Consider the following 144,179-nt stretch of genomic DNA (forward strand, 5'->3'; position numbering starts at 1 on the left):
TTTCTAATTTGCATAGAACTACGCATAGTAAATGGTAAGCAAGTGATTGAATTAGATAGGCTTGACACGAGATCCATGCCTTGTATTTAATCGGGACATTATAGGGTAGAAGGAGTTTATTGTATGGTAACTATTCACTGACAGGTTCTTGGTATTCTAAGCAGTGAATTCATATTATCCGGATAGTCGCGATATGTTGAGAAGCATCACTCACGATGTAGAATAAATATGATTAATTAATTAATCATATTTAATAAATTAGAGAATTTATATAAATAATGATAAAATAGTTTTATTATTATTTATTTCTACTACCGGCTTAATATTGAACCTACAGGGTCACACCATTAAAAGAGAATGATTTATTGGTGGAGGAATTAATTAATAATGACTAATAATTATTTATTTGTGAAATAAATAATTAATTGGCAAATTTAATAATTGATTAAATGAGATTTAATTGATTATAAATTAATTAAGAAAAGTTCTTAATATTATTAATTAAGGATTTAATTTTTGGAAATTAAATCAAGAGAGAGAATTATTTCTAAAGTGTTTAGAAAAAGGATTAATAATTAAAAGGTGTTTTAAGTATTAATGAGAATAATAAATGGGATAATAATAATAATATTTATGGGAAAATTTCAGCTGAAAATTTTGCCTATAAATACACTATTATAGACCCTATTTTATTCTAACCCACATCAAACCCGAAAACCCAAAAAGTTTGGAAAACCCAATTCTCTCCACCTCCTTCCTCCTCCTTAACATCGTTTTCTTGGTGGATACCGGTGGAGTGCTTCATACTTGAGGAGCAACTGCTAAGGATCTCTGATCGTTGTCTCCGAATTATTTTAAAAGGTTAGATTCGATCCCTCGAATTTTTATTCACGATTTATATGCTTTTATTTGGATTTTGTATGTGTAAAAGTGTTTTGCCATGCCCCCGCTGCGTTTAAAATCCAACAATTATTAGGTTGGCAACGAATTTTAAATCTAATTTAAAATCGTAAACAATGAGCGGCATCTAGTAATACATCATTGCTACCCAAGTAATAATAATTGAATCGGTGATCGATTAAACCTTTCGTGAATAATGTACAATGTAATATAATCCCTTTAACCAAATATTATAGATTAAACTAGAGGCATGTAATGTGTCATCCTCATCATAGTTTAATCCAAGTTTCCTTGATCAATGAGTAGGCTATCATATCAAATCAACATTTGAGCGTGGCCACACATTTCATAGTCTAGCTCACATAAGAGGCCAATAATATCACTCCTAAAATAGGAGGGTTAAATCCCATCTAGATCATTCATATTTCTCATACGATTCATAATATACCCAATGTCCACTTTTATCATTACCCGGTCAAGGATAACTTTTAATGGAATCAATGTATATTAATTCTCGTATAGAAATATAATGACTTCAGGTCTAAGGACCATTACATCATTATCACTATGAGAATTACTTATGACACAACAGACATGTAAACTCTCACATTGGGTCTGTCCAGCACCATGTACATATACATCTGCCTGTGTTTTTGACTTTAGTATCACTATACCTATGATCAATGAGATGTGATCATCAGTCAACAAACACACCAGTCTTAATGCATTATTATTGTCCCTTAATAATAATACTCGACTAAGGACCTTTAGGAATATTGATACTATTCTCATAATCTCATTTCTAAGTCATGTACTTAGAGATATAGAATTGCATATCATATTCCAAGGACATTTATTAATCTAACAGTTATATCGCAGTAAATTAAGAATTAATAAATTATAAAGAGAATAATCGATAGAATGTTAGGTCACACTTTCACTGTAGAGGGGGTGAATACAGTGTTTATTACAATCAAATCAAACTTCAAGAACTTATGTAACAGAAAACAAACTTTATTTAAACAATAAACTCTGTTACAATCTGGAACTGTTATCTCTCAGTGATGAACAAAATATCACGAGAGCTGCTAGGGTTACAGTAAATAATATTCTCGATAATGATAACACTTATAGTGTAAACCCTATGTCTGTGTTTATATACTACACAGTTACAAGATAATCGCTAATTGATATGGAATATAATTCTGCTTCCTAATATATATCAATCAGATATCTTCTATTCCAAGTATTCCATTCTTCACGGAATTCCTTCTTCATGCATATCTCTTCTTATGTTTATCTTGATCTTCTTAACTTCAATCAGCTACTGTCCTTATCTGATCGTCCTTCAGCACTTAAGTTCTGATATCTATCTCCTGATAACATAAGTACTGATATCCCTTAAGTTCTGACGTCCAGTATAAGTACTGATCAGTTAAGTACTGATTTATTCTGTTCAAATAAGATCTGAAATCTAAACATAAAACATATTAGCCATGACATTATCAAATATATCTAACAATCTCCCCCAACTTGTAAATTAGCAAAATATACAAGTTTAACAGATATTTGATGATGTCAAAAACATTAAGTACAAATGCATGAGAAATAGACAAGATAACTACAACTTACAGTCCTTAAAGCTTTTACCAATTCAACTTCTGATAACAACTTTGGTCTGTATACACATCAGAATTTAAGTAGTTGTAGATCTTTGACTTGGCTTCATCATTTTCTGATCTCTCTGATGTCAGGAGTTGTTCTGAGATAATTCTTCAACAAACATTTCTCAGCATATCTGAGTTCATCAACCATTCTCCGTTTGACATCTTTAAGTTCTGCAGTATCTTCACCAGTTTGAAATATTGCAGCTCTGAGATCATTAATCTTTGCTTTTCTCAACTCCCGATCTAGTCTTATAACATAAGCTTTGTTAGACTCTAGATTGAATTCAAGCCCCTTAATACCAAGATATGTTCTGATCTGTGCAGTATTAGGCTTCATATCAACAATATCACCATTGTGATTTCTGTACTTTGGAACATATTTGCTGTCAGACTTAACAGAATAAAGCCTTTTCTGTCTCTGAATCTGTTCTTTTAAGTAGTTTGCAGCAGTCTCTGTTATTCTGTCATCCACTTGAAGTAAGAAAAGTACATGCTCCAATTCTTCAAAATACTTTAAAGGAATGGCATTTTGTCTTATATGATAAACCCTACCATCTGTCATGAAATACAACATGATGTATTCTTTCAAGTAGGTATGGTAAACCATCTGTACAGATTCTAGTTGATTCAATCTCTCAGGAGTTGCTCCAATACCTGGTTCACTCAAGGAAGTTGGATCATCGGTAGTGTTGTGTACTCTTCTTTCATCAGCACTTCCCAATCCAGTTTTATCTCTAGCTTCCTTTCCAGTAACTACTCTTGCTTCAAAACCACTTGGAGTAGTCTTCAAAGATTGAGTCTGTTTTGCTTTAGTGAATCCTGGTAGGAGTGTTTTAGATTTATTTTCTGATATCAAGTTAACTTGAGCACTGTCAGAGGTTACTTGCTTCTTCTGAATATCAGAACTTACAATTTCTTGACTCTGAACAACTTGAGCCATGTCAGAGGTTGTTTTAAGAACTTTTCTTGAAGTCAGAGCAAGATCATCTTTTCCATCAGTAATTTCTTCTTCCTCAGGAGGTACATAAGGCTTGATAGGTTCACCAACCTTTTCTTTACCCTTGGATCTTGGATCTATCTGTGGTTGTGATCTAGCCAAAGTTTCTTCAGTATGTATCCTTTCTTTGATCACAATGCCTTTAGGTTTTGGAAGTAACTTTTTACCAGAAGCTTCAGATTTAGATGTGACTTTCTCTGATTTAAGTCTGGCTTCTTCTTCCTTTAAACTTTCCAAGTCCATCCCTGGATTTTCTTGAAGAAATAACTGTCTTGACATTTCCTCATCAAGATCTAGAAGTTCATCAGAACTTATCCTTTTACCAGCAGCAGAACTTATTCTTTTCCCAGTATCAGAACTTGTTCTGTGACTAGCTTGTCTTGATGTAAACCTTCTACCTTGACTATGACCACTACCCATTCCAGAGTTTCCTTGGTCATCTTTTCCATCATCCTTTCCTTGCAGTGTCTTGTTGGTTTTGCATTTAGACTTAATTACCTTCTCCCCCTTTTTGGCATCAGCAGGTAATAAAAGAGAGATAAGTAGTTCCACTGAGGTCTGGATTTCAGTAAGTTGCGATTGCTGAGAAGCTTGATTTATCAGAATTTGATCAATCTGAGCTTGTTGCTTCTCTTGAGTTTTCTCAATATAAGCAACCCTGTCAATGGTAGGTTGGAAGAACTTTTTCTTATCAATTTTCCAAACTTGTTCCTGTTTGATAAAGTTCTCCTGAATCTTGTGTAGCTCTGCATGAGTGTTGGAATGAAGACCTTGTAGATGTTTAGTACTCAATGCAGTGACTCTAAGCTGGGTTTTAAAATCATCAGAATGTAACATTTCATCAGCTTTAGTCAAGTGCTCAGCAAGATGTAAAGCATTTGGAACACATGAAACTGAGTTCCATTCCTTAGTCCACTCCTGACCTGCAGGAGTTTCACTCCAAGGTACTGGTTCATCCCTGATAACAAACTCCTTTACCAGTTCAGACTTAGGAAGAGTCAGTGGAGGAGTATGTCCTGAAGGACCTGCTTCATCAGCATCTACAGTAGTAGTAGCCTCACCAGTATCTCCAACATTTGCAGCATCAGAACTTAGAGAATCAGTATCTTCTGATAAGACAACTGTGTGAGTAGCAATGGAGGCTTCAACATCCTCTAATTGCTGATCTGATACTAAGTTCTGATCAACAGCCATATCCTGATGCTCACCTAAAATCTGATCATCAGCATCTTGATGCAGAGAAGGTGTTAGTGATAACTCAGGAGTTTGAACAGCATCAGTAACAGGTGTTGTGGAAGGATTATTTGCTGTTGGAGCTTCTAAGAAAAGTATTTCAGGCACAACCAGGTTCTGAATATCAATTTCAGCACTTGTGCCTGGATCAACAAGAGACATAGAAGGTGAATTAGCCTTGTCAGATACAGGTTCCTGAGATGGAGTTGATGGAGAAGAAGTGACTGGAGCAAATTCCTTGTCTTGTGAGATCAGAGATTCCTGATCCCCTTCCTTAGCTGCTTCCTCCTCATCATCTGAAACTGGCCTTTGTGCCCTCTATTTCTTGTACTTCCTTGTTGATTTGGATTCCTTGGGAGTTTCAGGAACCGTCATACGTCTAAGCCTCTTGAGAAGCCTAGAACCCCCAATTGCAGAATCCTTCGGAGAAGTTGCCTTCTCAGCTTCATATACCACAGGTTCTGAAGATGGAATCGGTTCCTCAGAATCCGAGTCATCTCTCAAGGTGATCCTCCTCTTCTTCTGAGATGTTTGAGGAACAGTCTTTGTTCTCTTTGGTTTAGAGGATGTAGGCTTCACAGTAGGTGCTGAAGAAGAAGGTTGAGCAGTCTGTGAAGTGGAAAGATAGGATTTGAGATAAGTTCTGAGGGTAGGTTGAGTAGAATGAGAGGTAGGTACTGAAGTTGATGGATTTTGGTTATGGTGAGTTGGTTGAACATTTGAGTAAACAGATTTGTAAGTAGCAGGATCAGCATTTACCAGAATCTGTTTCACAGACTGAGGAATCTGTAATTGTCTCACCATTGATTTCTTTGTGTCAGCATTTATCAGGTCGTTAAAGTACCTTTTTGCAACCTTAAAAGGTGGGGTTTGAGTGCTGACTAACTGGGGTTCAGCAGTACAATACGTATAAATAAGTTGACAGAATCTAGCAAAATAAACAACATCTCGATCCTCTGTCATCCTATCCCCAATAAAACCAATTATTCCAGTTGCAAAATCAAAATGAGTTTGATGGATAATAGCATACCCGATGTGCTGACTCAGAATTGGGATGGCATCAAAATTTGAACACTTGTTGCCAAAAGCCTTGGTGATGCAATCGAAGAAGAAACTCCATTCTCTTCTGATATTAGCCCGTTTCAACTGTCCAAGTTTCGTCAGACTCTTTTCATATCCCAAATCAGTCATTAACCCCCGAAGTTCTGATTCCTCTGGTATAGAGAAGGTACAATCTTCTGGAAGATGTAATGCTCTTCGTACTGTACCAGGAGTGACTACATAGGATGAATCACCCACTTGGAAGATAATACTGGGAGTTCCTCGTTTACCACCATCATCAAAAACTCCAGTCCTCCAGAACCGCAGAACTTGTTGACTTGAAAATAATTCAGGCTGAGTTAAGGCGTACCCAACCTCACTATGTGCAAGAAGATCTTGCACAAAATGCAATTCAGATGGAGCTTCAGCATGATCAAGAATTGCAGCATAGTTGTTTGGAACAAACTTTGCTCCATCAATGATTAAATCCTTTGGTGCCATGTGAAAAAAAAATATTGAAATTCAAGTATGCCTGTTAGGTGTTTGAGATAATGTCTGTATGAAAAACCAACGTGAGAAAGAATGAGAAAGAGAGTAAAAGTAAGAAGAGAGATAAAGTATAAAGAAAATAAAAGATTAAAGAAATCTTCTCTCTGTTGTTCTTATACTCTGAAAAAAAATGTTACCGTTGGACACCTGTCAGACATGCAGTAATAACGGATAGTTACTGGGCTCGAGAAAACAGGAATGATTACTTACCCAGTTGCCTTGTTTCAAGGAAAAACCATTAGCACTGATTGAATTATTTTTCACTGCAACATTAATATTCTGAAAATGAATCATGTTAAAAATGACCGAGATAATTTCGATGAATAAGTGCTGACAGAGAATCAGAACTTAAATAAAAACAAAATTTAAATGGTCATCAGAATATCAATCAGGATTTATCAACAGAAGATAAAATAACTCAGAGACAAAATCTTGAAGTAAAAACAATTTTCATTAATATATCAAGTCAATACATTTATGAAATGGAAATTACATCAATACAAGATTTTCCCTAAGCTTGTAATCCTAACGTCAACAGCTTTAGTCCTAGCTAAGAAGCCTGACAAAGCTGAGGATGAAGAAGAACAGGAAGAAGACGAGATTAAGTCATCTTCCTCTTCCTATCTTCGACAAACAAGATAGCGAGTCAAATGATTCGCTCTTGCTGACGGATAGCTTCCCGCCGTTCCGCCTCCAATCGATCAAGATGAAGCTGGTAGTCCATCTCGAAGAACAGAAGTTGGTTCAGCACCGCCTGTGGGACAGAGCCCCATATCTCTTCAGGAATGGCAGTTACATGCCACTCCTGTTGCCAGTCGGCGCAGCTAAGCTCCATATGAAAAGTTTGGTAATTCAAAAACATGTTGTATCGAACCATGATGCTTTTGAAAAAGAATATGAAGTTATGATTGTGAGAAAAATTGATGAAAGGGCTAAAGTGAAGTGGCTGATTATATAGGCAAGAGAATGCCAGGAGACGCGAAGATATTTAATGCGGACATGTAGAATTAATTATACCTCGTCTCCCTAGACTTTGAAAAAGAATAACAGTCATTGGAAAGAGGAATCATGGTCTAGACCGCACAAGACACAAGAAACAGTGGACTGTTCAAGTACAAAACCATTAATCCTAATCATAGTGACTATTAATCTTCCACTTCAACATATGCGAGTACAAACTGAGACTGTTATTAAATTTCATTCAAAGATAAGCCAAGTAAAGGATTAGACTGAGAAATCAGAACTTAGACCTATACCAGAACTTAACAGTCATCAGAACATAATTTCTTAACTCGAAAAAGGAATGCTCATCTTAGTAAATACTCATACAAGTTCTTAGTTATGAACGTCAGAACTTAATCATCAGAACGTGTAACTAGAACTTGTCCTCAGAATTTGTGCAAAAATGACACAATGACTGTTTATCTAAAATAACATAGACCACCACAGAAATTTTCATCATTCAGATGGAGTGATTAGTGTGTGCATTAAGCTAAATAACAGACAAAGAGTAAAGTCTGATCTACTTCAGTACATCTTAGAAATAAGTCATAATTAAAATTTTGCTAAAGAGCTGTCATTATCCTGAAACCTACTGATAAATGAGTTCATGCATGAGTCCACCTCAACTGTTTTTGTGCTAATTTTATGCATCTTTAAAATTCTCTTTTACAGTGGCTTCTCAGTGTAAGTGAGTCACGACTGCTTATCAGAATTTATGCTATTATCAGAGTATTTCTCCAGTAATCATAGAGTGTGAAAAGTCACCAAGAAAATATTTTGCTTTTCTAATGCATATTTACTTAATACCAGCAATGCACTTGGGTCGTCCCTTTCACATTTTTACTCTAGATCTCAAAGGAGTACCTGATATTATTCTTTGATTCTTGTTCTTCTTCTTTTGATAAGTGAGGTTTATCAGCACTTAGTACATTCAGCAGTTTTACTAGAATCAGAACTTAAACAGATGAGTAGCATTATTCTAATTTGTGACTTAGTAGTAAGATGAATAAAGTAAACTAAACTAAGCTCAAGTATCAGAATTTGCTTGTGTCATAAGATTTCCACAGAAATAATTACTTCTTTCATGGGATCATTTGTTTATTGAAGACTAGTAAGTCAGTATCTAGCACAATTATCCTCATAGGATTGAATAGTTACTGAAACAGACATATCACTTATCAGAGTTTAGAAACATATATCAGACAACAGTCAGTACTTAAAGACATTTACCAATTAATGCACAGAATATACAAAGAGAGTAATTCTGTAAATACTGATCATAAAGTCTGATAACATAGAACAAGTTTAAGCAGATTTAGAGAAAGAACCTGAAATCATTCCAAGTTCATTTACCAATTTTGTAAAGGTAGCTTCACACAGTGGTTTTGTGAAGATATCTGCTACTTGTTGATCTGTGGGAACAAAATGCAATTCCACTGTACCTTCATCCACATGTTCCCTGATGAAATGGTACCTGATGCTGATGTGCTTTGTCATAGAGTGTTGAACTGGATTACCTGTCATAGCAATAGCACTTTGATTATCACAGTAAATAGGGATTTTGAAATATGTTAACCCATAATCCAGTAACTGATTCTTCATCCAGAGAATCTGTGCACAGCAGCTTCCTGCAGCAATATACTCTGCTTCTGCAGTTGATGTGGAAATTGACTTTTGTTTCTTGCTATACCAAGAAACCAACCTGCCTCCAAGAAATTGGCAGCTACCACTTGTGCTTTTCCTGTCAATTTTGCAACCTGCAAAATCTGCATCTGAGTAACCTATTAATTTAAAATCTGATTCTCTAGGATACCATAATCCTAGATCAGCTGTTCTTTTAAGATACTTAAAGATTCTTTTTACAGCTGTTAAGTGAGGTTCTCTTGGATCTGCTTGAAATCTTGCACAAAGACAGGTAGCAAACATGATATCTGGTCTACTAGCAGTTAGATAGAGAAGTGAGCCAATCATACCTCTGTAATCAGTAATATCTACTGAATTACCAGTATCCTTATCCAGTTTTGTTGCAGTGGCCATGGGAGTGGATGCACTTGAACAGTCTTGCATTCCAAGTTTCTTCAACAAGTTTCTGGTGTACTTAGATTGACAAATAAAAGTTCCTTCTTCACTCTGCTTGACTTGAAGGCCCAGAAAATAACTAAGTTCTCCCATCATACTCATCTGATATCTTGACTGCATTAGGTTGGCAAACTTTTTGCAAAGTTTGTCATTTGGAGACCCAAAAATAATATCATCAACATAAATCTGAATCAAAAGTAATTCCTTGCCATGGTTGAGATAGAACAGTGTTTTGTCAATAGTTCCTTTGTTGAATCCACTTTCCAGAAGAAACTGAGCTAAAGTCTCATACCATGCTCTAGGAGCTTGCTTAAGTCCATAAAGTGCTTTATCAAGCCTGTAGACATAATCTGGATGTTTGAAATCTACAAAGCCTGGAGGTTGTTCAACATATACTTCCTCTTCCAATTCTCCATTGAGAAAAGCACTTTTCACATCCATTTGAAAGACAGTAAACTTTTTGTGAGCAGCATAAGCCATGAATATCCTTATGGCTTCTAACCTAGCAACTGGAGCAAATGTTTCATCATAGTCAATTCCCTCCTGTTGAGAATATCCTTTTGCAACCAGCCTTGCCTTGTTCCTTACAATTATGCCATCACTGTCAGTTTTGTTTCTGAATACCCACTTTGTACCAACAACCGATCTATTCTTAGGTCTTGGCACTAAGGTCCAGACTTTGTTTCTTTCAAATTCATTCAACTCTTCCTGCATTGCTTGCACCCAATCAGCATCTTGAAGAGCTTCTTCCACTTTCTTTGGCTCAGACTGAGAGAGAAAAGAATTGTAAAGACATTCATTCGAAGTACCTGTTCTAGTTCTGACACCTGCCTCAGGATTTCCAATTATCAAATCAGGTGTATGTGATTTTGTCCACTTCCTTGCAGATGGAAGATTTTCTCTAGAACTGGATGCTCCCCCATGATTCATGCTGTCTTCGGTTTCATTTTCTGATGCTCCCCCTGAAACTATGCTCTCTGAGTTGGATCCTTCAGTATTTAGATTTTGAGTACTGTCAGTACTTGGCTTATCAGAACTTGACGAATCAGAATTTGAAGAGCCAGATGTATGTTCTGATGCTTCTTGAGATGTGATAATATCTTGAGTATGCTCCCCCTGCATTGGTGCATCTTCCTTTGACGTAGTCACCACAGTTTCAATAACATCAGAGTTTAATCCATCAGAATTTACAGTATCAGGACTTAGACTGTCAGGACTTGAGGTATCAGAATATGAATCTTCATTTTCAAATCTCAGCTGATCATGATCAATGCAATCTTCATGTCCAGTGATCTTTTTGTCATCAAAAGAGACATTGATAGATTCCATGACCACTTTTGTTCTCAAATTATAGACTCTGAAGGCTTTTGTAGAAAGTGGATATCCAACAAAGATTCCCTCATCAGCTTTTAGATCAAACTTGGATAGCTGTTCAGGATGAGTCTTGAGAACAAAACACTTACATCCAAATACATGAAAGTATTTGAGATTTGGCTTCTTGTTCTTCACCATCTCATATGGTGTTTTTCCATGCTTGTTAATGAGTGTTGCATTTTGAGTAAAACAAGCAGTCTGCACAGCTTCAGCCCAGAAATAGGTTGGAAGCTTTGCTTCTTCAAGCATTGTTCGTGCAGCTTCAATGAGAGTTCTATTCTTCCTTTCAACAACTCCATTTTGCTGTGGAGTTCCAGGAGCAGAAAATTCCTGCTTTATTCCATGATTTTTGCAGAACTCTTCCATTATCAGATTCTTGAATTCAGTGCCATTATCACTCCTCAAAATTTTCACAGAATCTTTGATCAATTTATCCAGATGTTTAACATGATCAATCAGGATAGATGCAGTTTCACTTTTTGTGTGCAAGAAATACACCCATGTGTATCTGGTGAACTCATCTACTATGACCAACACATATTTCTTCTTTGCAATAGACATGACATTCACTGGACCAAATAGATCAACATGAAGCAGATAATAAGGCTCAAGAATTGATGATTCAGTCTTGCTCTTGAACGAAGATTTTCTTTGTTTAGCCTTCTGACATGAGTCACAAAGACCATCAGGAACAAACACTGATTTTGGCAGTCCTCTCACAAGATCTTTCTTGATCAGTTCATTTATCTTGTTGAAGTTTAAATGAGAGAGTTTCTTGTGCCAATTCCAGCTTTCTTCAGTTGAGGCTCTACTTACTAAACAGATTGCAGAACCATCAGAACTTGTTGAAAGCTTAGCTTCATAAATGTTACCACGCCTGAATCCCTTCAGAACAATTTTTTCTTTAGATTTACTAACTATTTCACAATGTTCTGCAAAGAAATCAACATGATAACCTCTGTCACAGATTTGACTTATACTCAGTAAGTTATGTTTAAGTCCTGAGACCAGAGCTACATCTTTAATGATGACATTCCCAAGATTGATATTGCCATATCCCAAAGTTTTTCCAATGTTGCCATCTCCATAAGAAACACTTGGGCCAGCTTTCTCCACAAAGTCTGATAGCAGGGCCTTATTTCCAGTCATATGTCCTGAACATCCACTGTCCAGAACTAAAATATTTTTCCTGTTGCCCTGCAATCAAAAAGACCACTAATTATTAGTTTTAAGGACCCAGACTTGCTTGGATCCTTTGGCCTTTTTAGGTTTGTTAACATTTGCAGCGGATTTAGCATCAGATTTTATGTTAACAGTTTTCTTATCAGAACTTATACTACCAGACTTTGAATCAGAACTTACACTAGAAGGAACAACAGAAACTTTCTTTAAAGAAGGTTTTATTTGATAATAATCATAGTACAAACTATGATATTCCTTACAAGTATAAATGGAATGCCATAAACTACCACAATGAAAACAAGGATCTTGTGGTTTGTATCTAACAGACTGACTCTTAACTCCTGATCTTGTAGATAAGGAGTTAATATTCTTATTCTTCCTGCAAAAAGAAGCCAGATGGTTAGAACTTCCACAGTTATGACACGCTTTCCTAGGAGCATCAGGAACAGATTTATAGTTATTGCTTTTATTCACACCTTCCTTTCCATTCCTGTTTTTCCTAGGTGATTTTACCTTGTTTGCATTCTTAACATCTTTCAGCTTATGCTTAAGCTGCTTCTTTGTCATTAAGCCTATGTTAACTTCAGCTGTCTTTTCCTGTTTTAGTTTGTCAGAAGCTAATTCCTTTTTAACTTCTGATTTCTCATTTTCAGATTTTTCAGTTACAAACTTAACAGGTTTTAACTTCAGCTTTTACTTATCAACAGGCTTAATTTCTACAGTTCCTTTTTCATTTTTATTTTCTCCATAACCTAAGCCCTCTTTCCAGTTTCCACTGCTTAGCAAATTTTGAGTTGTTTTGCCAGAGTTAGTCCAAGTTCTTATAATCTCTCTCTCCTTTTCTAACTCAGTTTTTAGAGATTCATTCATTTTTAGCACTTCATCCCTAACATAAAAAGCATCATCTCTATCCTTCTGAGTTTGATGGAACATGACTAACTCTTTTTCTAAGAAATCATTTCTTTTCCTAAAAGCAAGATTTTCAGAAGTTAATCTTTCACATGTTAAAGTTTGATCTCTATAACTAACAAACATGGTTTTAAGATATCTTCTCAACTCATTAATATCATCAGTATGAAAAGCATAAGTAGTCTGAGGTACCTTTGTTTCAGCAGCTTCAGAACTGCTCTCAGAACTTGATTTATCAGCATTTGCCATCAATGCATAGTTCTCCTCACTTTCAGAGTCTGAGGTGTCTGTCCAGCTTTTCTGCTTTGTGACAAGAGCTTTGCCTTTGTCACTCTTGGTCTTCTTGCAATCAGGAGATATGTGGCCTTTCTCACCACAATTATAACATTTAACATTAGCGTAATCTCCTCTGTCAGACTTTCCTCCTCTTCCTTCAGATCTTCTGAAATTCTTCTTATCAGAACTTATGCCTTTCCTGGAAAACTTCTTTCCCTTCCTGAACTTCCTGTATGCAATCTTTGTGATTCCTTTCACCATAAGAGCACACAGCTTCATCATCTCCTCATCAGCATCAGTTTCAGGCAAGCTTTCAGAATCTGAGTCATCATCACTCTCAGAACTTGATGACTCAGTATCAGACTTTATGATAAGAGCTTTACCCTTGTCTTTCTTTGAGGAAGGTGGTTTGGGGGATTCCTCTTCAGCCTTGAGAGCAACTGTCCTTGACTTTCCTCCTTTCCTCTTGCTTCTTTGTTCCATCTCAAGTTCATGAGTCTTGAGCATTCCATAGATTTCATCAAGAGTTGTTTCATCAAGATTGTAGTTGTCTCTTATTGTTGTTGCCTTCAAATCCCAACATTCAGGAAGAGCTAACAGGAATTTAAGGTTTGTATCTTCAAGATCATACTCCTTATTTACTAATGACAAGTCATTCAAGAGTTTGACAAATCTATCATATACATCAGTCAATGACTCATTAGTCCTAGAGTCAAAGTGTTCATACTCTTGAGTGAGTATTGTCTTCCTGTTCTTCTTAACTGTTTCAGTTCCTTGACACCTTATCTCCAGTGCATCCCATATCTCCTTAGCAGTCTTGCAGTTGATTACCCTGTTTGACATTACATTATCAATGGCACTATGCAATAAGTGTCGTACCTTGGCATCCTTAGCAATAGATGCTATATCTTCAGCAGTGTAATCACTCTTTTCCTTTGGTACGGTCTTTGCTGCTTCACCTGCAACTACAACAGCGAGCTTGGTAGGTTTGTGAGGCCCTTCCTTGATTCTATCAAGGTATTCTGGATCTGTTGCTTCCAGAAACATGGTCATCCTTACCTTCCATATGGGATATTCAGATGGTCTCAATATGGGAACTCTGATAGTCTCATATCGACTCTGAGTTGATGTCTTTGATGATTCCTCAGTTTTGGTAGGCTTAGTTGGAGTTTCTGTGTCAGACATGATTGTGTTTGGATCTTTAACTGTATGTGTGTTAACAGAAGGCTCTGATACCACTTGTTAGGTCACACTTTCACTGTAGAGGGGGTGAATACAGTGTTTATTACAATCAAATCAAACTTCAAGAACTTATGTAACAGAAAACAAACTTTATTTAAACAATAAACTCTGTTACAATCTGGAACTGTTATCTCTCAGTGATGAACAAAATATCACGAGAGCTGCTAGGGTTACAGTAAATAATATTCTCGATAATGATAACACTTATAGTGTAAACCCTATATCTGTGTTTATATACTACACAGTTATAAGATAATCGCTAATTGATATGGAATATAATTCTGCTTCCTAATATATATCAATCAGATATCTTCTATTCCAAGTATTCCATTCTTCACGGAATTCCTTCTTCATGCATATCTCTTCTTATATTTATCTTGATCTTCTTAACTTCAATCAGCTACTGTCCTTATCTGATCGTCCTTCAGTACTTAAGTTCTGATATCTATCTCCTGATAACATAAGTACTGATATCCCTTAAGTTCTGACGTCCAGTATAAGTACTGATCAGTTAAGTACTGATTTATTCTGTTCAAATAAGATCTGAAATCTAAACATAAAACATATTAGCCATGACATTATCAAATATATCTAACATAGAACATAAACATTAATAATCCTAATGTCTTAAACTAAAACATCATAGTGTTATCTCTAGGGCACAAACACTAACAATCTCCCACTTGCACTAGAGCCAATCACCCATGTATCTAATACTCATGGAACTAGTATGACCACCGTGCTTCTGCTGTGACAAAGCCTTAGTCAGTGGGTATGCAACACTATCATTATTATGCACTTTACATTTATATCTCCTTGATCATTAATCTCATTAATAAGGTGATATCGCCTAAGGACATGCCTAAACAGTCTCCTTGGCTGTTTCAAAAAATATCAATATATTCGGCATCCTTTATGGAATCATCAATGTTCTTGCTGTGAACTATTCCAGCTAACATCACTTATATTTAGACAAAACATAAAACAACCATAAACTCGTAATCATCCTTGTCTGTCCAAAAATTACGTTCAGAAACTAGTATCAGTGTAACCCTTTACAACCAGTTCCCTATCTTCTCTATACACCAAAAATAAATCTTTAGTCCTCTTTAAGTATTTAAGAATATTCTTGAAAACTATCAAGTGACCCTCACCTGGATTAGACTGGTATCTGATCGTCATGCTCAAAGCATACAAAATATCAGGACAAGTACATATCATTGCATACATTATAGATCCAATTGATGATGCATATGGAACTTTCTCAAACGGCCCTTATCATCTAATGATTTATGGGGCAATTATCTGTTGAGATCACTATCCCATGAGACATCGAAACATATCCTTTCTTTGTCTCTTGCATCATAAAATGATGTAATACTTTATCAATGTATGTACTTCGACTAGGTCGATTAATATTTTCAATCTATCTCTATAGATATTGATCCCTTATATATAGGTAGCATCGCCTAAGTCTTTCACCGAGAAACTATTTCTCAACCAAGTCTTAACAGCCTGTAGAGAAGGTATGACATTCCTTATTTGTTATATGTCATTTTTATATAATACTAGGAATGTCACATGGCTCCCACTAACCTTCTTGCAAACACATGGTTCATCTTTATTTTAAATAAAGCCAAATTTTGTGACCATTTCATCAAAATGAATATTCATTCTCCTTGAGGCTTGCTTCAATCTATAAATAGATAGAAGCAACTTACAAACTATCTTAGCAAACTTTGGATCGACAAAATCCTCAGGTTGTATCATATATACATCCTCTTCAAGGCTCCCATATAAGAAAGCAGTTTTGACATCCATTTGCCAAATCTCATAGTCAAAGTAAGCAACTATTGCTAACAAAATCCTGATAGACTTGACCATAGTAACCAGTGAAAAAGTCTCATCATAGTCTATACTATGAATTAGTCTGAAACTTTTTCCACTAGTCGCGTCTTATAGGTCTGTACTTTACCATCCATGTCAGTTTTCTTCTTGAAAACCCACTTGCACCCTATAGGTTTTACCCCTTCGAGTGGATTAACTAAAGTCAATACTTTATTTTGATACATGGATTCCATCTCGGATTTCATGGCCTCAAGCCATCTCTCAGAGTCTGAACTGTTCATAGCATCTTGGTAGGTGAGAGGCTTATCATTATCCGTAAGCATCACATCACCATCTTGAGTCAAAAGAAATTCATAATTTCTCCCGGGCTCATGGTGAATCCTACTAGATTTAAGAATAACATGTGTTTCTTGGACATGATTACTTTTAACATTTTGATGTACATCCTGATCTTATTCCAACTCTGGTTCAATGTTATCATGTGGTTCTCGATCTTCATCGAGATGTATTATCATCCCACTGATTTTCTTAGAAAGTAGTTCTCCCCTAAAAAATACAGCGGCCCGAGCAACAAACACTTTGTTCCCAGAAGGATTATAAAAACTATACCCTAGTCTCACTTGGGTATCCCACAAAATAGCATCTATCTAATTTTGGTCCAAGCTTGTCAGAGGCTAAACATTTTACAAACACTTCACGTCCCCAAATTTTCATAAATGACATGCTATGACGTTTATCAGTCCATATCTCATACGGAGTATTTTGAACCGCTTTGGTCGGGACTTGGTTAAGTGTATATGCAGCCGTTTCTAGAGCATAACCCTAGAAACTGATTGGAAGATCCGCTTGACTCATCATCGATCGCACCATGTCCAACAAGGTACGATTTCTCCTCTCAGAATCTCTATTCCATTGAGGTATTTCATAAGGAGTAAGTTGTGATACAATATCACACTCCTTCAAAAAACTCTTGAATTTGAGGTCTAAGTATTTTCCTCCACGATCTGATCGTAAAACTTTTATACTTTTCCCTTGTTTGCTTTTCTACTTCGGCCTTATATTCTTTGAACATTTCAAAAGAAACGGATTTGTTCTTCATAAGAACCACATATCCATATCTACTGAAATCATCAGTAAATGTTATAAAGTAGTATAAGCCACCCCTTGCCATCATACACATTCAACCATATACATCATTATGTATAAGTCCTAGTCGTTTGGTGGACCTGATCAGGTAAAAGAAGCTTTAGTCATTTTTCCAATGAAACAAAGTTCGAATCTTCCGCATGATTCAAAATCAAATTTATCCAAGTATCCATCTATATGTAACTCGGAAATGCGTTTCTCATTAATATGGCTTTACGACAATGGTAGAGGTAATGTTTGATTTCAGTCATCTTAGAACATATAAATTGTTAACTAATTGTGCAACATTATAGGCCTTATCATTAAAATAGAATAGACAACTATTGTTTATTTAATTAAAATAAAAACCTTTCTTGTCCTTACAAGAAATTGATTTAATGTATCCCCTAAAGGCAGGCACGTAATAACAATTTATCAAGTTCTCAATCTCGCCTATATGGGCAAAATTAGGTATCGACTTCCTTCAACTAGAGCAACAACTTTTGCTCCAATTCTAACCCGATACCTGAAGCTTGACCATTGCTAGTCTTCTTCTTTAGATCTTCCAAACAAGATCGATAATTTAACTTACAATCATCCGGTTATTTCCACAAGAATGACAATCATCTCCTTTAGCAACACCACTATCAGGCTTCAAAAGCCCTTTTGGATTGGACTTTGGTTTGGCACTGAATGAGATCAAATCTTCACCTTGCCTGTCCACTTTCCTTTCCCATTTGAATTCCATATATACATCATATATGGACGTAATTCATGCATTTACCGTGTTATTTTCAGCAGTTCTAAACATGTTTAACAACTCAGTGAGTGTCTGTCTATCTCATTCCTTTTTGTTCTTAACAAACTAAGAATAGAAGTTGTTCAAAGATTGTTTGATCAAATCAAGCTGAGTCTCTAGACTATTCTTGAAACCCAAAATATCAAGGTACATACACCTATCATCTTTAGAACATGTGGTCCAACCGGATATCATTCTCCCATTAATGCAAAGTATGGTGCCTTATTATTATCAAATCTTTCTGATGAGCCTATCCTTCAAACATCCTTTGAAGGTGCTCAATCATATCATAAGCATCATTATGCTCTTGTTGCTTCTAAAGCTCAGCACTCATAATTACAAGCATGAGACATGAAACATCAGTTGCATAATCAATTTGCTTCTGGTAAGCATTTTGTTCAGCACATGTTTCATTCTCAGCTAGAAGAAATAAGGGAGGGGTTTGAGTGACATCCTTGAACTTGAGGACAATCCTCAAGTTCCCATGTCAATTGAGGAAATCATTTCATGTCAGCTTGTCCTTCTCAAGGACCATTACATAGAGAAGTTATTTGTGTTATTTGTCATTTGATATCTACAATATTAAAGTGCATAAAATGACTTAGTCTACAGATGATCATTAAATTATGTTCAAGTGATTATTCATTATATATTCACAATATATATCTCCCACTATTTTTATCAAATCAATAGCCCTAACTATTAATTCGGAAAGAATATCTTCTATATCCTTTCTAGTGAGCCAAGATCCGTATTTCACCATGCGTTAGGTCAGCTTTGGCTTTTCTCCTAAAACATGATTATTTAGGTAGACAACATTTGTCAATTATATCAACAATATAACTCTTGGATAACTTGGTGGAACAACATTTGTTCATATTTATCTAATAAATCTCGCCAAACTCTATGCCTCTAAGTTCACAATCCTATTATGGTAACTTAGTTAAGTCAAACCCAATAGTCAAAAGAATCAATATACTTCAACACATCTCCCACGATAGATGGGAGTACTTCGCTTTGGCGAACCCACTCCTTATCGATCTAGGGTTTAACGCATTAGACTTATTGGAAGACATCCGATCAACTTAATATTAACTTTAGGGTTTTGTTAATTTTAAAACGATCATGATCCCATCATAAAGAGATTCCCAATTTTTCCTTGAATAAAATACTTCAAATCAATATTCGTCAATGGTTTGATTTCTAGGTAGTGAGGGAGTCACAACGGTCTCGCTTAAAACCCACAACCTTACAAGTTCAAAGAACTCGCTTTTGACAAAATCACCCCATGTCAGAAATAATTTTTTTTTTATTTTATTCCGTGTTTCATAAACACGAGAATCTCATAATCGTTTGTTCATTTTAAAATCTTGAGTCGTTACAAATTTTATCTTGTTTAGAAAGCATGGCATGGGTGTCGTATCTAATACATACATCCTCAATCTAATTAAGCATGCATCTTTATAAACTACTCTACACATACATTTATCATATGCTCATATATATGTAAAGTACAATAAATAAATGTGGTTGGTTATGGCTTTATCCTATATGATCTTCATCAAGCTAATGACAAAGATCTAGGTCAATCTAAGGTGAAAAATAAATACAGGCTAACTATTACATGTCTTCTTTCTTATATTGCTTCCTGGGATGGCCTCCATTTGAGATTACCCTTCCTTGATCTTCAAATCTTCATATATTCATGTACATTACACGAATGAAAAATAAAAACTAATCTAATGTACTTACAATAAGAACTCGAGTTACATTCGAAATTTAATAATTACAAGATCAAACGACATGCAAGCTGTATTAAAAAAAACAAAACCATTAACCTAAGGTCATAAGCCATAACCATCCAATATGCTCAATTAACACATAAGAACATGTTAAAACACATAATATGATCTTAACATATCATACCCATTATGATATAATCATAAAAACCAAATATAACAAAAATCAGAAAATTCGAAATTAAATCTAATAACATTAAATCACAGATTACAAGGTCTAAATGACGTCAAATGTCTTACATATCAGTCGCTGATACCTTTAGCTATCAGTTTTGTTCAGATGCTCGATTCCATATGAAATAGCATATTCGTTCGCCAAAATCAGACACCAGACCCAGATTTCAGCAAATCCGCTGCATCCGATTCAAAATCGTATCAAATATGATTCTTATAATAAGAACAAACACAAAACATGTATATGTCAGTATATATACAGATTATATAATCATCATATGATTATACAACTCTCATGAATATCATATATTCAAAACATATATATATATACATACGCATATAAAACATAACAACATGTAAAACATACAAAATCGCATACATAACAGTCATGGAATATTGTATACATGTTATCATCATAAAACCGGTAAACACATAAACGAATTAAACACTTTTCGCAAGTAGCTCTGATGCCATTGAAGGGTTTCGAGCACATAAACGCAACGGAAATAGTAATTAAAAACGTAAAAAAAATAGAATTTTTGAAACCCACCGCAGGATCCATGCGAAAAACATATATTTAATTCGTAGATCAGATTGTTTACCTTAAGAAGCTTAACCCATTGGATGACTAATGGAGATCCAAAGCTTGTTCAATCACCACGCATCCCGCTCTCGTGATCTACACTCTATCGGTATCCACACAAATGTTTGAACTCAAGGATTAGATGTGTACTAGCACAAACTCATTTCTTCTCGCTCTCTCCATCTCCCGGGCTTATCCTTAAGAAGCTTTACCAATTGGTTGACTAATGGAGATCCAAAGCTTGTTCAATCACCACGCATCCCGCTCTCACGATCTACGCTCTATCGGTATCCACACGAATGCTTGAACTCAAGGAGTGGATGTGTACTACCATAAACTCATTTCTTCTCGCTCTCTCCATATTCTCTCTTGGTGGCTAGGGTTTTATTAAAAGTCTTTTTCATACAAAAATCAGCCACACAAGAGATATTATATAGAGAGTAGAAAAAAAATCCTATTTGTCAAGTTGTAGAGAATCTCAATAGCTTCGCGTGGGCAGTTGAATCACCTAATTCTGACGAGTAAAACTCAAGTTATGGCCAAAACAAGATTTATCAGAAATTTTTCCAGACAGGAGCTGAGCGCCCGCCCAGGAGAGCTGAGCGGCCGCCCAGGAGCTGAGCGCCCGCTCAGGAGAGCTGAGCGGCCGCCCAAGGCGTGGCTCGTCGCTGATTTCGCTGAAAAAGCCTTGTTTGAGTGGAATTTGACGATTTTAAGGGTCCAGGTCCACTAGGGGCGTATATATACTTAAAAAAAAGGGTTTTCATCATCCGGGAAGATTGGGATACCAAGGAGAAGACCTAGAAGCACAGAACAACTCTAAAAAAGAAGATCTTGTTTTCAACTTGTGATTCTTTGAATTAGTTGTAACTTTGAATGCTCGTTTTCGTTCTTGTTGAACCTAGATCTCGTTGATTCATACTTTAATCATTATTCAATTTATTAAGACCTTGTTATTATCATGTTTTCATATGAACCCATGGTGATGATGAGTTCAATCATGGGCTAATCGTAATCATGGGGTCGTAACGGATTTACTATGGAATTCTTTAGTTAGTTGTTTAATACCTTAGTGTGTGATGATTGTATGATATCTAGTATTGGTTGTGCTTATTCGTCTTATGTGCGTAGCTAACATATAAGATAGCGTGTTAATCTCTATTGAAGCGATAGTGAATATAGAGGTTTAGAACTTGCCATGCTAGCATAGGTTCATGTATTGTATGCATGATTAGTGGGTGACTCTAACCGTTTAACTTGCCCTATGTAATCATTATGGATAACTTGTGCTTAAACTGTTATGTTGTCAAATTCTATAGACATATAGGGTCTCAATATAATTGGTGCCTATTCAGCTTCTATCTCTTTTGTGGATGTCTGGTAGAATGGTATTCGTGCAACGAAAGTTGGCGTTTATCAGTTTCGTGTTATCTGATTAGTGTCATCACCATCACATGCTAAGGTTAAGAACGAAAAGGCTATTAAATGAAGTAGTAATGAAGTTAGAATCCCATGTTTGTCATATATAGTAATTCAACCTCAATTCTCTTAGTTAATGTTATTTAGTATAATCTCTTAGTTTAATAAAAACCCAATTTGTTATTTGTCTTAGCATTGAGCGATAACCATACATTGTTGCATAGGTGCATAAATTGAACTTAACCTAAACCAGTCTCTGTGGAAACAAATCTGATTTATATCTTATACTATTTGCGAACGCGTATACTTGCGTGAATATTGGCGCGTGTTTTCGCCCTAACAAGTTTTTGGCGCCGCTGTCGGGGACTCGGTGTTAATTTTTAGTTTATGTGCTTGTCATCAGTGGTCGTTAAAGTTCACTAACTCAGATTCTTTTACTTTCACGGTTTATTTGAATGTGTTTCAGGTACTCATTACAATGGGAGATCCAGCAGCATGAACGAAAGCCTTGATGGATTTTTCTCAACCCAAGATCAATGACATTCAATCTAGCATTATCCGGCCAGCTATCACAGCTAATACCTTTGAGATCAAGCCTGACATAATTCAATGGGTACAGACTTCAGTCCAGTTTAGGGGTTCTCCAACGGAAGATCCCAATACACACATTAGGGATTTTATAGAGATCTGCGATACCTTCAGGTTCAATGGTGTTTCTGAAGATGCTGTGAAGCTAAGACTGTTCCCATTCTCTCTGAGGGGCAAGGCTAAGAGCTGGTTACACTCTCTACTAGCTGGTTCGATTACTACTTGGGAAGATCTTGCTCAGAAGTTTCTTACTAAATTCTTCCCTATGGCGAAGACAGCTGCAATCAAGAATGCTCTTACTCAATTTGCGAAGCAATCAGGAGAATCTTTATATGAAGCTTGGGAGCGCTACAAAGAGATGCTTAGGAAGTGTCCTCATCATGGAATGCCCGATTGGATGATCATCAATTATTTTTACAATGGGTTGGGAGCACAGTCCAGACCCATGCTCGATGCAGCAGCAGGTGGAGCATTATGGGCAAAGAGTTATGAGGAAGCTTATGATCTAATTGAACTGATGGCTGCTAATGAATATCAGTATCCAACCCGGAGATTTCCACAGGGCAAGGTAGCAGGAGTTCTTGAAGTGGATACAGCTACGGCTATCACTGCTCAACTAAAGGTGTTGTATATGAAGATCGATTCTCTGGCTAATTATGGTGTTAAGCAAATAATTAGTGTTTGTGAGCTGTGTGCAGGTCCGCATGTGACAGAGCAATGCGCTATATCTAGTGAATCAGCTCAGTTTGTGAGCAACTTTCAGAGATCGCGGCAACCAGTTCCAGACACTTATCATCCTGACAACTGGAATCATCCTAACTTCAGTTGGAGCAACAATCAGAATGCGATGCAACAGCCGTTCCAGCAGTTTGGAAATAAGCTATTCAACCCTCCTGGTTTTGAGCAACAAATTGCACCAAAACAATAACTCCAAATTTAACTACAAAATCATGATGCAGGTCTATCTTCAAATGAAAAATCTGAATTGGAGGAGTTGCGACTTATGTGCAAAAACCAGGCTCTTATATGCCAAAGCCATGCTATTTCTATCAAGACTCTGGAGAACCAAATAGGGCAAATTACTAATGCCTTATTGAATCGACCACCAAGAACGCTTCCTAGTGATACGGAAACAAATTCAGGCAAGAGGGAAGTTGAAGAACAGGTGAATGCCATCACCTTGAGGTCTGGAAAGGTCGCAAGCCCCAACATTCAGCAAGACGAAGAGCCTGAAAAATCTCAAGTTTCAGAAAATACAGTTGTGGCTGAAGAAGATGTGCAGAAGGAAGTAGAGGTGGAACCAAGGAAGACTACTGTGGAATACACTCCTCCTGAGAGTAATACAGGGGAGAAATAGATCTATCCTCCACCTCCTTTTCCTAAGAGGCTGCAGAAGAAAAAGCCGGATAAGCAGTTTGAGAAGTTTTTGGAGGTGTTCAAGAAACTTCATATCAACATACCTTTCGCTGAAGCTCTTGAACAGATGCCTAGCTATGTGAGGTTTATGAAAGGTATTCTCGGTCGAAAGTGAAGCTCGATGACTTAGAGACTGTTGCTCTAACGGAGGAATGCAGTGCTGTGCTACAACAGAAGTTACCTCCGAAGCTTAAAGATCCTGGAAGCTTCACTATTCCTTGCTCCATCGGAAACTTTTCGTTTGACAAGTGTTTATGTGATTTAGGAGCTAGCATCAATCTGATGCCCTTATCTATCTTCAAGAAGCTTGGTCTGCCTGATCCGAAACCAACATACATGTCATTGCAACTAGCTGACCGTTCCATCGCTTATTCACGAGGTATAGTGGAGGATGTCTTGGTCAAGGTGGATAAACTCTTCTTCCCTGCTGACTTTGTAATTCTTGATTTCGAGGAAGATAAGAAGATTCACATCATCTTGGGAAGACCATTCTTGGCTACAGGCCGAACTATGATCGATGTGCAAAAAGGAGAGCTTTCGATGAAGGTTTACAATCAAAAGGTCACTTTTAATGTGTTCAAGGATATAAAGTTACCCACAGCTAAAGAGGAGTGCTTTAAAGTAGAGCAAATGCAGGTTTTGAATGCACCTCGGTGGAAGAGGAAGTTGGATATGCCATTCGATTCTCTTGGATTAGCAGAGCTGAAAATTTCTCAAGAGCGTTTTGAACCATTTACTCAAGAAGCTCCCATACTTGAGCTCAACCGAAAGCCAGATCACTTGAGTTATTCATTCTTAGGTGCACCCCCGACAAGGGGTTTGGATATACTTTTGACGATGTAGAGGGTGACCGGCTGATTTCTGTCGTGCCTACATAGGGTTCTTCTCATGTGCGACAGGTAGTTAATAGGACTGGTATTGGTGATGCACATTATAGAAGATTGACTAGGCGTATGGAGGCCATGCATGTCATCCACTGATATTTTGCTGAAGATTTGACACACGCTTTCGGTACTATTTTCCGAAACACTGGTGGCGAGGTTAATTGGCCACCTAATCCTCCACCCGACGAGGGTGACTCTCCCGCTGACTAGGTATGCCTGAAATCCTTATTATTACCTTCAATGAGGACATTGAAAATTTTAAGTTTGGGGGTGATAATGTAAGGATTAGTAGTGTGTGTGTCGGAGCCGGCTCATATTTTTATGAGTAGTCTAGGGTTGAATGAGATGGAGCGAAACGCACTCATTCAGAAATTGTTGAAAAGAAAAAAAAAGAAAAAAAAGAAAGAAAAAAAGTATGTGTTTATGCATAATTGATCAAGAGTGAGCTCTTTAATACTCGAGTTATTAAGTTCTAGGGGACTTTGTGCCTAGTGACCTAAGGCTTTTATAGTTTGGGATCCGCTAACCTAACGCTCGCTACATGGGTATTATTGTATAGGTCTTTTGGGACCTCATTCATTGCACGGTCAAATAAGCATCTTTGTTATGTGTTCAATAATAGTGTGAATCCTTGTATAACTCTAGTAGAAAGGAGGTGTTGTGAGTCATAATGCGTTTATTGTCTATTCTATTTAAAAACTTTTGATTGTTTTGATGATAGATAAGTTATGGTTATTGATCTAGTATCGAGAGATATCTGTTATGCATTCCACACACGCATATTTCTGGTTTATGAGTTGGTTTGTGGGATTTATTCAAACTCTGTTTAAAGTCATTGCATTCTTAGAGGCACTGGCTTATTCATTTGGTTATGGTTATTATGAGGGGATCGATTGCATTATCATTTAGTTGCATTCACGTAGTTGCATTCATGCATTAGGTTTGTTTTGTAGTTCTGAGTCTGTTTATACTTGAGGACAAGCATCGATTCAAGTTTGGGGGTGTGATAAGTGGATTTTATATCCACTTGGAACGCTTTATTACAAGCTTAAATTGGTGTTTTGGACTCAAGTTGTTGGTATTTTGATGTGTTTTTGTATTATTGCATTTCAGGTATCAGTTATATGAAGAAAAGAGCTTTTAAAGGAAATATGATAAAAAGTGATCAGAATTGGAAGCCAAGGCCATTTCAAGTTGTATAGAATCTCAATAGCTTCGCGTGGGCAGTTGAATCGCCTAATTCTGACGAGTAGAACTCAAGTTATGGCCAAAACAAGATTCATCAGAAATTTTTCCAGACAGGAGCTGAGCGCCCGCCCAGGAGAGCTGAGCGCCCGCTCAGGAGAGCTGAGCGCCCGCTCAGGAGAGCTGAGCGGCCGCCCAGGAGCTGAGCGCCCGCTCAGGAGAGCTGAACGGCTGCCCAAGGCGCGGCTGGTCACTGATTTCGCTGAAAAAGCCTTTTTTCAGTGGAATTTGACAATTTTAAGGGTCCAGGTCCACTAGGGGCGTATATATAATTAAAAAAAGGGTTTTCATCATCCAGGAAGATTGGGATACGAAGGAGAAGAACTAGAAGCACAAAACAACTCCAAAAAAGAAGATCTTGTTTTCAACTTGTGATTCTTTGAATTAGTTGTAACTTTGAATGCTCATTTTCGTTCTTGTTGAACCTAGATCTCGTTGATTCATACTTTAATCATTATTCAATTTATTAAGACCTTGTTATTATCATGTTTTCATATGAACCCATGGTGACGATGAGTTCAATCATGGGCTAATCGTGATCATGGGGTTGTAACAGATTTACTATGGAATTCTTTAGTTAGTTGTTTAATACCTTAGTGTGTGATGATTGTATGATATCTAGTATTGGTTGTGCTTATTCGTCTTATGTGCGTAGCTAACATATAAGATAGCGTGTTAATCTCTATTGAAGCGACAGTGAATATAGAGGACTAGAACTTGCCATGCTAGCATAGGTTCATGTATTGTATGCATGATTAGTGGGTGACTCTAACCGTTTTACTTGCCCTATGTAATCATTATGGATAATTTGTGCTTAAACCGTTTTGTTGTCAAATTCTATAGACATATAGGGTCTCAATATAATTGGTGCCTATTCAGCTTCTATCTCTTTTGTGGATGTCTGGTAGAATGGTATTCGTGCAACGAAAGTTGGCGTTTATCAGTTTCGTATTATCTGATTAGTGTCATCACCATCAAATGCTAAGGTTAAGAATGAAAAGGCTATTGAATGAAGTAGTAATGAAGTTAGAATCCCATGTTTGTCATATATAGTAATTCAACCTCAATTCTCTTAGTAAATGTTATTTAGTATAATCTCTTAGTTTAATAAAAACCCAATTTTTTATTTGTCTTAGCATTGAGCGATAACCATACATTGTTGCATAGGTGCATAAATTGAACTTAACCTAAACCAGTCTCTGTGGGAACGAATCTGATTTATATCTTATACAACTTAGGAATGCGTATACTTGTGTGAATATTAGCGCATGTTTTCACCCTAACAATAACTTTTAATGGAATCAATGTATATTAATTCTCGTATAGAAATATAATGACTTCAGGTCTAAGAACCATTACATCATTATCACTGTGAGAATTACTTATGACACAACAGACATGTAGACTCTCACATTGGGTCTGTCCAGCACCATGTACATATACATCTGTCTGTGTTTTTTACTTTAGTATCACTATACCTATGATCAATGAGATGTGATCATCAGTCAACAAACACACCAGTCTTAATACATTATTATTGTCCCTTAATAATAATACTCGACTAGGGACCTTTAGAAATATTGATATTATTCTCATAATCTCATTTCTAAGTCACGTACTTAGAGATATAGAATTGCATATCATATTCCAAGGATATTTATTAATCTAACATTTATATCGCAGTAAATTAAGAATTAATAATTTATAAAGAGAATAATCGATAGAACATAAACATTAATAATCCTAATGTCTTAAACTAAAACATCATAGTGTTGTCTCTAGGGCACAAACACTAACATCATCCTCCCAAAAGGATGCTACTATTGAAACAAGCTCCCAACCAGGAGCACAGGCCAAGAGGGGTAGGGACACTAGCTCACCAAAAACTTATGCTAGGAAGAAAAGATAAAAAAACCCTTGGGGATGCACAGGGCATACACATAGTGCAAACTGGTGCTAAAGACCCAGTCACTACACTATATCAAAGTCAGATTGATGTGGCTCCAATAAAAGTGGAGTTACAGCCAAAATCTCTCATAATTGAAGCACCTGATACACCAAATTCTCCCACACACTCACTGGATGTTGACATGATAAATACATCACTTCCAAATTCTCCATCTTTAACTCTTTTGGAGAAGCCAAAAATCCAAGCAAGTGAGCATCATCTTTTAGATGATTTGTTAGCTCACTTGCCATTTCTTTCTGAGTCTGTTGAGACATCTGTACCAAACTTTTCATCAATCTGCACAGAGTCTACTATAGTCTCTACTCCAAACTCATTCATTTCTTCTATCCCGATGGATATTCATCATCCGTCGAGTAGTGATTGTATCCCGACTGATAAGCCTAACAGCAGTATTCCGTCGGATAGCCAAACTACTATCACGATGGATATTCCTCATTCGTCGGGTATCTCTGCACAACTTAAAATTTCTTCAATTCTCACAAGTGCAGAAGACTTAGTAGTAATATAATCACTCTTAGGACTGAGGGAAGAGAGTGAATTAAGTGAGAGTCTGGGTTGCTCCCAGGAAAAAGGAGAGAAAAAGAGTGAACAAATGCAGTCCATTTCTTCAGGACTGGCAAAAGTGAGTAAGAGGAGTCCCACCTTAGATGGTAAAGGTGAGGGTGTGAGTAGGGCTGTAACTTGGGTCGAGCTGCTCGCGAGCAGCTCGAGCTCGAACTCGTTTATGACGACCCGGCTCGGCTCGATAATGTATACGAGGCGAGCTCGAACTACTTTTTCTGCCCATTTATTTAATCGAGTCGAGCCGAGTATACTCGAGACTCGATTACAACTCGACTCGAACTCGATAGTTCGGCTCAACTCGATTCGAACCCGAACTCGTTTAAAAAACATAATAATTTTATCAAATATTACATTCTACAAGAATAAATATTACATTCATGTCTTCATTGTCGTACTTGTCTTCATTACAATTCTGCTAGTACTACTACCTGCTACTTTTCTACTAGATTAGTACAATCCCAGGGCAGACCAAATTGGCAAAATACATTACAAGTTTTAAATATGATTATAAATTCAAATTAAAAGACCGAACTAGTAGTAGCAACAAGTCACCAGGCTAATGTGCTAATATCAAAACAAAATAAAGTCATCCAGCCCTCTGCATTCAATATCCAGCATGTGTACTCTTACTCCATAAGATTATCAAAATGAATGGAGGAAGCAAGTAGCAATCTGCAGAAAATAAAAAATCAATATCTTATTACTTCCGTCTTAGCTTCTCATGAATGAAAACAAAATCAATATCTTACATTAAATAAGAAAATAAAAACAGGAAAATTAATGGACCAAATCCCGGACCAGCATGAATTTCTTAAATTCTATCACATATATCCAGTCATTTTTTATGACAACACCGACATCTAGTATAACCTGGATATGTTGTATACTTGTATTCTATTGGTAGAGAAGCACCAGTTACAAGAAAATATTCCCAAGTATTCGTGAGCAGGTGCAGGAAACAATCTTACTTTTTTTTCGCCTCCAATATACAACAATCTTTCTAACAAGATAACATTAACAAATGGAAAATACACAACTCCAACCGGACCCATGTTGCAAACTCATACAGGAAACTTGGTTTGAGAAACTTATAATAAAGAAATGCAGCAGTTTCTGGTACACCATCTAGCCAGAGAAGTTGTATATATAATCTTCAGAATCTATTGGTCCATGATAAAAGTAATATAACAAGACTTCAAAAAGTTATTATATACCTACCTTGTAGCTGGAATAAAACTTAAACTGGTAAAATAATCTCCACTGGTTTCAAATCTTTTTTCTAAGAAAAACAATTAAAAAATGAATTAGTCATATAACAAGACTTTTATGTCTCAAGTGACAGGTCGAAATTATGTAAAAGTTTAGTATCGAATTCATAGAGATTGAGCTAGTTATGTACCTGACATGATTTCTTTAATCCATAAATTTCACGTGCCCAATCGGCTCCGCAAAGCAACATCTCTACAGTTTCAGTTTTTAAACATGATCGATGTGGTTCAATTACTCGACTTCCAGCACTCAAAGTAGCCTCTGATGCAACTGTACTAAGAGGAACAGCTAGTATATCACGATCCATTCATGATAATAAAGGATACTTACCACTATTTCCTTTCCACCAGGACAAAACATCAAAATTTTTTGATGAAGACTCATTAAGAATAAAAATTCCCTCTAATAAGTACTCATCTAGTTCAGATTTCACCGGTTCAAGAGCAGCCCCACTTTCATGAATAAAAGCCTCGTACTCACTCATACCAACTGGAATTTCTTTATTATCAGAATAATGATATTTATCAGAGGAGGAAATCTGACTTGAATCTTGTGCCATCCCTTTCATTTTAGAATCTTCAGCAACATACTCTTGGTACAGATCATGTAAGACAACATTCAAGTGAGCTAATTTTTTTCACTTTGGCCTTCCAACGGATAAATAACAGGGAAACAATAATTTAGAAGCTTTAATTTAAATCTCGGATCCATCACAGCTCCTATAGACATCATCAAGTTACTCTCTCCCCAATATTTATCAATTTTTTCTTTCATTGCATTAGCCATATCCCTCATGTACAAATTTGAGTCACCCACCTTTTTATCTATCAATTCTTTCACCCTTTTAAGTTCCGAAAGAAATAAGTTAGACGTTGGGTACTGACTACCTGATACTATTTTAGTGGCACCTTCAAATATATGTAACAATGAGCAAACGTCTTTAACTTTCTCCCAATCTTCGTCACTTGGAACATACTCACTAAATGCTCTATACCAAAGTGCAAACCTAAGAAACACATCTCTAAACTGAAGGGCAGCATGCAACATATAGTAAGTGTAATTCCATCTGGTGGAAACATCCAAAATCAACTTTTTTGATTTCAGTTGCAATAGGTTTACTATTTCAGCAAATTTAATAAGACGGCCTTCTGAAGCACTAACATACTTTACCCCATCCCTGATTCTACCAACAATCGGATTAATAGGCTTTAGTCCATCTTGAACACAAAGATTTAAAATGTGTGCGCAACATCACACATGAAATAACTTCCCGTCAACAGGTAATGGTCTTAAATTTCTAAGGCTACAGGAATCTTTCAGGTTCCTAATAGCTACATCATTGGCCTTAGCATTATCAACTGTTACTGTACCAATTTTATCTTCAATTCCCCATTCAAGTAGAGATTTATACAACAAATCAGCAATGATATATCCAGAATGGGGAGGGGGTACATTACAAAAGTTAAGAACCCTTGAATTTAATTTCCAATCTATGTTTATCCAGTGGGCAGTGATTACCATATAACCGAGCTTTTGATGGGAAGAAGTCCACATGTCAGTAGTTATATTAATCTTCTGGGCAGATTTAAACTTCTCCTTCAATTTCTTTTTTTCAATTTCGTATGTAGTGTTACAATCACCTTTTAGTGTTCCCCTAGTTATTTTTTGGAATAAAGGTGTTGCTGTCCTCATAATTTCATTAAACATGTAACTTTTGACATGCATAAAAGGTAACTCATTAATCATAATATAATGAGATATCTTTTCTCTCATTAGCGCATGGTCGTATTTAAAAGATGCAAGCTTTACCTCATCATTAGAACCTCGTTGAAACTGAAGTTGTGTTTGTAGAGTGCCACCATATTCCTTTACACATCTTTCCAAATGTCTCTTCATCGCAGAAGTCGAAGAGATGTCACTTTTTATAAAATCTTTACCACATAACTTGCATCTGTATACTACTTTATCACCATCCTTAAACTCGGCCATATAGTCCCAAACTTTGGAAGTTTTTTTTCTTGGTTTTTTCTGGTAAGGCTGATCACTCCTGGCCTGCTCAGACTTTTCCTTTTCAAATTCTTTGTCGGTTCCTTGCAAAGTTGTAATTGTGTCTTTATCAGTAGTAGGAAGCTTTTTAGACAATAAGGACAGTTCTTCTTGTTCACAATCATCCTCAGATAGAGATTCGTCCGCACAACTTCGAATCGTTATATGACTTTCATCAATGTAAGGTACAGTGGGTGGAAAAATCTCATCATTCTGATTTTTTCTCTTCTTGGTGTTTCTTAATTCAGCCATGAAACCCCTGTATCAATTAAACATACATAACTAACACATTTAGAAGTGGAGCAGTGAGCCGGTATTTTTAAAATTTGAACATAACAATCCACACACTAATCGCAAAAAAACAAAGTACATTAACCACATCAATCATAAACAACCCAAATAACTCTATGATCATCACTGCTTCTACTAAAACCCAACCCGAAAAAATGACAACTTCTAGACAGGTTATCAACAAGCTTCTTAAAACAACTCGAAACAAGGTTTATGTGTGATTTAATACAAGGATTCCAGAGATACAAGTGTCGAGAATTATAAAAAAAAATGTGAATTGGTTAATAACATAAGCCCATCTATATGTATATGTGTATATATATATACACTGATACACTGGTAAACCAACAAAGGGCATGGATTAATTATATAACTTGTATCCATAACGACACAATCCAATCAATTGAAATATTGAATAAACCCTAGAAATTATAATCTAGTCTGGTAAAAGAATAAACTAATAGAGGAAATAATTTATTACCTATTTTATATTGTCTTGTGATTGATTATAGATTGGCTCGATCTTCACTCGTTAGTCATTATTCGTAAAGAACTCCGGTAGAAACCCTAGAATAGTAGAATGATTGTTGAACTAATTTGAGGCTAAGTTGTTGACTTGATTTTGATTGTATTCATTTTTTCACTTTTTAGTTTTTAATCATTGAATTATTTGAGTAGATTGGACTGGGCTTTGGTTTACAATATAGTGGGTTTAGCTTATAAAATAGTGGGTTGGGCTTGAAATGTTGAATTTAGGCTAAATTTAAATATTACTTAAACGAGTAATCCGACTCGGCTCGTTAAAGTCCGGCTCAAATTAACTCGCGAGCCGACTCGACCCGGCTCGTCAAATAACCGAGTCGAGTACGGTCAAGGATGTTGGCTCGATTAACTTAAACAAGCCGGCTAGCCCGACTCGTTTAACTTCAGCTCGAATTATGTCCGGCTCGAAACTCGACTCGCTCGGCCCGAATTACAACCCTAGGTGTGAGGGTGGGAAGCCAAGGGGAGCCCTTGATCCAAAAAGAGAGAGATCATGAGAGAAAAGCAGGTACAGGAGTGATAAGGATGGAATCCATTGCAAGTGAGTCAATGAGTGTCAATGATGCAGAAAGGAAAAGGCTATTTCAACAAGAATATCAAGTTGTTATAGATTCTATTTCCCTGGATGCTGAGACATTTACTCACCCTGTTGTAGCTTACCAAACTTTAGCTGTGCAGGGCAATGAGGAAGCTGAAAGGATGCTACATTTGGTACACACTACACAATCTCTTCAAAGAGCAAATGATGCAATCACTGCTATGTCTTCCAACACTGGCAGTGATTTTGAACTGGCTGAAGATTCATTTGGGGATGCTGGTAGGGATGATGAGGAAGGCATCATGAGCATAGGGGGAGATGCAGATGTTCCTGCCTGGATGCTAACAAAAGAATGTTCCTACTCACATCTCCAATCAACATTATTCAAGCTGATCCATGACACCCAAACAGCCATTCAAGCATCTACTAATGTCAGCACAAAGAAGCTACTCACAGCTCACCTTGAAGCACTCCAACTGCACAAAATTCCAGCCCTCCAACAAAGTCAGAGTGTGGATGAAATTAAGCAAGAAATTTCTGAAGTAAAACAGGATTTCATAGCAAGGTTGGATGCTAGAATTCCTAGAACCGCCATGACTGAAATAACTCACAAGCTAAGGAAGGAGGCCGATCTCAATAGAAAAGTTGAGGCCATGGACTCAAGATTATCTGATGTAGAGAAGTCAATGGCCAAGATGCTCACTAATCAAGAAACTCAGACTGCTCTACTCCAACAATTGGTGGTTGCTCAACTCCCTCCCACTCAATAACTTGATGCTAACAAAAAGGGGGAGAAAGGCTCAAGTGAGGGGGGGAAACTGCTTAACATACAAGTCAGCAAAGTGATTGTGCCAGCAATTGCTTTCACAAAGCCACCAGTCATGGATAATATTGACATCATAAATCTGACAGCAGCAAAACTAAACACATATGACAAACTGCTAAAGATTGATGTCGCAGCAGCTGAGAAGGTGTTGAAAGAAAAATGGAGAAAGATAGATGCAGAAATTCAACAAAAGTTTAGGCAAATTCAGAAGCCAGACAAAACATTCATTCATCACTCTCAAGTCAAGAACTTTTCTAGTGAATGAAATGAGTATGAATTATCTGGAAAAGGCCAAACATCTTGCATCAACTCTCCAAAAGCAGATTTCATCATGAAGCCTAAAAGAAACTACTCAAAGTTTTTAGACAAGAATCCTATGGATACCGTGTATGAGATACCTAGGCCAGATGAGAAGAAGCTGTTGGCTAGGTCAATTGCCTTCTACAAAGATCCAGCTGATTCCGCACTCAAAAGAAGATTAGCCAAGATTTACAGAAATGGTAAGGAAATTTGTGTGGTGGCTGGACACCCCATGTTTGTGGAAGCTAAGAAGGAATAGAAAGAAAGAATCAGGAAAGAAAAGAAGCAAGCTGCTCTGGATGCTAAAAAGCTTAAATAAAAGAAGAAGCAAGCTGCTATCTTGGTGAAGCTTCAAGCTGTAAAAACCACAACAGAAATTCCTGCACAACCAACTGTAATTACTGAACCTAAGGATCAGAAAGTGCAAGAAGAACCACAGTAGAAAAGAAGATTCAGATACAAGCTCCATTCCAAGAGAAAATTGGACTTTAATGATGAAGAATTGGAAGACAATATTCCTAAAAAGCCCACAACTACAACTCAAACATTAAAACCCTCAGTGGTATTTGAAGCAATCAAGGTGGTGGATCCAACTAGGAATATTCATGGTGAGCCCATAATTCCAAAGGATGGGCCAGTGGACTGGGATAGTTTTCCTATTCCTGAGCTAAACTTTCCTATCTTCAAGCCAAAAAAGACAAAGACAAGAGCTAGCAAGAAAGTGAAACCAGTGACTCTCAAATTTAAGACCCTAGTCAAATCTCAATCCACAGTCAACAAAGGAGATATGTTGTACATCTGTGACATCAAAGAGTTTTCTAACATTAACCTCTACTTAGATGAATTGGAAGAAGTTAGAGGAATTGATGCTCACAGACATCTTCTAGAAAGACCGGTATTCAAATATAAGGGTGGAAAAGAGATCATATGGCCACTTCACAGGATTCTTCTAGAAAGCCAATATGTGCTAATAAAGATCTACTCATCTTTTAAAAAGAACTTTGAATACCATGTGACTGCTAGAAGATTAGTTCTAAAGAAGATTGAGGAGCTGAGGGGTAATAGAGCCAAAGATGCACTTCCAAAAACTCTGTCAATTCCCTTCACAGGAAAGATAGTGAATTTGAGGCCTTATTGGTTAATGGAATTTAGGGATGAAAAGGGAGTTAGAAGATTTTTTAGATTGTAGGACCAGTTGAGTATCTCTAGCAATGAGACTCTATTGGAAATGCAAGGAATGTTAGATCTCTCAGAAGCTGATGAACTTGAATTCCATAGACAACTCCAAAACCAGATAGAAGAGAACAACAGGAGGCTTGGGAAGAAACCCAGACAATCAAGGAAATAGACTTATTTGCTCATACTAGAGGAGCACCTTGATAATGATTGTGAGGTATTCTTTGTATACTTTGCATTGTTCAATTTTCAGTAAATTTTGCAGCACTTATCAGTTTTATCTACTAATTTCAATTTGTATTCTTAGAGTGTTTTGTTATCATCAAGTTTCTCTTAATTTATGGCTACAATTCCAGTAGACATAAATTGGGGGAGATTGTTAGGAATATGTTGTGAACTTGATAATAAATTATACAAAACACCTTAATAGATTTAAATTAGTGAATATTGTAGCACTCGACGGATGATCAAATATAGTCCCGACGGATGATTTAATATAGTCCCGATGGATGATGATTTGACATTCATCGAGTGAGTAGCTTATGTGATAATAAGTATTGTAGCACATTTATGCAAATAACTTTGTATAGATTATGTAGTAGCATATGAGTCATATTGACTACTAAGAGATATGCAGAATAGGTTGATTAATTGTAAATATAAAATGTCTTGTAATTCTGTATAAGTGAAATGGAGTCAAGTGTCAAATAGCTACCCGATGGATGATCAACAAAGCTACCCGACGGATGATCAACAAGCTACCCGACGGATAACAAGCATGTACCCGACAAATGATCAATTCAAATATCTGTTGACAGTGACAACACAGTCACATGCGTTGAGTGTTTGCAAAAGGAATGTGGCAGCCTGTTTAACAGGAAATTGAAAACAAAAAAGCATTACCATTTCTATGCAAGTTATGAAGATTTTCAAAGATGCTGGAATAGAGTAATGAAGCAGCATGGAGTTAGACTTGATAGGTTTTGTTTTATTATCCTGTCTTATTACCATGTAAACTTGGTGATATACAAATCAAGTGTAGCTAGTAGAACAAACAATAAGCAAACACATTTAGAAGAGAAATAGAAAAAGTTATACTTCTCAAGAATTTCTTTGTAGTTTGTTTGTTCAACTTGTAAAGCAGCTGTGAATCAATTTGAGCTTCACAAAGTTCTCAAATCGATATATATATATCTGATTCATACATTCAAATCCACCAGAAAGTTTTAAAGACTTGTGTTTTTATTACTTTGTGTTTGATTTACTTAATTTTTTCATTCCTCACTTTGCAAATCAAAACACTTATATATATATATTGAGTTAGAACATTTTTATAAATCTCAAAAAGAAGCCAGGATTACATTCAACCCCCCTTCTGTAATTCTTGTTGTATTGTTAGGGAATAACAACTCTATGAGAAGATAATGTAATAATTTAATCAAAATATCCCGTCTCGAGAATACGGGGTTTTATTATCTATCGAAATGACTATCATATCGAAAATTTTGCGCCGGAACTCGTACGGGTCAAACCGTACTCCGGATCGAAAAAGTCAAAACACGGAAAATGTTCAGACTAATGAGATTAGGTTAGGAAGGAGTTTCTCGAAGAGTTTCGAGTTGTAAAAACGCAAAAACGGTTAAAGTTGGACGATTCCCGATTTTTATAAAATAATTTATAATTACTCAGAAAGTAATTTATTAAATCTATAAATCCTTTATAAAATCATCTAACAACCTATAAATTACCAGAAAAATACCAAAATTATATATACTTTATTTTGGACATAAAAATTAAAATACTCAAATTTTATTACATATAAACATCCAAACATCAATTCTCATTACCAGATAATTCACCAAAATTCAAATACTAATCACATAATAATTATTTATAGATAAAATAATTACACGATATAACCCAGATATTACAAAACAAATTCAATCTACCGATATCAATAAGATTGGTTTTCAAATAACTTTTGAAAATAATACAATTCAAGTAAATATTTTCAAAAATTAACAAGAATCGATACAACACTTAACAATTATCACATTACCATTTAATAACACAGACTCGTCAAACATGAATTAAATATCCACCATTTTACTCGTCAAATAACACATATATTTATATTCAAATAATAATTATAATAATTCTAAAAATACGGGATGTTACAATCTACCCCCCTTATAAGGATTTTGTCCTCAGAATTAGTAGAAGAAAGCACTAAGGGTCTTCTTACCAACTTTCCAATCTTGTATATGTAGCTTTTCTCAAAATTTCCAATAACACTGCAATTTCTTATACCACACATTTATCACGGGAACTTCACTCCGCACCATTGTTCCTTCCACATATCATTTGACCAATTTCTCAATATAATCACTTTAACTGATTGCGAGAAAAAAAAATAGAGAGAAAGATAAAGAGACAGAAAAAGAAAGAAAGAGATATAGAGATAAATAAAGAGATATATAAGACTGACTTCGTTATACACCATTGATATTCTAATCACATCGTAGTCACTGTCGCTCGTGGTAATTTCATCCAAAAGTCTTACTTTCCATTGACCAGGATAACTCATCTCAACTTGATTGGCATACCTTCGAATATTTTAGATAATAAAATCATGAAATTTCAAAGAGAAAAGAATTTCATATCATAATGGGTATCCCACCATTGTGGTTACCAAAATATGAATTGTTGAGAAAGTATTGTTGAAATGAAAGAAGAACTGAGAGATCAATATGATCAATATGATCAAATGAACTTGGTATTGCGTGCCCAAATTAAGACACTACTAAAGGTTGTTAACCTTCTTGTAGTCACAACACACACAAGTGATGGCGTCCCATCCAACTCCTTTCACACAGACATGTATACCTTGTGTCCCCTATAGTTAGGGTTGTTCATCTCAGTCATAATAAAAGAATATGAAATGAATTCAAAATTATATGAATAATCAAGGGTTTCTAATAAATGACTTTTTAAGGCAAACCTTGGATCAAAACTGAAAAGATTTCAAAATGATATTTCTAGAGGAATTGGAATCCAGAAAACAAGATTCTGGCATAAAATGGCCATATGGTGTCACATCACCAATAAACTATCCACCATATAAGAAAAATGGAAGTTAAATTATCATAAACTGGCAGAGCTATCAAAACCTAAAAATAGGTTTCGTGACAGCCTCTGGAATAGTACGTGATTGAAAACGGGTGTTAGGGAATATATCCTCTAACAGATACCTCTTTTTGAGACATATCAAAAGAAGTCATAGAAAGAGAAGGTATTGCCAAGATCTTAGTACTTATCTTCTATTTGAACTCTTCCGTTGACTCGTCATCCGTTTCTAGATAAATCTTCATGTTCTGAGGATATCAAAAAAATTCATCGTCATTGAATCGTAGTAGCCTCGGAAGATTCCACAAAAGACGTTCGCAACTGCCACGAGCTTTACCCAGCTCAACACAACCATCTCAAACGAATGCGCCTATCTTAGCTTACTCGTCGGTACTATATCCAATAGTCCAACAGGAACTCGATATGAGATCAAATGTCCTCACATAGCTATGTTATTCCCTAACAATACAACATGAATTAATATATATAACAGTGTTTGATTTGCAATAGTGCGGAATGAAGAGTAATAGAAATCAAAACACTAGGTAATAAAACACAAGCTTTAAAACTTTCTGGTGGATTTAAAAGTATCCACTATATATATATATATATATATATATATATCAGATTGAGAACTCTGTGAAGCTTTGAATAACCCACAGCTGCTTTACAAGTAGAACAAACAAAACTACAGAGAAATTCTTAGAGAATACAGCTTGATATGTTTCTCTGAAAAATAAGCTTGCTTAGTTGATTGTTCTACTGGCTACTCTCGGTTTATATATCACCAAGTTATATGATAGTAAGACAAGATAATAAAACAAAATGTACCTAGTCTAACTTCATGTTGCTTCACTACTCTATTCCAGCATCTTTGAAAATCTTCACATTTGCATGAAAATGGTAATGCTTCTTTGTTCTCAAAATCCTGCTTAACAGGCTACCACATTCCTTTTGCAAATATCTGACGCATGTGATTGTGTTGTCACTATCAACAACTATTTGGAATATGATCATCTGTCGGGATTATGTTGAACATTTGTCGGGAATATGTTGATCATCCGTCGGGAGCCTTGTAGATCATCCGCCGGGAGTCTATCTGTCACTTGACTCTATTTCACTTATACAGAATTACAAGACATCTCATATTTACAATTAGCCAACCTATTCTGCATATCAATCTAGTAGTCAACATGACTTAGAGAACCCTACACAATATACTAGATTAAGACATGTTGTTTGCAAAAATGTGCTACATTACTTATTTGTTACATAGGCTACACTCTCGATAAATGTCAAATTGTCATCCATCGTGACTATATTAGATCATCCGTCGAGAGCTACAAATTTCATTAAGTCGAATCTACTAAGGTGTTTTGTTTAACTTATCATCAAGTTCACAACATATTCCTAACAATCTCCCCCAATTTATGTCTACTGGAATTGTAATCATAAATTAAGAGAAACTTGATGATAACAAAACACCCTAAATATACAGATTAAAATATAGTAGTTAAAATTGACAAGTGCTATAATATTTATTGAAAATTGAACAAAGTAAGAGTGTACAAAGAGTTCTCACAATCATTATCAAGGTGCTCATCTAGACTGAGCACATAATTCTATTTCCTTGATTGTGTGGATTTCTTCCCAAGCTTCCTGTTATTCTCTTCTATTTGATTATGGAGTTGTCTGTGAAATTCAAGTTCGTCAGCTTCAGATAGATCTAGCTTTTCTTGCATTTCCTATAGAGTCTCATTGCTAGAGATACTCAATTGGTCATCCAGTCTGAAGAATCTTCTTACACCCTTGTTGTCCATGAATTCCATCAGCCAATAAGGTTTCAAATGCACTCTTCTTCCTGTGAAGGGAATTGTTAGAGTTCTTGGAAGTGCATTCTTGGATTTATCACTCCTTAGATTTTCTATCTTCTTTAGGACCAATTTCCTTGCAGTTACATTGAAACTAAAGTTTTTCTTGAAGGATGAGAAGATCTTTATCAATACTGAATAGCTTTCCTGAAGAATCCTGTGAAGTGGCAATGTGATTTCTCTCCCTCCCTTGTACTTAAACACCAGTCTTTCAGGAAGATGTTTGTGAGCATCAATCCCTCTTACTTCTTCCAATCCATCCAAGTAGAGATTAATATTTGAAAACTCCTTGATGTCACAGATATATAAAAGATCTCCCTTGTTGACTGTGGGTTGAGATTTGGATAGGTTCTTGGTTCTGAGAGTCACAGGATTGACTTTCTTGATTGCTCTAGTCTTGATTTTCTTTGGCTTGTTGAAGATAGGTAAACTGAGTTCAGGAATTGGCAAACTTTCCCAGTCTATTGGCTCATCCTTGGGAATTATAGGCTCACCATGAAAATTCTTTGTTAGATCTACCTTGAATTCCTCATGTACCACTGAGGGCTTGGATGTTTGAGTTGAAGTTGTAGACTGTTTGGGAATGTAGTCTTCCATTTCTTCATCACTGAAGTCCAATTTTCTCTTGATTATTTTTTTGAATCTTGGTTTCTTTGTCTGTTGAGGTTCATTCTGCACTTTTTGATCCTGAGTTTCAGATTCTACATTTGATTGTTCAGAAATCACAGTTATAGATTTGACAGCTTGAAGTTTGGCCAAGATAGCAGCTTGCTTCTTCTTTTGTTTGAGCTTCTTAGCATCTAAAGCAGCTTGCTTCTTTTCTTTCTTGATCCTTTCTTTTTCTTCCTTCTTAGCTTCTACAAACTGAGGGTGTCCAACCACCACAAAGATTTCCTTACCATTCCTGTAGATCTTGGCAATTCTCTTCTTTTGTACTGAATCAGATGGATCTTTGTAAAATGCTATGGACCTTGCTAACAGCTTCTTTTCATCTGGTTTTGGAGTTTCAAACATGAGATTCAAGGGATTCTTGTCTGATGACTTTGGATAGTTCCTTTTAGGTTTCAAAATCAGATTGGCCTTTCGATATTTGATGCATGAAGTTTGGCCTTTTTCCAAGCTACCTAGACTCATTTCATTCACTGAGATTTGCTTAACTTGAGAATGGTGATGAAAGTCTTGTCTAGTTTCTGTAGCTGACCAAATTTCTTCTGAATATCTGCATCAATCTTCTTCCATTTTTCATCTAGTTCCTTCTCAACTGCTGCAACATCAAGCATCTTGGGATTTGTCTTTGAATCAAGTTTTGCAGCAGCTATTTGGATAAGATCAATGTTATCCAATACTTGTGGCTTTGGCAAAGTAATTTCTGGAACTATTACTTGACTGATTTGAATATTTATCACATGCTCCCCCTCACTGGTTGGCTCTCCTTGATTAACTGGGATGTTTGGATCTTTATCCCCCTTTTGTTATCATCAAGTAGAGTGGAGGTGGAAGTTTGTGCAGCCACAAGCTTTTGGAGCAATTGAGTTTGCTATGCTTGATGAAGATGAATATTTGTTAGAGAGGCTTCTACAGCTTTCAGTCTAGTGTCCAAAGAGTCCACTTTGGTTGCAAGATTAATATTCTTCCTCAACTGTCTGTTGATGTCAAGCACTGTTGTATCTGGAAATTTAGCATCCAATCTTTCAGATACATCCTTCTTGATTTGGTCAATCTCAGTTTTGATTGAAGTGACATCTTGATTGTGTTGAAGAGCTTGTATTTGATGTAGTTGTAGAGAATTGAGGTGTGCCTGTAGAAGCTTCTTGGTGCTAGCATCGGTAGTGGCTTGATGAGCATTGTGTGTCTGTTGAATGATATGAAAAAGAGTTATCTTAAAATGCTGCTCATCACACTCTTTAGAAAATGGACATATTTTTTTGTCAATTTATGGAACACCCAAGGTGGAATGTTTGATCTAAAGCTAGGGCCTGCTTCTCCCCCTATGTCCATGAACTCTTCTTCATCACAATCTTCATCTCCAAAGAAGTCTTCAGACTCACCAGTTCCATAGTCAACATCATCACCAGCCTTAGGTGGCATGGCTGTGATGGCATCATTTGCTCTTTGCATTGATCCAGTTGTATGCACCAAGTTAAGCATCTTTTCTGCATTCTCATTGCCCTGTCCAGCCAAAAGTTGGTATGCTGGAACATGATGAGTAAATATCTCAGCATCCAAAGAGATAGAATCAATTACAGCTTGATAATCTTGCTTAAATGGTTTCTCTTTTTCTACATCACTGACATTCATTGACTCACTAGCAATGGATTCCATCCTTATTTCTCCTGTACCTGCATTTCTCTCGATTTCTCTCTTTTATTGCATCAAGGGCTCCCCTTGGATCACCACCCTCACACTCTCACCTTCACCTTGTAAGGTGGAACTCCTCTCACTCTCTTTTTCCAGGCTGGAAGAAATAGCCTGCATGAGTTCACTCTTTTCCTCTCCTTTTGCCTGGGAGCAACCCAGCCTCTCACTCATTTCACTCCTTTCCCTCAGTCCTAAGAGTGATTGTACAACTACTAACTCATCTACACTTGTAGCAATTGTTGAAATTTCAGTGTGTGTAGAGAATACCGACGGATGAGGAATATCCATCGGGATAGTAGTTAGGCTAGCCGACGGATGACTGCTGTTAGGCACATCCATCGTGATACAATCACTAACCGACGGATGAATAATATCCATTGGAATAGAAGAAATGAATGAGTTTGGAGTGGTACTACTGTAAACTCTATGCAGATTGATAAAAATTCGGGCACAGATGTCTCAATAGTTCCTGAAAGAATTGGCAACCGAGCCAACAAATCATCCAAAAGATGATGCTCACTTGCACTAAATTTTGGCTTCCCCAACGGAGTTAAAGAAGGGGAATCAAAAATTGATGTGTTGATCATATCCACATCCAGAGAATTTGTGGGAGAGTTTGCTGTTTGTGGTGCTTCTATTACTAAAGATTTTGGCTGTGACTCCACATTTATTGGAGCCACATCAAATTGACTTTGAGATGGTGCAGTGACTGAGTCTTTATCTTCAGTTTGCACTGTGTGTGTTCCCTGTGCATCCCCAATGGTTTTAGATCTCTTCTTTCTGGAATAAGTTTGGGGTGAGCTTGTGTCCCTTCCCCTCTTGGCATGTGCTCCTGGTTGGGAGCGTGTTTCAATAGTGACATCCTTTTGGGAGGATGAAACTAGAAGTGAGGTAATTTCCTTATTAATCACCACAGTTTGTTGAGAAACTGTGGTGTGGCTAGGTTTAGGTACACCTGCCTCTCTATCCTTATCCTTGGGATTTCTTTGATGTTCACCCCATCCCTCACCTATCTCACTACCTTTCACACTCCCCTATTTAGTTTTGGTAGATTTTGCAACTGGTTTCTTTTGAGAGAAACCAGAGGGGGTTTTCTTTGTTTTGGACTTTGAAGTTTTTGTTTTGGTAGCTTGGGTAGGCATCTGTTGGGTCATTGACACATATGCCATAGCCACACTCAAAGGCAAATAAATTTGTGAGGTTGTAATTGTAGAGACAGTGGTGCTTACCTCACTTACCTGAGGGCCCTCCAAGATTGGAAAATAAACCAAGGGCACCTCCTTGTGGTGATCAGCTCTATTCAAGTCTGTAATTACCCTTCTTTCTTGAAACCAAAAATCTAATTTGTTGGTTGAGTTCTCAGTTACAAGATCTTCACAGATATGGTTAGCAATAATCATAAGATATATATATATATATATTATAATAGATATGTTTAGATCTCTTATTAACCTCTCCTAACTTATATCCTAACTCAAACATAATAGCATCACTGAAATTGAATTACTTATCAGTAAGAAGCATGTAAAGCATGTTAAGCATAGTAGTATTGACAGAATCAAAGTTACTTATCTTACCAGAAAACACTTTGGTAACTACATCACACAAGAAACTCCACTCTATTCTAAGACCTAGCCTTATAATCTCACTTAATTTAGTAGTAGGAAGTGCATAGCCCATGGAGTTAAGCAAATTAACTATATCAGTATCTGTGTGTAGATTAGTAGTGATGTTATCTGAAATTTTAAAGCATGCTTTAATAATGTCACAGTTAATGCAGTGTTCCTTACCTTTGATGGAGAGAGTGATATTTTGTCATTGGCCTGATAGACAGCAGTTGTCCACATCTCCTCCACAACTTCGCAGTAGATTGTGGGTAATTCCAGCATAGCATTATTAAGCTTGCATCCCTTCACAAAATCCATCATTTTGTGATAATCTTCAGATGCTGGAATCCCTTTGTTCACAAGTGCCACAAAATTGTTCTTCTCATAGATAAATCCTGACTGAGACATGATTTTGACTACTGGTGCCATTGTTAGAGTAAGATAGCTTGCAGAAAGAGAGAGGGTTTCGCTTTGAAGAAGAAGAGAGTAGTTTAATTGCAGTAGAGAAAGATAAAAGAAAAGAATGAAAGTGAATTTAGCTTTTATACTATCTCAGAAATAAACTATCAAAAGTAATAAAGTAAAATAAAGTAACCAATCAAAATTACCTAAAATAGCCATTTAAAATAAAATAAATTGTCAAAATTCTGTCAATTATCCGTTGTGATATACTTACAGACTATAAGTATATCCGATGGATAATGTTCAGTACTTTTAACGGCTAAGATGTAGACAATTCGACGGATGAGGATAAAATAATTATCCGTCGGGTATAAAATAATCCAGAAAAGTAATTAATTTTTATTAAGAAATTCTATTCCGACGGATGATCAAACTCGATGGATAATGAGCATCCGTCGAGATGTAAATTTTGACTTAGCCAAAATTTCATCTAAAACAGAAAATCAATTAAGTTTCTCGCTGCATCATAGCTTGCAAAATTATCAGAAAGGATTCAAGAATAATTAAGCATATCTAACTCACTTACCAACCTAGAAAAGGTGGATTCATCAAGTGGCTTGGTAAATATATCTACAAGTTGCTTTTCACTTGGAACAAAATGAAGTTCCACAGTACCATTCATCACATGTTCCCTAATGAAGTAGTATTTGATGTCTATGTGCTTTGTTTTTGAATGCTCTTCTGTATTTTCGGTGATGGTAATTGCACTTGTGTTATCACAGAAAATTGGAACTTTGTCCACTTGTAGACCATAGTCCAATAGTTGGTTTTTCATCCACAAAATTTGTGCACAGCAACTACCAGTAGCAATATATTCAGCTTCAGCTGTAGAAGTAGAAACTGAATGTTGCATTTTACTGAACCAGGATACAAGCTTGTTTTCTAGAAATTGACAGGTTCATGTTGTACTTTTTCTATCTATTTTACAACCTGCATAATCTGCATCTGAATAACCAGTTAGATCAAAACCAGAATCTCTAGGGTACCAAATGCCAAGTTTTGGTGTTCCCTTGAGATATGTGAAAATTCTCTTAATAGCTACTAAATGAGATTCTCTAGGATCAGCCTAAAATCTAGCACAAAGACAAGTAGTAAACATTATATCTGGCCTACTAGATGTTAAGTACAAAAGTGAGCCAACCATGCCTCTGTAGCTTGAAATATCCACAGACTTTTCAGTAGTGTTTAATTCAAGCTTAGTTGCAGTGGCCATGGGAGTTTTTGCAGATGTGCAATCCATTAGATCAAACTTCTTTAAAAGATCAAAAATATATTTGGTTTGACTAATGAATATTCCATCACTAACTTGCTTAACTTGTAAACCAAGAAAGTAAGTTAGTTCTCCCATCATGTTCATTTCATACTTACTCCGCATCAGTTTGGCAAACTTTTCGCAAAGTTTCTCATCTGTAGAGCCAAATATAATATCATCTACATAAATTTGAACAAGTATACTAGAGCCATTAACATTTCTAAAGAATAAAGTTTTGTCAACAGTACCTCTTGTGAAGTGATTTTCCAAGAGAAACTTAGACAAAGTATCATACCAGACTCTACGAGCTTGCTTCAATCCATAAAGTGCTTTCAAAAGATAGTAGACATATTCTGGAAAATTTGGATCTTCAAAACCAGGAGGCTGACTAACATAGACTTCCTCCTCCAAATCTCCATTCAGAAAGGCACTTTTGACATCCATTTGATAGACTTTGAAATTGGCATGGGCTGCATAGGCTAAGAAAATTCTGATGGCTTCAAGTCTTGCAATAGGAGCAAAAGTTTCATCAAAATCTATTCCTTCTTGTTGACAGTAGCCCTTAGCAACCAATCTCGCTTTTTTCCTGACAATTATGCCATTTTCATCTATCTTGTTTCTGAATACCCACTTGGTGTCAATTGGATTCTTTTCCTTAGGCTTGGGTACCAGGTTCCATACCTTGTTCCTTTCAAATTGGTTTAGCTCTTCCTGCATAGCTAAAACCCAATCAGGATCCAATATAGCTTCTTCTACCTTTTTTGGTTCTTCCTTAGAAAGAAAGCTGTTATACAGACATTTTTCTCGAGTTATTTTCCTTGTTTGAACTCTAGAAGATGCATCACCAATAATGAATTCAAATGGGTGATCTCTAGTCCATTTTCTTTGTTATGGTGGATTAGCTCTTGATGAAGAGACCTCATTGTTGTCTTGATGTGTGACTGAGTTTTGATTAAAAGAAACTCCCCCTGAGTTTGTGGATCTTTGACTTAAAGATGGAGTTCTTTCTGTAAGTGATCTGTTTTGACTCTCAGCTTCTCTTATCTTTCCGACGGATGATGCACTTTGTATCTCGGCGGATGAAGCTGATTGTCTATCGACGGATGAAGTATTATGTAACTCGACGGATGTTGAGTTATGTGCTTCATTAGTTGTAGATTTTTCCTTATTGTCCTTAGCCACTATTTCTTAATCACTTTCATCATCACTGTCATCACTAACCATCTCAACATTGTCGAATTTGAGGCTCTCATGGAAATCTCCATCTTGCAGTCCTTCAATTTTTTTTATCATCAAACACAACATGTACTAATTCCATAACAATGTTGGTTCTTAGATTGTAGACTTTATATGCTTTTCCAACAGCATATCCAACAAAGATTTCTTCATCTGCTTTGGCATCAAACTTTCCATGTTGATCAGTTTGATTTCTTAGAATGTAGCATTTATAGCCAAAGACATGTAAGAAATTTAGAGTTGGATTCCTATTCTTGAACAATTGGTAGGGTGTCATGCATTTTTCTTGATTAACCAAAGAGATATTCTGAGTGTAGCAAGCAGTATTCACAGCTTCAGCCCAAAAATATATTGGTAATTTTGATTCTTCTAGCATTGTTCTTGCAGCTTTAATAAGAGATATGTTTTTCCTTTCCACTACTCCATTTTATTGAGGAGTTCTAGCTGCAGAAAACTCATGCATAATCCCATTCTCTTCACAAAATGATCTCATCACAGAATTCTTGAACTCAGTTCCATTGTCACTCCTGATTCTTCTTACTTTGAAGTCGGGATGATTTTTGACTTGCCTTATGTGATTGATGATGATTTCATTAGCTTCATCTTTGTACTTTAGAAAATATGTCCAAGAGAACTTTGAGAAATCATCTACAATTACTAGGCAATATCTTTTCCTTGAGATGGACAACACATTGGCTGGTCCAAACAAATCCATGTGCAACAGTTGTAAGGGTTCTTCAATCGTTGAATCAATCTTCTTTCTGAATGATGCTTTAATCTACTTTCCTTTCTGGCAGGCATCACACAATCCATCCTTAGTAAACTCCACTTGAGGGATACCTCTGACCAACTCTTTCTTGACTAGCTCATTCATGGTCTTGAAGTTTAGATGGGACGGCTTCTTGTGCCATAGCCAACTTTCATCTTGACTTGCTTTACTGAGAAGACAAGTGACTGATTCTGCATTTAATGAGTTGAAGTCAGCTAGGTACACATTCCCTTTTCTCACTCCAGTGAGAACCACTTTGTTGCTCTTTTTGTTTGTCACAACACAGGTTTCAGTATTGAAAGTAACTAAATTGCCCTTATCACAAAGTTGGCTGATACTCAATAAATTGTGCTTGAGTCCGTCCACTAAGGCAACCTCTTCAATGATGACATTATCCTTTGAAATCAAGCCATATCCCACAGTATAACCCTTGATGTCATCTCCAAAAGTAATACTTGGGCCATCTCTTTCTTTGAACTCAGTGAGCAGGGTAAAATCTCCAGTCATATGCCTTGAGCAACCACTGTCTAGGTATCAAAGATTCTTTCTGTTTTCCTGCACACATCAAAACCAAATCAGATTTTGGTACCCAAGTTTCCTTGGGTCCTGCCTTGTTAGCCTTTTTCTTTGGTTTCTTAGGTTTGACCTCATTTGACTTGGGAATCTCAGATTCATCCTTAGTCATTTGAGTTGGACCTTTGAAACCAGTCATTGAAACAGAATTATCATGCACATTTTGGTTTACATGAAAAGGCATGCTATTTGCAAACATGTTATTCTAGTAAGACATGCTAAATGACATTTGTGGCATACTAAATGTATCATAATAATGATTAGGTACAAATGGCATATTAGCAAATTGTGCATTCATATTCTGAGCAGACATAGCATTCATAGGCATTACAGACATGGCAGTCATGTTGGAAAAAGAAGAAGGTGCAGTCATGGGAATAGGCATAGCAATCTTGCAATTAACAGACAAGTGATTAACACTACCACACTTAACACAGATTTTTCTTGGTGCATATTTATCAGGTGTGTAGTTGTTGTGTTTGTTAATCCCTACCTTCCATTTCTATTGTTTTTCTTTTAACTTATGTTTTAACCTCAATCTTTTCCAGCCTGTCATTCAATTGCTTGATAGACATATGACCAACATCAAATTTCTTTTCTTTTCTAACTTGACTTGATTCTCCTGGAACAAAGTTTTTAGAGACTGATCCATATTTCTCATTCAATTTAACTAACTTAGCGTTGCTAACTGGTTTACTCACAGCCGATAGATGTGGCTCCTTTTTTCATCATCCGTCGAGTCCACGTCTGTAAAGAGTCCTTCAACCAGATTGTAGTCAAGCTTCTCTTTGCTCTTTTTCCAGGCTGCATCACAAAAGGATTCTATACCTTGAACTTTAGTAATTTGAGCATGAACATCTCTGATGATTTCCATGCTTTAATTACTTCATGTTCTCTCTCAAGCTGTTTCCTTAAAATCTCTTCTTTCTTCAAGGACTCAGTTAATTCATCCTTAGCAATTTTACACTCAATTCTCAATTTTTCAAATTCAATAAATTGAGACTGTAGCACATTATTTCTCTCACTTAAAAACAAATTGGTTTCTTTAATTTTAGCATTTTCCTTAGTGAGAGACTTAAGTGTAATGCGCAAGTGATATAATTCTATAGACATGTCATTTATTGCATCATTATACTAAGCTTTAGATAAATATGCTAAGTTAGTGGTGATTACCTGATTGCTTGAAGAACTGGTCTCTGTTTCATCTGATTTGGCCATTAGGGCTAGATTGACATAGCTTGTTTCTTCATCTTCATCCAATCCATCTGCATCCCAGTCATTCTCCTGTATGATGAAAGCCATTTCCTTTTGTTTGAGCAACTCAAAGTATTTTTGTTTATAATCAAAAGGATCAAACTTCTTTTTGCTGGAATCAGACTTTCTATACTCACTAGCAAAATGACCTGCCAAGCCATATTTGAAACACTTGAATTTTGACTTATCAACCATATTTCTATTTGGCTTGGCTGCTCCAAAATTCTTCTTGAATTTGAGCTTGGAAAATCTCCTGGATAAAAATGCTAGATGCTCATCAATATCATCCATGTCATCTTGGCTCAACTGATCTTCATTCTCAGCTACCAGCCTTTTGCCCTTGCTTTCACAGACCTTTGAAGTAGATTTAACAGCTTCTACCTTCACCTCGTTCTCCTTCTCTAACTCACCAACAAGTGTTATGGATCCTCCTTTCTTCCTTCCTTTCTCCATCCATTCATCTTGCTCTATTTCAATCCCATAGGTTTTTAGAATGCCATATAGTCTCTCCAAGGTGAACTACTTGTAATCTTGTGAGTTTCTCAATGAGACTGTCATTAGCTTCCATTCCTTTGGGAGAGATCTAAGGAACTTGATGTTAGAGTCTTTTGTTTGATAGACTCTTCCATGCAACTTCAGAGCATTTAGTAGCTTTTGAAATCTACTAAATATATCATTGAGTGACTCACTTTCTTCACAGTGAAAATGCTCATATTGCTGAATCAGGAGCTGCATCTTGTTTTCCCTCATTTGTTTAGTACCATCACAAATAATCTGTATTGTGTCCCAAAACTCTTTGGTTGTTTTACATTTAATGATGTTATTAAACATATCACCATCAACACCATTGAATAATATGTTCATGGCCTTCTTATCCTTCCTGACTTGCTCAATATCAGGATCTGACCATTCATGCCTAGGTTTTGGAACAGATGGTTCATTGCCAGTTGCAGCTCTCATAGGTACATGAGGACCTCTCTCTATGCAGTCCACATAGGCCTCATCTTGGGAAATAAGATGTAGGTGCATCTTCACCTTCCAGTGGTGATAGTTGTCTTTGTCCAGATGTGGAATTTTAACTCAAACATCCTTCTTGTTCATCTTGTTGTATAAAGATGTTTCAGTGGTGATAGTTGTTTGTTGTCACTATCAATAGCTATTTTGAATATGATCATCCGTCGGAATTATATTGAACATCTGTCGGGAATATGTTGATCATCCGTCGGAAGCCTTGTAGATCATCCGTCGGGAGTCTATCTGTCATTTGACTCTATTTCACTTATACAGAATTACAAGACATCTCATATTTACAATTAGCCAACCTATTCTGCATATCAATCTAGTAGTCAACATGACTTAGAGAACCCTACACAATCTACTAGACTAAGACATGTTGTTCGCAGAATTGTGCTACATTACTTATTTGTTACATAGGCTACACTCCCGATGGATGTTAAATTGTCATTCGACAAGATTATAAAATTCATCTGTCGGGACTATATTAGATCATCCATCGAGAGCTACAAATTTCACTAAGTCGAATCTACTAAGGTATTTTTTTTTAACTTATCTTCAAGTTCACAACATATTCCTAACAAGCTATACTCACTCCTATGCACTCTCGTTTCTAATTTACTATAACCTCAGCTCTGATACCAACCTGTAACTCCCCCAAATCCGGGGTCAGAGGATTTGGTCGTCACTATGAAACCTCAATCCAAAATAATTTGTTAAATTAATAAATAAATGCCAATAGCTCAAATATAGCATATGTGACCCCCAAACTACACCAAGATCTTTTCAGGTTACAACTCTAGAAACAAGATATCCAAATTCCACAAATAAATTTTCACTTTCTTTTAAAACTCTTTCAATAATTCCAAACCATAAAACTTAACCTGCTAGTATAACTTCGAAAAGAAGTATACTAGGTCCAAATACAATAAACAACTATAATATAATATAATATAAACAACTTTACACAATAGAACTTACACTAGTCCAAAAACCCTGGACCAACCACCTTCCAAAAGCTTCTTCTTTGCTTCCTTGAATTATGCGGTTAAACAGCGCAAGCTAATCCTCACTGGAGGTTAAATTTAAAAACAGGCAGTTATGAGTGAAAGAATTGTTCAACAAGTTCATTATAGCATATATATAGTCATTTGATATAAAAACCGACATCTACACTAGAGCAGAATATTTAAAATCATAATTGCTGAATCAGAAAATTTTAGTTAGGGAATCCCAGAATTGGTTCCTTAAATGTATTAAAACTCCTTTTGATATTTTTGAGCGAAATGCTTTAGCAATACTTTAAATCTTGACGAGAATAAAACTCGTAAAACAATGTTTATGGAAATATCGTAAACAACAATAACATGAAACAATGATTTTGGACTTTATTCCAAACCGAACTCTTGATATTGATACTCATTTTGTTGTCATATCAAATTAGATATCAATACGAACTTTGATGCTCACAACATCCCATACTGAAGTCAACATCAATCATCTATACTAATACCGCCTTTGATATTTAACAACAACCTAAATATCCACATCAACGAGAAACTGAATCAAAACTGCATTTCACCTTTTATCCGAAACCAAAATACTTGATAAATCATTTATTATATGATTATCAGAAATGATATAATAATTTAGATTGGAATCCTCGAACGACGGTGTGTTACTGCCGGTGATCAGCCGCGGAGCAACACCGGTTTGCCGAAGCATATCCAACTAATCAAACGGGGCACTCAAGGCACATATTGGCCTAGAGAGGTATTATATCATGTATAATATATGGCTCTCCGCTGGACCGCCGCCTCGGCCTCTTACGAAATCAGTAACCATCCAATCTTAAAACCTTCTATTAAAAAGGGGTCATTATAATCGATACCCTTATACAAAAAATTTCCCCCATTCACTTGGGCAGGAATACTCGCAACCAAATCAATTTTCTCAAAATCCAAAACATTCATAAATCCATTAATTTGATAAGTAAAATCACTTAACTATTCTGAACATAGAATAGCAGAAGAGTACTTGCATAATAAGCATATAATTTAGCGATATTTAAAACATTTATCTATTCTGAACTGAGAATAGGGAAAACAATACTTGCATAATCATAAGCAGTTGGATATGAAAAACATTGAACTATTTTGGAATTAGAATAGCGTATAAAACTTGCATAATAGGATTCAGAATAAATATCACGTAAATAATAAGTGATGATAGGGATATTTGCCTTTGGTTTTTAGCAATTAGTCACACTCGCAATAACACAATCCCTCATTCTGACATCTTATGGCATCACCATCTTTTATTTCAACAATTCACTGATATGCTGCTCCTGCGTTTGCAAGAAGCTTGATAGCCAACACTATTCCATTTTACTCTTTATCCAACATCTGGTATTGATCGTCTTGAGTGATCCATTTCTATAATTAAAAGATATAACTGTAATCGCCTAAATGATAATTACTCGAAGAACTGCGCGTCAAAACCCTATCGTCTACCCATACGATAGCCCGCACATAAAGATAACTATCATATACAAGACCATTGACCCACGTACGTACGTAATTCACATAGCAAGTAAGCAAATAATCCACGTATCACATAATTCATATAACACAAGACTCGTTTCGTCAACACATTCGACTTGGTACGTTTAAAACTGAAATCGGGTCAAAAATATGATTTATCGATCAATAATCGACTCAGAATGACTCATAAAACAAGCGACCTTTCCAAATAAAAGAATTTGAGTCTCGAAAGTATTTTTAATGAAAGCGGAATATTTTTCTGAGTCTGGACGCGTTCGTGTCGTATTAAACGGATGAACGGTCTATTTTTTACGAATAAAATATGAATAATACAATTAATAATAGTATTAATTGAATATTCAATACTCTATAAATATTTTTAAAAGCTCAAAATAATTTTTAGGAATTATTTGGCTTAATTATAAATAATTATATTTTATTTAACTATTTATAAATAAAATTAATTGATTAAATGAATTAATCAATCAATTAAATCCATGGATAATTAAGTAAAATAATTTATAAATAATTAAATCAAAATTAAATTTTTGAAAATAATAAAAGAAATTGGTTTTTGGAATTAAAATAATTCAGCTAACTATTTAAAATAATTAACTAAATTAATTTTTGAATTTAAAACCAATTTTTGGAATTTCAAATGAATTTTGAATTATTTTCTGAAAATAATTCCCAAAAACATGTTTTGGCAAGGGGTCATCTTCTTTGATGGATCAAATGGGATATTAAAGGAGGAAGATGACCGGAAAACTTTGAAGAACTCGCCGGAATCCGGAAACCTTCAACCAAATCTGGTGAGCCCCGTTTTGGTCAAAAACGAGCGCTGACACCATGGTTTTTAATCGTTTTCGATCTACAATTCAACCAGCAACAACAATAACACAAAAATCATCTCATATCATCCATGTAGCTCCGAATCAGGCCACCATTACCATTAAAACCGACATGAAGCTCAAGAACTCCGGCGAAATCGCGAAACAAGTCAAAACTCGACCAAATCTTGCAATTTATATATCAAAACGAAGCTAAAATCATGTATAATCTATTCCTACCATCGTAATCATCCAACAATTATCATAAAAATCAGAAAATCGAAAAATAAAAACTAACAAAATCAAAAACTCAATTATAGCCCTCCGGCAATAGAACGAAGACAAAAATTGTATGAATCGACTCTAAATAACATGTTAAAGCTAATCCTAACATCAAAACAACCAAAAACTCCTGAAAATCAAGAACCCAATTCATACTAAAATGATAAACAACGTTTTTTTGATAATTGCTCAACCTTAATTGATGATCCTGATATCAAAATAAAGGGCTCAAAGAGAGCTTCGATTCTACTACTAGATCGTCAAAAACGGAGCAACGGATCCTCAGATATCGCAAGGTTAAGATCAAGAATGGATTGAAACCTTCAAGAATAATTTAGAATTTTTTTCTATTTTTCTGGAAAAAAATCTGATTTTTAGATAATTATGACAAATAAAATAGAAATTCAACTATTTATACTTATGGAATATTAATACCCTCTGGATCGTATCGGATCCAAAAATAGATTACTTAGCTGCTAAGTAATTATAAAAACGATCCAATTTGGTACCAGTTTTGGATAAATATCAAAATTGGGCTTCTTATAAAACACTATACGAGAAAATAATGTAATAATTTAATCAAAATATCTCGTCTCTCGAGAATACAGGTTTTATTATCTATCGAAATGACTATCATATCAAAAAATTTGTGCCGGAACTCGTATAGGTCAAATCGTACTCCGGATCGGAAAAGTCAAAACACGGAAAATGTTCAGACTGATCAGATTAGGTTACGAAGGAGTTTTCCGAAGAGTTTCGGGTTGTAAAAATGCAAAAACGGTTGAAGTTGGACGATTCCCGGTTTTTATAAAATAATTTATAATTACTCAGAAAGTAATTTATTAAATCTATAAATCCTTTATAAAATCATCTAACAACCTATAAATTACCAATAAAATACCAAAATTATCTATACTTTATCTTGGACATAAAAAAAATTAAAATACTCAAATTTTATCATATATAACATCCAAACATCAATTTCCATTACCAGATAATTCACCCAAATTCACATAATAATTATTTATAAATAAAATAATTACACGATATAATCCAGATATTACAAAACAAATTCAATCTACCGATATCAATAAGATCGGTTTTCAAATAACTTTTGAAAATAATACAATTCAAGTAAACATTTTCAAAAATTAACAAGGATTGATCCAACACTTAACTTGCCATTTAATAACACAGACTCGTCAAACATGAATAAAATATCCACCATTTTATTCCTTCTAAATCATAAAAGCACATATATATTCAAATAATAATTATAATAATTTTAAAATACAGGATATTACAGTGACTTATCGATATTTGACTTAAAAAATTCTTCCTAGAACAACATTATTCAACTCCAAGCTACTACACTTCTCTGTGAGGCATGATCAGGATTTGATCTTCTTTCAGAATCTATTCCTTCGCTTGATGGTTGTTCATAGAAAAATCCTCCAGTCTAATCTACCTAACATTTTTTACAGACTTAGAAAATAAAATTACATAATACAAACTTAGATTATCGTATAACTTATACTTAAGGTTGTTAAGATGACTTAGTCTTGTTATGTACAGGCATGTCTTGCACAACAATCTCCCCCAATTTGTGATAAGATTACTTGTCACAAATTCAGGCCTGATAACAAGACTAACCCTAATCTAAAAATTATTTAAAATGAGAATGACAAATTTACAAAGTATAACTTTTATACATTCTTGTAGTTATATTCAGAATTGAATTATATGACTATCTAAACTTCTCATAGCCTGGTTGTTCTCTAATTAGATCTTTGATTTTGACTAGGACCTCAAGTTCTTCAATGATTTCAGTTCCTCTTAGAGTTTCAACCAGCCTGAGCCATTCTGTTAATGAGTAACTGTCAAGATAATTGATCATGTACCTTGATAACTTGTGAGTCTTTATATGCAGAAACACACCATTTGGAGACACCCTGCTCAATCCCTTGGCTTTTAATTCATTTGACCTTTGCTCAAACATTTCGAATTCCTGAGCATATTTTCTCTCATTTTCTTCCCTTTCAGCTATTTCCCTTGCATGTCTTATATTCCTCTCTCTCACACTCTCAGTCAACTCAGCCTTCCTCATCCTTGTAAAAGAATCCCTTGCATTAATCAAACTTATTACCCTCTCAAGTTCTGCAATTGATTAGTTCACAATAACTTCTTTATTCAAAAAATTGAAGATGCCATCCTTGAAGTAGATCATGGCTTCTCCTAAAGAAACAACACATACTTTGACTATTTCTTCAGTTAACTGTTTATGGTAGTCATCATCTGATATATTCTCTGAAATTGATAGAAAGTCATTTTGTTTAAAGCAATCCCAAAGTGCACCATCTTTAACTTAAATCATTTTAGGTTTTCTCCCTGCAGACTTGAGGTGAGTTTTGGTTGGAGGTTTGAATGAAGGTGGTTTGGTGAGTTTCTTCAAGAAGGTTTGGTTTGCTTTTATAGGTATTTGGAGTAGAGAATTTGTAGTTGGTTTATACAGGTACTTTGGGCTTAGAGGGTTGGATATGTTAAGATATTATTTGGTTAGGCGTTTGTATTTGGATTGGAAAGGTTTTGGATGTTTGAGTTAATGGTGTCTTTTTTGTATCTCTCTCATCTCCTCCATCTTTCTTCTTTTTCTTGTTGTCATCGTTTCCTTTCTTTTCATCCTTCCCTTTCTTCTTGTCATCCACATGACTACCACTGCCTTTGCTTGATTGACTTGGATTTGAGCCAGAAGATTTATCTTCATCTTTCTTCTGCTCATCATCATCCAAGTCATCAACTTTTTGATTGATTTGAGTCCTGATAGCATGGTTTCAATATTCTTCAAATACTTGGCAAGAATCTTAATCATTTCCGCATATCCATGAGTCTTATTCTTCTTTATCTTTAGCTCAGTCTCCAAAGTCATTATTAAATTTTTATTTCCCATGACACATTGTTTGGGTAGTTGTAAGTGCTTGCATCTTCTATTTTTGGGGAAGATGTAGGTCACTCATTTGCTTGGCTGCATATAGGCTTCAGGAAAAGCAGTTATTTGACCATTTTTAAGCTCATGTAGCAAAAGAGTGTCATCTGGACTCATCACCTTGAATTTTTTGATGAATATGTCCAACTCATATGCCCTTCTTGATAGTAGGAAAGAAAGGGACACCTGAATACACCTGTCAACTCTTGAGTCATTAACATTCACAACTACCCTCTTTTCTTTGAAATTTTGTCTTGTCATCAGCACCACCCTCAGGAAATTGATATTCTTGTCCACAGCCTTTTTATATGTGAAATGATTTAAATTAAGCGAGACTCTCAGGGCTTCTGGAAACTCAGCAAACTCCTTGTCAAGGTAAGGGCCTTTAGCTATCATCTTGAGTCTTTCAAATCCAATATCATCTTTAATTTTTCTTGATAGTTGGACGGATTTTAACTTGGGCTCTATCATCTTCCCCTTAGGCTTGGTAGCAGGCAAGGTTGAGTGTTGGGGGACCTGGGCCCTTACCATTTGAGGTGTTTCCTGAAGGGGTACATTTAAAATACCCATAATAACTCCAAGTGACTTTGTGGTCTGCATTCCGAAAATACTTTTGGGAGTCTATTAGGGACTTGATGTCCTGCTGTTGACTTTGTACCAGGAAAGTGAGTTGGGAGACTTGAGTTGTGAAAGAAGCATTTAAAGCTTTGAGCTCTCTGACTTGATATTGAAGAGATTGAGTCTGCAGATTGGTGGAAGTTGAAGGAACTGTTTGTGAGCTAGTTGAAGTAGATGTATCAAGAGTGTTGAGCACGGGATTTTTTACTTCCTCCATTACTAATGCAGATGGTTTAAATCTTGTTTTATATAGCTACTCCAACTTGACTTTTCTGTCATTATTGTTGGGGATTTTCTGTTGAAGCACATTGTGCAGTATAATGAAGGAGTCCTTTAGTTTCTTGATACTCTCTTCAACTGGAGTGAGTTTGAGATCTTGAAACTTTTCTGAGAATTTGATGTACTTGGACTTCATGTCATTCAATGTAGACATCAAGTCATCAATTCTCTTATTTACCATCTCCTTGACTTCACCTTGATGGCCATCCAAAGTCTTTTTTATAGCCTTGCCAATAAAATTGAAGACTTTGAGTTGAGCTTTGTAGACCTCTGTGATGGCATCATATACTTCTTGTGGAATGAGCACCTTTACTTTGCTTCCAAGGATTGTTATATATTCCTCCCTAAATCTTGTAAGTGCCTCCTCTATATCTATAGAAAATTTCTTGGATAGAGTCAGGCATCCACATTGCCATCTCTATCAGCTTCATCCACTATCTTTTCTTGCTGTTTTTCCACTTCCTCCCTGTAAATGAGAAGGATGGCTTGGTATTCTTGATTTGACATGTCTGAGGTAAACAGTTGTTGAGCAATATTTGCAAAATGTTCAAGTTGATCTAACAGCATCTCATCCACAGTTTGAGTTGGTGTGTGAATATCTTGCAACCATTGAGATAAGATGTGCGGTGATAGTGTAAAAGTTGAGGTTTGATTGAGGTTGATGGTTAGAAGGTGAAATTGTTCATGTGACATGAGTCATAGTTGAACTCACAGTAGGAGTTGTGGTTATGACAGTGTGTTGTTCACTAGGTAAGTGAACCTCCATTTGAATTGAAGGGGATTTGACCAGGTTACTGTCATGTACCATGACCTCAAACCCTTGTTTCTCTTGCAGGGAACTGGCACTTGAAGGTGCTTGAATACTTTCCTCCCCAATAGCTGGATTATTGGCAATTGAACTCCTAGCTTCAATTGTCAATGCAATTTCAACCAGGGTTTTGAGGGGGGTTGTTTCTGCATGAGAAACCTCCAATTGAATTGGAGAGGATTTGAGTAGCTCCCCATCAAGAGTACTACCCTCAAACCTGGCAGTCTGTGAAGACTGTTATGCACATGAAGGTTCATTGGAAACTTGCACATGGTCTTTAGTAAAAACCGATGAAACCCATGTGTTTGTGATGATGTTATCAAGGTCTACCTCAGCATGTCGTCTCTCACCATCTAAAGATTATTTCTGAGTGGTGATCACAGTTTCATGAACTGTGTCACTTGATTTTGGCAGGGCTTAAGAAGATGATTCAAGCCCTTTATTAAAATTTGAATAAATTTTAGAGATAGGATGTGTGAGCTCAGGCATGAGTGTTGGTAACTTCCTCTGAATAGATGAGTGAGTTTCAATTGATGTGCTCTCTTAGTGTATGCCAACCAATTGACTTCTTTCACCCTCTTGAGAGTGCTCAAGTGGGGGTGCAGACTCATTACAGGATGTATTGGGGAGAATACTTGATTCAATAGTGACACCTTGTTGAGAAGGTGCCACTAAAGTCTGTTTGGACCCCTGTGTTACAACTACATCTTTTTAAGCAGATGCATATGTGTCTGTTAGACTAATCAACTCAGCTTTCTTTTGCTTCTTTGGATTTTTGACCAAGGGTGACTCAGTTTTTGTTTGATCCTCACCACTCTCACTAATAATGACAAGGGTTGGTTGTTTCCTCTTCTTCTTACTAACTCCATCCTTTTGAGAGGCTGAAGAAGTTAATTTCCTAGCATCTAGTGGTTTTGAAGAAATGGTTACAGCTATGGTAAGCTCCTGTGGGTGTTCTTACATTTTTGTTATTGCAGGACCAGGTGCCATAGCTGAACTAGGAGTTACAGTACTTCTCATGTCAGGCATATGATTAAGATAGGTTCTAAATTTCTCTAACATAAAGTCAGTGATATTTAGCCTAACCTTAACCTGATTTTTTGTATTAGGTGATTCAAATAGAATTTTGGACACTTATTTAAAAATGCCTATTTGATTTCTATCTATACCATCTAGAAAATGTATGCCAGCTACCTTTTGATTTAAAATGGACATAATAAATCTAGGGAAGAAAATTTCCTAACCCCTACTTACCAAAGGCATTGTGAGCCTTGTGCTTAACTCTTTCAGTATTAGGCTTCCAATATTCATGTGTTTGTTGTAGGCCATAGAGTACACCAGCTTTTGCACCACACTTGAAATGTTGTCATAGTCAGTTTTCTTGCATGTGAATGCCCTGCTTATGGAGTCAAAAATAAATGACCATCCTCTCCTCAGATTCTTCTTGTTTAGCCCGGTCATGTCAATCTTCTCACTGCAGTTTATAAAATCCATGAATTCAGCCAATTCCTGAGTTGTACGAGCTTCAATAAAGTTGTCTATAGGAATACCCAAAGCCTTGTTGATGTCATCAGCATTGAACTCTACAGCCACACCCCTGATTGTGCAGTTAACCACCATAGAACATGCTTGATTGTCATGAACAATGGTGTTGATGACTGCAGTATTCTGGAATTCATTTAGAACATCCAACTACAACACTGGGTTTACAGTTAAGCCTCCTGAAAGATAGGAATCAACAATAAACTTGACAAAGCACTTGAAGTTATCAGGTGCTTGGTTGGATCCACAAAATCCAGGTTGTTGGTTCCATCCTTGGGGATAACAGCCCTCACGTTGTTAGCATCCATTGAAAAGTTTGGATTTTAGTGGGTAAGTGTTTTGAGAGAGAGAAAGCTTGAAATAGCTGAGAATGGTCAAAAATCGTAGAAACTGGGTCAATTGAGATCTCAAAAGTGTAAGGAGGGGTTATGTCGAGATGTCTGGGTATTTATAGGGTAGAGATGTGACTTATCGACAAGAGAAGAATGAACAGTTAAAAATAGCTTGTAGAGAAGTCACATGACCTATAGAGAACTCATGTCGAGATGTCACTTTCCTGACTCTTATCGAGAATTGGATAGTGACTTATCGAGATGTTGTATAAATACCCAATTTATCCTTATTGAACTAAATTATTCTAATTTATATTGAGAAAATCAACATAAAGTTAGAATTGATTTTATATCAAAAGTATTTTACTAAAATAGTTTATTGAATTAAATTATTTTAGTTCTGAGTTATTGAGAAGTCTTTTGAACTGTAGAGAACTCCATATCAATAAGTATGTTGAGATCTCTACAATACTTGTCGATAAGTCATAAAAAGACTTATCGAAAAGTCCATCGAGAATTCATGAAAAGACTCATCGAGAAGTCAAAAAATGACCTATCAAGAAGTCATTTTGACATTCTCTACATACTTTTGATCATTCTGAGTTATGTCTTATATTAATCTCACATATTAATTATATGAACTAACATTAGGTAATTTCTCTTAAAATCAAAAAAATCCTAATTAAATTTTATTTTTGAAGAATAAATATATACAGAGAATCCTGAAAATATTTATGACTCATATTTCAGTTAATTCCTAAGTAAATCAAATTTATTTTGATTTATTAGGAATTAATCTGTTGCAACATGTTATCTCGGTTCTTGCCTTTAGGATGAAAAATTTAACATACCAGTTTCACTTACAAGTCTAGTGAAAGTTTCTTCATCCAAAGGTTTATTGAAAATGTCAGCTAACTGTTTTTCTGTTGAAACAAAAACAAGCTCAATAGTGCCATTTGCAGCATGTTTTCTAATAAAATGGTATCTTACATCAATATGCTTAGTTCTATAATAATTAACTGGATTAGAAACAATGGATATACCACTAGTATTGTCATACATGATTGGAATCTTGTGCAACACTAGGCCATAATCCATTAGTTGATTTCTAATCCAAAGCACTTGAGCACAACAACTTCCAACAGCTATGTATTCAGCCTCAGCTGTGGAGGTTAACACAGATTGTTGTTTCTTACTATATCATGATACAAGTCTTTGACCAAGAAATTGACAGCTTCCACTTGTACTGTTATTTCCCAACAATACAACAACGGAATTACAGAAGGGGGTTGAATGGAATTCTTGTTTCTTTTTGTTTTCTGAAAAACTCTTTATAATATATAACTGTATTTTTGAATAAGTAAGAATGTAGATAAAGCTTTTGAAGTATTCTACCCACACAAAATAAATAAATACAATATTAAAAAACTTTCTGGTGGATTTGTCTTTCCATCAAAGATATATATTTGAAGAAATCTCTGTGATGCAAATTACACACAGCTGCTCACAGGTATTTTCTTACAGCTTTAAACTTGAGAGTATTTTCTAAAGATACAGCTTTCTAAACTCTTGAGTTCTTTCTTGTTATCTAAAATACTTGCTATTGAATCAAGTTTACATGTGCAATAAGACAAGAATAATATTCCTAACAGCTAGGTCCAAGCACATGCTAATTATATCTCAGTCCAATGCAATACAAGAAAGATATAGTATCTTTGAACAACCTTGTTTTGCATGGAAATGGTTCATTTTCTTCTAAAACTTATAAGCAGGCTGCCACACTCCTTTTATGCACTATCAACCCATGTGACTCTTTCAGCCTTTGTCAAGTCACTATCAACTGCTATCTTGTTGATCATTCGTTGAAGCTTCATAGATGTTATCCGTTGACACTATATTAGTGTCATCCGTTGAAACTTTCTTGATAACATATGTTGAAGCTTTATCTGATATCTGTGGAAGACCTCTTTACTAGCTTATCTGTTGAAGGCATATTAAGTCAACCGTTGAAGTTTGTAGTTCAGCAGTTGAAGATGTTTCTTTAGCAGTTGATACAATTTCACTTATATAAATTACAAGGCATTTTATATTTACACTTAGCCCACCTATTTTGTATATCTTGCTAGTAGTCAACATGACTTAGAAATCACTATAACTCCCAAATCCCTCAGCCATCATAGTGTACGGAATGTGCTACATACTTATTAATATAAGCTACTCCTTCAATGGATAGAAAAACTGTGATTATCTGTTGAACGCTAATAAATGACACTTAATAATTATACTTAAGGTGATTTGGTGAGTTATCATCAAGACTACAATATATTCCTAACATGTACAACATCCAACAAAATCTGCATATGTGTATCTAACAGCTTCAAAACGGTTCCCTTAGGATACCACAATCCCAAGTTTGGTGTTCCCTTCAAATATCTGAAAATCCTCTTGATAGCTATAAGTGTGATTCTTTAGGATTTGCTTGAAATCTAGCATACAGAAATTTGGCAAACATGATGTCTGGTCTACTTGCAGTTAAGTAGAGCAAAGATCCAATCATTTCCCTATAACTTGATATGTGTACACCTTTTTCTTTCTTATGTTCATCCAACTTGGTCGTTGTAGATATAGGAGTTGATGCAGGTGAGCAGTCCACCATTCTAAATTTCTTCAAAAGATCTTTGACATACTTGGTTTGATTGATAAAGATTTCATCACTTCTTTGGCTAACTTGAATGCCAAGAAAGTAACTTAGTTCTGCCATCATGCTCATCTCATATTCACTCTGCATGTGTCTTGAGAATATTTGACACAACTTTTCATTAGTAGACCAAAAAATGATATCATCCGCATAGATATAAAATAGGATGATGTCTTCACCATGTTGCTTGTAGAATTGAATCTTGTCAATTATGCCTCTAGTGAATCAATGTTTGAGTAGAAATTGTGATAATGTGTCATAATATGCCCTTGGTGCTTGCTTCAACCCATATAGAGTCTTTAAAAGTTTGCAAACAAAATTTGGAATTCTAGATCTTCAAATCCATGTGGTTGTTGCACATATACTTCTTCTTCCAATTCACCATTAATGAATGCACTTTTCACATTCATTTGATACACCTTGAAATTACAATGTGCAGCAAATGCAAGGAAAATTCTTATTGCTTCAAGCCTTGCAACTGGAGCAAAAGTTTCATCATGATCAATTCCTTCTTCCTGTGAGTAGCCTTTGGCAACCAATCTTGTTTTATTCCTTGTCATAATTCCATTTTCATCCATTTTGTTCATGTACACCCATTTTGTTCCAATGACACTTCTGTTTCTTGGTGCAAGAACCAATTCCAAAACTTTATTTCTTTCAAATTGATTTAGCTCTTCTTGTATAGAAGTTATCCAATCAGGATCTGATAGAGCTTCCTCAGTTTTCTCAGGCTCAAATTTGAGCCAGAAAGCATGCATACAAGCATTCATTAGTAGTAGCACTCCTAGTCCTCACTCCAGCAGTAGGATCATAAATTATGGAGTCTTTAGTAAGAGTTCTATCTCATTTATTGCTGTGATGATTTTGGTGACTAGAATGGCCTTCATTTTCTTCATTGTTGGCATGGCTTGTAGAACCATCATCTCCTTCTCCCCATGAGTTTGTGCCACCCAATTCAGGTATGCTTCTTTCTTGAGATGAATTCTCATTGTCAGAATTTAATGGTTCACTTGATTCTTCCTCCATTCTATTATTTGTGTTGACCTCAGCATTATCTTCAAAATCACTATCAATATTAAGATTTTCAAACTTTAAAACTTTAGCTTCACTTTCATCAAGATATTCCAAGCCTGGATACTTGTCATCATCAACGGTCATATATGTGCTCTCCATAATTTTCTTTTGCTCCAGCACATAGACTCTGTAGGCAGTCATTTCCAATGAATATCCCAGAAAAACAACTTCAACTACTTTAGAGTCAAATTTTCCAATATATTCAGAGTTGTCTTTTAGCACAAAGCACTTGCTTTCAAACACATGAAGATGCTTAACAGTAGGCTTTTTTTTTTGACAAAATGGAGTAGGGTGACCTGCCAATGTTTTTGTTAAGTATATATATATTCTGAGTGTAATATATTTTATTAACAGCTTCTTCCCAAAAACTTGTTAGCAGGTTGACATCTTGTAGCATTGTCCTAGTAGCTTCAACTAGAGTTCTATTTTTCCTTTCAACCACACCATTTTTTGAGGTATTCTTGCAGCTGAGAACTCTTGAACAATGCCTTTGTCCTTGCAGAATTCACTAAGAATTGCATTCCTTGTAATATCCGGGATATATCGTGTAATTATTTTTGATATTATTATGTGTGCCCAGTATCTATTCTGTGAGTTAATTGTTAAGTGTTATCTGTACTTGAATATTCAAAAATAATATTAATTGAGTATTTTAATTTTTATATGTCCAAAATAAAATATAGATAATTGTCATATCTTCCTAATTATTTTTATGTTGATTTATAGATTTATAAGAATCATATGAAATTTCTAAAATCTTTTTCCGGGTAATTAAAATCTATTTTATAAAAACGGGAACCAACCGACGTCAACCGTTGTTACGTTTTTGGAACCCGAAATTCTTCCGAGAACTCCTTCCTAACCTAATTGTCATATTCCGAGCATTTTTCATGTTTCGACTTTTTCGATCCGGCTTACGGTTTGTCCTGCGCGGGTCCGGCGCAACATTTTCGATACAATATTCGTTTCGGTAAATCAATAAAACCCGTATTTTCGATAAACAGGAGCTTTTTATTAAACTATCCCAATTATCACTTCGTAATACGTGTAACCAGGCGCTGAGACCAAGACCGCAGTACAAATTGTACTAATTTGGATAATTATCCCGAAAACCGATACCGTTTGGATCAATTTTTACAGATAAACGTACTGTTTTATATCCGGAATGATCCAACGGGATACAAATTTTCCGTAATTATAAATAGCCTTTTTCGGTATTTTATTTCGTATCAAAATCATTTGCAGATAGTTAATTATATAATTTTCAGAGAAAAACCCTAATTACATAAACTGTTCTAAGAATCAAACAGCAAAATGAAGGCGTTACCGATCTCTGTTTTTAAAGCTTGAGTAACCAAAACGAAGGATTTGAGGTGTTCAATCAGATTCTGAGCTTTATTTCACTGCAGAAATCAAGGGTATTTTTCTAAAAATTTATTTATTTTCGAATTTATTTTATTAAAAATATGAATTTTTGTTCGGATGATTGTTTGTATGATTTGATGATTGCATGTTGTAGAGCTTGTTTTCCTGATGATTTTCATATGTCATACGTCTGATTTGGAGTTCAATAACATGCTCAAAAGTGGGTTTAATTTTTGAATTTCAAAATTAGGGTTTATAACCCGTATGAATGTTTTCAATTGAAATTTGGGGGTTTTTGATTCAGGGGTTATTAGCTGTTGATTTATAGTGGGTTGTGTTCCTTATAAAATTTGCAATCGATTGATATATAGCTCGTTAACAGAGGATGCTTGAATCGAAGGGAGTTGTGTTTTAAAGATTTGCGATGTTCGCCGGAAACCGGCGATGTTCTTGGCCAATTTCCGGCCAGAACAGGGATGATTAGAATGTTTTGAATGCATGAACAAGTTCCTGGTGTTGTGTAGTGTTGATCTGGAGGTGTTGGTGGGGTGAGGACGCCGGGATCGTCTTCTCCGGCCACCCCCGATTTTCCGGCGACTGAAACTGCAAAATTGCAGTTTAGTCCCTGTATTTTTGAAGATGGTGAAGTTTAGTCCCTGTAGTTTGCAAAGTTTTCAAAAATAGGATTCCTGTTTATAAAATGTTTAAAAATCATATTTCCTATTTATTTTTATTATAAAAATTCATTTTTAATTTCTGAAAATTCTGAAAATTATTATTTTAATTCCGAAAATTATTTTTAATTCACAAATAAATCTGAATTAATTAGTTAATTAATTTCAGTTAATTTATAATTGATTAATTGGTCAATTAATTCAAAAATTAATTGATTAATTGATTTAATTAATTATTAATTGATTTTAATTAGTTACTTAATTAGATTTAATTATTTAAAAATGATTTAAAAATTCTGAAAAATAGTTTCGAGCTTTAAAATATTATTCTAAATTATTTCCAAGGCTCGATAATTATTCTAATATTATTTCGGAGCCAGAATGGGCCAACCGAACCCTGTTTATTAACCCGAAATTGATCTAACGACCCGTTTTAATTCCGAAAAATGTTTTAAAAATCATTTTAAATACCCGAAAGCATATTTATGACCCGAGACTTCTTTATAGATGATATGTCATTGATTACGTGATGTATTATGTCTTATACGTGACCTGTTGTTTGACTATCGGTCTATATATTCGGTGTTTACTTGGTTATTGCATAGATTTCAATCCGTTAATCGGATTTGGGTAAAACGAAGGGTAGATAGAAGTATGTGTTGAATAGAATCCTGTGAGTTGATGATTGATAGATACTTATGATATAGTTGAGGAGTAAGACGATTGTGATTGAAAGCAAGTGCAGGATAGTAAGCTAATATCAGGCAAGTGTTCTGAACTTTCTCGAGATATTGTAATTCTTGATAGTCTTGTTGACATTGCAAGTGCTTTGAAGCACGTAAACCTAAATCCTGATTTCAGTTATTGTTCTTGAGCTATTAACCATATTCTTTCTAAGCCATTGATTATTGTATACCCAAACACGAACCACAAATCTACGATACTACTCCACAAATACATACAAACTAAATACCAGACACTGAACTGAATTATTATATACTCAATCCATGATATCTTATGCTTTGAAAGACCAAATCCTTGAAACCCTGAAATGTTATTTCCTTTGTTATCCAATTCTTTCATTACTCAACATTCAAGCTTTGAAAGTACCTTGTTGATCCTTACAAGGATTGAAACCCTTTCATTGTTAAACATTTATTGTTGTTAATGATTTCGGTTATTGTTTATTATTGCATATTCTGTTATTATGCTAGAATTGGATTGTTTTTATAAAATTGTGGACCAGATTCGTGGTCAGACCATATAATGGTCAAGTTATGCCAATGTGTGCCTTGGATCCAGTAGTTAGAGCAATGCTGTGTGCCTTGCTCGGGGTTAGAGCGTGACTGATCAGCAGCCTAACCTTGGTTTTAAATTAAAAGTATAATATCCAATTCTAAATCATAATCCATTGTTCACTTGATATCATAACCATATTCATCTGATGATCATTATTCTCAGTTTTGTCATTGTGACTTGCTGAGCTAGTTAGCTCATTTGTGCGATGTTGTTTATATTCTTTCCAGTTAAAAAGGAACCAGTTGGTAAAGAGGATCCCCAGTCCAACGCGAGAGCTAGGGGTTCAGGTTGAGAAAGCTGAGCTAGTAGGCTTCTTTTGGAATAATTTAAGTTTGTAAAAGTTTGTAATAATGTTTAATACTCAGTTTGAATTTGAAATAGTTGGGATTTGAACGGTTTGTAATATATTAGTGTGTTTGGCTTGTGTGCATACTTTAACCTGTTGCGGTCTGTGGTGGTTGGTAAGTAGGGTCATTGCAAATATTATTAGTATCTTTATTATTGTTATAAGCAGGTTATAATTAAGGTGTGTGTGTAGACCCCAAACTTCTGACCCGGGTTTGGAGGGTGCCACAGGTTTGGTATCAGAGCTACAGGTTATAAGTCACTGACACAAGCCTAGGTTAACGGGAATGGGTAGAAGGTTAGGATTAGAAGTAAGGCATAGGATGATAGAACGCTGAGAGGTTGAGTGTTTCGGTATATCAGGTATTAGCGTAAATTGCGTTATGGTACGAGATTCTTATATTATAATATAATTTCAGATAGCAGAGATGGCCGACTCTTTTATTCCCTTATCAGCTGATCACTCAGAGCCTTCAGTTGGAGCACCAGCATCGGATCCACGTCCTGTGATTCCACCAGCATTGGCTATTCTACCTCCACCGGTGTTGCAGCCCGTACCACTGTAGGCTATTCCACCCCCAGGCATGAGGCCACCTGTCAGAGGACCCCCACCTGCTGATTCAGGCTTTACTAGTCATTCAGTCACAGGAGTACCTTTCCAGTTCTCTTCCTATCCTGTCCCATAGCATCAGTTTGAGGTTTGCCTTATGGAGCAGCGATTCCTACAGGGTCAGATCCAGGAGTTATTGCATATCATGTGTACCAGAGAGATGGGGAGTGGTGAGAGGCGACTTAGGGAGAGGCTCCAGGCATTTCGTAGAGCAGCTGCTGTGAGGATTGCTGAGGCTACACATGAGGACATCACCCCTGATTTCCTAGTAGAGTGGGCTAAGTGGGTTCTAGAGGAGCTTGAGGAGATAGGAGGTCCAGATTTGCCATGAGCCAGAGATTCAGAGATGGAGATACTGAGTAGTGTTGTATGGTTATGTAGTATGGACAGTAGTGTATAGTATGTATCAGAAGACTTTTGAGTTGTATTTATAGACTAGCGATGCTGACTAGTGAGTAGGTTGTTGTACCCTTTTTGCTTTTACTTTCGAAGCGTCTTTACGCTTGTATTACCCTAAAATTTTGATCTATATATATCAGTACCTTTTTCCTTTCCAACACTGTCATTTACTTTATCGCACCTGTTTTACTTTACCTTATTTATTGTACCAGTATACCCTGTGATCCCATGTGCCCTGTTTTCCATAACTGTTTATATTCTGTAAAGAAGCATGCAATTTACTTAGTTACAACTGTTTTCAAAAAGAGATATTCCTGTTTTACAAAACTTTTCTTTTATGCAAATATTTGATTCAAAAGCTAAATAAATTGATTGATTCTTTACAGAAAATGCCTCCCAAAAGAAATACCCGCACCAATACCCAGAATGAAGAAACCAACAACAACAACAATAACAATCAAAATGATATAAACCAGAATGTGAACCCAGGACCCATGGACCCAGCAATAGCCCAGATTCTTCAAATCTTGGCCCAGCAAACAGTTCACCTGGCACAACAACAGCAGAGACAGACCAATCCCCAGGTAACTTTCAAAACTTTTCAGGCAATAAACCCACCAGAATTCAAGGGTTCCTTAGAGCCAATTGAAGCAAATGTTTGGTTAAAGGAAATAGAAAAGGCATTTGCCTTGGTGAAAGTGAAAGAGGAACAGAAGGTTGAGTTTGCAAGTTACTATCTGAAGAATGAGGCCACCTATTGGTGGGAAATGGTGAAGACATTGGAAGGCACAGATGTTATTAGTTGGGAAAGGTTCAAGGAATTGTTTTTAGAAAAGTATTTTCCTCAGTTTGTTCAGGATCAAATGGAGCTAAAGTTTTTAGAGTTAAAGCAAGGGAATATGTCGGTAACAGATTATGAAGGGAAGTTTGAGGAATTGTCAAGGTATGTGCCGTCGTATGTTGATACTGATAGAAAGAAAGCTAAGAGATTCCAGCAAGGCTTGAAGCCATGGATCAGGGGGAAGGTAGCTATTTTTGAATTGGATACCTACTTCGGGGTTGTACAGAAAGCTATGATCGCAGAGACAGAGAGTGAGATGTTCCAGAAAGATAAGGAAAGCAAGAAAAGGAAAGTTGAGGGAAGTGAGGGTCAGTCACAAACAGGGAAGTTTCCATATTTTAAGAAGGGCAAGTTTCAGTCAGGGAGAAATTTTAATTTCAGGAGATAAAATGCAGGAGACGGAGGCCAGGGCAATCGTCCAGCTAATGTGAATCCGCCGAATCAATTGAGATTAACTTTTCCAGATTGTCAAGTATGTGGAAAGAAGCATGGAGGAGTTTGTAACAAGTTGAATGTGGTATGTTTTAAATGCAACCAGAAAGGGCACTACTCGAGGGAGTGCCGAAATCAGCCAGCAAGAGAGCCAGCAAATAAAGATCAACCTATCCGGAATCCAGCAGTGAAAGTTCCAGTCATTGGATTTACATGCTTTAAATGTGGGAAGCCAGGACATATGGCCAGGGATTGCAAGACACCAGCCCCAGTTAGTAATGCATTGAGAATTATGGGATCTACCCCAGCAGTAAATGAGACTCCAAGGGCTAGAGTTTTCGACATGTCAGTGAAGGATGCTATCCAGGATACGGATGTCGTGGCGGGTACGCTTAATGTGAATTCTTTATGTGCCAAAGTGTTAATAGACTCGGGAGCAACTCGATCGTTTGTTTCACAAGATTTTGTTAGTAAATTAAATTGTCCAGTTGAGTGCTTAAATGAAATAATGACTGTGGAGTTAGCAAATCAAGAACGTGTAGCTGTGAATCAAGTTTGTGAGAATTGTGAGGTTGAGATTTTTGGTAGTAAGTTTTGTGTAGATTTGATACCATTTAAGTTAGGAGAATTTGATGTGATATTAGGGATGGATTGGTTATCTAAGCATGATGATCAGATAGATTATCGAAATAAGAAAGTAATGGTGAAAACGCCAGACGAAAGAATAGTAACGTTCAAAGGTCAGAAATAAGTAAAGAAGTTCTTAACGATGATTCAAGCCAAGAAGTTACTACGGCAAGGATGCGAGCATTTCGTAGCATACGTGATTGACAAAAGTCAGGAGCCAGCAAAACTTGAAAATATCCCAGTAGTGAATGAATTTCTAGACGTATTTCCCGACGAATTGCCAGGACTTCCTCCAGATAGAGAAATTGAATTTGCGATCGACTTAGCACCTGGAACAGAACCAGTATCCAAAGCCCCGTACAGAATGGCGCCTGTTGAGATGAAAGAGCTAGCAAAGCAATTGCAGGAATTGTTAGAGAAAGGAGTAATCAGACCCAGCGTATCCCGGTGGGGAGCCCCGGTATTATTTGTCAAGAAGAAAGATGGAAGCATGAGACTGTGCATCGACTATAGGGAGCTCAACAAATTGACGATTAAGAATAAGTATCCGTTACCCAGAATTGATGATTTGTTTGGCCAATTGAAGGGAGCCAAGTATTTCTCCAAAATCGATTTAAGATCGGGATATCATCAACTGAAAATCAAACCAGAAGATATACCAAAGACAGCTTTCAGAACAAGGTATGGACATTACGAGTTTTTAGTGATGTCTTTTGGATTGACCAACGCCCCAACAGCGTTTATGGACCTGATGAACAGAATTTTCAAGGAATATTTGGACAAGTTCGTTATAGTATTTATAGATGATATTTTGATCTATTCAAAGACGGAGGAGGATCATGCGGAACATTTAAGGACAACTTTGGAGATTTTAAGGAAAAAGAAGTTATATGCTAAATTGTCGAAGTGTGAGTTTTAGCTACAAGAAGTTCAGTTCTTAGGACACATAGTCAGTAACGAAGGGATCAAAGTGGACCCGGCAAAGATCGAGGCAATTACGAATTGGGAAAGACCGAGAACACCCACTGAGGTAAGAAGTTTCTTGGGATTGGCAGGATATTATCGATGATTCGTTCAGAATTTCTCAAGGATTGCCACACCATTAATAAAGCTTACACGAAAGAATGAAAAGTTTATATGGAATGACAAGTGCGAAGAAAGTTTTCAGGAATTGAAGCGGAGATTAATCACAACACCTGTTTTGTCACTTTCAGACGATCAAGGGAATTTCATAATTTATAGCGATGCTTCCTACAAAGGATTAGGATGTGTTCTTATGCAGCACGACAAGGTGATTGTGTATGCGTCAAGGCAATTGAAACCACACGAACAAAAGTATCCTACTCATGACTTGGAGCTAGCAGCTATAGTTTTTGCTTTGAAGATTTGGAGACATCATTTATATGGAGAAAAGTGTGAGATTTTCACGGATCACAAAAGTTTGAAATATATATTTACCCAGAAGGAACTTAATATGAGGCAAAGGAGATGGTTAGAATTGATCAAGGATTATGATTGCTCGATTAATTATCATCCCGGTAAGGCGAACGTGGTGGCAGACGCATTAAGTCGGAAGGAAAAGCTAAATGAATTATCAGTACCTGAAGATATATATAAGGAATTTCAGAAATTGGAATTGGAAATTAGAGTTTGCGAGCCTGAGGAAGCGAAAGTGTACAGTATGACTTTCCAGCCGGAGTTGTTGGAGAAAATAAAGAAATGTCAAAAAGATGTAATGGATCAAGATATAAATCGTTTGGTATGTGAAGAATTATGCACGCAGAAGGATGATCAAGGCATTTTGAGATTTTCATCTAGAATCTGGATTCCACCAGTGACGGAGTTAAAGAATGAAATTTTACAAGAAGCACATAGTTCAAGATATTCCATCCATCCAGGGAGTACTAAAATGTACAGAGATTTAAAGAAGAATTATTGGTGGCCAGATATGAAGAGGGAAATTGCGGAATGGATTAGCAAATGCTATACCTGTCAGAGAGTTAAAGCAGAGCATCAGAGACCAAGCGGATTGCTACAACCATTGGAGATTCCAGAATGGAAGTGGGAACATATTACCATGGATTTCATAGTTGGATTACCAAGGACAAGGGCTAATCATGATGCCATTTGGGTTATAGTGGATAGACTTACCAAGTCAGCTCATTTTCTGCCTATAAATGAAAGATTTTCGCTCGACAAGTTGGTCCATATGTACCTAAAAGAAATTGTAGTTCGTCATGGAGTTCCAGTGTCTATCGTATCTGATCGAGATCCAAGGTTTAATTCAAGATTCTGGAAGAGTTTTCAAGAATGTTTGGGAACAAGACTGAATATGAGTACAGCTTATCACCCCCAAATGGATGGCCAAAGTGAAAGAACTATCCAGACAATCGAGGATATGTTACGTGTTTTTGCTGTTGATTTCAAAGGAAGTTGGGATGAACATTTACCCCTGGTAGAGTTTGCTTACAACAACAGTTATCATGCCAGCATTGGAATGCCACCCTATGAAGCCCTTTATGGATGCAAATGTAGATCTCCAATATATTGGGACGAAGTAGGAGAACACAAAATACTCGGACCTGAATTGGTGCAACGGACAAAGGAAGTTGTTGAAATTATCCATAAAAGATTAATAGCCGTACAAAATCGTCAAAGGAAATATGCAGACCAGTCAAGAAAAGATATGGAATTTGAAGAAGGAAGCTTAGTATTATTGAAAGTATCACCGTGGAAAGGACTAACGAGGTTTGGGAAAAAAAGGAAGCTAAACCCAAGATATGTCGGACCTTTTGAGATCCTAAAGCGCGTTGGCAAAGTAGCTTACGAATTGGCGTTACCTCCGCACATGGAGCACATTCACAATGTTTTTCATGTATCGATGCTTAAGAAATATAATCCAGACTCCAGGCATATAATAGAATATGAGCCAATAGAGCTTCAGGCAGATTTATCATATGTAGAGAGTCCGATAGAGATTCTAGAGGCAAGAGAGAAAGTATTGATAAATAAAGTGGTAAAGTTAGTAAGAGTATTGTGGAGAAACCCAAAGGTTGAAGAGTCAACCTGGGAGTTAGAAAGTGATATGAGAGAAAAGTACCCTCATTTGTTTTCTTAGGAGATTCTGAGGACAGAATCCTTTTAAGGGGGGAAGGATGTAATATCCGGGATATATCGTGTAATTATTTTTGATATTATTATGTGTGCCCAGTATCTATTCTGTGAGTTAATTGTTAAGTGTTATCTGTACTTGAATATTCAAAAATAATATTAATTGAGTATTTTAATTTTTATATGTCCAAAATAAAATATAGATAATTGTCATATCTTCCTAATTATTTTTATGTTGATTTATAGATTTATAAGAATCATATGAAATTTCTAAAATCTTTTTCCGGGTAATTAAAATCTATTTTATAAAAACGGGAACCAACCGACGTCAACCGTTGTTACGTTTTTGGAACCCGAAATTCTTCCGAGAACTCCTTCCTAACCTAATTGTAATATTCCGAGCATTTTTCATGTTTCGACTTTTTCGATCCGGCTTACGGTTTGTCCTGCGCGGGTCCCGGCGCAACATTTTCGATACAATATTCGTTTCGGTAAATCAATAAAACCCGTATTTTCGATAAACGGGAGCTTTTTATTAAACTATCCCAATTATCACTTCGTAATACGTGTAACCAGGCGCTGAGACCAAGACCGCAGTACAAATTGTACTAATTTGGATAATTATCCCGAAAACTGATACCGTTTGGATCAGTTTTTACAGATAAACGTACTGTTTTATATCCGGAATGATCCAACGGGATACAAATTTTCTGTAATTATAAATAGCCTTTTTCCGTATTTTATTTCGTATCAAAATCATTTGCAGATAGTTAATTATATAATTTTCAGAGAAAAACCCTAATTACATAAACTGTTCTAAGAATCAAACAGCAAAACGAAGGCGTTACCGATCTCTGTTTTTAAAGCTTGAGTAACCAAAACGAAGGATTTGAGGTGTTCAATCAGATTCTGAGCTTTATTTCACTGCAGAAATCAAGGGTATTTTTCTAAAAATTTATTTATTTTCGAATTTATTTTATTAAAAATATGAATTTTTGTTCGGATGATTGTTTGTATGATTTGATGATTGCATGTTGTAGAGCTTGTTTTCCTGATGATTTTCATATGTCATACGTCTGATTTGGAGTTCAATAACATGCTCAAAAGTGGGTTTAATTTTCGAATTTCAAAATTAGGGTTTATAACCCGTATGAATGTTTTCAATTGAAATTTGGGGGTTTTTGATTCAGGGGTTATTAGCTGTTGATTTATAGTGGGTTGTGTTCCTTATAAAATTTGCAATCGATTGATATATAGCTCATTAACAGAGGATGCTTGAATCGAAGGGAGTTGTGTTTTAAAGATTTGCGATGTTCGCCGGAAACCGGCGATGTTCTTGGCCAATTTCCGGCCAGAACAGGGATGATTAGAATGTTTTGAATGCATGAACAAGTTCCTGGTGTTGTGTAGTGTTGATCTGGAGGTGTTGGTGGGGTGAGGACGCCGGGATCGTCTTCTCCGGCCACCCCCGATTTTCCGGCGACTGAAACTGCAAAATTGCAGTTTAGTCCCTGTATTTTTGAAGATGGTGAAGTTTAGTCCCTGTAGTTTGCAAAGTTTTCAAAAATAGGATTCCTGTTTATAAAATGTTTAAAAATCATATTTCCTATTCATTTTTATTATAAAAATTCATTTTTAATTTCTGAAAATTCTGAAAATTATTATTTTAATTCCGAAAATTATTTTTAATTCACAAATAAATCTGAATTAATTAGTTAATTAATTTCAGTTAATTTATAATTGATTAATTGGTCAATTAATTCGAAAATTAATTGATTAATTGATTTAATTAATTATTAATTGATTTTAATTAGTTATTTAATTAGATTTAATTATTTAAAAATGATTTAAAAATTCTGAAAAATAGTTTCGAGCTTTAAAATATTATTCTAAATTATTTCCAAGGCTCGATAATTATTCTAATATTATTTCGGAGCCAGAATGGGCCAACCGAACCCTGTTTATTAATCCGAAATTGATCCAACGACCCGTTTTAATTCCGAAAAATGTTTTAAAAATCATTTTAAATACCCGAAAGCATATTTATGACCCGAGACTTCTTTATAGATGATATGTCATTGATTACGTGATGTATTATGTGTTATACGTGACCTGTTATTTGACTATCGGTCTATATATTGGGTGTTTACTTGGTTATTGCATAGATTTCAATCCGTTAATCGGATTTGGGTAAAACGAAGGGTACATAGAAGTATGTGTTGAATAGAATCCTGTGAGTTGATGATTGATAGATGCTTATGATATGTGAGCAGAAGAGGCAAGGCGTAGGAAAGGGAAACAGGTAGTTGAGGAGTAAGACGATTGTGATTGAAAGCAAGTGCAGGATAGTAAGCTAATATCAGGCAAGTGTTCTGAACTTTCTCGAGATATTGTAATTCTTGATAGTCTTGTTGACATTGCAAGTGCTTTGAAGCACGGAAACCTAAATCCTGATTTCAGTTATTGTTCTTGAGCTATGAACCATATTCTTTCTAAGCCATTGATTATTGTATACCCAAACACGAACCACAAATCTACGATACTACTCCACAAATACATACAAACTAAATACCAGACACTGAACTGAATTATTATATACTCAATCCATGATATCTTATACTTTGAAAGACCAAATCCTTGAAACCCTGAAACGTTTTTTCCTTTGTTATCCAATTCTTTCATTACCCAGCATTCAAGCTTTGAAAGTACCTTGTTGATCCTTACAAGGATTGAAACCCTTTCATTGTTAAACATTTATTGTTGTTAATGATTTCGGTTATTGTTTATTATTGCATATTCTGTTATTATGCTAGAATTGGATTGTTTTTATAAAATTGTGGACCAGATTCGTGGTCAGACCATATAATGGTCAAGTTAGGCCAATGTGTGCCTTGGATCCTGTAGTTAGAGCAATGCTGTGTGCCTTGCTCGGGGTTAGTGCGTGACTGATCAGCAGCCTAACCTTGGTTTTAAATTAAAAGTATAATATCCAATTCTAAATCATAATCCATTATTCACTTGATATCATAACCATATTCACCTGATGATCATTATTCTCAGTTTTGTCATTGTGACTTGCTGAGCTAGTTAGCTCATTTGTGCGATGTTGTTTATATTCTTTCCAGTTAAAAAGGAACCAGTTGGTAAAGAGGATCCCCAGTCCAGCGCGAGAGCTAGGGGTTCAGGTTGAGAAAGCTGAGCTAGTAGGTTTCTTTTGGAATAATTTAAGTTTGTAAAAGTTTGTAATAATGTTTAATACTCAGTTTAAATTTGAAATAGTTGGGATTTGAACGGTTTGTAATATATTAGTGTGTTTGGCTTGTATGCATACTTTAACCTGTTGCGGTCCGTGGTGGTTGGTAAGTAGGGTCATTGCAAATATTATTAGTATCTTTATTATTGTTATAAGCAGGTTATAATTAAGGTGTGTGCCCCAAACTTCTGACCCGGGTTTGGAGGGCGCCACATTCCTGAATTATGTGCCATTGTCACTTCTCAATCTTTTGATTCAATCTTGATCTTCAACATGTTTCTCAATTTTATTTATGTGTTCAATAATAATGTGTGAAATTTCATCTTTTGAATGCATAAAATCCACCCAAGTGTATCTTGAGTAGTCATCCACCTTCACCAAAGCATACTTTTTTCAGGATATAGACATGACATTTACAGGTCTAAACAAATCCATGTGGATAAGCTATAGTGGAGCATTAATGGAATTCACAGCTTTGATTTTGTGACTGGACCTCTTTATTTTCCTTTTTTGACAAGTTTTACAAACTTCATTTTGAGAAAATTCCAAAGCTTGCATATCTCTCACCAATTCTCTTTTCACCAGAGTATTGATTGCTTTATAGTTCAAGTGAGAGAGCTTCTTGTGCCAGAGTTTGTTTTTCTTAATAGATGTCTTGGTATATAAATAACATACTATTTCCTTGTTTGCTGAGTTTAAATCTGCAGTAAACAAGCTTCCATTCCTTACTTCTTTCAGAGCAACTTCGCCAACTTTCTTACTTGTGATTGAGCGATCTTCTTTGTCAAATATAACTGTAAAACCTTTGTCTGTAAATTGACTGACACTGGGAAGATTCACTTCAAGACCTGCAACCGGTTCTACATCTTTAATGACAATATTTCCAGAAATCAACTTGACATATATGATTGTGAATCATTTGTTGTTGTCTCCAAAGATCACTAAAGGGCCAGCCATCTCCTCAAACTGTGATAGCAGGGATTTATCACCTGTCATATGCCCGGCACATCCATTATCAATGATCCATATGACTCTATTCTTCTTGCCCTGAACACAATGAGTTTTAAGTGTGTTTAGCTACTCAAGCAGTGTTGGGCACTTTCTTCTTTTTCATAAAATTTGTAGAAGTAGAACTTGAACATTCAAAAGGAACAACATTCTTAGTTTTATCAGCATTTTCATATTTAATCACATATCTAAAGTTAACTTCTTTAAGTTCTTTTCTCAACTTATGACAACTGATCATAACTTTCATGTTGCATGGAAAGCAGTCAAACTTATCACAGAAAGAATAGGGGTCATCTGTTTGTGCCTCATTATATTTGCAGGCTCCATACTTTGGCTCACTAACAGTCTTCTTATAAAGGTGAGTTAGATGATTTGTCGAGCTACATCTTTGACACTGCTTTCTTGGAGAATCTGTAATATAGGCATAATTGTTGTTTTTGTTGACACCTGTCTTCCCATTTACGTTCTTTATTTCCTTTCTAGTGTTTTTATTCTTGATCTTTTGTTGGTTTCTTAGCAGTTGGACTCACTATAGGCTTCTTCTCACATTCAGTATTGAGAGTGGACTTTGTATCTTTCTTCTCCTTGTCTTTATCTGCAATTTCCTAGACAAGCTCCACTTCACTGAAGTTCACCTCACAAGCTTTGAACAAGGTGCATTCATATTTTTAAGCATCACGGGAACATCTTGGTTCACATTGTCCTTTCTCTTGTCAACTTCATTTTTGTTGTGAGAATTCACAGCCTCATAGTTCAAGCCAATGGCTATGTTAGCACATGGTTTGTTCTTCCCATGATACTGACCAATTAATTGAGATGCATTTTTGAATGATTTGAACTTCAAATTATTTTTCTCAATTATTTCTCTTAACACTACTTTTACTTCTCCAACACACTTAAGCTTGTTCTGACGTACTCATTTTCTTGTTTAACTGCTTCAAGACCACAAGGTGCAGTTCTAGCTACTGTTTCTCAATCTCATTTTTTTTATTAATTTTTGACAGCCTACTCACTTCCTCAATAGCTACCACCATGCTTGTATGAATGTGAAACATTTTTACACTCATCTTCTCAATGGTTTCCTTATATTGTACAGCATTTAAATCAGTGGTAGTTATGATAGGTATCTCAGGCTTAGATGCAGATGACTCTCCTTGCTCTAAATCCATGAGAGCATAGTTTTCATATTCTTCACATCATATTCATCATTTGTATCATCCCAACTTTTACCCTCAGCAATATAAGCATTTTCTTGTTGCTTTCTCATAAGTGCTTCATACTTAGCTTCCAGTTCGAAATAAGGCTTGTCCTTCTTCACTTTCTTTGGCTTTCTGCATTATATGGCAAATTGACCAAGTTCATCACAATTGTAGCACCTAATATTTGATCTGTCCATAGATCCTGACTTGTAGCCACTTTTTCCAGTTGCATTTAACTGAGTCTTTCCTTTCCAGTTGTTGTTGTAGGATGTTTGGCCTTTGCCCTTGAAATATCTAGGCTTCTTGACTCTGATGTTTGAAAATTTTCTTGCTAGATAAGCCATAGATTGGTCCATTTCATCCAACGCATCAAGAGTATAAAACTCATCCTCTTCCAGCATTAAAAATGACTTGTTTTTAAGGTTCCTTGTTTTTCTGCTCAACGACTTGAATAACTTGACTCTGGGGTTCTATTTCATCTCCAGTCATTTTGTTGTCATTTTCTATCAAGACACTTGACACGTCCACAACATGCCCTTGACTAGATTTCAATGACTTTCTGTGCATCATTTCCAGCTCATAGGTTTTGAGAATAATATACAAAACCTCCAAAGTTATTCTCCCTAGGTCTCTTCCTTCTCTTATTGCAGAGATCTTTTGTTCCAAGTGGTCAGAAAGAGTGAGCAAGAATATCAGGTTAACTTCTTCAGCTTCATAGTACTTGTCATGAAGCTGCAAATCATTTTATCAGTTTATTGAATCTCTAAAAAACTTCAGTTATGCCTTCTTTTGGTTTAGCCATGAAACCCTCATACTGTGACACCAAGATCCTTATCTGGTTAGATCTCACCTCTTCTGTTCCTTCACAAAAATCTCTATCTTCTCCCAGATTTGCTTCTCTGACTCACAATTGATAATGTTATTGTACATTACATCATCAAAAGACTCAATTGATATGAGTTGTAAGCCACTGTTAAGTGCAACCTTCTCTTTCTCTGGTTCAGTGTAGGTAGATGGATCTTTAGAACCAAAGTGTGTAGGAATGATCATGTCTCCTTCTATTAATTCAGGAATCCTTTCCATAGTAATAAAAGGTCCATGCCTAAAAATCTCAATGTATATTGGATTGGCCATCCTGATGAACAACATCATTTTATTTTTCCACAGAGTGTAGTTTATCTTATCAAAGATAGGAATCTTGATACTGGTAATTTTCTGTGCACTCCTGCTTCCAAGATTTTTATCTGTTTACTTTCAGATTTTGCTATGATACTACTTGTTAGGTATGAAATGCAACACAGGGGGGTGAATGTGTTTTCTTGAATTTTAATTAACTGTGAAAGTATTTATCTATTTAGAACAAAACAGATGTATGAACTTGTAATGATGAAATATTTATATGTAAACACACAAGCAGATTATCAAAAACTCGCTTGATTTATATTAAATTAAATTTGTTTTGCTACAAATCTGTGTTCTTAAAGATAAGAACTTAGCTACAATTCTTGAGAGAGAATTCAAGATATTTCCTAGATCTGTTTGTTACACCTAAAAAAGGATCTGTGACATGCTTTATAGATCAACATGCACGGGTTTAAAAAAGTTGCACTAAAATGGACTAACACATTTCTGAAGTTACGTTGTACATTTTCCATTTCCAGTGTTAGCAAATATGTGCCGAATCTATTAGGTATGTGAGCTTCCTTTTTCCAGTGAATCTTGGCCGTTGATCTTGTATTCTTCAAGCTACTTTTGTAGTCTTTCCAATTCAGTGATATAATTGTTTGTTAACTGATAATCTTGAATCCTTAAGTTGTCTACATTCTGAATTATAAAGTAGTTTGTCGAGATCTCTTTTGTCTTGTAGAGATGTCACATATCGATAAGTAAAATGACTTATCGATATTTTCAGCTCTCTACATGTGTTTTTGACTTGTCGAGGTCTCCAATTCTCTACAAGTAGAATGACTTTTCGATATCTCCAGTTCTCTACATAAGCTTTTTGACTTGTCGATATCTCTAGTTCTCTACATGAAGATTTGACTTGTCGATATCTCTAGATCTCTACATGAAGAATTGGCTCGTCGATATCTCCAATTCTCTTCATGGAATTTTTGACTTGTTGATATCTAAGTTCTCTACATGCAGATTTACTTGTCAATATCACTTGGGACTTCTCTACAAGTCATTTTAGACTTCTCGATATTTCTTGATCTGTGACTTGTCGATATCTGACTTAAAACATTTTTCCTAAAACAATATTATTCAACTCCAAGCTGCTACATTTCTCTCTGAGGCATAATCAGGATTTGATCTTCTTTCAAAATTTATTCCTTAGCTTTATGACTGTTCATAGAAAAATCTCTCAGTCTAATCTACTTAACATTTTCACAAATTTAAGAAATAAAATTACAGAATATAAACTTAGACTATCATACAACTTATGCTTAGGGTTGTCAAGATAACTTAGTCTTGTTATGTAGTTGGTTCTTAAAAGTGGATATATTGTTAAAAAATTTGAATCTCACATTAAAATGGAAAATGAGTTTTCATTATTTTATATAGTACTTTTGCTAATTTTATTATCCATTAGGCTTGGGTTCATAAATAAATAATTAATTTTTATAAGAATAATTTTAATTAATTTGACAAAATATAAATTCGATTCATTTACAGATTAATCTATTCATCGACAATTAATTAACGTATTTAATTAACTATTTAATGTTTTCCCATAGCCTATATAATATGTTTATTAAGTTTTAGAATTTTACTATCATCGAATATATACGCAGCCGTTCTCTCCTCTCTCACAAAAATAAACCCTCTCTCTGATTATAATTTCTTGCATATTCAAACTTGCTGAAAATATTATTTATCATAACATTGTCATCTTTTCGTTTTATTGCGAGATTTTATCGACTCACGCGTATGATAAGAGGCGAAATAGCTTTAAAAGGTATGTACTTAAAATACACTCTAGAAATCTCATTATTTATATTCTTATCTCTTTATTTTTTTCCAAGTTATGGTTACACACTGATCCAATTATTCACACGTGTTTTATGTATTAATTGCAGTTTGATTCATATTCTTTTAATGCATAATATGTTTCATGCTCCTTTTTTTCATTACAACTTTTTCTAACATGGAATTTGTCACATCATTTATGTTTTTCTATTATGATTTCTTTGAAGGCAGAATCTGTTACCTTAGCCTCATGTTTTTTCAATATTAATTCTTTAAAGGCAGACTTCGTTGTTGGATAATCAATCATATTGAATAAGTCGTAAAATAACATACCAATTTTATGAAGATGAAAAAAAATTATCTATCTTTCTCTCATATTTTGTAAGAATTTTTTTCTCCACCTTTTGACTTATATAGTATTCAAATTGATATAATTAAAATATTTTTTTATAAACCCCTCATTTGTCATCATTTCAACTAGATTGCACCTACCATTATCACAAAATAATGAAGTTGCAACTTTTATTGTTATAAATTAGCTAATTATTTTTGTGCACTCACATATCTACTTAATTTACGTCTTTTTCAGATACAACTAATCCAATGACTCTCCATTTTTGTCCTTATATCACAAAAGTTTAAGTCAAGCTCTTAAAGTTGCTATAGGCATTAAATTTTTCAATATATTTATGGTCTGTTTATATGAATAAAGGTATTGAATCAATTAAAAATATGTCATGCATCAATTAAATTTTTGGAATATCATTTTTCAAATGTTTATTTTATTTATATGTAAATGTAACGGTAATATTTACATATATTTAAATTATAAAATACACACACTTATATATATATATATTTTTTTTTGTTTAAAAGTAAAATGTTCTCTCTATGATCAGTAGGCCCAGTTGGATAGCACATCTCGTACATGTTTAAGCATCAAACAAAATTTTTGAATTAATAGTACACTTGTTCTCTGACTTGAAAAGAAAGTTTAGAAAAATATCAAAAAAAATATTATTATCCGTTGTTATCAAACTTTGGGATGGAAGATAATTAAGAATTTTAAATAGAATAATTTTAGAAGAATAATAAGACAGTTTTTTGAGTTTAGAAGAACAAGGTAATTAAAACCAAAATCATTTAATGATTCAAAATTTTGAAAAAAAATAGAAAAAAGGTTCACAAGATATGAGAGTAATCACATAAACACCTTGGTTTTCTCTTTACTTACCTTGGTTTTCTCTTTACTTATATTAATTGATTGTACCATATGTATAATTAGAAGACAAATCACACAAGCTCGTATTTAATTATAAATTTCCAAATTTCAAATTCAAAAATATAATATATTCAAGAACACATAATAAAAGATAAGTTGTCAAATTTTGATTGACTCCTATTTATAAAAGAACCCATGAACAAAAATATCCAACCAATATCAAGAAGCCAACTCATGATAATAGCATTCTAACAAAAAAAACTCATGATAATAGCATGAAAATAAACTACTAATATAAACCCATACAAACTCATAATAAATTTACAATGATTATGGAGATATAAATGTTAGGAACTAAAAATAAAAATTTCGCATTTTTATGAAATTTTTTTAAAGTTTAAGAGTATTGTCAAATTTTTAAATTAATTTTTAAATTAATGTAATGGTATATACATAAAACCAAACACTTACTAAACCCTTTTAGAGGTTTGTTATTTTAATTATTACTTTTAACATGTTTTATTTAAATTATATATTTTATAGTATATGTTTGTATATTGATTGAATGGTTTGACAGAAATATACGGGAATGTAAAATTGGGAGATATAATATTTTTTATGTATACAATTATCCTTTTAACTTGTTGTGAGAGCATTTTTTCACTAAAAATGTGTGATTATAAAAATTCAAAAATAAAATAAACTATCTTGAAATAAATTTAATATTTTTGGCAAAATATTTCCAAATATGTCCTTGTCGATTAGGTTTTTGACATGTTATTGCTCAGGGAATATTAGCCACTATATTAGTTAACTTTAGTAATAAATTCAACCATGTTTGGATCATTGTAGGTTGCATAGATCTGTAGAAAGTATGCATCGGTCGAATTAAATATACGTAAATCATTAAAATTTTACGAAGATTATTATGTGTAATTTCTATTCCAATTGACTATTTTCAAAGAAATGTAGTCGAGTATATATTTAAAAGCGCGGTTGATCTTAATCTTAACTACGACTAAATGACAAAGATCAAGAATTATTTGAACCTATATCCAATCCTTAAATAAGACCGCAAATGATTTTATAGCTTTGAATTATGACACTAAACAAAATAAGGCAAATTGTTGAATGCCCAAACCAAGCATTATTTATATCCATCAATCATATTTCAACTTCCTCATTTGTAAATGCAACAAGTATTATCAGTTTCCTAATTTGAAAAGAAATCTTATATACTAATATAAATCCCGTTGACGTAGAATTTTGATAAAAACAAAATTTGAGTTTAGTCACCAGAATCAAGATCTAGGATTGTGATTATTCGCCTAAAAGGTGAGCGGAGTGTGGTGGTTGTGATGAATTGGGGGTTGAGATTACTTAGGGTTGGTGGTGGCTTCTTAAGGCTCTCGCTTCTGACCCCTTACAATTTGCCTATGTATCCTTATTTATAGGGAATCAAGCCAACATAGTTCTTGGAAAACAAGACACCTAAGATTTCTCATCCCGATGCCCTGTGGGAAACCTACCGGAAACCATCTTCTACTAACTTTAGGAATTTCCGTCGATGAGGTCTAAGCACAAAGGCCCAAGGCTCATATGTGGCCTTGAGACTTCATGGATAAGGCATCTCCCCGGCAAAAGATAACCCTCATTTACCAGCTATTTCTCCAATATGCGGAGGCGGTTATAGCCATGGTTTATCCCAAATATTGGACATATTCTTGCCCCTCGAATAAGGAGCCCTAACCAGATTACAGGACAAGTGATCCGGAGCTTTTGGTTGTAAAGTGCAGGATACTCCGAAGTCTCCCAACAAGGACACTCATTGACTACAGAGACAGAGCTCATAAAGTACATACCAGAGTTTACCCCACATTCCCAATAAGGACACCCATTTACTACATGAGGAGGCCTTCCGTCCATGCATACCCCTAGAAGTCTCTAACCACGGACACCTCCTTCTTGTGGTTGCATTACAGGAAGAAGTTCTTCAATAGAGTACATGCAGAAAATATGTTAGTAATAATTATTTATCATCTTCCTATCCTCACGAAGCTCCCAAAGAATCTGCCTAGAAATCCATCTGATGCCAACAAAACAATAGGGCGCACCCTAACATCCATATAATTTAGGGCACCCCTAATCTCATACTCTGAAGGGCGCGCCCTTTCTTTTTCAGAAAGGGGGCAAGTCCTAATTTGACGTGATCTTCATAATTTTGCCCCAATTTTATCCAATTGATCCGACTTTGACCCAAATATTGCTTGTACCAAAATTTAGGCATAAAAACTACCCACAAATTCCATATGCCATTAGAAATGGGATTGGAATTTTCAACCCCCTAGCAAACTTGAAAATTTTCTATGAGCGTCTACCAATTTGAGGGTGTGCCCTTACAAACTTATTCATTCCTCTTTCATGATCCTCTTTCATTTCTTTATTAAACATGATAGGGCACGCCCTAGATGAATGTGCCTCTCATGAATATGTACAACAACTTCACACCCCCAAGCGTAACATCTATCACTCTCTACCGCTTCTCTTCTTGACGACTTTAACCTTGGTTTTTTAAGAGAGGTTTATCACTTATGCACCACATCTCTAAACTTACATGAGCTAATTCAGCATAAGAAATATGAGAAATCGCACAAAAGTATGTACCTCGCATACCTTGGAAAATCATAATCCATTAACAAAGGTTTGAGGGTTTTCTCTAACTTTTTCATCCAAATACTGGTCTCCTCTGAGAACGCCTCAAACTGAAAGGGTCATTATAGGAAGGCGCGCTCTAAGGGGAAGGTGCGACTAGAAAAAGAGACTAGCTCTCTGAACTTCAAGTAATACATAATCTATAGTGCAAAGAGGACGTGCCTTGTCGATGAGAGTGATCATTCCACCGATGACACAAATATAATTTCTTTAACTATTATTTCACATTTAACTTCTTACTTCTTGCCAAATTATAATTTTAAAATACTGATCTTGTCTTTTTTGACAAATAATGTGATTCATTTATCCAAATCAAAGTCGAGGCTTATAGGGTCTTCTATAATCACCAAATTGTATAGGGTGCGCCCTTTAGAGAGGCGACATCTTCCTCAATAAAATTAACATCCTTAGAGGGCATGTCCTCTTTACGAGCTCTTCCTCGACAAAGGTAACATCCTTGGAGGGCGCGTCATCCGTAAAAGGATTGTCTACATATACAAGGTTTTCATCCTTCAAAGGCACGTCCTTTGTATAAGGCACATCTACTTTAATAAAGGTTTTCATCCTTGGAGGGAGCTTCCTCTATAAGAGGCCCGTCTACCTCGGTAAGGGGAGTCATCCTTGGAGGGCGCGTCTTTTGTAAGAGGCATGTCCACCTCGACAAGGGGAGTCATCCTTAGAGGTTGCATCATCTGTAAGAGGAGAGTCTATCTCGACAAGGGTAATCATCCTTGGAGGGCGCTTCCTCTGTAAGAGGTGCATCTACCTCGATAAGGTTTTCATCCCTCGAGGGTACGTCTTCTATAAGAGATGCGTCTACCTCAACAAGGAGAATTATCCCTGGAGGGCGCGTCCTCTATAAGAGGAGCGTCCACCTCGAGAAGGGAAATCATCCTTGGAGGGAGCGTCCTTTGTAAGAGGAGCATCCACCTCGGCAAAGGTATTCATCCTTGGAGGGCGCGTCCTCTGTACGGGGAACGTCTACCTTGACAGGGGAAATCATCATTGGAGGGTGCGTCCTCTATAAGAGGTGCGTCTACCTCGAAAAGGGAAGTCATCCTTGGAGGGAGCATCCTCTGTAAGTGGAGCATCCAGCTCGATAAGGATATTCATCCTTGGAGGGAGTGTCCTTTATACGAGGGGTGTCTATCTCGACAAGGGGAGTCATCCTTGGAGGGCGCATTCTCTGTAAGAGGAGCGTCTATCTTGATAAGGATCTTCTTAAGAATCTTCATGTTACAAAACCAAATCCAAGATCAACATTTTTAGAAGCTTCTATCTTTAACAAAACTCAAGGGATGCATAGACTATCTTATGTAGAAGCATCTCTTAATGAGGCATCTCACAAAGTGGCATCCTATAAAGGGAATCTCATTCTCGGAGGCATTTCCTTGAAGTTGAGCGTTTCCCTAAGCTTGAGAATTCCCCTAAATTTGGGGGTTTCCTTGACCTTGGCATCTCCCTGATTTTTAAGAAAATCCGTATATCTTATGCATGTGGCACTATGTAATGCCACTGAACTAATTACATGTGCCCTACTTCCCGAGCGTGCGCCCTGGAGGAAGTACGTTGTAGCCTTTATCTTTATCATCTTCTTCTAAAGCATCTCCCATAATTTTTAATTCAGGGACTATTCTCCAACAAACGATCAACGGGTTTTCCACAAGTATGCCTTCTTTATCCAGATCATGAGTGAAGTAATGAGCGTGGATATTGTAGTTCATTTACTTTTTTCCAAACCATACCTGCAATTTTGAGAAAGATGACATGGTATTTTAATGAAGTCGCGTCTTAAGAGAGATGGTCTTGGAGAGGTTACTTATAACTGCTAAGGATATAATATTACATCCTTAGATGGAGGAGCTCTTTCATGTCCTAGGGCCTCACCTTGATAGTCAAGGGGTGCATCCTAGGATTCATGGTACCTTTACTCTGTTAGCTTCTTTTCTTATGAAGTTCCAATATTAAGGTTCTCCTTGTAATTAATAAAGTTCACCTCACTATCAATATTTTTTTGAGGGCGCGCCTTAAGAAAAGGGCGCATCTTGAGAAACGAGGAATTGGTTCCAGTCAATCCATCCTTCAATTAATGACTATAACTCATTAGTCCTCATTATCAATAATTTTCTGAGGGCGCGCCATGAGGAAATGGCGTGTCTTGAGAGACGAGGAACTAATTCCAGTCGAGCCATTTTTCAAGTAATGACTATAACTCATCAGATCAAGGTGCGCCCTGAAGGGGCAATGCTCCAATGGATATCTTACATGCAGAGGGCGCGCCTTGATAGATGTGACGCAGCGCTTGGTAACTCATGGGATATTTTCTAGATAAGTTTCCCCACCTAAAAGAACTTAAAAAATATGAAACTTTAAATGTTACCTAACGAACGCGTCCAAGATGGACGACGTGTCCAATCAGTGAATTCTCTTGAAATTTATTGGAAGTGGTCTGGGCCTTGGATGTCTTAATCAAGGCGCGTCCGAAGAGTTTGTGGGGATCTCCTCCGTGCAAAATCTCTTTCACAATCTTCTTCTTGCACAAGTCTCAGAAATAAATAAAGGAAAACGCGACAAAACTAGTTGAGTGTTATCTTGAGGGATCGTCTTAAAGGCGATGACTAGCTCTTGATAATTGTTAGTCCCTTAACAATGTAACAAGAATTACAGAATGGGGGTTGAATGGAATTCTTGAAACTTTTTCTTGTATAAAAATGTTCTAACTCAAATATATATATAAGTGTGAATTGATTAGCAGAATGCAGAATAGTTACTTGAAATGCATCAAAACACAAGTAATTAAAAACAAGAGTCTTTAAAAACTTTCTGGTGGATTTGAATGATTCCACCAGAGATATATAATATATATCGAGAGAACTCTTTGTGAAAAAAGCTCACAGCTGCTTACAAAATGATAACAACTAAGAATGAGAGAAATGCTAAGAATACAGCTTACAAATGTTTCTCTCTTGGTTGCTTAGTTTCTTAGTTACTATTCTATTACTGCTTCTTGGTTTATATATCACCAAGATTACAAAATAATAAGATAGGATAATAAAACAAAAACTATCAAGTCTAATACAATGCTACTTCATTACTCTATTCCAGCATCTTTGAATATCTTCATAATTGCATGGAAATGGCAATGCTTCTTTGTTCTCGAAAACCCAGTTGAAAAGGCTACCACATTCCATTTGCATACACTCGACGTATGTGACTGTGTTGTCACTATCAACAGATATTTGAATTCTTTATCCGTTGGGTTTATGATCATCCGTCGAGTTGATGATCATCCGTCGAATCCATTGTTGTTCATCCGTCGGGTAGTAATCAGGCACTTGACTTTATTTCATTTATGCAGAATTACAAGACATCATCTATGTACAATTAATCAACCTATTCTGTATATCTAGTTAAAGTCAACATGACTTAAGTACTACTACATATTCTAAATAATGTGTATGCAGAAATTTGCTACAGACTTATTGTTACATAAGCTACTCACTCGATGGATAATAAGTCATCATCCGTCGGGACTAAAGTGAGTTATCCGTCGGGACTATAATCCTTATCTGTCGAGTGCTACATTTTCACTAAGTAAAATCTACCAAGGTGTTTTGTTCATGTAATCATCAAGTACACAACATATACACAACAATCTCCCCTAATTTATGTCTACTGGAATTGTAGCCATAAATTAAGAGATACTTGATGATAACAAAACACCCTAAAAATACAACTTTAAATGAGAGTAGATAATACTGAAGAGTGCTTCAATTAACAAAATGTACAAAGTTTTGCTCACAGTCATTTTCAAGATGCTCCTCTAGCCTGAGCAAATTTATCTAGTTCCTTGAAGGTCTGGATCTCTTTCCAAGCTTTCTGTTGTTTTCTTCAATCTGATTTTGGAGCTGCCTGTGGAATTCCAGTTCATCAGATTTTGAGAGATTTAGCTTTTCTTACATTTCCAAGAGAGTCTCATTGCTAGAGATGCTCAATTGGTCTTCTAATCTGAAAAATCTTCGCACACCTTTGTCATTCATGAACTCCATCAGCCAGTAGGGCCTTAGATGCACTATTCTCCCTGTGTAAGGGATGATTAGAGTCTTTGGGAGTGCATCTTTAGCTCTAACACTCCTTAGTTCTTCAATCTTCTTCAGTACCAATCTTCTTGCAGTAACATTGAACCCAAAGTTCTTCTTGAAAGATGAATAAACCTTAATCAGGACAGCTTGGCTTTTTTGAAGGATCCTGAGAAGTGGCCACTGAATCTCCTTTCCTCCCTTGTACTTGAACACTAATCTTTCATGTAGGTTTCTGTATGCATCAATTCCTCTCACTTCATCTAGTTCATCTAGATAGAGGTTCAGATCAGAAAACTCCTTGATATCACACAAGTACATATAATCTCCTTTGTTGACCAGAGATTTGGATTTGAGAGGTGAAAACTTCACTTTCTCGACTGCTCTTGACTTTGTTCTCTTTGGCTTGTTAAGGATTGGCAGATTGAAGTCGGGAATTGGTATGTTCTCCCATTCTATTGGCTCATCCTTAGGCACAATAGGTTCACCATGAATATTCCTGTAAGGATCCACCATCTTGATATCTTCAAATACCACAGAGGGTTTTGATGCTTGAGTTGTAGTTGGAGTGGATTCCTTGGGAAACTGATTCTCCAATTCCTTATCAATAATGACTAGTTTCCTTTTGGTTCTTTTAGCCAATTCCTTGATTCTTGGAGACTTCTTATGATGTTCAACTTGCTTCTTTGGATCTTCAGATTCAATGATTTCAGATAGCTGAGTAGAAATTTGTTGTGATGAATTTACAGCATGTAGCTTGGCCAAGATAGCAATTTGCTCTTTCTTTTGTTTAGCCTTTTTAGCATCTAGAGCAGCTTGCTTCTTTTCCTGCTTTAATCTGGCCTTTTCTTCTCTCTTTGCTTCAGCAAATTAAGGGTGTCCAGCCACTACACAAATTTCTTTCCCATTCCTGAAAACTTTAGCAATTCTCTTTTTCAAATCTGAATCAACTAGATCTTTATAGAAAGCAATTGACCTTGATAAAAGCTTCTTTTCATCAGGCTTAGGTGTCTCATACACAGTATCCAAAGGGTTCTTCAATGATAATTTTGAATAATTCACCCTTGGTTTCAGAATTATTTCAGCCTTTGGAGATTTGATGCAGGATGACTGTCCCCTTTCCAGATAGTTCATGCTCATCTCATTCACAGAAATTTGCTTGACTTGAGAGTGATGGATGGCGGACTTTACTGGCTCCTTGACTAGTTCAAACTTCTTTTATATATCCTTATCAATCTTCTCCCAGTTGAGTGGACTCAACTTCTTCTTTTCAGTTGCTCTAAAGTTGGCTGCTGCTGCATTTATCAGATCTATACTGTTTGTAACTGGTGGCTTTGAGATAGTAATTGAAGGCACAATTACTTTGCTGATTTGAATTTGAAGCTTATCCCCCTCACTTGGTCCTTTCTCCCCCTTTTTGTTATCATCAAGTTGAGTAGAGGAGAGGGTTTGAGCAGCCACCAGTTTTTGAAGTAAATATGTATGTTGGGCTTGATAAAGATGAATGGTTGTTAAAGATGCTTCCATGGCTGACATTCTTGTATCCAATGCATCGATCTTGGTTGCAAAATCAGAATTTTTCCTTAATTGCCTCTTGATGTCAAGCATTGTAGCTTCTGGAAGCTTAGAGTCCATTTTGTCTGAAATGGCCTTCTTTATCTCCTCAATATCACCCTTGATGGTGTTTACATCTCTAGCATGTTGGAAGCCTTGAATTTGTTAAAGTTGCAGAGAGGCTAGATGTGCCTGAAGGAGCTTCTTGGTGCTGGCATTTATAGTGGTTTGAAGAGTAGTATTTGTCTGATTGATTAGTTGGATCAGGGTTGTCTTGAAGTAGTGCTCATCACAGTGCTTTTAAAATGCCCACGATGGCATACCTGATCTTGAACTGGAACCTACTTCTCCCCCTATGTCCATTGCTTCATCTTCACTATCCCCACTTTCATCACCAAAGAAATCAGCTGAGCCACCAGTCTCATAATCCACATCACCAGCTGTAGAGGGCAAAGCTGTGATGGCATCCTTAGCCTCTTATTATAGACTGTGTGGTATGCTCCAGATTGAGCATCCTTTCTGCATTGTCATTGTCCTGTTCAGCTAGAAGTTGATAAGCTGGAACAGGGTGAGTAAATGCCTCAGCATCAAGGGAGGTGGAATCTATAACAGCTTTAGGTTGCTGAGATAGTCCCTCCCTGTCTGCATCCTGGACATTCATTAACTTACTAGCAATGACATCCATCCTTATAGCTCCAGTACCTGCATTTCTCTCATTTTCTCTCTTTTGTTGCATCAGGGTCTCACCCTGGCTCCCCACCCTCACACCCTCACCTTCACCTTCTAAGGTGGGACTCCTCTCACTTTCTTTTGCCAATCCTGAAGAAATGGATTGCATAATTTCACTCATTTCCTCTCCTTTTTCCTGGGAGCAACCCAGACTCTCACTCAAAACACTCTTCTCTCTCAATCCTAATAGTGACTATATAACCACTAATTCTTCTGCACTTGAAATAAATGAAGTTGGAAGCTGTGCAGAGATACTCGACAGATGAGTGATATCCATCGGGTGAAAGGTTTTGCTATCCGACGGATAACTGCTGTTAGGCTTATCCATCGGGATACAATCATTACTCGACGGATGAGCAATATCCATCGAGAGAGTAGAAATGAATGAACTAGGAATGGAAACTATTGTGGACTCTGTGTTGATTGAAGATATTTTGGGCACAGATGATTCAACAGTTCCTGAAAGAATGGGCAAGTGAGCCAACAAATCATCTAAAAGATGATGCTCACTTGCACTAGATTTTGGCTTCCCCAACAAAGTTAAAGAAGGGGAATCAGGAATTGATGTGTTTATCATATCCGCATCTAGTGAGTTTGTGGGTGAGTTTGGTGTTTGAGTTACTTCTATTACTAGAGATTTTGGTTGTGACTCCACATTTATTGGAGCCACATTAAACTGAATTTGTGAAGGTGCAGTGACTGTCTCTTTAGCACCAGTTTGCACAGTGTGTGTACCATGTGCATCCATAAAGGTTTTAGATTTCTTCTTTCTGGCATAAGTTTGGGGTGAGCTTGTGTCCCTAACCCTCTTGGCCTGTGCTCTTGGTTGAGAGCTTTGTTCAATAACTACATCCTTTTGGGAGGATGCAGCTAGAAATGAGCTTTTATCCTTGTTAAGCACTGCAGTTTGTTGGGAAACTGCAGTATGGCTAGGCTGGGAACCACTCAACTTTCCATCCTTATCCTTAGGGTTTCTTTTATGTTCACCCTTTCCCTCATCTTTCTTACCCACCTGCACACTCCCCTCTTTGGTTTTGGTGGATTTTGCAACTGGCATCTTTTGAGAAATACCAGAGGGGGTTTTCTTTGATTTGGATTTTGAAATATTTGCACGTTTGGTAGCTTGGGTAGGCAGCTGTTTGGTCATTGACACAGTTGTCATAACTACACTGGAACTCAAAGAAATTAGTGAGGTTGGAGTAGTAGTAGGGATAGATAAACTTACCTCACTTACCTGAGGTGCTTCCATTACAGGGAAATAAAACAGTGGCACCTCCTTGTGATGATTGGCCCTGTTCAAATCTGCAATGAGCCTTCTCTCTTGAACCCAACAATCTAATTTGTTGTTAGGGTTCTCAAGCACAATACCCTCAGAGAGATGGTTAGCTAACATCATAAAGAATCTAGCATAATACACATTCTTACCTCTCTTATTTAACTCTCCTAGTTTAAAACCCAACTCAAACAAAACAAGGTCACTGAAATTATAGAACTTATCTGTAAATAGCATGTAGAGCATGTTAAGCATGGAGATATTGACTGAATCAAAATTACTGACTTTACTTGAAAATACCTTAGTCACTACATCACACATAAAACTTCATTCCTTCCTAAGGCCCAATCTCCTAATGTCACTTAACTTAGAAGTAGAAAGAGCATAGTTCATGGAATTAAGCATATTGATTATATCAGTGTCAGTGTGTGGTGAGGTCACAGTGTTATCAGGAATCTTGAAACATGCTTTTATAACATCACTATTGATACAGAATTCTTTATCTTTAATGGTTAGAGTGATGGTCTTATCTGTTGAGTTGTATGTAGCAGTGGTCCACATCTCTTCAACAACTTCACAAAAGATTGTGGGAGATTCCAGCATGGCATAGCTAAGCTTGCAATTCTTTACAAAGTCCATCATCTTGTGATAGTCACCAGATTGCTGAATACCCTTGTTTACTAATGCAGTGAAATTGTTCTTCTCATAAATAAACCCAGTTTGAGATATAATCTTGACAACGGGCGCCATTGTTAGAGAATGAGAGCTTGAAGAGAAAGAGTAAGTGCTTTGAAAGAGAAAGAAATTTGAGCAGTTGATTTGAGAATGATAAAAGAAAAGCAATTGAAATGAAATAAGTTTTTATACTATCTCAAAAATAACTGCTAAAAATAATAAAGTAAAATAAAGTAACCAATTAAAATTGCCTAAAATAGCCGTTTAAAAATAAACTGTAAAAATTCCACCCATTATCTGTCGTGTTATGCTTACAAACTGTAAGTATACTCGATGGATAATGTTCAGGGAATTAACGGCTGAGATTAAGACAATTCGATGGATGAGGATAAACTGTTATCCGTCGAGTCATAAAATATTCCAAAAAAATAATTGATTTTTATTAGCAAATAGTATTCCGACGGATGATCAAACTCGATGGATAAGGATCATCCGTCGAGATGCAAATTTTGACAGCCAAAATTTCATCCAAGACTGAAAAGTCAATTAAATTTCTCGCTGCATATTAACTTGCAAATTATCTCATATAGATTTAAGAATAATTAGGCATACCTAACTCACTTACCAACCTTGAAAAGGTGAATTCATCCAGTGGCTTGGTAAAGATATCTGCAAGCTGCTTCTCACTTGGAACAAAATATAGTTCCACAGTACCATTCATTACATGTTCCCTTATGAAGTGGTACTTGATATCTATATACTTTGTCCTTGAATGTTGTACTGGATTTTCAGTGATGGCAATTGTACTTGTGTTATCACAGAAAATAGGAATTCTCTCAACTTGCAAACCATAGTCTAGCAATTGATTTTTCATCCATAAAATATGTGCACAGCAACTACCAACAGCAATATATTCAGCTTCAGCTGTAGAAGTAGAAACTGAATTTTGCATTTTACTGAACCAAGACACAAGCTTGTCTCCTAAAAATTGATAGGTTCCTGTTGTACTTTTTCTATCAATTCTACAACCTACATAATCTGCATCTGAATAACCAGTTAGATCAAAACCAGAATCTCTAGGGTACCAAATGCCAAGTTTTGGTGTTCCCTTGAGATATCTGAAAATTCTCTTAATAGCTATTAAGTGAGATTCTCTAGGATCAGCCTAAAATCTAGCACATAAACATGTAGCAAACATTATATCTGGCCTACTAGTTGTTAAGTACAAAAGTGAGCCAACCATGCCCCTATAACTTGAAATATCCACAGACTTTTCAGTAGTGTTTAATTCAAGCTTAGTTGCAGTAGCCATGGGAGTTTTTGCAGATGTGCAATCCATTAGATCAAACTTCTTTAAAAGATCAAAAATATATTTAGTTTGACTAATGAATATTCCATCACTAACCTGCTTAACTTGCAAACCAAGAAAGTAAGTTAGTTCTCATATCATACTCATTTCATACTTACTTTATATCAATTTGGCAAACTTTTTGTAAAGTTTCTCATCTGTAGAGCCAAAAATGATATCATCTACATAAATTTGAACAAGTATACTAGAGTCATTAACATTTCTAAAGAATAAAGTTTTATCTACAGTACCTCTTGTGAAATGATTTTCCAAAAGGAATTTTGATAAAGTGTCATACCAGGCTCTAGGTGCTTGCTTCAATCCATAAAGTGCTTTCAAAAGATAATAGACATGTTCTGGAAAATTTGGATCTTCAAAACCAGGAGGTTGACTGACATAGACTTCCTCCTCCAAATCTCCATTCAGAAAGGCACTTTTGATATCCATTTGATAGACCTTAAAATTGGCATGGGCTGCATAGGCTAAGAAGATTCTGATGGCTTCAAGTCTTGTAACAGGAGCAAATGTTTCATCAAAATCTATTCCTTCTTATTGACAATAGCCCTTAGCAACCAATCTAGCTTTGTTCCTGACTACTATGCCATTTTCATCCATCTTGTTTCTGAATACCCATTTGGTGTCTATTGGATTCTTTCCTTTAGGCTTGGGCACCAGCTTCCATACATTATTCCTTTCAAATTGGTTTAGCTCCTCCTACATAGCTAAAATCCAATCAGGATCCAACAAAGCTTCTTCTACCTTCTTTGGTTCTTCCTTGGAAAGAAAGCTGTTGTATAGACATTCTTCTTGAGTTGCTCTCCTGGTTTGAACTCTAGAAGAAACATCACCAATTATGAGCTCAAAGGGGTGATCTTTTATCCATTTCCTTTGTTGAGGTAGATTAGCTCTAGATGAAGAGGCATCATTATTGTCTTGATGTGTGATTGAGTTTTGATTATTAGAAACTCCCCCTGAGTTTGTGAATCTTTAATTTGAGAAAGGGCAACTTTCTATAGGTGATCTATCCTGACTTCCTGCTCCTTTTGATAACCCGACGGATGGTGAATTTTGAGTACCGACGGATGAAGCTGGTTGTCTCCCGACGGATAATGCAGATTGCCTCCCGACGGATGAAGCATTATGCAACTCGACAGATGTTGAGTTTATGTGCTTCATTAGTAGTATATTTTTCTGCATTATCCTTTGATACTATTTCTTGATCACTTTCATCATCACTGCCATCACTAACCATCTCCACATTGTCGAATTTGAGGCTCTCATGGTAATCTCCATCTTGAAATCCTTCAATCCTTTTATCATCAAACAAAACATGTATTGATTCCACAACAATGTTGGTTCTTAGATTGTAGACTCTATATGCTTTACCAACAGCATATCCAACAAAAATTCCTTCATCTGCTTTAGCATCAAACTTCCCATTTTGATCAGTTTGATTTCTCAGAATATAGCATTTACAACCAAAGACAAGAAGAAAATTTAGAGTTGGCTTCTTGTTCTTGAACAGTTGATAGGGAGTCATGCATCTTGCTAGATTAACCAGGGAAATATTCTGAGTGTACCATGCAGTATTTACAGCTTCGACCCAAAAATATGTTGGCAGTTTAGATTCTTCAAGCATTGTCCTTGCAGCTTCAATAAGTGATCTATTCTTCCTTTCCACTACTCCATTCTGTTGTGGAGTTCTTGCTGCTGAAAACTGATGCAGAATCCCATTTTCCTCACAAAATGCTCTCATGACAGAATTCTTGAACTCAGTTCCATTGTCACTCCTGATTCTTCTAACCTTGAAATCAGGATGATTATTGACTTGCCTTATGTGATTGATGATGATTTCATTAGCCTCATCTTTAGACTTTAGGAAATATGTCCAAGAGAACTCTGAGAAATCATCTACAATTACTAGGCAAAATCTTTTCCTTGAGATAGACAACACATTGACTGGTCCAAACAAATCCACGTGTAGCAGTTGCAAAGGTTCTTCAATTGTTGAATCAAGTTTCTTCATGGATGATGGTTTAATCTGCTTCCCTTTTTGGCAGGCATCACACAATATATCCTTAGAAAACTCCACTAGAGGAATGCCTCTAACCAGTTCTTTCTTTACTAGCTCATTCATGGTCTTGAAGTTTAAATGGGATAGCTTCTTGTGCCATAGCCAACTTTCATCCTGACTTGCTTTACTGAGAAGACAAGTAACAGATTCAGCATTAGATGAGTTGAAATCAGCTAGGTACACATTTCCTTTTCTCACACCAGTGAGAACCACTTTGTTGCTTCTTTTGTTAGTCACAACACAGGCTTCTAAGTTGAAGGTTACTGAGTTGTCTTTATCACAAAGCTGGCTGATACTCAACAAGTTATGTTTGAGACCATCCACTAAGGCAACCTCCTCAATGATGACATTATCCTTTGAAATCAAGCCATATCCCACAGTATAACCCTTGTTGTCATCTCCAAAAGTAATACTTGGGCCAACTCTCTTCTTGAACTCTGTGAGCAGGGTAGAATCACCAGTCATGTGTCTTGAACAACCACTATCCAAGTACCAAAGATTCTTTCTATTTCCCTGTACACATCAAAACCAAATCAAGTTGATTTTGGTACCCAAGTTTCCTTGGGTCCTGCCTTGTTAGCTTTCTTTTTCTGTTTCTTGGGCTTTACCTCATTTGACTTAGGGATATCAGATTCATCCTTAGTCATTTGAGTTGGGCCTTTGAAACCATTCATTACAACAGAATTATCATGCATATTATAATCAACAGGGAATGGCATGTTATTAGTGAACATGTTATTCCAGTAAGGCATGCTAAATGACATTTGTGGCATACTAAATGCTGTATAATAAGGATTAGGTGTAAATGGCATATTAGCAAACTGTGCATTCATATTCTGTGTAGACATAGCATTCATAGGCATGGGATGCATGGCATTCATGTTGGGAAAGTGAGGTGGCACAGACATGGAAGTAGGCATGGCAGATTTGCAATTAACAGACAAATAATTTACACTACAACACTTGACACAGATTTTTCTAGGAGCATATTTATCAGGTGTGTAGTTATTTTGTTTGTTAATCCCTACTTTACCATTTCTATTATTTTTCTTTTTAGCCTCTGTTTTCACCTCAATCTTTTCAAGTCTGTCACTTAACTGTTTGACAGTCATGTGACCAACATTAGCCTTTTTCCCTTTCTTAACTTGACTCGATTCTCCTGAAACAAAGTTCTTGGAAACAGATCCATACTTTTCATTTAAATTAACAAGTTTGGCTTTACTGATAGGCTTGCTTACAGCCGACGGATGAGGATTTTCGTCAGTCGACGGATAACCCTTTTTGTTATCCGACGGATGATCTTCATCATCCGTCGAGTCTACATTTGTTAGCACTCCATCTACCAAATGTGGTTCTAGTTTCTCCTTATTCTTTTTCCAGGCTGCATCACAGAAGGACTCGATTCCTTGAACTTTGGTGATTTGAGCATGGACATCTCTAGGTGTTTTCCATGCCTTAATCACCTCATGTTCACGCTCGAGCTGCTTTTTCAAAATTTCTTCTTTCTTCAAGGACTCAGTTAATTCCTCCTTGGCAATCTTACATTCAATTCTTAATTTTTCAAAATCAATGAACTAAGACTCTGGCACATTATTTCTCTCACTCAAAAACAAATTGTTTTCTTTGATTTTAGCATTTTCTTTAGTAAGAGACTTAAGTGTAACACGCAAATGATATAACTCTGTAGACATGTCATTTATAGCATCATTACACTCAGCTTTAGATAAATGTGCAAGGTTTGTAGTAATTAACATGATTACTTGAAGAACTTGTTTCTGTTTCATCAGACTTGGCCATTAGGGCTAGATTGACATAGCTTACATCTTCATCTTCATCCAGACCATCTGCTGTCCAGTCATTTTCTTGTGTAATAAAAGCCCTTTCTTTTTGTTTGAGCAGCTTAAAGTATTTCTGCTTATAATCCACAGGCTTAAACTTTTTCATACTGAAATCTGACTTTCTACACTCACTGGAAAAGTGCCCTGCCAAGCCACACTTGAAATATTTGAATTTTGATTTATCCACCATGTTTCTATTTGGCTTGGCTGCTATAAAGTTCTTTTTGAACTTGAGCTGGCAAATCTTCTGGAAAGAAATGCTAAATGTTCATCAATGTCTTCTATGTCATCTTGGCTCAAAGAATCTTCACTTTCTACTGCAAGCCCCTTGCCCTTGCTTTCACAGACCCTTGAAGTTGACTCAACAGCTTCCATCTTCATCTCCTTCTCTTTCTCTAACTCAGCAACTAGTGCAATGGACCCTCATTTCTTCTTTCATCTCTCCATCCTCTCATCTTGCTCTATTTCAAGCTCATAAGTTTTCAGGATGCCATACAATCTCTCCAAAGTAAACTCCTTATAATCTTGTGAGTTTCTCAATGAGACTGTCATTGGTTTCCATTCCTTTGGAAGAGATCTAAGGAATTTCATATTGGAGTCTTTAGTCTGATAGACCCTTCCATGCAACTTTAAAGCATTTAGCAGTTTTTGAAACCTACTAAAAATGTCAGTGAGAGACTCACTTTCTTCATTATGAAAATGCTCATGTTGTTGAATCAATAGCTGCATCTTGTTTTCTCTAACTTGCTCAGTACCATCACAGATGATCTGTATTGTATCCTAAACATCCTTGGCAGTTTTGCAGTTGATAATGTTGTCAAACATATCATCATCAACTCCATTAAACAGGATATTCATGGCCTTTTTATCCTTCCTGACTTGTTCAATGTCAGGATCAGACCATTCATGCCTTGGCTTGGGGACAGATGGCTCATTTTCAGTTGCAGCTCTCATTGGAACATGAGGGCCTCTTTCTATGCAGTCCACATAGGCCTCATCTTGAGAAAGCAAATGAAGATGAATCTTTACCTTCCAATGATGGTAATTATCTTTATCCAGAAAAGGAATCTTGACTCCAACATCCTTCTTGTTTATCTTGCTGTATTGTTTTGATCTTTAAACTCTTTGTTCTTCAAGAGCTTGCTCTGATACCAATTGTTAGTCCCTTAACAATGTAACAAAAATTACAGAAGGGGGGGTTGAATGGAATTCTTGAAACTTTTTCTTGAATAAAAATGTTCTAACTCAAATATATATAAGTGTGAATTGATTAGCAGAATGCGGAATAGTTACCTGAAATGAATCAAAACACAAGTAATTAAAAACAAGAGTCCTTAAAAACTTTCTGGTGGATTTGAATGATTCCACCAGAGATATATAATATATATCGAGAGAACTCTGTGTGCAAAAAACTCACAGCTGCTTACAAAATAATAACAACTAAGAATGAGAGAAATGCTAAGAATACAGCTTACAAATGTTTCTCTCTTGGTTGCTTAGTTTCTTAGTTACTATTCTATTGCTGCTTCTTGGTTTATATATCACCAAGATTACAAAGTAATAAGACAGGATAATAAAACAAAAACTATCAAGTCTAATACAATGCTACTTCATTACTCTATTCCAACATCTTTGAATATCTTCATAATTGCATGGAAATAGCAATGCTTCTTTGTTCTCGAAAACCCGGTTGAAAAGGCTACCACATTCCATTTGCATACACTCGACGCATGTGACTGTGTTATCACTATCAACAGATATTTGAATTCTTTATCCATTGGGTTTATGATCATCCGTCGAGTTGATGATCATCCGTCGAATCCATTGTTGTTCATCCGTCGGGTAGCAATCAGGCACTTGACTTCATTTCATTTATGTAGAATTACAAGACATCATCTATGTACAATTAATCAACCTATTATGTATATCTAGTTAAAGTCAACATGACTTAAGTACTACTACAGATTCTAAACAATGTGTATGCAGAAATGTGCTACAGACTTATTGTTACATAAGCTACTCATTCGATGGATAATAAGTCATCATCCGTCGGGACTAAAGTGAGTTATCCGTCGGGACTATAATCCTTATCCGTCGAGTGCTACATTTTCACTAAGTAAAATCTACCAAGGTGTTTTGTTCATGTAATCATCAAGTACACAACATATACACAACAATAATAATGCATTCTTCTTAGAATATTCTACTGATCATCCTCGGATTTTCCCCTGGTTAAGTCTTTTAAACTGAATAGGATTCTCAAATGTTTTAAATCAAATAGGATTCTTCAGTCTTCTTGTTGGGATAGGATTTTCCAATCTTCTAAATCGAATAGGATGCTTCAATCTTCTAATATGAATAGGATTCTCCAATCTTCTATATCAATTAGGTTTCTTCTAATATTCTAAAATAATAGGTTTCTTCAATCTTCTAAACTAAATAGGATTTTTTAGTAAAAATTTACAGCTTCTTTTTTCTTCTGTTTCCGGGCTATTCTGGATTCTCGTAACTAGATCATCTTTGAATTAAAGATAATGCAATAAGTTCCATGTAAACTGTAAGATCTTCCAAATCTGACTTAGGGAATTTGGGATAGGGCCAAAACAGTGTAGGGAGATCGCTTAACCCAACAAATCCGAATTTTGCATCCAACTTCGCTCCTTCATAGCCATGGATGCAAACTTCAACCCCATGGCTGGAAATCATCATCCATGGATCTCCCTCGTTGTCTCGGCTACTATATTCAAATCTCCTTCAACCCCTCTGGATGAAAATACTTATTCATGTATCTTCTTTGTGGTCGTTGTTTGCAACCTCCTTCATAGTTATCCTTCAATTTTTGCATTAAAGAACCTTCATCGTGATGAGGCATCTCTTCCTCCTGAGATTAAAATCTTGATCAGCACCACTCCTTCTAGCGCCAATTTGTTGATGGAAGATTTTTATAACAACAAAATTTGAGGTTCTTCAGCCAAATCAAGATCTACGATGGTGGTTATTCGCCTGAAAGGTGAGCGGAATGTGGTGGTTGTGATGAATTGGGGGCTGAGATTGCTTAGGGTTAGTGGTGGCTCCTTAAATCTCTCACTTCCGACCCCTTGCAATTTGCCTAGATATCCCTATTTATAGGGAATCAAGTCAACATAGTTCTTGTGAAACAAGAAACCTAATGGGTTTAGATTTCTCATCATTGTCCCCCGAATAAGGAGCCCCTGCCAGATTACAGGACAAATGATCCCAAGACTTTGGGTGCAAAGTGTAGGATACTCTGAAGTCTCCCAATGAGGATGTTGGATATATTTGAGATGTCATGTCTAATATGTTTCATATTTATTTTTCAGATTTTAACTAACAGGAAATATCAGTTCTTACTGAAATCAGGACTTACTGGAAGTCGGGACTTAAGGATATCAGGACTTAGATTATCAGAAGATAATATCAGAAGATGGATATCAGAACTTAAGTACTGGAGGACTAACAGTTAAGGAAGGAAGCTGATTTACAGGAAAGAAGACCGAGACTAATACAAGAAGAAGATATGCATGGAAAGAGTCAAAGGACTAGAAGAATTATATAAGATATCTGATTGATATAGTTTAGAAGACAGAATTATATTTCATATCAATTAGAAGTTATCTTGTAACTGTGTGTCTATATAAACACAGACATAGGTTTACTCTATAAGAGTTACGATCATCGAGAAGATCATACATTGTAACCTAGCAGCTCTCGTGATATTTGTTCATCACTGAGAGAGAACAGTTCCATTGTAACAGAGTTTATTATATCGAATAAATCTATTTTCTGTTACTTGTGTTCTAAATCGATTTGATTGTATTCTACATTGTATTCAACCTCCTTCTACAATGTTGTGTGACCTAACAAGTGGTATCAGAGCCTATCTGTTAACACACATACAGTAAAGATCCAAAACAATCATGTCTGAAGAAGCAGAAAATCCAACCAAGCCTGACAAAACTGAAGAAACTCCAAAGACTCAAACTCACGGTCGATATGAGACTATCAGGGTTCCCATACTGAGACCTTCTGAGTATCCCATATGGAAAGTGAAGATGGCTATGTTTCTGGAAGCTACAGATCCAGAATACCTTGACATAATTTATGAAGGACCGCATAAGCCAACCAAGCTCTCTTTTGTGGTTGCAGATCAGCCAGCAAAGATGATACCAAAGGAGAAAGTGAATACACGGCTGAATATATCTCATCTATTGCCAAGGATGCAAAGGTAAGGCATTTGCTGCATAGTGCCATTGATAATGTCATGTCAAACAGGGTAATTCAATGCAAGACTGCAAAGGAGATATGGGATGCTTTGGAAATAAGATGTCATGGAACTGATGCAATCAAGAAGAACAGGAGGACTATACTCACTCAAGAGTATGAGCACTTTGACTCAAAAGCTGATGAGTCATTAACTAGTTTATATGACAGGTTTGTCAAACTCTTGAATGATCTGTCACTGGTGGACAAGGAATATGATCTTGAAGATTCAAATCTTAAATTGTTCTTAGCTCTTCCTGAAAGTTGGGATTTGAAGTCAGCTACTATAAGAGACAACTATGCTCTTGATGAAACTACTCTTGATAAAAATTATGGTATGCTCAAGACTCATGAACTTGAAATGGATCAAAGAAGCAAGAGATATGGGAGAAAGTCAAGGACAGTTGCTCTTAAAGCTGAAGAGGAATCTCCTAAAGTGGCTGCCTCAAAGAAAGGCAAAGGAAAGGCTCTCATCATAAAGTCTGATTCAGATTCATCAAGTTCTGATGATGATGATGACTCATAAACTGAAAGTTTACCTGAAGTAGATGCTGATGAAGAGATGATGAAATTGTGTGCTCTTATGGTGAAGGGTATCACAAAGATAGCCTACAGGAAATTCAGAAAAGGAAAGAAGTTTTCCAGGAAAGGTACAAGTTCTGATAAGAAGGGCTTCAGAAAATATGAAGGCAAAGGAGGAAAGTCTGACAGAGGAGATTACTCAAATGTCAAATGCTACAAATATGGTGAGAAAGGCCACATATCTCCTGACTGCAAGAAAGGAAAGAGTAACAAAGGTAAGGCTCTTGTCATAAAGAAAAAAAGCTGGACAGATACCTCATATTCTGAAGATGAGGAGAACTATGCCTTGATGGCAAATGCTGATAGCAGTTCTGAGTTCAGATTACTGAGTTGAGATTATATCTTAAAATTATGTTTATTAGTTACAGAGATCAAACTTTAACATGTGAGAGATTAACTTCTGAAAATCTTACTTTTAAAAAGAGGAATGATTATTTAGAAAAAGAGTTAGTCATATTCCATCAAACTCAGAAAGAAAGAGATGATGCTTTTTATGTTAGAGATGAAGTGCTAAAAATGAATAAATCTCTAAAAATTGAGTTAAAAAAGGAGAGAGAGATTATCAGGACTTGGACTAACTCTGGCAGAGCAACTCAGGATATACTAAGTGGTGGAAACTGGAAAGAGGGCTTAGGTTATGGAGATGAGAAAAGTGAAAAAGGAACTGAACAAGTTAAACCAATTATTGTTAAACAGACTACTAAGCCAAAGGTAAATCCTGTTAAGTTTGTAGCTAAAACTATAAAGTCTGATTCTGAAAAGATGAAAGATATTGAGACAGAAGTAATAGAAGAGTCAACTTCTGACAAATTAGAACAGGATAAACAAACTGAAGTTAACATAGGCTTAATGATAAAGAAGCAGCTTAAACATAAGCTGAAAGAGATTACCAGTGTAAACAAGGTAAAGGAAGCTAGGAAGAATAGGAATGGAAAGGAAGGTGTGAATAAAAGCAACAATTATATGCCTGTTCCTAATGTTCCTAGAAAGGAATGCTATAATTGTGGAAACTCTAACCATCTGGCTTCTTTTTGCAGGAAGAATAAGAATATAAACTCCTTACCTTCTAAGTCAGGAGTTAAGAGTCAGTCTGTTAGGTTTAAGCCCCAAAATCCTTGTTTTCATTGTGGTAGTATATGGCATTCCATTTTTACTTGTAAGGAATATCATAGTTTGTACTATGATTATTATCAGATAAAACCTTCTGTGAAGAAAGTTGCTTTAATTCCTTCTAGTGTAAAGTATGATGCAAAGTCGGATACTGTAAAATCTGATAAGAAAAATGTTAGCATAAACTCTGATGCTAAATCCACTGCAAATGTTAACAAACTTAAAAAGGCCAAAGGATCCAAGCAAGTCTGGGTCCTTAAAACTAACCATTAGTGGTCTTTGTGATTGCAGGGCAACAGGAAGAACATCCTAGTTCTGGATAGTGGATGTTCAGGACATATGACTGGAAATAAAGCCCTGCTATCAGACTTTGTGGAGAAAATTGGCCCAAGAGTTTCTTATGGAGATGTCAACATGGGGAAAACTCTGGGATATGGAAAGATCAATCTTGGGAATGTTATCATTGAATCAGTAGCTCTAGTCTCAGGACTTAAACACAATCTGTTGAGTATAAGTCAAATCTGTGACAGAGGTTATCATGTGGATTTCTTTGAAGAACACTGTGAAGTTATAAGTAATTCTACAGGCAAAGTGATTTTGAAAGGATACAGGCATGGTAACATTTATGAAGCCAGACTTTCAACAAGTACTGAAGGTTCTGCAATCTGTCTGTTGAGTAGAGCATCAATTGAAGAAAGCTGGAATTGGCACAAGAAACTCTCTCATTTAAATTTCAACAATATAAATGAGCTTGTAATGAAAGATCTTGTGAGAGGACTGCCAAAAACACTATTTGCTCCTGATGGCCTTTGTAATTCATGTCAGAAGGCAAAATAAAGAAAATCTTCTTTCAAGAGCAAAACCGAATCATCAATTCTTGAGCCTTATTACCTACTACATGTTGATCTATTTGGTCCAGTCAATGTCATGTCTATTGCAAAGAAGAAATATGTTATGGTTATAGTGGATGAGTTCACAAGATACACTTGGGTGTATTTCTTGCACAAGAAGACTGAAACAGCATCTACTCTAACTGATCATGTCAAACAGTTGGATAAATTGATCAAAGATTCCGTTAAAATCATAAGGAGTAATAATGGCACCGAGTTCAAGAGTTCAATCATGGAAGAGTTCTGCAAAGATCATGGAATCAAACAGGAATTTTCTGCACCTGGAACTCCACAGCAAAATGGAGTTATAGAAAGAAAGAACAGGACTCTCATTGAAGCTACACGAACAATGCTTGATGAAGCAAAGCTACCAACCTATTTTTGAGCTGAAGCTGTGCAGACTGCTTGTTTTACACAAAATGCTACACTCATAAACAAGCATGGAAAAACACCATATGAAATGGTGAAGAAAAAGAAGCCAAATCTGAAATACTTTCATGTATTTGGTTGCAAGTGTTTTGTTCTTATGACTCATCCTGAGCAGCTGTGAAAATTTGATCTAAAAGCTGATAAAGGAATTTTTGTTGGATATCCACTTTCCACAAAAGCCTTCAGAGTCTACAATTTAAGAACAAGGGTTGTCATGGAATCTATCAATGTCTCTTTTGATGATAAGAAAATTATTGGACTTGAAGATTTCAATGATCATGATCAGCTGAGATCTGAGAATGAAGATTTAAATTTTGATTCTGGAAATTCTGATGACTTATATCCTGATCCTGTAAGTTCTGATGGATTAAGTTCTGATATCACTGAAACTGTGGTAACAACTCCAAAGGAAAATGCACCTGTCCAGGGGGGAAAGCTGAAGATCCTACCACATCTCAAGACTCTCGAGAAGCATCAGAACCTGTCACTGGCTCTTCAAGTTCTGATTCATCTAGTTCTGATGAGCCAAATTCTGATAATTTTGGAAGCTCTGATTCTTCAACTCCTGAAAAATCAAACTCAAATTCTGAAGTCTCAGAGAGCATAACTACAGGGGGGCATCAGAAAATGTTGATGGAGACAGAATGGATCATGGGGGAGGATCCAGTTCTAGAGATCAACTTCCATCTGCAAGGAAGTGGACAAAAGCACACACGCCTGATTGAATCATTGGAGATCCTGAAGCAGGTGTCAGAACTAGAACTACAACTTCAAATGAATATCTTTATCATTCTTTTCTATCTCAGACTGAACCAAAGAAAGTGGAAGAAGCTCTTCAAGATGCTAATTGGGTGCAAGCAATGCAGGATGAGTTAAATGAATTTGAATGAAATAAAGTCTGGACCCTAGTGCCAAGACCAAAGAACAGATCAGTTGTTGGTACAAAATGGGTGTTCAGAAACAAAACTGACAGTGATGGTATAATTACAAGGAATAAAGCAAGACTGGTTGCTAAAGGCTACTATCAACAGGAGGGTATTGATTATGATGAAACAATTGCACCAGTTGCTAGATTATAAGCCATGAGGATCTTTTTGGCTTATGCTGCTCACTAGAAGTTTAAAGTCTTTCAAATGGATGTGAAAAGTGCTTTTCTCAATGGAGAATTGGAAGAAGAGGTATATGTTGAACAACCTCCTGGCTTTGTAGATCCAAAATTTCCCAATCATGTCTACAGGCTTGACAAAGCACTTTATGGCCTTAAGCAAGCTCCAAGAGCATGGTATGAGACTTTAGCTCAATTCCTTCTGGAAAGTGGATTTTACAGAGGCACAATTGACAAGACTTTATTCTACCTCAACCATGAAAAGGACTTACTTTTGGTACAGATATATGTTGATGATATCATATTTGGTTCTACTAATTCCAAACTGTGTGAGAAGTTTGCAAAGCTAATACAGTCGAGATATCAAATGAGTATGATGGGAGAACTCAGCTATTTTCTGGGCCTTCAAGTCAAGCAAACTGAAGAAGGTACTTTTATCTGTCAATCCAAGTACACCAGAAACTTTTAGAAGAAATTTCGAATGCAAGATTGTTCAACTGCATTCACTCCCATGGCCACTGCAACCAAGTTAGATAAGGATATTGGTAAATCAGTAGATATTACTAACTATAGAGGTATGATTGGCTCCTTACTCTATCTAACTGCAAGTAGACCTGATATCATGTATGCTACCTGTCATTGTGCAAGATTTCAGGTTGATCCAAGAGAACCTCACTTATTAGCTGTGAAAAGAATTTTTAAGTACCTTAAGGGTACAGCTGATCTAGGATTGTGGTATCCTAGGGAATCATATTTTAAGCTAATTGGTTACTCAGATGCAGATTTTGCAGGATGCAAAATAGACAGGAAAAGCACTAGTGGAAGCTGCCAATTCTTGGAGGCAGATTGGTTTCTTGGTTTAGCAAGAAACAAAAGTCAATTTCCACTTCAACTGCAGAAGCATAATATATTGCTGCAGGAAGCTGTTGTGCACAGATTCTTTGGATGAAGAATCAGTTACTGGATTATGGGTTAGAATTTTTTAAAATCCCTATATACTGTGATAATCAGAGTGGTATTGCTATGACAGTTAATCCTGTTCAACACTCAATGATAAAGCACACCAGCATTAGGTACCATTTCATAAGGGAACATGTGGATGAAGGTACAGTGGAATTGCATTTTGTTCCAACAGATCAATAGCTAGCAGATATCTTCACAAAACCACTATGTGAAGCTACTTTTATAAGATTGGTAAATGAACTTGGAATGGTTTCAGGTTCTTTCTCTAAATCTACTTAGTTTTTGTTCTCATGCATCAGACTTTATGATCAGTGTTTACAGATTATATTATCTATATGTAATATGTGCTTAATTTGAAAATTCATTAAATACTGATTATTATCTGATATGGATTTATATACTCTGATAAGTGTTTTGAATGTTCTGTGACTATTCAATCCAATGAGGATAATTGTGCTAGATGCTGACCTAGTAGTCTTTAACATACTAGAAATCCCATGTTTGAATTAGTTGTTTATGTGGAAACTCATTAACACAAGCAGATTCTGATATTGATCTTAGTCAAGTTTACTTTGTGTATCTTATTACTAAGTCACAAACTAGATTCTTGTTTCTTATCTGTCAAATTCTGATGTCAGTAAATCTTAAGAATGAACTAAGTGCTGATAAGCCTTACTTATCAAAAGAAAAGAAAAGAAAAGAATAAAAGTCAGGTACTCCTTTGAGATCTAGAGTAAAAATATGGAAGGGAAGACCCAAGTGCATTGCTGGTATTAAGTTATATGCATTAGAAAAGCAAAAAAAATTATTGGTGACTTTTCACACTCTATGATTACTGGAGAAATACTCTGATGACAACATAAATTCTGATAAGCAGTCGTGACTCACTTACACTGAGAAGCCACTGTAAAAAGGAATTTCAAAAGATGCATAAAATAAGCACAAACAGTTGAGGTGGACTCTTGCATAAATTTGTTCTATAGTAGACTTCATGACTGATGACAGATTTTAAGCATTTTTCTTAGTTATGCCTTATTTATAAGATGTACTGAAGTTTATCAGACTTTAATCTTTATCTGATATTTTGCTGAATGCACATACTTTCACTCCATATGAATGATGAAAATTACTGTGGTGATTAAGTTGGTTTTGACAAACAGTTAAGTGTCATTTGCATAAATTCTGAGGACAAGTTCTGATGGAAATTCTGATGATTAAACTCTGAAGAAAATAAGTCAGTATTTGTATGAAGAATCACAGAAAAAGATATTCACTGTTTGAGTACAGAAGCCATGTTCTGATGACTGTTAAAATCTGATATAAGTTAAGTTCTGATATTAAATCCTGATGGAATATTTGATGCTTACGTGGCATTTTTCTTTACTTGACTTATTTGTGGTAAAATCTGAAACAGTCATATTTAAATCAGAATAAATTTGGGTGATATAAAAATAGTCATAATCATTATGGGTTAGTGGTTAACGTGTATGTCTTGAAAAACTGCATGTGCACGGTAATTATTGCTTATTTTACGTGCCCATTAACTCCTGCTCTAACCGTTTATTGACTGTTCACACGGTGCCAGGTGTAAAGTGTATCCAATGCTTCAAAAATATAATTATTGAGTGGAGAGAGTATATATATGGGAGTTAAAAGATTTTCTAATCTTTTACTTACTTTTCTATACTTAATCTCTTTTACTTTCTCTCTCTCTAATATTCTCTGAAACGTTTTCTTTCAGGACTTTTAACAAACACTTTGCGAACACTCTCTTTCTCATTTAAATTTCTTACAGAGATGGCACCAAAAGACGTAATTTTCAATGGAGGTAAGTTTGTTCCTAACAACTACTTCGCCATTCTTAGCAAAGCTGAAGCTCTATCAGAACATCACTTCATTCAGGATTTTCTCACTCATTCTGATATTGGGTATGCTTTAACCCAACCTGAAGTAATTTCTGGAATCCAAGTGCTGGAGTTTTGGAGAAGTGGAGTATATGATGATGGTGGTGCTCAAGGGTCCCCAAGTATTATCTTTTCATCAGGGGAGGATGAGCATGTCGTGACATTGGCCACGGTTCGACAAGCACTGCAGCTGCCTGAGAACTGCATTTACTCTACTGTTGAGGAGCCAGTTCTTCAAAATATGATGGCTAGTCTGGGGTATGAAAAGACATTGGCTAAGCTGGGTCAATTGAAGAGACCTTACATAAGGAGGGAATGGAGTTTCTTCTTTGACTGCATTACCAAGGCTTTTATAAACAAATGTTCTAACTTCGATGCAATCCCCATATTCAGTCAACAAATCGGGTATGCTCTCATTAATCAAACTGATTTTGATTATGCAAGTGTTGTTTTAGGCTTTATTGGGGACAGGATGACAGAAGATAGGAATACTGTATATTTTTCTAGATTCTGTCGGCTTATCTATAGTACTTGTTGTTCTGATAAGCCCCAATTAGCTAGTGAATCACTTTTACCATTTAGACTAGCTAAAAGAGCTTTTAATGACTTATTATCTACTGATAATAAGAAGGTTGTGTTAAGACCCCTCTGAATTCCTTTATCTGTCAAACAAGCCTTAATAACCTATGATCCAGTTAAATACACTGCACTATATCCTGATGTCCAACCATCAGCACCTACCACCTCTACACAAACACCTCAGACTTCTCAACCATCAGCACAAACAACCATACCTTCATCTTCCAAACCTTCTAAGAGGACAAAGTCTGTTCCTCAACCTCCACAAAAGAGAAGGAAGATCATTCTCAGAGATAAGTCTGAGATTGAAGAGGAAACAATTGAAGCACGGGTTCATGCATCTGAACCTGTGACGCTTGAAGCTGAGAATGTTACTTCTCAGAAAGAGAAAGCAGCTCAAAGTTCTGATACTTTGAAAAGGAAATCTGTAAATTCTGATGCTGCTGAAGCAACTCCTTCATTGGCAAGGAGATTGAAGAAAATGAAGGCTATGAGGTATTTGGCTAAGGCTATATCAGAAGATACTGAAGAAGCTGAGGAAGGGGATCAGGAATCTCTGATCTCACAGGAACCAATTATTATTGAAGCCTTTCCAGCTCAAGCCAAAGACACTGCTAATGACACAGTTGTTACCCCTCCCGTCGCTCCTATTAAAGCTATAGATGATGCTAAAGAACAAACTGATAATTTTGAAATAGATATTCATAATTTGAATATACCTGAAGTTCTTTATCTGGAAGCTCCATCTACATCAAAGACACCAGCTCTGGAGATAAATTCTGCTGATCAGAATTTAGATGATATTATTCCTGAATCTCCAGTTACTTCACACATTGTTGAGCTATCAGAACAGAATGAGTCTTCCTCAAGTTCTGATGACAGTGTTTCTGTTGAGACTCCAGCACCTACTCTGGGCAAGGAAGAATTGGTAAAGAAATTTGTTGAAAAGGAAGCACATATTCCTTGGGAGGATACTCATAGAGGTGTTGAGTGGACCAAGAAGTGGAATGAATCAGATTTTATTCCATGTTCTAAAGTTCTGACAAAGCATATTGCAAAAGCTGATGAGTTGCTCACAAATGCTGATTTCAAGACACAACTCAAGATCACATCTCTGTCTATAAAACATCTTCAAGGTCTACATACTTCTACTCATGAAAAGGTTGATACACTCAGGGAAAAAGCTGATAAACTCAATCTACAGATCAAGCTTGACAAGAACAGGTATATTAGACCTATTTCTGAAAAAGTTGCAGCCATTGAGAAAACTCAAGAGAAGCAACAGGCCCAAATTGCTGAGGTTCTGGCTAATCAAGCTTGTCAGAAAGCTCAATTGGATAAAATCCAATCTTCAGTTGAACTTCTTCTTTCTCTCTTACTTCCTGATGATGCCAAAAAGGGGGAGAAGGTAGTTAAGTCCAAATGCTCACCTACTCAAGAACTGAAGAAAAAGGATGATAAAGGTGATGACCAGGGAAACTCTAAAAAGAGTAGAGGTCAAAGAAAAGTTTAAGGACAATCTTCTATTCAGAAGTCAAGTTCTGATGATGTGAATGCTCAAAGACTGAAGTCAAGTGGTGATAAACAAAGTCTGATGTCAAGTTCTGATATTCTGATTCAGTCAGGATCTGAAGACTCTCAGAAGTTTTAGCAAACTCTGAAGTTAAAGGGGAAGCAAACTACTGTTTATTATAAAGATCCTAAAATCCAGACACTTGATGAGGAGATAGCAAGAAGATTATTTCTGAAACACAATCCAGGAATGGATTTAGAAACTCTCAAGGAGGAAGAAGCTAGATTTGTTGCTGAGAAGACAAATCATAAGTCTAAAGCTTCTGATGCAAAGAAACCTCCAAGGCCTAAGGAAAAAAGCATTGTGATCAAGGAAAAGTCAAATTCTGAAACTTCAAAGTTCAAGACTAGATCACAGACTGAGAGTGATCCCAAAGACAAAGGGAAAGGAAAAGTTGATGAACCAACCAAGTCACTGGACTTGAAAACTTCTCAAGATCTGATGAAACCAGTATGTAAAATGGTTCAAGTAACTGATGATAATCTTGTTGAAGATGAAACTATTCAAATTCTAAAAAGAAGAAAGATAAATGAAGATTCTAAAACAACCTCTGACATAGCTCAAGTTGTTATTCAGAACAAAGGACAGGAAGGTACAGAAGAAACAGCAAATTCTGATCAAGCTATCAAGACATCAACTACTGACAATGCTCAAGTTGATTTAGATAAGATGACAATTGCTGATAGGAAGAAACTGTTATGGAAGAAAGCTACTCCAGTTGAACCAAAATCCAATCTCGTGATTAATCAACTCGCTACATTTGGGTTAAGAGCCAAGCAACCTAGAGATAGAGCTGGATTAGGTTCTGACAAAGAGAAGATTCAAACAGGAGTAGAGGTTACTCTAAGAGATCCTTTCATATTGACAGACAAACCATATGAACAAATCAAACAAAGGCACCTTGACAAGGTGTTGTCTGCTCAAGTTATGATAGATGCTCATGATAAGGAGAATCTAAAAGAGAAATTGATCTTATTTCTCAATGATGGAAGGACTTATAGATTAGCTGATACTGATGTACTAAAGAAGTCTATCAGAGAACTTCAACATATCCATTATCTTCTGGAAGTAAAATCTGATGTTACAAGAAGATGGTCAGAATATATTCTGAAGGCTATAAGAGATCTATTCAGAATCTCTGATACAAAGACTTCTCATTACAGTCTAATGATTACTGAAAGTGATGGAAGAGAAATTCCTATGCTGAAGAATTCTGCTAAGGTGGAAGTTATTATGAAAGGAAGAAGCTTAGGTTATAATGAAAACTCTTCACATCCTAAGGTTATCAGACTTGGTGATGGACTTGAAAGAACATACATTTAAGCTCTCAGAAAGCCATTTATCAAATTGGTGATAGTAAAGAAGAAGAACTGATGCGGATCAAAGCACAGTTAGCTGAAGTTCTGAAGAAAGCTGAAGATAGGCTGATAAATGATTTTGTTAAGAATCATTATGGATTCAGATTGATTCAATGATGTTGGTAAAGCTGGATGTTTTGTAAGTTGTAATTAATAGTCTTATTAAACTCTTATTGCATTTGAACTTAAATGTTTTTGACATCATCAAATCTATTAACTTGTACATTCTTACATAATTTACAAGTTGGGGGAGATTGTTGGATATATTTGAGATGTCATGTCTAATATGTTTCATGTTCAGTTTTCAGATTTTAACTAACAGGAAATATCAGTTCTTACTGGAATCAGGACTTACTGGAAGTCAGGATTTAAGGATATCAGAACTTAGAGTATCAGAAGATAGATATCAGAACTTAAGTACTGGAGGACTAACAGTTAAGGAAGGAAGCTGATTTACAGGAAAGAAGACCGAGACTAATACAAGAAGATGATATGCATGGAAAGAGTCAGAGGACTAGAAGAATTATATAAGATATCTGATTGATATATTTTAGGAAAGAATTATATTCCATATCAATTAGAAGTTATCTTGTAATTGTGTGTCTATATAAACATAGACATAGGTTTACTCTATAAGAGTTACGATCATCGAGAAGATCATACATTATAACCTAGCAGCTCTCGTGATATTTGTTCATCACTGAGAGAGAACAGTTCCATTATAACAGAGGTTATTATATCGCATACATCTATTTTTTGTTACTTGTGTTCTAAATCAATTTGATTGTATTCTACACTGTATTCAACCCCCTTCTACAGTGTTGTGTGACCTAACAGAGGACACCCATTGAATACAGAGACAGAGCTCCCAAAATACACCAGAGTTTATCCAACATCCCCAATGAGGACACCCATTGATTATAGGAGGAGGTTTATGTCCAGACATACTCCTGGAGGTCTCTAACCACGGACACTGCCTTCATGTGGTTGCATTATTGAAAGAAGTTCTTCAATAGAGTACCTGCAGGAAATATGTTACTAACAATCATCTGTCGTCTTCCTATCCTCAAGAATTGTCCAAAGAATCTGCCTAAAAATCCATCGGATGCCAGCAAAACTACAGGGTGCCCTAACATCCATATAAGTTAGGGTGTCCCTTATCTCCTACCCTATAGGGCGCACCCTTTCTTTTTCAGAAAGAGGGCAAGCCCTAATTTGACGTGATCTTTATAAACTTGTCGTAATTTTGTCTATATGACCCGACTTTGACCCGAATATTGCATGTACCAAATGGGCATAACAAATCTGAATTAGGTTAATATTAGTTTAATCATTTAGAACCTTTCATGTAATCTTTATTTTCTCATGAGTATTATATATTTAAGTCTCGTTTGTTTCGTCAATTTTATATTTACATGAGAGCTCGAATATAACACCCCCAAATCCGGGGTCGGGGATCCGGGTTGTCACTAATTCCATTTTCCTTAATAACACTTAACCTTAATAAACAACCAACTACTGCGTACTGTGACCCCACAATACACACACACACACACCACAAGTTATAGTTTCAGAGATGAATACCAAAAATAACACAAGTCATTTTATTCCACAATTATAAATCGTTACACCTTAAAAGGGTTTCTGAATAAATTTACATTTCTTTGCCATTATTACAATTCATATAGATACATAAGTCTGGTACATCAGAAGTTGAAAGCCTAGCCTATTGGTAATTTCTACCTCAGCTAGAGCGGCATCAACGCCTACAGGAAACTGCGAAACGTTTCCTATCCGCTTACAAATTGGGAGCTTGGTCATGTTCATCTTGTCTATCTGTTGTTGTGTGATGAAAGATGTTAGGAATATGTGTATTACTTTGATGATAAGTTAAACAAAACACTTAAGTAGAAATTTAGTGTTTGTAGCCTCAACGGATAAGACCATTTTGGCTATCCGTTGAAGGAGTAGCTTTACTTAGAAATAAGTTTAGTATTGTAGCACATTTCATTCTCTGTATTTAAGTTGTAATTCTTAGATGTTGTGGGAAATTATCAGTCATGTTGACTACTAGTGGATATGCAAATAGGAGGGCTAATTGTAAATATTTCATGCCTTGTAATTTTGTATAAGTGAAGTAGTATCAACTGATATTAAAGGCCTTCAACGGATGAGAAATAAAGCTTCAACGGATGTCTCTAAAGCTTCAACGGATAACATCCATCAACGGTTGAGTGCTTCAACGGATAAAGCTTCAACTGCTAATGCATCAACGGATAAAATCATCAACGGATGAAAGCTTCAACGGATGCTTAGTTCAATAGCAGTTGATAGTGACAATTCATAAGCTGACAGAGGCACATGGGTTGACAGAACAAACTGGAATGTGGCAGCCTCTAGGAGGAATCAAGAAAATGCAGCATTTCCATTCTGGTGCAAACAAGGAAGTATTCAAAGATTCACAGCTAAACCTAAATTGCATTGGATAGAGAAATGAAGAAGAAACATATGAAGAATCTTTTAATTGTATTTTATAGTTTTGTCTTCACTTGTAAACTTGGTGATATATAAACCAAGTAGCAGCTAGTAATTAGAGTGTGAATTTTCCAGAGCTGTTTTAGAAAAATCCAGAGAGAAAATCATCTAGTTTGTACTAGGACGCAGCTGTGATTTAATTCTTTGAATCACAGATTTTCTGAAATAACACATCTCTGGTGGAACAACAAATCCACCAGAAAAGTTTTTAAGTTCTTTGTGTTCTTTACATTTGTGTTTGAATATATATCTGTCTGTATTAGCTTCAAGCAATTCACACACATTTGTTCACTAAATCACTTAGCCTTAGAAACTGCTCAAAACTTGAAAAAGTTTTGAGATTTACATTCAACCCCCTTCTGTAAATCTCATTGTTAGTCCATTGGGAATAACAATTGGTATCAGAGCAAGCTCTTAATATACAAAGAGTTTAAAGATCTATTCTGCTAACATCATGAGTAAGAAGGATATTGGTGTAAAGATTCCAATCCTGGAAAGAGATAACTATCATCACTGGAAAGTGAAGATGCATTTACATCTTCTCTCTCAAGATAAAAACTACATCAACTACATTGAAAATGGTCCTCACATCCCTCACAAGGTGGCCACAGCTGCTACTGCAACAGTTGTTGTTGGACAGTCTATTCCCAAGCCAAAAGTAGAATGGACTGTTGAAGATATTGAAGAGGTTCACAAGGAGAAGAAAGCCATGAACATTCTGTTTAATGGCCTAGATCAAGATATGTTTGACAATGTCATTAACAACCAAACTGCTAAAGAAATTTAGGATACTGTGCAACTTATCTGTGAAGGTACTGAGCAAGTTAGAGAAAACAAAATGCAGCTTCTCATTCAACAGTATGAATATTTTCATGTTGAAGAAGGAGAATCATTGAATGATACCTTCAACAGATTTCAGAAACTGTTGAATGGACTGAAGCTGTATGGCAGAGTGTACCAAGTCAAGGACTCCAATTTAAAATTTCTGAGGTCTCTACCAAAGGAATGGAAGCCTATGACTGTTTCTCTAAGAAATTCTCAAGATTATAAGGACTTCACACTTGAAAGATTATATGGAATTTTGAAGACCTATAAACTTGAGATGGAGCAAGATGAGCTGTTGGAAAAGGGAAAGAGAAAAGGAGGATCAGTTGCACTTGTAGCTGACAATGAGAAGATTGAAGCCAGGAATGACGAAAAGACAATGCCAAGTCTCAAAATTGGCACAAGCAAATCAGAATCAAGCAAGGGAAAGGAGCAAGTAGCTGAGGATGAAGACAATTCCAGTCAAGATGACTCTGATGATGTTGATGAACATCTGGCTTTTCTGTCCAGGAGGTTTGCAAAGATGAAATTCAAGAAAAATACAAAATTCACTAAGTCAAACAAAAACATGGTGGACAAATCTAAGTTCAAATGTTATAACTGTGGCATTAGTGGACACTTTGCAAATGAGTGCAGGAAACCAACCTCTGATAAGAAGAAATTTGAGCAAGTTGATTACAAAAAGAAATATTTCGATTTGCTTAAACAAAAGGAAAGAGCTTTTCTGACTTAAGATGATTGGGCAGCAGATGGGGTCAATTGTAAGTCATATGTCATAGCCTATTTGTATATTCGAGGATTCAACTCAACTCAAATAAGAATGTAATAAGTAAATAGTGGATCGACCGTCAAAGAGATCTCGCAAAGTAATATCTGTCAAAGGATTCAGAACAAGGTTCATCTACAGACTTGAGGAGTTAATTGACTGGAAGAAGTTCAAGAATTTGATCATGCCTCAGTGATATAAATCAAGATCGTGGATTTAATCAAGTGACAGAGATCTCGTCAGAGTATCATTAATTACAAGGATTTAATCTGAAGAAAATCAAAGCGTCAAAGTCAAGACATGAAGAAACGACACGGAAGTTAGTCACTCATGAACCAGACAGTACATCGAGTGTCAACATTGAAGTGGTGGAATTGATTCATAATTTTCAGTGATTTTCAGAAGATCTGCAGAAGGATGGGTGCTGCTCAAGACTAGAATTAATTCTCTATTAATTAATTAAGTCATCTAATTTAATTAAAAAAATAAATTATATCTGCGAAGAATAATTTATTTATTAATTGAATTAATTGATTAATTAATTTTGAATTAATTTTAGGAATTTTCAGAATTTAAATTGGATTAAAATCTGCATTAAATCAACAAGACAATTGAAAATGAACTAGCATGACAATCAGGATTGTCATACCGATTGTCATGCTAGGCCATTTTCAATAGTCTCACCGAAAGTTACACTAGGAGGAGGATTGTCTTGCTAGTTCATTCTGATTGTCATGCTAGTTCATTCTGATTGTCATGCTAGTTCATTCAGATTGTCTTGCTAGTTCAATCCATTGTCCTACCGATTGTCTTGCTGAGCTTAGGATTGTCTTGCCAGTTCAATTCTATTCTGTTGATTAAAAAGAAGCAGACAAGCAGCAGTTCAATAATCCATCCAGAGAAAAGAAGTCAAGAACATACAGAGAGAAAAAGCAGCCAAATATTTCATCTTATCTGCTAATTCAAAGATCAAATTTCTAGCTTGTAAAGTTAAATCCAATCAACTAGAAATCATTCTCTTGTTCTTGTTTAACAATCTAGCGGATCAAAATCCCTAGAACTTAATCTCAAATCGCGTTTAGCATTTGATTCTAATTATTGCAAAAATAGAAAAAGTTCATGTCGAATTTATTCTAGATTTGTGATAATTGATTTGAGATTAATATCTTGTAATCGATACAGTTGTTGTAACACCTTTCAAGTTTAATAATATTTTTATTTAACTTGAATTTTGTTTCACATTTTTTATTCCGCATTTAATTCGATTATTCGGTGCTGTTTGTATTCAACCCCCCCTTCTACAAACACATTGGGACCCAACAATTGGTATCAGAGCCTTCTGATTAACGAACAAATCAAGATCCTAGACTTTTATGATTTTTCAACTCCTTGAATTTTTATTTATTCAAAAATTCATAATGACTTCACATAAAGTTGGAACCGTTAAAATTCCACAATTTGATAAAGAGAATTATATCATGTGGAAGAAGAAGATGCTATTATTTTTACAAGTTGCAAATCCCAAATATTCAAACTTGTTAAAGAAGGGTATAAAAACTCCGATGGTTATTGAACCGGAGGTAATAATAGATGGTGTGGTGACTACTGAAGCTAGAACCTATCCAAAAGAGCCTGAAGATTTTACTCCTGCTGAGAAGGAAGAAGCCTCCTTGGATGCCAGCCTTCAATTAATATTAATTGATTCCCTTGATCCCTTGATGAACAGACATGTGATGAACTGTAAAAATTCCAAACACATGTGGGAAACTATTGAGGTGATTAATGAAGGCACAGAGGAAGTTAGGGAGAACAAGTTGGAAATCCTAACCTCTGAATATGAACATTTCAAATCAAATCCAGGAGAAGGAATTACTGAAGTGTTTGAGAGGTACAATGCGTTGATCAACAACCTGAACATCAATGGAAAGTATTATTCAATCAGGGAGGTCAACAAAAAGTTCCTTTTAACACTGCCAGCTCATCTTGAACATAGAATCACTGCCATTAGAGAAGCTAGAGATCTGAGTGAGATTTCTTTGGACAGGCTCTATGGAGTGTTAAAAACCTATGAGTTGGAGCAGATTCAACAGAAGGAAGTCTACGGGAAGGATAGAATGGTCAGCACATCTACTGCACTTGTAGCTGAAGGTCAACAACAACAACAATCTCAACAGTTAGAAAGAATGGTACAGTTTTCCAAGGGTGAGGAAAATGAGTTAGTAGCAGAATATGATCCTCCTACTACAAATCAATCAAGTGATGATTTTTATTCCTTGGAAGAGCTGGAGCAATTGGAAGATGAATCAATGGCCCAAATTGTCAAGAGATTCTCCCATGTCAGATTCAGGAGGAATCCCAAGCTTAAGTACAAGTCCAACTACAACAAATTCCAGAAAGGTGGATCTTCATCCTCTAACACCAGTAGTGGTGGGTACAAAACAGGGATGGTTGATCGAAGCACCATTAGATGTTATAACTGCAATGAGTTGGGACACTTTGCCACAGAATGTAGGAAGCCAAAGCAAGTAAGAAAGAACTCTGAAAGGGCTTATCTGGCAAAGGGAAGAAGCTGGGATGATACTGACAGTGAAGATGAAGATGAAGGAAATCTTGCTTTTATGGCTATTGATGGAAAAGCTTCATCGTCAAGAATAGAGGTAAAACTTTCTGATGCTGAAATGGTTTATCATCTAAGAGGTAACTTAGATTGTGCACGTCGTGATAATGAACTGTTAAGTTTAAAGATCACAGACCTTGAGAAAGAGGTCAATGAATTAAGACTTGTGCATATTAATCAAGACAAATTAAAAGAACAGGTATCTTTTCTAGAGAATAGAGTTGACTGTTATAGAAAACTCGAAACTATTCTCAAAGACAAGATCACCGGTCTTGAGACTAAGGTTAGAGCCTACTTCAATTCTTGTTCGAAGGCTAAAGAGTTCTACAGTAAGCAAGCTGTTAATCAAACATCTGGAATAGGATATGATTACAATGCTGCTATTGGAGAATTAGGCATAAACTCCCCTCCTCATGTCTGTGCTAAAGGGAGGGAAGTACCACATGTGCTTAAGGGTGTTGATGAACCCCTCTATAAAGCATCAATTGCTGAACCATTTGATGCGACCTCTTCTGTTATTCAAGAAGAAATATGTGCTGAGGATCATGCTTATGAGAAGATTGTTTCCAAGTCAAGTGAGTCGAAAGTTCCAGTCAAAGTTGTGAAAGCAACTGAGACTAACTCAGACACACATGAGTTGGATAACAATAATGCCATGTCTACCATGCATAAATTACCTGCTGTTAATCACTCTCATAAAGCATGTGGTGTTGCTAATTGTATGTCTTGTGCTTTTAATATGATGTATGCTTATTTTAATGGTAAGCATGTGTCTAATGATAAGACTACTCCTCGTCAGCATGTGAATAACAAGAAGCATGATAGGTCTAAGACTGCCAGTCCTTCTAAGGCTAGAAAGGAGACATTTGTGCCTAAGCTTAAACAGAAATTTGTTAAGGCTGTTTACAAGGTCAAATGTTCAGTCATTGAGAAAGTTGAGACAATTAAAATTAAAAATGTTGTTTTGCCTGACAAAGGACAGTTCTACAAGTATGCCGGGCCCAACCAAGTTTGGGTTCCGAAGAAGGTCTAATCCATTTGTAGTGCAGGGCATTAAACAAGTGTAACCGGTAGTGTGGATTCTTGACAGTGGATCATCAAGACATATGACCGGAGATAGAGCCCTGCTATCAAATGTGGATTGAGAAAGCTGGCCCCCTGGTTACCTTTGGAGATAACAGCAAAGGTTTATCTGAGGGATATGGCTGTTTACAAGCTGGAAATGTTATCATTGTAATTTTGTATATTGTGCTAGGTTATTATCAGGAAGCAGTATCTAACATATAGCACTAGTGACGAGACTTGAGAATATTACGACATATCAGGCACCTGATGCACATTACACTTGGAATTGGACTCTAGTAAGATGTGTACAAGTGTACTCCTGGTTGGTGAGTCAAAAGAGGAAGTCAATGCACCACAGTTCATGGACTTTGCAGCTGCAGATCTATTGGACTATGCAATTTCTTCTTCACAATCTCACTTCAGGTTGGTATGAACTAGTATACTGCTCAAGCAATCGTCAAGGACATGGTATGGCACTCTAACAGAAGTTATAATTTTATATGAATAAGTAGAGTCGTCATATTAATAATTATCTTATCACTAAGCACAATCATATTGTTTTATATGTGCAGTGATATATTGATTATGCAACATAATAATTAGTATCTAAAGTACTTGACAAGTATCGGTCAATGACATCTTGTTAACATTATGTTGCAGATATTTGTAAGCTTTTGACATGAATGAGAATTACTTAGACTTTACCCTAAGTGATCAATGTTTTATCAAAAACTCATTCAGATTGAAAAACAAAATCAAACTTCTTTCTACATTAGTGATTTCTTATTTCATGTAAAATCTTTTGAAATCACTATTGTAAATCATTTTCTCTCTATTACCATATGTTCTGTGTTACAGGTTCAGTCTCCAATGACTTTCTTTCATTGACAGTCATGAGGTTGAAAACCCACAACGTCTATCCCAGACTGTAAAGACAAACACAAAAACAGAACCAACCAACACTCTCTTACCACTAAATGTAATTTGAATGAGCGTGAGGGAGATAGTGCCTTAGTGCACCACATAAGGAAGGTTCTGTAGTCAACCCAGTAGCTCTGTCTCCTACATAGATGAGTAGTATTTAAATCGAGACAACTGCTAGCCCCCATACATCTTCTCAAAAAGATGTAATGGCTGAAAAGGCACAAAAACAGTTACTAGATTCATTCTCTCAACAGGGTGCGTCTATTGAATTTTGCCTGTCGGCCAAGGTATCCGATGTAGTGTCACCACTTCAAACATAATCAATTCTTGATGCACAAGGAGAGGTTACACACACAAAGGATGAGTTGACGGAAACAAGAGTTTCGACCATTTTAAGGTCAGATTCGATTGTTCAAGGTTCGTTAGTGGACCAATTGCCTTTACAGGTGTTAGGAGAGGATACTGATCCAAAAGCCATATGTCAGTGGTTAGTGTCTACCTCCCCAGGCTTAAATCCCCTGGATGCATCTGCGGATAGTGGATCTGACATAGGTGCAGATCGGCAACTTGTTGACAATGATTCAGATATTACCTGATAAGTCACAAGGAAATGTCTTCACAGACATTAGAAGGGAACTTTGATCTTTATGCTAAATTCGTTGGATCATTGTTTACCTTCCCAGAATTCAAATCTGGAACCCTAAAAGGGAAAATAGCAACTTGTAGATTATGACTCAGATTTATCTGACGAGTTTAACAAGGATGGGGATTTGTGAACTCCCATTGCACCACCTGTGACCTCCTTAAGGATGGCTAAGGTGATTTTCCTTGCAGGTACAGCTGGATTATGGAGCTATGAGAGAAGAGTGATACACTTGTGAGAATGAGTGTAAACACGAGTGGAGAGAAGAGTGAAACACATGTGAGGTACACTAAAACACAATCACACACTCACAGTGAGGAAGAAAGAAAAACTACTTGTTATTTCTTTTCCAACCAAGTGAAATATGAGAACTCCTTCAGACGACGGCATACATTCCTTCTTTAAGGGGGAGATAAAAGCTTAAGTAATAGTTTGGAGGATTCCTCAACTAAGGGGGAGAAATAGCAGGGAGGAAGAAAAAGATCATATGTACACTACACCACACCATTGTTGTTTGTAACTACGGATCCTATTGTACGGGAGAGGTGGTAAACACAAGGTGATAACCTAGTAAGGGAAGAAGCTGTTAGGGGAGTACCATTGGTTTTTATCTGCGGATCCTATTGTACGGGAGAGGTGGTAAAATGAAGGTGATCTTCTTTAATCAGTTGATTCTCATAGGGGGAGAAGCAAGAGATATGGGCTTCTTAACAGGAAATGTGGTTGTACAAATGAAGATGGAACTACTTGAAGATATGTTCAGTCTAGAGGAACATCTACTTGGAATCTGGAAAATGTTAAATCTAGTCCAGAACTTTTCTACTATTTACTTTGCATGTATGTTTATATCTTTTTCTTATTTGTTAGTTGAGTTATCCTCTAGGTATTTGTGTGTTATTGTCTAACAAACAAATAGGGGGAGATTGTAAGTCATATGTCATAGCCTATTTGTATATTCGAGGATTCAACTCAACTCAAATAAGAATGTAATAAGTAAATAGTGGATCGACCGTCAAAGAGATCTCGCAAAGTAATATCTGTCAAAGGATTCAGAACAAGGTTCATCTACAGACTTGAGGAGTTAATTCACTGGAAGAAGTTCAAGAATTTGATCATGCCTCAGTGATATAAATCAAGATCGTGGATTTAATCAAGTGACAGAGATCTCGTCAGAGTATCATTAATTACAAGGATTTAATCTGAAGAAAATCAAAGCGTCAAAGTCAAGACATGAAGAAACGTCACGGAAGTTAGTCACTCATGAACCAGAAAGTACATCGAGTGTCAACATTGAAGTGGTGGAATTGATTCATAATTTTCAGTGATTTTCAGAAGATCTGCAGAAGGATGGGTGCTCCTCAAGACTAGAATTAATTCTCTATTAATTAATTAAGTCATCTAATTTAATTAAGAAAATAAATTATATCTGCGAAGAATAATTTATTTATTAATTGAATTAATTGATTAATTAATTCTGAATTAATTTTAGGAATTTTCAGAATTTAAATTGGATTAAAATCTGCATTAAATCAACAAGATAATTGAAAATGAACTAGCATGACAATCAGGATTGTCATACCGATTGTCATGCTAGGCCATTTTCAATAGTCTCACCGAAAGTTACACTAGGAGGAGGATTGTCTTGCTAGTTCATTCTGATTGTCATGCTAGTTCATTCTGATTGTCATGCTAGTTCATTCAGATTGTCTTGCTAGTTCAATCCATTGTCCTACCGATTGTCTTGCTGAGCTTAGGATTGTCTTGCCAGTTCAATTCTATTCTGTTGATTAAAAAGAAGCAGACAAGCAGCAGTTCAATAATCCATCCAGAGAAAAGAAGTCAAGAACATACAGAGAGAAAAAGCAGCCAAATATTTCATCTTATCTGCTAATTCAAAGATCAAATTTCTAGCTTGTAAAGTTAAATCCAATCAACTAGAAATCATTCTCTTGTTCTTGTTTAACAATCTAGCGGATCAAAATCCCTAGAACTTAATCTCAAATCGCGTTTAGCATTTGATTCTAATTATTGCAAAAATAGAAAAAGTTCATGTCGAATTTATTCTAGATTTGTGATAATTGATTTGAGATTAATACCTTGTAATCGATACAGTTGTTGTAACACCTTTCAAGTTTAATAATATTTTTATTTAACTTGAATTTTGTTTCACATTTTTTATTCCGCTTTTAATTCGATTATTCGGTGCTGTTTGTATTCAACCCCCCCTTCTACAAACACATTGGGACCCAACATCAATGAAGATGATGATATGGAATATGTCAACCTAGCCCCGATGGCTAATTCTGATGAAAATGAAACTAGTTCATCAAGCAACCAGGTAATTACTACTGATCTCTCTCAGCTTTCTAAGATTGAATGCAATGAAGCCATAAATGATATGTCCAATGAATTATATCATTTGCATGTTTCCCTTAAATCAATAGCTAAAGAAAACATAAGAATCAAAGAGAATAATTTGTTTTTAAGTGATAGGAATGCTGTGTTAGAGAATCAGGTAATTGAGCTTGAAAAGATTAAAATTAAATGCTTGACTGTTGAGAGTGAACTAGAAGAAGCTGTTAAGAAAGTAGAAATTCTTTCTAAATAGTTAGAAAGTGAGCAAGAGGTAATCAAGGCCTGGAAAACATCTAGGGATGTTAGTACTCAGATTGTCAAGGTTCAGGGAATTGAATCATTCTGTGAGAATGCCTGGAAGAAAAACAAAAAGGAGTTAGAATTAATTGATGGATTATCAACGGATGTGGAATCAACGGATGATGAAAGTTATCCGTTGAAGGAAGAAAAAGAGCATCCGTTGAAGGCTCATCAATTAAAACAGGCAAGTGATTTTAAAAAGAAAAATCTCAATAAGAAGGTTGGTTCAACTTTCAAGAACTTTGTCAAAGAAGGAGCTAGCACATCCAAAGATGCCAGTAAGGTGAATATAGGACACATGACTTTAGATCAGTTGAAAAATAGGCTTAAGTTGGTTGAGGATAAAAAGGAAACTAAAAGAAAATCTAATAGAAATGGGAAGGTAGGGATTAACAAACACAACAATTACACACCTGATAAGTATGCTCCTAGAAAAAGCTGTGTGCATTGTAAAAGTATTAATCATCTATCTGATAACTACAAATCTGTTAAGAATGCTCCCATGTCTTTAACTCCCTCCATGCCTAACATGTCTATGTCACCTCTGAATGTTATGCCTGTTATGTCTCATCAGAATCCTCATGCACATTTTGCAAACATGCCATATGTTAATAATCCTTATTTTACTGCATTTAGTATGCCTCAGATGCCATACAATATGCCTATGTGGAATAATATGTATGCACAATCCATGCCTTATCAAATTCAACCAAATGTGCTAAATGATTCTGTGACTAACCCTACACTTCAACCAACTACATCTGAGACCAAGGTTGACCCAAAGTTACCTAAGTCAAAAGATGCAGGAGGAATGAAGTCTAGGAAAAAGACTAACAAGGCTGGACCCAAGGAAACTTGGGTACCAAAATCAACTTGATTGATCTTGTTGTGTGCAAGGAAAAAGAAGGAATCTATGGTACTTGGACAGTGGTTGTTCAAGACACATGACAGGAGATTTCATCCTGCTCACAGAGTTCAAGGAGAGAGCTGGCCCTAGCATAACCTTTGGAGATGACAGCAAAGGGTTCACTATGGGATATGGCTTGATTTCAAAAGGAAATGTCATCATTGATGAAGTTGCATTAGTTGATGGTCTCAAACACAATCTATTGAGCATCAGTCAACTATGTGACAGAGGGAATACTGTTTCCTTCAATTCTGAAGCCTGTGTTGTCACAAGTAAGAAGGACAACAAGGTGGTTCTAACTGGAGTTAGAAAAGGGAATATGTACTTAGCTAACTTCAACTCTACAGATTCAGAATCAATTACTTATCTTCTCAGCAAAGCAAGTCCAGATGAAAGTTGGCTATGGCACAAGAAGCTGTCCCATTTGAATTTCAAGACAATGAATGATCTAGTCAAAAAGGACTTAGTTAGAGGAATCCCTCTAGTGGAATTCACAAGGGATGGACTGTGTGATGCTTGTCAGAAAGGAAAGCAAAAGAAAGCATCATTCAGTAAGAAGCTTGAATCAGCAATTGATGAACCATTACAACTACTACACATGGATCTTTTTGGACCAGTCAATGTATTGTCAATTTCAAGGAAAAGATATTGCCTAGTGATTGTAGATGATTTCTCAAAGTTTTCATGGGCTTATTTCCTTCGATCAAAGGATGAAGCTAGTGAAATCATTATCAATCATATCAAGCAAGTCAACAATCATCCAGATTTCAAAGTAAGGAATATCAGGAGTGACAATGGAACTGAGTTTAAGAATACAACCATGAAGTTGTTCTGTGAAGAAAATGGGATCATGCATGAGTTCTCAGCTCCAAGGACTCCACAACAAAATGGTGTGGTGGAAAGGAAGAACAGATCACTAATTGAAGCTGCAAGAACAATGCTTGAAGAGTCAAAACTCCCAACATACTTTTGGGCTGAGGCTGTTAACTGTGCATGTTACACTCAGAATATTTCTCTAATTAATCAGGCAAAAGGCATGACTCCCTATCAATTGTTCAAGAGAAGAAACCCAACTTTAAACTTTCTGCATGTCTTTGGTTGCAAATGCTACATTCTAAGGAATCAACCTGATCACAAAGGGAAGTTTGATGCAAAGGCTGATGAAGGAATATTTGTTGGTTATTCTGCTGGAAAATTATATAGAGTCTACAATCTAAGAACCAACATTGTCATGGAATCTGTGCATGTTGTGTTTGATGATAAAAAGATTGATGGACTAACAGATGAGGGACATCATGAAGGACTCAAATTTGACAACATTGAGATATATTGTGATGATAGTGAAGATGAGAATAATGGAGAAGGCACCTCGAAAAGAATTCAAAATCTGCCTTTGGATAATGCACAGAATACTGCAACCGTTGAAAGTCATAATTCAGCTTCCGTTGATAGAAGCAATGCAGTATCCGTTGAAAGACAAAGTGCATCATCCGTTGAAGTTCATAATGAAGCATCCGTTGATCACAATCTGTCAACGGATAATCATTTCACTTCATCAGTTGATAGAACTCCCAATTCCTTTCAAAGGATCAGCAACTCAGGGGGAGTTTCAACCAATCAACATTCTATCTCACATCATGATAATACTGAGGCAACCTCATCTAGAGCTAATCTACCACCTCAAAGGAAATGGACCAAGAATCACCCTTTTGAACTGATCATTGGTGATGCTACATCTAAAGTGCAAACTAGAAGGGCTACTCAAGATGAATGTCTGTATAGTAGCTTTCTATCACAGGAGGAACCTAAGAGAGTGGAAGAAGCTCTATTGGATCCAGATTGGATTTTAGCAATGCAAGAGGAGCTAAACCAATTTGAAAGGAACAAAGTATGGAAGCTGGTACCCAAGCCAAAGAACAAGAGCTCTATTGACACAAAATGGGTATTCAGAAATAAGATGGATGAAAATGGCATTGTCATAAGGAATAGAGCCAGATTGGTTGCTAAAGGCTATTCTCAACAAGAGGGAACAGATTTTGATGAGACATTTGCTCCAGTTGCCAGACGTGAAGCCATCAGACTCTTTCTAGCCTATGCAGCCCATGCCGATTTCAAGGTCTATCAAATGGATGTCAAGAGTGCATTTCCGAATGGGGAATTGGAGGAAGAAGTTTATGTAAGCCAACCTCCAGGATTTGAAGATCCAAATTTTCCAGACTATGTGTATTATCTGTTGAAAGCACTCTATGGACTAAAGCAAGCACCTAGAGCCTGGTATGAGACTTTGTCAAAATTTCTTCTAGATAATCACTTCACAAGAGGTACTGTTGACAAAACTCTTTTCTTTAGAAATGTTAATGGCTCTACAATACTTGTTCAAATTTATGTAGATGATATTATATTTGGTTCTACAGATGATAAGCTTTGTAAAAAGTTTGCTAAGTTAATGCAAAGTAAATATGAAATGAGCATGATGGGAGAGCTAACTTATTTTCTTGGTTTACAAGTTAAACAAGTTAGTGGTGGAATTTTTATTAGTCAAACTAAATATATTTATGATCTTTTAAAGAAGTTTGACTTAATGGATTGTTCATCTGCAAAAACTGTAATAACCCCAATTTTTGGAATTTTTGAAACCCTTATGAATAGTGATTTTGCTGATTATGCTGAATAAGAAAACTTTTTATACCACACTATGTAGGGGTTCTTTTATTGATCTTCTGAGATCTTATTAGTACTCTATATGGTATATAAGTGTATGTAAAGATCGTCAGAATCCAAATTCGAACACTTTGATTTTTCCCGGAAATCTACCAGATATAGAAAGAATTGAGTATAAGGTAACAGAATAAAAAGGATTTAAATTCAAGGATTATACGAGAGGATCATAAAAGGAATATAATGTATTGAGAAAGGTTAAGGAAACCTAAGTAATAAGATCACGGGTATGATCCCTCAAACGATAAACGAAAACGAAAGTTAAGCGAACCGCATAACAGATCAGCGGTCATTAGCCAAGTAATTAGGAGCTAATCAAAGAGGTTAGTGAGGATGATGTCATCAAACCAATAAGAAGAGGACAAGCATGGGAATATGACATAGGATTGATGACCTAAGCATGACAAAAAGGGAAGGAAGGGTGGTTGATTTCAAGCCACACAATTTTACATGGTTAAAAGATAATTAAACAAAACAAAAGCAAACAACCAACCAAACAAATCACAAAAACACATTTTTTCCACCTTTCCAAGCAAGAGCTCTCGGCCTCTTCCTTAAGAAATGGGAAGTCCAAACTCCTCCACTTGCTAATTTATAAGGTAATTATCCTAGCTTCTCCTAGTTAAGTTACATACTTCCTAGGAATCTTAGCTTCAAAATCCTTTCCTAGCATTTCCTATAAATCATTCAAGAAGATGGTGAATAGTACTTTCTTGAAATTAATTTTTGTGTTCTTGATTTCTTTGAAAGATCAAGCTTGTAGGAGGTTAGATTAAGGCTTCCATGGGCATTCCAAGGATCTTTCATGGATTAAAAGCTTCAAGGAAGGTATAACTCTTCATGATCTTAGTCTTAAGTTTTGTTGTTTGTATTTCCTAATGTTTAGATGATGTGTTAGTGTAATGGGTGTGTAATCATGTTTAGAGCTTTGTTTAGTAAGTGGTTTTGTTGATTTTGGAGTTAGGAGTGATACTTGTTGGGTTTAAAGTTCTTGGCCACATTTTTGACTTGGTTTAGATGAATAAGTTGAGATATTGAGTTATGATTGAATGATATTGTATTATGGTTGAATCATATTGTGTTAGGTCCCAATTTGTTTGTAGAAGGGGGGGTTGAATGCAAACAATACCGTTTCGTCGAATAAAATGCGGAATAAAATTGTGAAACAAAATTCAAGTTAAATAAAACTTTTATTAAACTTGAAAGGTGTTACAACTACGGTATCGATTACAAGGGTTTAATCTCAAATCAATTATTACAAATTTAGAATAAATTCGACATGAACTTTTTCTATTTTTGTAATTAAAAGATCAAATGCTAAAAGCGATTTGAGATTAAGTTCTAGGGATTTTAATCCGCTAGATTGATATACAAGAACAAGATAAGTAATTCTAGTGGTTTGGATTTAACATTAACAAACTAGAATATTTGATCTTGAATAAGCAGATGAATGATGAAATATTTTCTTTTGTTTTCTGCTGTGTTTTCTTGTTCTGTATGAGCTGAGTTATATGTTGATATTGTCTTCTGCTTTCTTTTAAACAATCACAGCCGAAGTTGTTGAACTGGTGTGACAATCTATTTGAGCTTGAAAGACTTTCGGTGAGACAATCTATTAGAGCTAGGAAGACAATTAAAATGAACTAGCAAGACTTTCGGTATGACTATTGATTGTCATACCGATTGTCATAGTAGTACAATTGAAATTGTTTTTCTGAATACATAATTGATTTTAATCTAATTGAAAATTCTATCAATACAATCAACTGAATTAGCAAGACATTCGGTATGACTATCAATTGTCATACCGATTGTCATACTAGTACAATCAGTTGTCTTTTTAGAATTATCACAGATTTTAATCAATTAACATTCTGAAAATCCTTAATATTAATTCTAAATTAATTAATCAATTTAATTCAATTAATCAACAAATTAATCCTTGCAGATATAATTTATTTTCTTAATTAGATTATATGACTTAATTAATTAATAGAGAATTAATACTAACCCTGAGCAGCATCCATTCTTCTGACAATCTTCTTAAAGTCTCTGAGACTTATGAATCAATTCCGTCACTTCAATGCTGACACTCGATGTACTGTCTGGTTCATGAGTGACTAACTTTCGTGACGTTTCTTCGTGTCTTGACTTTGTTGTTCTGATTGAATCCTTGTAATAAATGATACCTTGACGAGATCTCTGTCACTTGATTAAATCCACGATCTTGATTTATATCACTGAGGCATGATCAAATTCTTGAACTTCTTCCAGTGAATCTTCAAGTCTGCAGATGAACAATGTTTCTTTATTCTTTGACAGATGTTACTTTGTGAGATCTCTCTGATGCTTGATCCACTATTTACTTATTACATTCTTATTTGAGTTGAGTTAAATACTCGAATAAACGAGTAGGCTATGACATATGCCTTTCAATCTCCCCCTATTTGCTTGTTAGACAATAACAACAAATACCTAGAGGATAACTCAACTAACAAATAAGAAAAAGATATAAACAGTAATGTAAAGTAAATAGCAGAAAAGTTCTGGATTATATTTAACATTTTCCAGATTCCAAATGAAATTTACAAGTGAATACAAGATAGATGTTCCTCTATCCTGAACATATAACTACATTAGACTATCTTGATTCATAACGCTCTAATCATATTACATTGAGTTTTGAGCTAATTGACTTTAGTTGTCTTCTCTTCTGACTTCACCTTCTTCTAAATCTTGAAGCAATTCCTTGTCAAAAACACGATCCTTTTCTGAAGTGAAGCTTGCAGGTCTGACTGGTTGAACTCCAACTGTCTTCAACTTATTCTTGAGTTGATTGTACCTTTTAACATTCTTCTCACAATAAGCTTGAATCAAGTCAGCAGCTTGAGTCTTCAACATGGATGAATATCCAGCAGTTCTCAAATGATGTTCCATCCAGACCAGATGCTTAGCTGAGTAGTCTTTAAGAGATTGTACATCTAGCTGACAGATTTGAAGACAATCAGACTTAAAGAATCTCACCTGATGAGGATTGTTGACCACTTGAGGACTAGCCCTGCTGGCAAACTCTTTAAGCCTTTCCCGAAGAACTTCATTCAACTCTGAGCTTCTTTTCACTTTGTTTAAAAGAACCCAAATCTCTGACAACGAACGATTCTCAAATAGATGAAGTGACACTTTGAATGATCCTTCACTCTGATAATATACAAAAATGCTCATCTCATTTAGGGATCTATCAAAAGCAGCTGTGATCCTTGAGACTTCAGTCTTGATAGCATTCATGTACATGTCATTGTTAGGATTTGAGATTTCCAGCTTGTCAAGAAGATGTAAGAACTGCCTATCATTGTTAGTGCATAGCTGAGGCATATCGAGTACTCTCCTAGCTTCATCCCACTTTCCACCAATCTTCAGTCTGACATCTCTTCTCCTTTCTTGAGCTTTAATGTCATGAAGACGTTGCTTTTGAAGAGTTTCTGTTCTTTGTATGTCTTTTCTCCTATCAATGATCTGTGAGACCTTCTTGAGTTCAGCTTCTTTTCTTTGCATCTCTGACTGCTCTTTCTGAAATTCTTTCTCAAACCTAGGATCCACTGTATCTTCTTCTTCCCAATCTTCAAAATCACTTTCTTCTTCAGCTTCAAATAACCCATCTTTATCTTCCTGAATTGGTTCAGTGGGAATGTCAAAAATATCGAAGTCATCCTGTTCTCCACTGTAGTAGGCATCATCAGCCTTTCCTTTATCTCCAGCAGAAGTATCTTTTTCTTTCCCTTTGGAACTACTCCCTTTCTTCTCCCCCTTAGTTGAGGGATCCTCTACTGACTTTCCTTTGAAACCTCCACCACTTCCAGAGCCTGATCCTCCACCAGACGGTCCTTCAAAATAAGCTCTTTGTTCTTCATTAGGGCAATGAGAATTCTTGATCATGTAATATAAGTGCTTCATGCCTTCATTTAGATGTTCCATGCCCGTCTCTATCTTTAGAAATCTTGAGTTGTCCAGTGAATGATTCATCTCAACGAGGTCTTCAAGAGAAGTCATTCTTGTATGTAGGGAGCAGAAGTTGGATATGTCATCAGCTGATAAATTTGGAGTGTCCTGAATAGAATTGAGCTTTGGTATTACAGTAGTCTTTAAATCTGAGATGTCATTCCTTATGATTGCAAGCTGATTGTCGACAGAGGTGGAAGAAGAAGACCGTTCAACCACTTGTGCTTTGAATGCTTGAGCTTCAGCTTGACTTTTAGCAAGTTCTTCTTTCAGGGCAGCAATCTGAGCTAACAGGTTGACAGTATCAGTGTCTGTGTGTGCTCTCACCTGAAGTTCACTCGTATTTGGTTCACTCATCTCACGTGCATGTGTTTCTCTCAATATGATTGCTCGTGAGGAGTCTTCCAATTGCTGTCCTTGGGTACCTGCATTAAAAATCACCCTAGCCTCTTCAAGAGAGGTCAGTGGTGGTGCAATGGGAATTCGCGAGTCCCGATCCTCAGTCAATGCTATCAAATCTCTTGGAATAGATGTCTGAATTGCTTCAGGGATAGATTGACCGAGTTGCCCTCCACTTTCTCCAGATAAATCTGCGAGTGGAGAATCCCATAAGGGAGCCAGAGTTGTTGGATCTGGGAGGGGAGAAAATGACTCTATTAAAGATGGCGGAGAGTCAGATTTTCCCTCTGAAGCATATGACTGCTCTTCTGCCGTAACTATGGCAGGCACTGTAACCGACTCTACGTGCACTCCTCGCTGGGTGTCCTGAGTATTATCTGGGGAAGTGTATGGTTCCATTGTGAGTAATGGAATTGTGCTTGACTCAGTACAAGATGCCATGGCCCGATGGCGAATTTCAATAGATGCATCCTGTTGAGAGAATGCCTCTAGTAACTGTTCATTGGCCATTTCAAAGTCCATGTCCTGTTGGGAGGACAAGGATGGGCTTTCAGATGCCTCAGAATAGGTTTTTCTTTTCTTAGGAGGAGGCAGAGCTGAGGGTTCATTCATATTTGACATTGTACTACTTCCTAGTAATCTTCTGGGTAACATTTTAGACAGTGGGGGAGAGGGTGAGATAGAATGAGACTCTGTGTTTGGCTCTATGACCTGGGATTGAAGCTGTGGTTCTACAACTTCATGGTCAGCCCTATCAACCACTGAGGGTCTGTTAACAGAAGTAGGAAGAGAGTGAGAGTGAGGAGTTACTACCTGTAATGGAAGAGCCTGGGTGGCTTGAACCACTGGAGGTTGAGGTTGCTGTTCATGGCCGGGAAGATTAAAAATAGGCAAGGGAATATAATTGGCCATGAAAGCAGATACAAGTACTGGTACTTGCATAAATTTGAAGGTTGTGTCTTGGCGAGTGTAAATCTTTTTGCTAACTGGTGGGGGTTCGGTTACAGCAGAGTTAGCAAAAAGTGCTTTGTGTTCAGGGGTGAGTAGATGATCTGCTATGAGCATAAGAAAACGAGCATAGTAACATGATACCCTACGATTTGTAGAATGATCACGTAAAGCAGAAGTTAGACGTCTCAAGAGAATGGAAAAAAGTAGTTTGCCAAAATTGATCCTTTGATTGAAAACAACCGCAAGACCAATATACTGCAGGGTGGAAGTAATGTTATGAAAATTAGATTTTGTGCAGTTGGCAAACACTTTGGAAAGTGTATCGAAGAATATATCCCATTCAGACACCAAATTTGATTTAGAAAGTTTGGTTAAATTGATCACCCCCTGATAGTGAATAGCTTTGAAAAAATTTGTGATATCATTTTCAGAGGGTAAATTACAGAAATTGTCTAGTGGAAAATTTAACGCACGATTGACGACTGTTTCATCAACTACATACTGTGTGTTTGCGATGGTGAATGAAAAAGATTTTGAATCATCGGCCACAGTAGAAGTTGTGCAAATCAGTCTAAGTAGATCGACGTTTAAAATCACATTTGATTTAATAGCAGAGCTAACAATCGAATGATCATTTAAAAATCTAATCCAAGGCTTAAATTTTTCAACATCACATTTTTCCGGATTGAAATAACCAACTTGATTATGCGCGACAATTTGGAAATTGAGAGCCATTTTTTTTTATAAAATAATAATAAGACACAAGCTTTTCAGAATTTTAAGAATAATATTAAGAAAATTCGAATTAATTAAATTAATTTAATAATTCGAATTAAATTAATTATAATCGAAAAATTTAGACAGAAATGTATCTCATTAAAATTCTTAAATCACTAACACAGTTTTGACACACCAAAAGACACAAATAAGAAATTAAAATTAAAATGGAATTTGAAGGGGCAAACTGATTTTAATTTGATTTTTTCGTTTTTTATAATAACTTTTATTTTTCAGAAAATTCAACAGCACTTCTTTATGTATATACTTATATGTATATATCACTAAAGTGATGATTAAGTTTGCTGAGTAAAAACTCGAGCAAGGAAATAACAGGTTTTTGGTTTGGTTCTTGTTCGAGGAGAGAGAAGAGAGAAAAAGAGAGTGAAAAACTGTTCAAAATTCTTGAAAATGAACTGTTATGTTGAAAATGATTTAACATAACACAGCAAAAGCCTTATATAACAGCTGGTATGACAATCCGGGATTGTCATACCGATTGTCATACCAGGCAAAAGAAGGAAAAGAAATAAATAAAAATAAACAACTGGTATGACAATCTGATAGTCATACCGATTGTCATACCAGTACAAAATAAAACAATATAATTCTGATATTAATTTTATTACTGGCATGACAATCAATAGTCCTACCGATTGTCTTGCCAGTTATAAAATTAATCTGATATTAAAATAAGCAATCAATATTACTAAAATGACTTTCAGCAAGACAATTTCAATTGTCTTGCCGATTGTCTTTCTAGAATAAGATAAAATAAGCATTAACAGATTTATATTTACATGTTTACTGAAATGATTTTCAGCAAGACAATTTTAATTGTCTTGCCGATTGTCTTTGCAGTAGAAAAACAAAATGAATATGTACAGACAACTATTAATGTACTGAAACTTTATTACAAAATAGTAAAACTGAAATAAATACTTAAAATTTTTACAGAAAATAAAGACAATATTTCAGAATTAATTATTTTTATTCCAAAAATAGATTTCTGTTGAATTTTAGCAAATAAAATTCATAGAAAAATATTTTTAGAGGAAATAAAATATTCTGAGATATTTTAAATTAACAAGTAGAGTAAATAACATAGATAAGATAATATATATTACATAGAAATAAGCAAGAAATATGATAAAATGATAAAATAAATTTGCAAATGAATTTTTCATTTATGAAAAATTCATTTGTAAATTCATTCAAGAACAGATTCCAGATATTAATTAAATTAATCACAAAAACTATTTAACATGCCCAATTTACCAACTAATCTGGTAAATGTGGATTCGTCAAGTGGTTTAGTGAAAATATCTGCTATTTGATCTTCTGTTGGAACAAAAAATAGTTCAACAGTACCATTCATGACGTGCTCTCTAATAAAATGATACCTGATGTCAATGTGCTTTGTCCTCGAGTGCTGCACAGGGTTGTTGGTGATGGCTATTGCACTTGTGTTGTCACATAAAATAGGAATCTTGTTCAATACAGAGCCATAGTCTCGTAGTTGGTTCCTAATCCACAAGATCTGAGCACAGCAGCTTCCAGCAGCAATATATTCAGCCTCGGCCGTTGAGTTGGAAACTGTTTGTTGTTTCTTGCTGTACCATGAGACTAGCCTGCTTCCTAAGAATTGACAACTTCCTGAGGTGCTTTTCCTATCAACAACACTTCCTGCATAATCTGAATCTGTATATCCGACAAGGTTAAAACCAGATTCTTTAGGGTACCAAATACCTAGATTTGGTGTTCCCTTAAGATATCTTAAGATTCGTTTAACAGCAACGAGATGAATATCTCTAGGATCCGCTTGGAACCTTGCACATAGGCATGTAGCATACATAATATCTGGTCTACTTGCAGTAAGATAGAGTAACGAGCCAATCATACCTCTGTAGCTTGTGACATCTACCTTAATGGAGTTTTCACATGGTCCAAGCTTGACAGCTGTAGTTGATGGAGTCCTTGCTGATGCAGAATCCTCTAGATTGTATTTTTTGAGGAGTTCCTTGAGATACTTGGATTGACAAATAAATGTTCCATCTAACCTTTGATTTACTTGTAATCCAAGAAAGAACTTCAGCTCTCCCATCATGCTCATTTCAAACTTGCTGTGCATTAACTTAGCAAATCTCTTACAGAGATTATCATTAGTAGACCCAAATATTATATCATCCACATAGACTTGGACTAATATAGTATCATTCTTATGTTTTTTAGAAAAGAGAGTTTTGTCTATGACACCTCTAATAAAGCTATTTTCAATAAGAAATTCAGAGAGAGTGTCATACCATTTTCTTGGTGACTGTTTTAGCCCATAGATAGCCTTGAAAAGAAAGAAGACAAAATCCATATGATCTGGTTCTTCAAAACCAGGAGGTTGCTCTACATATACCTCTTCATCCAGCTTTCCATTCAGAAAGGCGCTCTTGACATCCATTTGATAAACTTTAAAGTTTGAAAATGCTGCGAATGCCAGAAATATCCTGATGGCCTCAAGTCTAGCCACTGGAGCATAGGTTTCATCATAATCAATACCTTCAGCTTGAGAATACCCTTTAGCTACCAGTCTTGCCTTGTTTCTTGTAACCACACCATCTTTATCTAGTTTATTCCTGAATACCCACCTTGTACCAACAGCTTTCTTGTGTACAGGTCTAGGTACCAGTTTCCAGACTTGTTGACTTTCAAACTGATTGAGTTCATCTTGCATAGCAATCACCCAATCTGGATCAGTTAGTGCTTCTTCAATTTTCTTAGGTTCCATCTCAGAAAGAAATCCTGAGAACAGACACTCATTTTGAGTAGCACGTCTAGTTCTGACTCCAACATCTGGATCACCAATAATCAACTCAAAAGGGTGAGCTTTATTCCAGACAGTCTGTCTTGGAAGATTTGATCTTGATGATTCGCCTTGAAATTCATTGTGATGTTGTGTCCTACTAGATGATCCTTCAGCATCTCCCCCTGAGTTGTTGCCATGTTGACTTGAAGATTCTCCGTCAGTAGCAGTGGTATCTCCATTGTTTCCAGAGTTTCCATCACTATTACCTTGAGTATTATCAGGATTAACAGGTTCTTCAACAGCAACAACCTCAGGTTCTTGACCATGTTCTGACTCTGAATCTGACGTATCATCAAACTTCAGTTTCTCAGAAGGATCTTCAGTTTGGATACTAGGGAGTTTAGTGTCATCAAATGTAACATTGACACTTTCATTTACTTTGTGTTGATCAATGATATACACTCTATATGATCTTCTTCCATATCCAACAAAAATACCCTCATATGCCTTTGCCTCGAACTTACCACGACGATCATCTCCATCCTTGAGCACGAAGCATCTGGCACCAAATACATGAAAGTATTTGATAGAAGGTTTCTGTTCATTCAAAATCTCATAAGGAGTTTTCATGAAGTCTTTGTTGATTAGAGTTCGATTCTGAGTATAACATGCAGTATTGACAGCTTCAGCCCAAAAGTACATTGGAAGACCTGATTCATTTAACATCGTTCTTGCAGCTTCAATCAATGTACGATTCTTCCTTTCTACCACTCCATTTTGCTGAGGGGTTCTAGGAGCTGAAAATTGTCTGGTAATCCCTTTGTCTGTACAGAATCCATTTAGAAGTGCATTCTTGAATTCTGTTCCATTATCTGACCTTATTGCTCTAACAGGGACGTTAGAATCTAACTCAATCATCTTGATATGATCAATCACAACTTGTGGTGTTTCATCCTTAGAGTGAAGAAATAAAACCCACGTATACTTGGAATAGTCATCAACTATCACAAGACAGTAACACTTCTTTGACATAGAAAGGATATTAACTGGACCAAATAAATCCATGTGCAATAATTGCAGAACACCAGTTATGGAAGATGTGTCAGTGCCTTTGTGACTTGCTTTCTTTGACTTTCCTTTCTGGCAAGCCTCACATAGTCCTTCTGGAGAGAATTCCAGCTGAGGCAGACCTCTTACCAATTCTCTTTTGACAAGAGAATTCATTGTCTTGAAATTGAGATGGGAAAGTCTCTTGTGCCATAGCCAACTCTCATTTGACGATGCTTTTGCATAGAAACAATTGACTTCAAGATTGCTTCCAGAGTTCATGTCAGCTACGAACAGATTTCCTTTCCGTATTCCCATTAAGGAGGGTTTTTCACTTTTCTTGTGCAGAATCTGACACTTCAGCTTGTCGAATAAAACATTGTAGCCGTTGTCACAGAACTGACTAATGCTAAGCAGATTGTGTTCAAGTCCTTGCACAAGATATACATTTTCAATGATAACATTTCCAGCTTGCAAACAGCCATATCCCTCCGTTAAACCTTTGCTGTTATCTCCAAAGGTAACCACTGGGCCAGCTTTCTCAACCACATTTGATAGCAGGGCTCTATCTCCGGTCATATGTCTTGACGATCCACTGTCAAGAATCCACACTACCGGTTGTACCTGTTTAATGCCCTGCAATACAAATGGATTAGAACTTCTTCGGAACCCAAGCTTGGCTGGGTCCGGCATACTTGTAAAATTGGCCTTTATCAGGCAAAACAACATTCTTAATTTCACTATTCTCAACATTCTCAATGACTGAACATTTGACCTTTAAAACAGCCTTATCAGATTTATGTTTAGGCTTAGGCACAAATGTCTCCTTTCTAGCTTTAGGAGGACTAGCAGTCTTAGACCTATCATGCTTTCTATTATTCACATGCTGACGAGGAGTAGTCTTATCATTAGAAGCATGCTTACCATTAAAATAAGCAAACAACAGATTAAAAGCACAAGACATACAATCAGGAACACCACATGCTTTATGAGAAGGATTAACAATAGGCAACTTATGCATGGTAGACATGGCATTTGTGTTATCCAACTCATGTGTGTCTGAGTTAGTCTCAGTTGCCTTCACAACCTTGACTGGAACTTTTGACACACTTGACTTGGAGACAGCTTTCCCATTAGCATTATCTTCAGCACGGATTTCTTCTTGAATAATAAAAGAGGTCTCATCAAATGGTTCAGCAATAGATTCCTTATAGAGGGGTTCATCAACACCCTTAAGCACATGTGGTACTTCCCTGCCTTTAGCACATACATGAGGAGGGGAGTTTATGCCTAATTTTCCAATAGCAGCATTGTAATCATAACCTATTCCATGTGTTTGATTAACAGCTTGCTTATTGTAAAACTCTTTGGACTTCGAACAAGAATTAAAGTAAGCTTTAACCTTAGCCTCAAGACCGGTGATCTTGTCTTTGAGAATAGTTTCGAGTTGTCTATAACAGTCAACTCTATTCTCTAGGAAAGATACTTGGTCTTTAAGTTTATCTTGATTAATGTGCACAAGTCTTAATTCATTGACCTCTTTCTCAAGGTCTTTGATTTGTTGATTTAACAATTCATTATCACGACGAGCACAATCTAAGTTACCTCTTAGATGATAAACCATTTCAGCATCAGAAAGTTTTACCTCTTTTCTTGACGATGAGGTGCTTGCATCACTAGCCATGAGAGCAAGATTCCCAACTTCTTCGTCTTCACTGTCAGTATCATCCCAACTTCTTCCCTTTGCCAGGTACGCCCTTTCAGATTTACTCTTCTGATTAGAATCATAAGAGTTCTTCCTTGCTTGTTTTGGCTTCCTGCATTCTGTGGCAAAGTGTCCCAACTCATTACAGTTGAAGCATCGAATGGTGCTTCGATCAACCATCCCTGTTTTATACCCACCACTGCTGGTGTTAGAGGATGAAGATCCACCTTTCTGGAATCTGTTGTAGTTGGACTTGTACTTGAACTTGGGATTCCTTTTGAATCTGACATTTGAGAATCTCTTGACAATCAGGGCCATTGACTCATCCTCCAATTGCTCCAGTTCTTCCAAGGAATAATAATCATCTCATGATTGATTTGTAGTAGGTGAATCAAATTCTGCTACTATCACATTATCTTCAACCTTGGAAGACTGTACCATTCTATCTGACTGTTGAGATTGTTGTTGATATAGTGGTTGTTGTTGTTGTTGTTCATCAGCTACCAGAGCAGTAGACGTGCTGACCACTCTTCCTTTCCCGTAAACTTCCTTCTGCTGAATCTGCTCCAACTCATAAGTCTTTAACACACCATATAGCCTTTCCAAAGAAATCTCACTCAGATCTCTTGCTTCTCTTATGGCAGTGATTCTATGTTCGAGATGAGTTGGCAGTGTCAAAAGGAACTTTTTATTGACCTCCCTGATGGAATAGTATTTACCATTAATGTTCAGGTTGTTGATCAATGCATTGTACCTCTCAAACACTTCAGTGATTCCTTCTCCTGGATTAGATTTAAAGTATTCATACTCAGAGGTTAGGATTTCTAGTTTGTTCTCCCTAACTTCCTCTGTGCCTTCATTAATAATCTCAATAGTTTCCCAGATATGTTTAGAATCTTTACAATTCATCACATGTCTGTTCATTAGGGGATTAAGGGAATCTACTAAGATTAATTGAAGGCTAGCATCCAGGGAAGCTTCTTCTATTTCAGCAGGAGAGAAGTCCTCAGGATCCTTCACATAAGTTCTCGCTTTGGTGATCACCACATCATTCTCTATTACCTCTGGTTCAATAAC

The 144,179-nt window shown here is 36.0% G+C and overlaps 1 protein-coding gene, 1 long non-coding RNA gene and 1 other non-coding gene across 3 annotated transcripts; all 3 read right to left on the reverse strand.

Moving 5' to 3' along the window:
* Positions 1 to 23,066: 23,066 nt before the first annotated feature.
* LOC141694804 (small nucleolar RNA R71) lies at positions 23,067 to 23,173 on the reverse strand. The gene has a single exon (XR_012564086.1). It is a non-coding gene; the product is annotated as a small nucleolar RNA R71 (small nucleolar RNA).
* Positions 23,174 to 29,428: 6,255 nt separating this feature from the next.
* Positions 29,429 to 30,473, reverse strand: LOC141689474 (uncharacterized). Its single transcript, XR_012562395.1, has 3 exons — positions 30,264 to 30,473; positions 30,083 to 30,143; positions 29,429 to 29,536 (listed from the first exon to the last, which is right to left on the reverse strand). It is a non-coding gene; the product is annotated as an uncharacterized LOC141689474 (long non-coding RNA).
* A 287-nt stretch (positions 30,474 to 30,760) lies between these two features.
* On the reverse strand, positions 30,761 to 57,137 carry LOC141691404 (zinc finger BED domain-containing protein RICESLEEPER 2-like). The gene is made up of 3 exons (XM_074496145.1): positions 56,932 to 57,137; positions 31,441 to 32,438; positions 30,761 to 31,350 (listed from the first exon to the last, which is right to left on the reverse strand). Exons 1-3 carry the CDS (start codon positions 57,135 to 57,137, stop codon positions 30,761 to 30,763), a joined length of 1,794 nt encoding a protein of 597 aa, XP_074352246.1.
* Positions 57,138 to 144,179: the final 87,042 nt, after the last annotated feature.

The sequence above is a fragment of the Apium graveolens genome, chromosome 10, assembly GCF_009905375.1.
Source record: "Apium graveolens cultivar Ventura chromosome 10, ASM990537v1, whole genome shotgun sequence".
In the NCBI taxonomy this organism is placed as follows: Eukaryota; Viridiplantae; Streptophyta; class Magnoliopsida; order Apiales; family Apiaceae; genus Apium; species Apium graveolens.

Bases quoted from the DNA above. Each gene is read 5' to 3' on its own strand.
- LOC141691404 (XM_074496145.1), bottom strand. From the start codon at position 57,137: ATGAGGAAGGCTGAGTTGACTGAGAGTGTGAGAGAGAGGAATATAAGA. The intron at 32,439-56,931 runs GTACATGATCAA...TAATTGATACAG, and splicing joins AAGACTCACAAGTTATCAAG to GGGTTTCATGGCTGAATTAA. The intron at 31,351-31,440 runs GTAGCCTTAGAA...TTTGTGTTCAAG, and splicing joins TAGGAACCTGAAAGATTCCT to ATGGACTAAAGCCTATTAAT.